The sequence below is a fragment of the Aplidium turbinatum genome, chromosome 5 (genome assembly GCF_918807975.1).
Source record: "Aplidium turbinatum chromosome 5, kaAplTurb1.1, whole genome shotgun sequence".
Lineage (NCBI taxonomy): Eukaryota > Metazoa > Chordata > Ascidiacea > Aplousobranchia > Polyclinidae > Aplidium > Aplidium turbinatum.
In genome coordinates this window covers 14,276,652-14,420,830 of record NC_137476.1, presented here as the reverse complement: position 1 = coordinate 14,420,830, position 144,179 = coordinate 14,276,652, and the positions used below count along the sequence as shown (strand labels likewise).

The 144,179-nt window shown below is 39.7% G+C and overlaps 1 protein-coding gene and 1 pseudogene across 1 annotated transcript; both read right to left on the bottom strand.

Annotated features, from left to right (window-relative positions):
- Positions 1-32,881: 32,881 nt before the first annotated feature.
- On the bottom strand, positions 32,882-126,059 carry LOC145770974 (uncharacterized). The gene is made up of 9 exons (XM_082582715.1): positions 125,963-126,059; positions 108,867-108,978; positions 108,554-108,648; positions 87,334-87,482; positions 86,323-86,374; positions 84,585-84,619; positions 60,341-60,489; positions 44,177-44,271; positions 32,882-33,138 (listed from the first exon to the last, which is right to left on the bottom strand). The coding sequence occupies exons 1-9, from the start codon at positions 126,019-126,021 to the stop codon at positions 33,048-33,050; spliced, it is 837 nt and encodes a 278-aa protein (XP_082438841.1). The 5' UTR covers positions 126,022-126,059; the 3' UTR covers positions 32,882-33,047.
- LOC145769915 (uncharacterized) lies at positions 65,332-66,623 on the bottom strand (annotated as a pseudogene).
- Positions 126,060-144,179: the final 18,120 nt, after the last annotated feature.

Below are 144,179 nucleotides of genomic sequence, written 5' to 3'. Positions count from 1 at the left end.
AAATACTAATGGAAGAAAATGAAATACAAAAAAGGTGGCAGGAGTATTTATCTGGTTTATATGACGATCCAGATCGAACAGTAAAACCTTTCAAATTCAGTAAACCATTGTCAGAACCAAAAATTCTAAAAGAATGAAATTGAACATGCCATAAAACAAACTAAATTGAATAAGGATGTCGGACCAAATGAGATCAGTACTGAGATGCTAAAAACACTGGAACATGTAGGTGTGGATGCATTGCATGAACTCTTCAATAAACTATATGATTCAGGAGAGATGCTTACCGATATGAACAAATCAATTTTTATAGCATTACCTAGAAAACCGGGAGCAAAGGAATATGAAAACCACCGCACAATCAGCTTGACATCACATATTACAAAAATTCTACTGCGTATTATCATGAACCGAATCGAGAACAAAATCAACGATGAAATTGCTGAAGAACAGTGCGGATTCATGCCAGACCGCGGCACAAGAAATGTTGTATTTGTATTAAAAATATCACTCAAAGATCAATTGAAATGAAGAAATATCTGTAGCCTACATCGCTTTCATTGAAAATGAGAAAGCTTTCGACCGACTAATCACTAAAACATACCAAATTACTGGAGATGCTAGATAACATTTGAATTGACGATAAGGATCTACGTGTTATTCAAAACCTTTACTTTCATCAAATTGCGCAATAACGATCAATCACAACATCAGCGATTGGATATCAATCAAGAGAGGCATTAGACAAGGATGCGTATTCTCTCCAAGCCTTTTTTCATTATACAGTGAGATCGTCCTCCGATGTCTTGATGATGAAGCTGCCGTAAATGTTGGGAGAACTAATTTTAATAACCTGAGGTATGCTGATGACACTGTCTTGGTGGCTGATTCGGAAGCAAAACTACAAAATTTGTTGAACAAAGTAAATGGAAGAAGTATAGAATTTGAAATGGAAATAAATGAAAAGAAAAGGGAAAAGATGGTAATCACAAACAAAAAAGAAAGTTAAATTCCTATTTGCCAAATTAAAATGAATGGAACAACTATAAAACAAGTAAAAAGTTTTCGGTATCTTTGGACTACAATAAACTGGGACGCCAAAGATGATAAAGAGTTCAATATACATATTGCTCAAACAAAAGCCTCTTTCCAGCAAATGAAATCAATATTATGCAACAAGTAGCCTACATATCTTTCGCAACCAGATACAGAGTATTGAAGTGTTACATTTATCCAATTTTTAAGTATAATTCAGAAACCTGGACAATTACCAAACCAATTAATAAAAGAATAAATGGGTTTGAAATGTGGGCATTCCGAAAAATGCAGAGAATTTCCTGGACTGACAGAAAAAGCAACCAAACTGTTTTAAATCAAGTCAAACAAACAAAGAATCCACTAAAAAATATCAAAGAAAATCAACTTAAATTTTTAGGACACGTGCTGCGAAAAGGAAAGTTAGAACACCTCTCTCTCACAGGCAAAATTAAAGGGAAGCGAGCCCAAGGCAGACAAAGATTAACCTACTTAATCCAACAAACCGACAAAACTAACACAAACATACACTTAATTCACAAAGCAAACAACAGAGAATCTTGGAAACTTTTCATGCAAGAGGCAGTCAATGCACGGAATTAAGTGTGACAATATAGAAGATACTATAACGACCTCCTTTGGCCTGATGCTACGATTTCGCTGTGGTAATAGCGGTTTGCACTAGCTTTCGAAACACAGTTTCCTGGTCATGTGATATAACGAAATGATGTGTGTTGTAGCGCCAGAGAGCTATGTCTCTAACGTCACGTTCCACGTCATTAGAATTGTTCAAGAAGATTCTGGCCTTTGAGCACATACCGCGAACTGCCTTACACGTCTCGAGAATTCAATTCAGTAATCAACCTTTTGTAAGGCGCTATGCCGAATTCCAACCATGGTTCATCGATATGTAGATTTGCAGTCGTGTTGCGTTGTATGATCGTACGTAAAACTCGCTATTCCAAACTAAAACTTTTCTTAAAGAAGATTAAATCATGATTTAAAAACAGTATGAAAAATCAAGATATCAGAATCAGAATATCAGTATGTCAGTATACCAGATGTCAGATATCAATGTATCAGCTTTATTGTCGCTACTGATTCTACTTCCGCTGCCGCTAATACAACGTTTGCATCAGTTTAGTATTATGTTCAGAGTCTGTATGTTATGATTTTGGTGTAGCAGCTATGATTTCTGACTCAAGACCGTTAATAATGTAGAAGCGACAATACTTTATGTCCAATTTTCGGTGGTGGAACGTTAACCATTCGGGTGTTTTCTTTTTTCGCTTTTGTGTTATTGGATCGAAGATTAGTCGAAGATTAAAATCATAAACAAATATACTTGTGAGCAAGCACTACTCGTTTGGATTTAAGTCAGTGGATACACAGCAGCCAAGTCGACCTCGTGGCCTATCATTCTTGCCGACTTCGCCCAGGAATGTCGCCATCCCACTGATGGCTACGTATGAGCGTGTATGCTGAAAAGCAGCATCCGCTACATATGTCCATGTAGTAAGCAACAATCAAGCTCTCCCGTAATTTTTCATAACCTAATATCCGCCATTTTCAAGTTTTCGAGATAAACGACTTTTTGTGTTTATAGCTGTAAAATTAACAAGGTAAAACACTCGAAGTTGATTTTTGGAAGGCTGGAGCAGACAACCAAACAAAAATTTTAAGAATGAAATTTGAGCCAGGTTTTTGTTTGTTTATTAAAATATGGCTTATATTTGGTTTTGCCAGATAACTAGTTATAAAAAAAAGCATTAGGTTTGTATGATAAAACCTAATATATACTCTCGATGTTGACTTTAACCGCCTTATTGGCTTATTTAATGCTATGTTTTTGTATGATAAAGCCTCATATGAGCTAAATGTTGACTTTGACCACACTATGTTGGCTTTGTAAGCCTAAATCAAACCTAAAGTACCGGTAAGCCTCTGGATTTCTCCCAGAACTATGTATCATTTCATCACTGTAATCTCTAGATGACTTTGCTGATATCACAAAAGCCTGCTAGGTTAAAGCTATCGCTGACTCAAAATTAGTTGCTGGTAGCCTACTTAATAACCATGCCTTCATTTAAGGCAGAGGTGACGAACCTGCGGGCTGCATGCGGCCCGTCAAAGAGTTTTGTGAGGCCCGCAAAACGATTTGACAATCGCTCATGCATTAAAGACAAAAGACATCTCAAAGCTGTTTTATGCATTCACTGGTACACCTTTCCTTTGCTATTTTCTTGCCCTAAACACTTACTTTCAAGATTTAAAGTTAGAAAAAGGAAAGCTATAAGGCAAAGTTGTTAACACTATTTACCAACTTCACCTTGTATTTTTGGTCGATTCCAATCTATGACGTCATAGAATTTTGACAAGCGCTAAGTTGTGTGGCCCGATAGGCGATAACTCATGTGTAATTGACAAAGCGGCCCGCGACCGCAAAAAGGTTCGTCACCCCTGATTTAAGGCTACAGTACTACATTGGCTCATTGGCTGCACAGCATCTGGGACGGTTGATTAAAAATGACCAAACACACTGAGTAGCGTACTCCCGGGCCTCTGCTTTAAAAGTTTAATAATCATATGCAAGCTAAGTTATTTAGCGTACTGTAAAGTCAACTAAGCCATCAGTACACCAGTACCCTACAAAAAATCAAACTGATCGGCAAGACGTAAATGATACGGCATTTAATGAAAAGAAAAGCTAGTGTGTTCGGATGGACATTTTTAGGCTAGCCTACATAATTAAGCTTACTTAGTGCTTGGCAACATTTTCGCCCAATCTACTTTATCAAACGCTTTTAAATCAGCTTCATGCAACTCAAGATATGTAAAATGTTGTGAAATAGCCTGCTGCATATGCTTCTGAAATTATGGCTGTCACGTGACGATATCCTGTTACGTGATTGGTGTAGATGAATATGTTAGGTTTCAGAAAATTATTCTTGCACAGATTAGAATATGTTAGGTTTTACCCACCAATTATCTCGAAAACCATACTACATTAGGGCACAAGTTTTTGTCAGGAGATGCATGAAATGCCTTACGAATTTTTAAACGCTGAAAACCATACGATAAAACTATTCTAAAAAGCTGAAATTTCATGACTTTGTCACAAAGTTCATACGCATATTGGAGATGCTACTCAAAAATTTGTATCTCAGATACTATTTGAAATACAACGTGGTTTATGACACCTTGTCACAAACAATTTTGCAGTTTGCTCTTTTTAGGAGCAGAAATTTTCTCCTGTTGTTTCTTTATTCACTGGTGATACGCGCCGGCGCATGGCACGTGCCCAACTTGCAAAATTGAATCTTTTATAGAAACATCACCCTATTTGCATTGATTCAACGCCAGTAGACGTCAAATTATTATGAGCATCTACTTTCGTGCCTCGCCTTGTGTTAGCTTGTGCAGCTGTAACCGAAATGATCGCGCTGCTTTTACAAGACATACACAACATCAACAGACGTCGAACGAATGTAAGTAATCTACTCTACCATATAATTTGTTTGCTCAAATATCAAGCAGCGAAAGGTCAACTCTGGTTTGCCGTTCTTGCCCTGACCTAATTCTCATTGTAGAGAAATAAGCACAGCTTGATATGTCCTATCGTGTCATTGCGAGTGCTAACAGCTAAAAGATACTTTGCTTATGTCGATACAACGTTCAGCGGTGTTGCGTTACAACCTAAGAAAATCATGAGTTTGTTTCACATTGTATTCCTCTTGAATGAATGCTTTTTTGTTACGCAAAACTTTCGCAGGAAATATCGGCCGCTTTACAGCGGTTCACCATCGTCAGATGTTGAAACAGTACAAACATTTGATCTGTGAAAGTAATGCCTATCAGCGAAAATGGAAACACATAAGGTCATCCAGGCACTGTTTATTGAAAATGAAGACATGCAGCTCGTCATTGCATTGAGAAAAACTGACTTATCAAAATTTTTCGAAGACAAGAAATTCCAGTCACAAAAAAAATATGACTTGTGCGAAATATTGTAGGCTACAAAACAGACCGTATTGCAAGTGTAGTAAATTAGCATCGTCAAGTATAATGGTAATGAAATTGAACCGCACAGCTTTATAAGTAATATTTCGATCAATTAATAGATAGAAAAATACCCCGCTTTTGAATAAAACGGTGATGACCAAATCATCATCATCATCGGCCATGCCTGAATAAGGCGTCGGCTACCGTGAGTCTCCACAACGATCGATTGTCCATACTTCTAATTAGATTTTCAAAATTTTGGTTTGTCCACGTTAAAAGATTTTTGAAGATTTCCAAACGTGGCCGCCCCTGGTGTCTCTGACCAGGAAATCGCCCCATCATTGCCGAGTGTTCAATTCCGCGTTTGCGGTAGACATGCCCGATAAATGTCATTTGCCTTTTTTTGATAGTTGTGATGAGGACGCCAGGGGTGCACCCCGAGCGTCTCCACACTTCTTCGTTAGTGATTTTATCCATCCAGTTAATTCCTATCATTCTACGAATGAACCAAATTTCAGCACTGTTGATCTTCTTTACTATCTTCGGGCATACAGTCCAGGATTCACAGCCATATAGCAGAAATGACCAAATACTGTGATTAAAATATCTAATCTCATAATCAACGATAACATGATAAGAACAAATCTTATGATAGCCCGCTATTTCATTATGAAAACCACTGGTAATAGCAAATTTGAGTTTGCTGTTAATCCATGGTTTCATCCCAAAAATGTTGACATTGCATGGCGGAGTGACCCACGTAGAATAGGTACATCATCCGATCGTCTAGACATGTGTGGTTTGACTAATGACATGGCTAGCTGCCACCCCTCCACAAAACTTTTGTCTCCCTTGGCTTGTGAAAAGGACAACTCGCGGTTCAAGTAACTAATGGTCATCGCATTGACTCGCGCAACGTCTAAAATGTAAGAAAATGCAGACACAGTCCATTTTACTGATTTCGGCTTGACGCTATAATATGCCATCTTCTGGTCGACGACATCAGTCCCACCCTTGGTAAAATCGTAGAGCTTGAATATTGCAGGTTTTTCCTTTCCGTCATCTTTGGTTACTCCAAGGATTGGCTGCATAGTTGATAAGACCAGAACATTGCGTTTACCGGTAGATTTTGGTTTGACTGCGTACGACGTAACGGTACTGTGGTTTCTCGACTCCTCCCAGTAAATTTTGGTACTGAAGGCTTCCCAATCAGTGAGAGATTTTAACTCGCTAACCCCTTTTCTATTGCTTTGCCATTTTCCAACTAAAGTTATGTTTTTGTTCCAAAGCCATTCTGCCTAATCAAGTGAAGTGTAAAAGCGATCAAGGGATATGTTTCGTCCTTGAAGCGAAGAAACTCTGTCCAAATTGTGTACCAACGTTTCCACATATTCCATAGTGGAAGTCAGATAGTGTGGTCCTGGTACACCTACTGGCTTACCCGCATAAGCTATGGCAGTATAGGTGAATGACATACGCGCACTATTTATGCTTCTTAGCAAAAAATCATATTTAGCAGGCTTATTTTTTGCCTGAAGCTTATTGCCTGAAGGACACACCAACGCGGGATGGAAACAAAGTCTCATCCAGTGAAAGGAAGTCTTCTGGTATTAAAATCTTTTCACAATTTCCAGTAAAATATTGGAAAAGTTCTCTGATTGCTGTAAATCGGTCACTTTGCCAGCGATTGGCCCTAGTGCTTTTATCATCAAAACGAATATTTGCAGACAGAAATTTGAATCGGTTCAACGACATTGTCGCACTAAATATAGAATGTCCATATAAATGGGAAAAGCAATCTTAATTCGGTGAAATGTTCGCTTGAGTAGTCCTCTAATACACCACAACCCAATGAATGCTTCTAGTTCCATGGCATCAGTTTGCTGAAAATGTGAAGCATGCCAAGGTGTTCGTTGAGCCTCCGATATTTGCGATAGCCTCTCTCGTATACATGTGCTGGTGCTTGAAACAATGATGTAGATCATCTCTGCTGTAAATAAGAAACGCCATGCATCATACGACGTCGTTGCATATTGATAATCGCGCTTTACTCCTGGTAAACTGTGCACCACATTAGCAGAGTTTTGTCTTCCTCTTATTGATGGTTGCTTGGTACTCCAAACAACTTTCACTCTACTTCTTAGTCAACAACCACCGACATTCGCTCCTCTTCCTGGTCAGGCAATGTATGGTAATTTTCCTCATCCAAGGCGCTATCTAATGATTTGACGTCATGGCTCCTACGACGTTGGGACTGCCTATGTCTGACGGTCACGACCTCATCTTCGTTACTCTTGTCAGATGTTAGCGGACCACCTTCACCATCAGATAAAGGCAAATCAACATCATTATCCGAAAAATTTGCATCTCTTTCATCTTCGGTTGCTAATAAATTTGCCGTTTGCTTTGCATCATAATACACATTCGAAACCATAATTTTGAACTGTGGTATAAGGTACACACGGGCCACTTGCTGAAACAAAATGACTTCATTTTGCAAGAAAAATAAATCCAATATAGGGTGTGAGAAGATTTTTTTCTTCAACTGTTCGTGTTTTGAGCAATTAAGAAGTTAAATTTAATAATACAGTACAATAATTGGAGGAAAGAGCAGACATTCGTTACAATTATTATTCAGACGCTATACTATCCCTTGCTGGCAGAGTCAGCCATTTGCATTGATTCAACGTTGGCAGATGTTGAATCGTTGTTGAGTGACTGATTTTGATAGCCGAGGTGACTCAACTACTGTATCGCATTTTTCGCTCGATTTTGCCATTGTAAAAACATAGCTTCATTCTTACTTTTGACTGACGATGAAAACAGCAGTTATCGAAACGTTTGAATAATATGTTCGCTAATGTGTTAGCTTTGATATTCATAGTCCGAATTTCCTCTAAATCCTACGGTTATGCTCCGAAGTTTATTACTTTACTTCTGGCCTTTTCAATATCAAATTAATTGGGCCATAAAACATATTTTTTCATATAGCCTAATGATGTAACCTGACTTGTAATATCGCCATGGTATTATGTGCATTTCTACATTACTCCTGTACGCAACGTTGGTCTTTAGCATACTAACATATCGTAGATGTCGTTTTATTTGGACAGTTGCTCATAGTACTCCCAGAGCTAAATATACTGCAAACCTGTTGCAGATAATCTATATCGCACCTTTAGAGGAATTCATCAGTACGATTTTACATAATTCAAGAGTTTGCTGCAATAATCAGGAATGCTTTGTGTCTTATTCAAAGTATTCTTCCTCTCATAAATAACAAAGTGCCATGAGACATCAAAATGACGTAGAATAGCTGTAAAGTTTATAAGTTTTGCGCAAAGAAATTAAAATGAGCCAGGATACTTTGTTTTCTGTCCGATATAAACTCATCTATATTTGTCTAAATAGGTTGAATGACAGTAAATTAGCATACTTTGACTGTCACAACCGATTACACAAATATGTGAAACGTATAATGATTTTTAGCAATGATGGGACCGCTTGAAGTACCTCTCATTTTTCATTGTAGGGACGCTATGAACTCATCACGAAAATCAATGACCTAGAATTCATTACACCGTGGTGCTGACAAAACACGTTATGTATGACAGGTGTTATATTATATTGTATCGACGCTCTACGAGATAAATACAAGTGAATATAGTGTACTTGCAGGAATCTAGGGTACGATAAGGCGTTGTGAAATCAATAATCGAGCAATTTTGTTATTATTATGGGAATACAACATGCATCAAAAAGAAGCAAATCAAAAATAATTAAGTTTGGGCTTCAGCATCTTCTAAGAAACAAGCGTATTTATGACTTCGGCAATGTCGTCGAACAAGGGTAGAGCACATAAAAAGAAAAAATCGTAATGTTTGATTTGTAGTTTGTGCGATAGGCTACAATCAAAGTAAGCAACATATTGTTACAATAATGATCAAGCATTTTACGTTGATTCAACGTAGAAATGCATCGACGAAACATCAGGGACAGACTTTCTGTAACGGAATAAAACTTGTTTATTCTATCTGGAAAGCAGCGAAATGTGGAAAGCAGTCGCAATTCTAAGGGCATTGTTCGAACACACACAAGAACGTCGTAATCATCGAATTGTCATAGTTTGTTTGTTGGCCGGCCAAGCGTAACTAATCAGGCGACAATACTTCTTCACAGTTCAGTTGAGTTTTGTTTTTATTTCTGACCATCACAGCGAAAAAGAGGTCTAGAAAAAGGCAAATGACACGAGAGTGAGAAAAACGAAAGGTTTGTTTCTTTATTATAAAAATCAGGCAGCTTTCAAATTTGACCCGCGTTCATAAACACGTTTATTAACAAACTTTAATAATATGTATTACAAACATGTTAATATCATTCAAGGCTCAAAGGTCTTGCGATTGTTTTTCCAGCGGTAAAAGATTCTAGTTCATAACTGAAAGAAGTTATAAGCGGTTAAACTTTAAGGCACTTTGTGCCCCTGCCCAGAAAAACATCGTCTCAAAAAGCCCAGATATGAAAGAGTTAAACGTAGAAAAATGCAAAAATGTCATTTTCGACAAAATGGCGCATATTAGGTCTACCAAAATCACGGGAGAGCTGCTAAAAGTGAAACCCAATCTATTGTATTACATTATCTCGTTTGGCTCACATACTAGTGTGAGATAGTGGAAAATTTTAATTAAGCGTTAACAAACGATAAAGTTGGGAAGAAAAGTTGGCTTTATGGCCCTTCAACTTTATTTTCAAGTGTTGTCTAATTGTAGTATCAATAGTGCAAAAAATGAAGAAAAGCTTTCATGTCTGACCAGTTGATGACTGGCACTGGCTAATGATATTATTAGGAAAAGGATTTAGGCGGGAAGTTTTAATCCTTTCGGCGAGGTTTGGTGGTCTTGTAGTCATTAATGTAAGTGTGGTCTTTTACTCTAACATCCTTAAACCAACTCGTTTAGCGTTGAAATTTCATTAGTATGATTTTTTTCTCAGTCGTTCAGTACTATCCTTTTTCCCAGTCGTTGAGTGGTGACATCGTTCAATCAGTCCACCATGTTCCATTCGTAGTCAAGCCAAGATTTCAGTTGAGTTGCGGTGATGGTTTTAATTTATGAGACTTGAACTGATGTGAGTTCTTTTTGAGACTGATACATTTTGCGGTTGCAACCTATTAAGTTAGTGTGATTGTTAGAAGATTTATTTCTACAGTAAATACATGCATGTAATCAAAAAGGCTTGATATTGTTCTCTAGTCATTCCCACCGCACTAGCACACTCGGAATGTTGCTGTAGGCTAAATACCCACAGCGAGGTATGAGTGGATAATCTGGACTATACGACGTCCGCAACATAAACAACAACAACGGCAGCAGTGGCCGAGTGGTTAGCGCGTTGGGCTCGCAGTCGAGAGTCTGCATGTTCGACTCCAGCACTTGCTGTTGTTTCTCTGGGCAAGAAACTTTACGATAATTGCCTCTACCCAGTGATCTATTTCGAGTAATGGGTAGTACCAAATTTAAGTCATAAGTAAAGTAGACAACCGGAAACAGACATTGCCGTCGGCTGCAGCGTGGGTCAGGTGTACGTCGGAAGGCGTACACCGATGCATAGCGCTCAAGTCCGCTTTCCCGCAATGCAGGATAAAGATAATATAACAAAAAAAACAAAAAAAAACAAAATTGGTGACCCCGACGTGATCGTACTGGATCACTGTGAATTAATGTAAATTTACTTGGATTTGGATTATATCACGTGGATTATAGTCGGCTACTCTTCACCGGACGTTTCCTCGACGACGACGACGACTGTCATCTATTAACACCACACTGCTCAAGTTAAGTGCTATTAATTCATAATGTCTGAACATTAATTTTATTTTGTTTAGCGGCCATAAGCTTCTTCACGTCTCTTGTTGTCGCCGTCTTTAGTTGTCGCCTCATGCGTGGCTCGCGACCGGGATATCATGACAGCGGCGATGATAGCGTGTTTCATCTCTGTTCGGATGATTCCTTCCAGACACCGGACTATAATGCCTGTAGATACCCTAGGCTTTGCCGCACATTCTCTGTTGAGCTCTCCGTCCTGGGCAAGACATAAAACTGCATCCATTTATCCTATCCTTTATCATAGCCAGTCTCCGTCCTGGGCAAGACGTGAAACTGCATCCATCCATTCAGTTCATCATAGTCCTGGCTCCACAGTCGGTCCTCATAGTCAGTCCTGGCTCCACTTCTTTTCAACATCTACACCCACGACCTGCCAACCACGGTCTCCGCAAAATACGCTTATGCGGACGATCTGGCAATTCTCCACTCCACAAAGTCGTGGGAAAGCCTAGAAGACATCTTGAGCCAGGACATGCAAACCATCTCAGCTTATCTCCAGAACTGGCCACTGAAACTCAGCGAAACCAAAACTGTGGCGGCAGCTTTCCACCTACACAATCAGGAAGCTGATCGTGAGCTACATGTCCACAACAACGGAAAGCCTCTGTCCTTCTGCCCCGAGCCAAGGTATCTTGGGGTGACACTAGACAGATCGCTCACATACCGCCACCATTTGGTGTCACTGCGCAAGAAACTGACATCCCGCGCTGCACTACTGAACCGCCTGGCAGGCTCTAGCTGGGGGCGAGGGCTGGCACTTTGTGAATAGCAGCCTTAGCCCTTGTCTACTCCTCTGCAGAGTACTGTGCACCTGTCTGGTGCCGCAGTGCTCACTGCCACAACATCGACACTGCCATAAACCGCGCCCTGCGCACGGTGACCGGATGCCTGCGTCCCACACCATTGGACAATCTCCACATTCTCGCTGGCATCCAACCTGCTGAGCTTCGTCGCGAAAAAGCCACTGTGTCCCTCGGTCGACGGGCACTGGAGCCTAACCATCTTTTCCACCACAAGATCTCTGCCTTCCCAAACGGGCTCCCCCGCCGACTGAAATCAAAACACCCATTCGTGCCAGCCGCTTGGCTTCTGATCAACGAAGCTGATGAACAAGACATCTCTGCGGCTACTTGGGCGAACCATAAATGGAGTTCTGAATGGAGGTCAAGCACCACCAGACTCCATTCATTCATCCCCGACGCCGACACACGCCCCATGGGCCTGACACTACAGAGACAGGCATGGGTGCGCCTCAACCGTCTCCGTACGTGCGTCGGGCTTTTCCGCTCAACCATGCACCAATAGGGAATGGCTTCTTCTTCCTCCTGTGAATGTGGTGCCGAGAAACAGACTGCAGACCACATCATCACCCCACCTAACGGAGTGGAAGGTCTGCGCGTCATGGATGATGAAACTAAAGACTGGCTGCTCTCTAGTAGCCTTCCAGTGTATTCCGGGAACATCGTGAATCTGGGGTGGTAAAAGGATAGACCCTCGGCCCCAGAAGCTCAGACGACGACGAGTTCATCATAGTAATTTTTCGTCAGTGACTTCTTTGTAGCCCTTTTGGGCCTGTCGGGATTGCTTTCTCCTCACGTAGTATCTTGTTGTATCTTAGTCGGACCACTATGGTCATCCCTAGGCGTCGTATCGCTATGGCATGTTCTGTTGTTGCTTAAATTTAAAGCCACTGTTATTGGAGGCTTGCTCGTTAAGGTAGGGCTTACACGCTGAATCATCCTTGCTGGCGTCTCGTCTTATCAGCGTGTTACATTTAATGTTACTTTTCTATGTACTTAGTCTCTGTTTCATTAACGTTATCGAGAAGTCATGATCTTCACGGACATGTCATAGATATAAGTCGACATGTTGCTTGCAATTCGCTTGCCCTTCGCTTTCTGCCTTTTTGGTCTTGTCTTGTTATTGCTAATCGCATTCGCTTATCCACCGCTTCCCTGTTGGACCGGTTCCCGGTGTAGTCACTTCATCTAGCTTCCATGCTGCTTCAGTCCCTGCATTTGCAGGTTGTCTTGAGGCTGGGCACTTCCAGCGTCGTCGCTCCCTCCTGGTGTGTTTCCTGGCACTATAGTCCTGGTTTGGTTCAATTAAAACGTTTGCCGTTTTTTTGCCTTTCCCCGATTAGTTAGAATTCCCATCAAGCTGTCATGACGCTTTGCTCTCTCGTCGCTGTGGGCGGCGTTTCGTACAGTTGCTTCGTCCGACCGCTGTACGATTTGTTCCTCCGTTTCGTATAGAGAGGAAACTTTGTGTCCCCTGACAGGCTTCGTTATTTTTCATAGCTATTGGGCTTCGTACATTGCATATAGACAATATTCTGCTTTCGCAGTTTTCACCAGTAATAACCGTACCGTTTAGGTTGTCCTCGCTCCCTTCAATGGTAACTTTCCATATTTTTGTTATACAGAATAGTTGCTGGCCGGGTGTCCTCTGCTCGAGACCTCTGCTTCGCCCGATCGTCAGAGCCGACCAGCCGCTCGTTGGGAACAGAGGAATTGTGAGCTCTCGCGCCGTGGGGAGGGGATCTGCCCCCGTCTTTTTGTTTACCGTTTCATTTTCATTCTAGCGATTACTGTATCAGCTACGTTCGTACCTTTTACACACCGTTTACACTTTACACACCGTTTACGTGTACACACCGTTTACACAACGCTTTGTATGCCTCCTTTGAATTATGTTTTCGCTTAGACATCTTCATCAGAAGCCAAACGGCTAACCCCATTTGCCTTCTTGCGGGGGTGTATGTAGTGTCCTGGGGTTTTTCTTATGTGTATTTTACATCTTATTACTGTAGTGAAATCTAGAGGCCTTTCATCACCTGCAGTTTTTCTTTAGGACATTGTGTCGTTTATTAGAAATTTGAAACGTTAGCTAGGATTTCAAGTATTTGTGTGCTTTTTAGGAATTTGGAATGCCACCAATAAGTTGAGCGCATTCTTGCTACTGGCAGTTTAACATTTACGACACGTAGTTTTAAGTCTTCTTAGAGTTGTAACCTATATTATGTTGCATACCACAGTGCTTTTGCGTATCGTGATTGTACGCGTCGCTCAGGGCATTCCTATCAACTTTAAAAACTCCTTAAACCAGCGCGTTTAGCGTTGAGATTTCATTAGTATGATGTTTTTTCTCAGACGTTCAGTAGCCTACTATCCTGTTTCCAAGTCGTTGAGTGGTGACATCGTTCAATCAGTCCACCATGTTCTATTTGTCGTCAAGCCATGATTCCAGTTGAGTTGCGGTGATGGTTTTAATTTATGAGACTTGAACTGATTTGAGATCTTTTTGAGATTGATACATTTTGCGGTTGCAACCTTTTAAGTTAGTGTGATTGTTTGAAGATTTATTTCTAGAATAAATACATGTTGACATATTTCATTTACTTAATAAAGTTGCCATAACAAAGGCTTTATAAAACGTAGCTAAACATAAACATAAAGTAAGCACTTAAACTCTTTGTAACAACCCTCACAATACAACTGAAAAGTGGACAAAGATAAATGTGAACAAGAGCTTCGCGAATCACGCCAGAATCCAACACGTCGACTTTGAGCAGAGCACGCAGAATCAATTAAACACAACGAATCAGAAGCAAGGGCGGATCCAGAGGGGGGCGATCGCCCCCCCTAAAACCTAAGAAAGTATCTTTATTCTTCATTTATATGTAGCCTACGCCCTACAGTATATGAAAACAACATATTTGGAAAACAACATATCGAAAGCAAAGCTGAATAAGTCTTTTGCCATGTTCAAAGAATAGGGTAGGCTATAATAATAACATAGTAGGCCTATAAGGCTATTATTTCGTCACAGAGTCTATTTACCGAACGAAATTACTAAAAATTTAAAAAGTTTCTAAACTTTTTGCCGGCTCTGTATATAGAGCATAGCGATAAATCCCTTAGCCTAGATAAGTTGGTTGACAGAGCAGTTATTGGCAACTTTGGTGGTCAGACGTGGAACTACAACCTTTGAATTCTACCTTGAAATTGCATCTAGAAACAGCAAAGTTCAATTTTTTTCAATGAGACTTTATCATCTTGTCACTTAACCTCATTGCTACCACGAAATTGCCCAAGTAGGCCTATCGACCCAATAGCATTGACAAAAGTCATGTGATGATTGATTGTTACGCCATATATAGGCCTACAGTGTGGAATCAGCTCTATGTTCAGAGATCCAACTAGGGAAGGATAAGTGGGCAAATATAACTGTTCCAGCGACTGCTGCAGGCTTACCGATGACTGCGGAAGAAGCTTTACAACAGTGTGATGAAGATGTGTACACAATCGTACACTCTCTTTTAAAACTACTCTTAACCTTGCCTGGCTGAGGGACAACATCAGCGAGGAGAGACTGAATGGATTGGCCTTACCATACCAGCATCGGGACATTTTAATTGACATGCAGACTTCGTGATAAATCGATTTGCCAACAGCAGAAACCGCAAATTTGACTTTGTGTTGTAGTCAAAGGTACGACACCTATTAATAGCCTATTACCCGTAGGTCTACCGGCAAAGTAGCTTTTTTATTTTCGTTTTATTTGTGAAGTCCACAGAAATAGTTGTTTCTGTTATTGTTAGTTTCTTTCTTTGTCTGTTGCAGCGACCGTGCATGACACGTTTTAAGGAGGACTATCCTTTGGTCGTCATTTAACTATGTTTAACCATAGATTAAGTAAAGTAATCTATGGTTATTCAGTAAGTAGCCTAATCTATGGTTTAACTGCCATTCTATAGTTTTAATGTACAAATTGTAGTGTTTCGCTGGTCCAAAATAAAATTTACAATAGAAAGCTAGCCTATTCTACGGGGGGTGGAAGATGACCCAGTATTTTGACCTGGTCCCCACTTTTGTTACTCATTAGGCTATGTTGAATGCATGCATAACCTTGCCTCATTGCTCTTTATTACAATTCAAAACTTGTCAGAGGAATAAAACCTCGAAGTTATACAGTAAGTCTATAACAACCTCAATGTCTGTATCAATATTATGCTGTGACATTGGGAAGACAGAATTACCTGTTATTATCTTTTCGTGGTCAATTTTTAAATTGCTGTGAAACAATCAGAGATGTATGTATACGCCGCAAATTCTACGCCATAGACTTGCGGCGTAGACTTTTTGTTTACGCTAACGCTTACGACCACATTTTTTTGGATAGTTGTCGCTTGAGGCTACGCCGTAAAGTTTTCGCGATTTTTTAGCGTATAGCGTCAACGCATACTTTTTAATGTCTTTTTTTCGCTACAACACGCCAATACCTTCCAGCGCTGCAGTTGAAAGAATGTTTTCAATGGGCAAAGACATATTGAAACCAAAACGCAGCAAAATGTCAGATGAACACTTTCAGATGCTTGTGTTTCATCATCATCATCATCATAATCCATCGTCGGTTTGTTCCCCACTAGTGGGGGTGGCCGATTGTTTCCGCGCAGCAATTGTCTTAATCCCTTTTCTCCATTTCACCCTGTCCCTTGCATCTTCCTACTTCAGTCCGACTTTTTTAAACTCATCCTTCACTTGTTGTTTCCACGTTCTTCTTGGACGACCGCGTTTCCTCTTCCCATCTACCTTTAGATCTAGTGCCTTTCTAAGAAAACTTCCTTCCTCCCTCCTTATCACATGTCCATACCATCTTACTCCATTTGCCCTTGCCAGTTGGTCTATGGTCTCTCTGATCTCTAGCATATCCAACAATTCTTCAGTCCTTTTTTCCCTTCTCGTTTTCACCCCACACATTGCTCTCACCATTGACCTTTCCGTTCTTCTCAGGATTGCCAGTTCACTCTCTCTCAATACCCATGTCTCGCTACCATATAGCATTGCAGGCCGCACACAGCTCCGATATACTTTTCCTTTCATCCTTAGTGAAAATTTTCTGCCATTCAACATTTCCCCACATTCCCTGAACTTTGCCCAGCCCAATCTTGCCCTTGTTGTCACCGCTGCTTCACATCCACCACTTCCATTTATCCGATCACCCAGATAACAGAAGTCTGTCACTGTTTCGATGCCATGGCAGAACTCATCATCATGGCCTTCCACTTCCTTCCTTCCTTTACTGCATTTCCCACAAACAAAACACTTCGCCAATCTTGTTGCGGCTCTCTTGACATTAGCACATCTTGCATGTACCCACTTTCCACATTCCTTGCATTGCATTGAATTTCTCATCACTCTCTTGCCACATATTCCACAGGGATCTACTTTGCTCTCAACAACTGTTCCTTCTGCTCCACTCACCATCACTTTTGTTTTTTCAAGATTCACCTTCATACCCTTGGTTTCAAATGCTTCTTTCCATTTCTCAAACTTTCTCTCCAGTCCCTCCATACTATTACTTGTCAAGACCAGGTCGTTTGCATACAAAATTTCACTCAATAAGCCCTCCCTCACTCCTTCAGTTACAACGTCAACCACAATAGCAAATATCAGAGGTGACAAAACTGATCCCTGGTGTACACCAACCTTCACAGAAAACTCGTTTGAATAATTTGATCCAACTCTCACTTTTGTTCTTGCATCCTCATACATAGACATCACAGCTCTCACTAATACCTCCGGTATACCTCTTTTCCTCATTGCCCATTCCATCACTTTCCTTGGTACTCTGTCAAATGCCTTTTCTAAGTCGACGAAACACATATATAGTTTTCTCTGCTTCTCTAAAAAAAAAAAAAAAGCTAATGTGCCAGTGGGTCTCCTGGAGGATAATGATAAGGGCCTTTTGTTGAGGTATTCTTGGTACGACGTTGAGTTTACCTGTCGTAAGGCCTTCAACGTTGAGGTGTAGAATGTTGGGACTTCTGGGTTCTTTCTTCATTCTCTAGGGCCGAAGTTTTCTTCTTTTATCACTCCGGAGATACCCTGTCTTCTTCTCTCCTGTTTCTTCGTGGAAATTCAAAATAAAACTTGTTTGTTTCGAGTGGTTTATATCGTGTGAATGTTTGGCACCTAGCAAACAAAATGAGTTTACGCTAGTGTATGCGCTGACGTTGACGCCGCCAACTTTTTTTACAAGTTACGTTGACGCATATGGCGTATGGTTTTTTGAACGTTTGCATTTACGCTGACGGCATCAATATTTTTTTGTATACGCGTACATCACTGGAAACAATCAAGGTGAAACCTTCAGTCTCAACTATAAATGCGGCTAAATTGTTCAGGTTTCAACTTGACATGGCAAGGGCACATCAGCTTTTCATCTCTCCCTTTTGTTAAACAACAGCATTGTTGAGGGTTTTTAAATTATAGAATTTCTCATAATTTGTGTTCGAAATGCTCTCAGAACGCACCAAATTCAATCTAAATTTTCTAGGAGAGACCCCCGTCGTTGTTTGTGCCTGGCTGAGCACTTGCCTGAATGTCAATGACATCGCCCCTCCTAGCGTTAATACCTGGATCCGCCCCTGATCAGAAGAGAGAATCAAGAGTTTTACAATATTCTCTCAAACTTTAAAATGAAAGCAATACATGCTAACAAAAACTTGACAATAACTAATATTACATTAAACGATCAACGGGGCGTCGTTCACGAGTAGATCGACGTAATGTTTCTGGTGCGACAACACTTTCCCCTTTGTTAGATCGTCCTTAACAGTTTCAGGCCGTGATCAGTAATTGGAGCGACAGCTTCTTCAGACAAGATCGGTGTACTATGAAATTCCGATGCTCCTGGAGGATTTTTGGTGAAGTCAGTTTGTTCGGAGAATTTACTACCACTGGTAGTATTTTCTTCATAGTCATCTTCATCATCTGGAGCACACACTTTGTTACAATTGGGTATGATCTCCAGTTTTTCGGAAGATCCACATACGGGGCAAATGCTTTGTAGTTACTGTTGAGGCTCGTCCATCTGGATATTCTACACCAGCGTAATGTGAATTAGCTTCAATGAGTTGTACTTCGTCAACTAACAGATCGTGTTTAGACTTTCGTACATAACGTGAAGCACCGAGCCCGGCGTCGACAAACATGTAGGCATTGAATATCCACTTGTATGTCTGCGAACAAAGTTAAAAAGTCTCTCATGTGGAGTGACGTTAGTAGCTGTGCATAAGAGGGATCTCATCGAATGTAGGACATCAGGCAATACATCCTGCCAGCACTCAGCAGGTCAGCGTTTCAACTTTAAGGCTACTTGAATACCTTTTCAAATAACGTCATTGCATCTCTCGACTTGTCCGTTTCCAGCAGGATTGTACGGCGTGTTTCTGCTTGTGGCTACTCCTCTTTCCAACAAAAGCTGTTTTAGTTCTTGACTCACAAAAGAAGACCATCGATCAGAATGTATGTAACCAGGCATTCCAAAAACGGTGTTCCAGACAATTTTTCACCAAATCAAACGTCATATAAAAACCGTTCAGCTCTACTGAATATTACGTCATGGAAGTTGCTAGAAAATGTGCCAAAATTGCACATCGTTCATAAGACTTGTGTCAAACCTGTTTGGACCTGTTTGGGCCTGTTTCAGTTTGAAACCTGTTTAAACAGGAAATATTACATCAGCTTTAAACACCTGTTTGAATGACTTCATAATTGTCTTCCATTATTGCGTCACAGAACTGCATATGTGAGTTTGAGATATTGCTATCTATTCTGGTCATTCGTAAAATGATTGTTTGAAAGTTGGCCGCACATTTAACTGTTGGCTTAGTGCTTGCTAGCTGGACAAAAGTTCCGTCTTTTATCCAATTAATCTGTTCTGTAGTGACAGTTTTTAGAGGTGTACGGCGTTGCACCCCCTCGTTTTCGGTAGCCGCGGGCTAATTTTACAGAAATACAATTTGAATAGACGTTTCAAAGGCGTGTTTCTTGTTCGGTCATTGCATGCAGACGAACGGATTTGGGAATCTTATGTTACAATTTTCCCACGAAGAGATTATGGTTTACCGCTGTGACCATAAAAAATAAAAGACGAAGTTTGTTAGTTGGTAGGCCAAGAAGCACTTAGAAGCAAAAAATAAAAGACGATTCTCTGTCTAGTGTTTGGCACAGAAGCACTTAGAAGCATAAAAAAAATAAAAGACGTGTTTGTTGTCAGCTAGTGCAGAAGAACTACTTAGAAGTACAAGAAATAATAAAAGAAGATTTGTTGGTTGGTAGTCTACACTCTTACAGAAGCAAAGAAAAGTAAAGACATTTCTTCTCAGTTTGGTACTGAAGAAAAATAACTTTGACAATCATTGGCAAGAAAGAAGATTAAAGGCAATCCATCTGTGCTTGAAGATTCAAGTGAAAGAATCCAAGCAAGTTTGTGGACTTTTGGACTTCATACTCGTACAGCTACGGTATCGTGCATTAAATTATTTTTTGTATTTTTTTTTTTACGGTCTTTGCAGTTAAGTTTTTTATAACTACTGTTATAATATTGTGTGTTTGTATAAATTAATTTTTTAATTGTTAAATTTAGCCCCAACATTTAATATGTCTACACTCGGTGGCGACAGGGACTCGACCGCCGTCGACTCGACTGAGTGTAAGCCTGATGATGTTCTTTGCGGTCGGGCAGGCCATTCTGGGGAGGGGCCCAGTAACGATGAGGCTAAGTCAGTTCGAGAGGCCCGGCATCTTAGACGGGATATTTTGACTCAAATTGGGAAACTTTCTGTAGCCCTAGGTTCTTTGAGTGATAAGCAGGAACTGTTAACTTTTAGATCTAAGTTATCTACTTTAGAAGGGGAATTACGGCATTTCCATGCTCTCTTGAGTAAAATTTTTAACTCTGCAATCTTGGCAGAACTTCGTGATAGGGTAGATCCCGAATTTAACTCGTTAAAAAATAACTTCGAACAAAAAGAAAGTGAGTTCTCAGATAGGTTGGATGCTGACATACATCCTGAGGATAGCGCCTCAAATGTAAGCACTAGGATGTCTGTGAGCTCGTCAAGGATAGTTGCACAAATTAACCTTCAGCTAAGACGAGAGGAGCTTCAGATACAAGCTGACGCCGAAGCGAGAGCTGAGACCATACGAGTTGAGGCCGAAGCGAGAGCTGTTGAGGCCGCCGCGAGAGCTGAGACCATACGAGTTGAGGCCGCCGTGAGAGCTGCTGAAGCCGCCGCGAGAGCTGAGGCCGTACGAACTGAGGCTGCCGCGAAAGCCGAAGTAAGAGCTGCTGAGTTTGCACTCAAAGACGCACAGTTGAGGGCTGAACAACGTAAAGAGGTAGCTTTGGCTGAATATCGATCAGATGTGGGCTCCCGGCGTAGCTCTAAGAAGGGATCTTCTAGGCATTCCAGAAGTGAACATCAATCGCGGTTAAATTTAGATAACCTTTTCCAGACACCTGTCCAATCCGTAAGTGGTCCAGTACAATCCACATGTTTTCCAGCTGTTTCAGGAGGTCTCAGGGCCGCGGCTAAGGGTCTTCCGAAGGCTGTATAGCCAAGGTCTGCAAATTACAACCGAACTCCTCCCCCAGAGCGTACAGGTCACGGGGCCGCCATTAGCAGTAATGCTTTGCCCCCTTCACAGTTTTCTGCGCCGCTAGTTTTTAATCGCCCAGCTACACGTAATTTGGGTAGTTGTGAGAGGCGTATCGCGTCTCCTGATTTTAACGTGTGTGAGGATCGTGATCGGGCTGTGCATGTGACTGAGCCCACTCAGCCCCTTAAGGGATATAGCTTGTCTTCTCCCGCTAAATCGAGTTCTCAACAGCAGGATTGCTTTTTTGAATACCAAAATAGTAGGACGTTCTTCGATAAGGCGGCCTTGATTGGTTACGATGGTAATAATATGCCATTTATCTTCTTTAAAAATCGTGTTACGGCCTTAATGGCAGCTTCGCCCTTCAAAGGAACTCGTTTGACTTTGTTACAAGCAGCTTGTGTTAGAACAGCTGCGCAAACGATTGCTAATTTGGTTTCCGACACACCTGGCTTGTCAGAAGAAGACAGGATAGAAATGTCGTTAGCTCGCTTGTCCCAGCGTTTTGGGGTTCGTGGAGGTCTTTTTGCAGAACCAGAAATTAGAAAGTATCGCTATGGTAGCAAATTGACTTCTATCTCTTCCAGTGATTTGAAAGAGTTTAAAGATGAATTGTCGCAGTGTTTGCTTTACGCGCAAGCTTATGGTCAGCGTGATAAATTAGAAGGACGTTTTGTTTTGGATTTGGCTAAGCGACTCCCGTTTGACGCTAAGCAGCGTTATCTTGACTTTTTAGGTGATCAGTATGGTGGCACTGATGAGCCTACTTTTCAGAGTTTGTTTGAATTTGTAGTACGGGAGGAAACGCGCAAGTCGACTGATTTTAGCATTATGCTAATGGGCGATTCTGGTGAGTCGCAGCATTTTAAAAAGTTTGGCAAAGGAAAATTGCCTTCATGTCCGGTTAGGCAGACGTCCGTAAAACCCCATGATGATGTGATGTCAGGGAGTTCGCAGTACTCGACTGTTGTTGGCCCACCGCACGGTGGTGAGGCTAGACGTAAGAACCTACCGGCATGCATTTATTGTTCGTCACGTGGTCAAGTTGAATATCATTTTTTGTCTAATTGTAAAGAATTTTTGCGCTTGACACCTAAAGATCGGAGAGATGTTATTGTGAAAGCTGGCAAATGCTTGAATTGTTTGCGCCAGCATATGGTTAGGGACTGTAATCATGCAAACAACTGTCGTCAGTGTGGACCTAACAACGATAGGAAACACTATTTTCTTCTGCATGATTTTTATGTGACGTCACGTGATTCTCTGGATTCGATCAGCAAAGATGATGCTGGTGCTAGAGTTCCTGTGCGTAATTTTAAGATTGGAAATGTTAAAGCAGCCTTTAACCGCGTTACTGCTGCTCGTGTTTTGAATCCAATGACTGGCAAATCGAAGTTGGTGTATTGTCAGCATGATCCTGGTTCGCAGTTGACCTTCGTTTCGAGTGATTTGGTCTGCGAACTTGGCGTTAAACCGTATGACAAAGCGTCGTTTAAAATGGATACCCTGGCTGGTCAGAAAGCTACTTGTGCTGACCTTGTCAAACTCAACATCCAGTCGTTAGAGACAGATGAACTGTTTTGTGATATAACTTCGGTGGTTAACCCAGCTTGAACTGACGATGTTAAAACTTTACCACATAAGCAGGATTTAAGTGGTTTTCGTCATTTTTATGACGTGAATATGTTTCATTTGAATGATTGTAATACTGTAGATGTACTGATTGGCAACGACAACGCTTATTTGATGTGGGCCAAAGAGGAGGGTGTTGGTGAAAATCGTAGTGAACCGCATGCTTTGCTCACTCCTCTCGGTTGGTTGGCTTGTGGTGGTAAGTCACCCTTAGATGAAAACGTTGCTAATGTGTGCAGAGTGCAGACGTCTTCAGAGTCGGATGTCATCTCTGGCTTTCAGCGTAAAATTGAGTCTCGTGATATGGAAATAGCAGACCTGAATAAAGTCATTCAGGATTTAACTTTGCAAAATGAAACCTGTGAATTGTCTCGCAATGTTAATTTGGCTAGAGAACTTGTTGAACCGAATATTGAGTTGAAAGATGGTCGATTTGAGATACCTGTACCGTTGAAGGAAGATATTGATTTACCTAACAATTTTGTGTTGGCATCAGATAGAGCTGCTGCTTTAAAGAAGAAGCTTTAAAACAACCTGAATTTCGAGGAACTTGTGTTAATGATGTAATGTCTTCTTGTCCTGACTTGTTAAACCCTCTGGCAGATGTCTTGGCTAGATTTCGGCTTGAAAGATTTGGTTTCATGGCTGATGTGACCAAATACTTTTTTCACATTTTGGACGCTTCAGTACGCAAGCCCAATTTTATTGAATTGCTTACGTACACCAGCAGTGCCGTTCGGATCATGAACGAACGCCCTTTGGTACCTTTGAGTGACGACCCTAGGGATTTACTGTCATCACCCCTGCCTCACTTTTGACCCCATACTTAGACCCATACTGTGCTGTTGGGCAACCACATGATCGTGACCAACTAAGAAGGGATTATCGGTTCAATTTGTCACTTTCTCAGCAGTTTTGGAGTAAATGGATGTGGTGGTCGACCTTTGTCTGAGCCCAGAACAGTCGGTTATTATCGCAACCATTGTATAGAGCGTCATTTAGCGTGTACCTATGGTACCAATTTCATGTATCGTCGTATTATTCTTATTGCTGTTCATTCGTTGCATGCCCTTTGTATTTGCGTATTAACTTAATCGTGAGTGATTCAAACAATTTGTGTATCATGTGTTTTTATTCATTGGCTCACAATTGTCGTCAATTCTTTTTTAGTTATGCCATGTCAGACTGTCATAACTAGGGGCCGCTATGTTCCAGACAATTTTTCACCAAATCAAACGTCATATAAAAACCGTTCAGCTCTACTGAATATTACGTCATGGAAGTTGCTAGAAAATGTGCCAAAATTGCACATCGTTCATAAGACTTGTGTCAAACCTGTTTGGACCTGTTTGGGCCTGTTTCAGTTTGAAACCTGTTTAAACAGGAAATATTACATCAGCTTTAAACACCTGTTTGAATGACTTCATAATTGTCTTCCATTATTGCGTCACAGAACTGCATATGTGAGTTTGAGATATTGCTATCTATTCTGGTCATTCGTAAAATGATTGTTTGAAAGTTGGCCGCACATTTAACTGTTGGCTTAGTGCTTGCTAGCTGGACAAAAGTTCCGTCTTTTATCCAATTAATCTGTTCTGTAGTGACAGTTTTTAGAGGTGTACGGCGTTGCACCCCCTCGTTTTCGGTAGCCGGTCATAGCCGGTCATTGTTTTCGGTCATTGCATGCAGACGAACGGATTTGGGAATCTTATGTTACAATTTTCCCACGAAGAGATTATGGTTTACCGCTGTGACCAAACGGTAAGCAATGAAGTTAACGCTTACTTAATCATACTAAATCATACTTTCAGTGGTCACACTGGTAGTGGGTATAGCAAATGGGAACCTAGAAAATTCGTTGATGACACACAAGTATTATTTGTTACGATTACGAGATGGGAGAGTTCCTTTTAAATTTATGCTCAAACGTTCGAATGGTTGCGTTGCCTTCGCTAGGTGTCGTTCGTCTGGGCAGTGAAAACGAGGTTTCAGTTCACTGCATATTCTGCAATCAGCTATAGTTTGTTTTACATTGTCAATTGAATAAGGCAGATTACGCACTTTCACGCAGTGAGCCAGTCTTGTAACTCCACGATGATTCAAGCTATCATGTATTTTGTACAAGGTTTCACTTGAAGGAAAAGCACACGACATCCTTGACAAGGCATCTAGAGCTACATTGTCTTTTCCTGGTTTATGTTTGATGTCGAAATGGTATTTAGCCAGTACAAGTCTCCATCTCATAATTTTGTCATTTTTGATTTTACGTTTGTGTCGTTGATTAAACATGAAAGTAACACTTTTTTGATCAGTTTTTATAACAAAATGACGACAAACCAGGTAATGGCGCCAATGGCGAACAGCTTCTACAATTGCCTGTGCTTCCTTTTCCACATCTGGATGCTTTAGTTCTGAGCCTCTAAGTGTCCGTTAAAAGAAAGCAACAGATCTTTCTTCTTGATTCAAGGTGGCAGCCAGGGCGTTCTCCAAAGCATCTGTCTCAATTTCAAAAGTTGCTTTTTCGTTTACAGCTATTACCACAGCTTCGGCAATAGTTTTTTTAAGATCTTCAAATGTTCGTTTGGCTGTTGTTTCATCTAAAGGAAGCGATTTGCATTTGTTGAGTGTTTGTATACGATGAGAAAAACGGGGTATCCACCTGGAATAATAAGATAAAAAATCCCAAATAACGACTTAACTCTTTTGCATTAGTTGGCGCAAGCATTTGACGTAAGGGTTCCAGTCTGCCCAGGTGTGGTTTGAGCTCACCTTCAGAAATTTTGTAGCCAAGTATTGGTAACTTCCTTGTGGTCCAAATACTCTTGGCTTCATTGAGTACGATTCCTTTTCTCTTTAAACTTCCATGAACTTCCTGAGGTTCTTGTCATGATCGTTTTGATTATGTCCACTGATAGTTATGTTGTCTAAATATGGGTAGACAGTAGACTCCTTCTAAGTGTTCTTCTTTGATGATATCAGTGATTACACGTTGAAAACAAGCTACTCCATTAGTGACTCGAAACGGCAGCCTTGTAAATTGGTATAGGCTAACCGGCCATCTGCTTTAAACGCCCTAAATTTTCGATTTTCTATTCGAAGAGGGTCTTGATGGTACGAACTAGTTAAATCGACCGTACTGAAAACTCGGTATTGAGCAATTTCATTTACTAATTCTCCCCTTTTAGGTACGGAAAAGCATCTAATAGTGTGAATTTATTTATAGTTTGTAAGTAGTCGATTGCTAACCTTTTTTTGGTATTTTGTCCTTTGACAACCACGACTTGAGCTCTCCAAGGTGACTAACTTTCTTCAATGATTGATTCTTATAACAAGCGAGTGGTTTCTCTGCGAATGAATGCCCGATCATCTAGAGCAGTGTTTCTTAAACAGGTGAATGGTTCACCCCAGGGTGAATAAAAATTGTACAGGGGTGAACCAACCAAAAGGGGTGAATAAGGGTGAACCGTCAGAAATGGATCATAGCTTGCGAGCAGGGCGGATATTCCACCTGTTCAGTGAACAGGTGAGAATTTCCGAAAACAAAATCAATTCTAACTTTTTCATTTTTTAATCAAAACTAATTGTTTTTTATAAATTTCAATATTTTTGATTGTTTGATTTTTTTTATAAATTTCAAAAAACCAACTAAAAAAAGAAATGCACTGAAATGTGTGAACTCATCCATGAGAGTGGCATTAGAAGAACTGATTCATCCGCGATTTGAAAAACTAGTTGCGAACGTTCAGGAGCATCCTATAGTCACTAGTAAACAATTTTCTACAGTAAATCGACTACCGGTACTGAACTGTTGTTTTTTTGCTTATTGTAATAGTGAAGTTGTTTTGCACTGAGCGTATAAGTACAAAAATTTGGTGACTGTGTTTTGTAGCTTTATATCTCTGGACTCGAGAAATTGTAGATTGCAATGGTAAAACTTAGCTTGAGTTGATCTTAACAAAAATCGAAACAACTTAAGTCATTTTGTGCTGTTATATATAGACGAAATAGTTTTATCATAATTTATTATGAAACAAGGGTGAATGAAATCTGGAGATAGATGCTAGGGGTGAACAAAACTAAAAAAGTTTAAGAAGCACTGATCTAGAGAGTATTTTCGTGATTTCGTAGCGTTGGGGTGACAGTCTGGGGTTAGATGTTTAAAAGGCTCTAGGGGATTAATCTTCAAAAATGTAAAACTGCACACAGGCACAGAAGCACTCGGCTTCTCCCCTCCGTAATGAAATGTCACACTTTCATGTTGAGATTTGAAAATGTAATCGGAGTGCTTCATTCTTGGGTATACGCGGTTTTTGTAGGAAACGTCTACTGTCGCATAAGGGTAAAAACAAATGAAATCAACACAGCACCGAAACCCGAATCTCTCAGATTTTAATGAAAATTACATGATTTGAAGCCCTGTAACAAAAAATCATTTTCCCAAAATTTTGTCTTTCTACGTCGAGTACTTTTCGAGATAGAGTGGTTTGAAATTTTAGTTATTTTCACCACTTGATGGCGCCATTTTTCACATTTTAACCCATATCTCGGCCAGTTTTCATTGTAGACACACGGTTGATAGCTCATTTGAAAGGTAATTTTAAGCTCTACCAATCTATCTAAAAATAATGAAACTTTATTTAATAATGAAAGAAGAATGTTGTGTTCTTAGTTGTAAACTTTCGACGAGCATAGCAAAAATATATATTTTCAAAATCAAATTTTTTTTAATTTTTTTAAAAATTTGATTCTTCTTCTACAGCCATGCAAAATATTGTGTTGTGTTTTGACCATTCTGTGTGTTTTTCAATCAATTTATTTTCCTTGCTCTAACAATTCACCATAGTTTGCTCTGCATGACATTGTAGCCTATTAGGATGCATTGTATAGCCTATCTTGTCTGTACTGTAGCTATCTTGAAAGGACACTAGGCAAGGGGCATGCATGGTATGTGGATTTCAGGTTGTCATATACAATGCAGTGTGCCTTCTAGATTCTAGAATCTTGATCTACTGAAACAATGTTTGCTTTCTACTACAAAACTATCAGTCAGATGTAAAAATACATTACCTATTGGCTATTGCATAGTTTGCGCTGGTTAAGCCAGCATAAAATCGATAGCCATGATGTTTGGCAACACATTAAATACGGTTGTGTTCTTTCCATCGTGCAAACAATGCTTCAAAAGTTAATTTGAATCATTTCTTTACAATAGTTAGCTACAAACACCTACTTGCCCGCCTAGCTTGCAACCCTGCTCAGTGCTCAACCAAAATGTTTTCTTGGACTAGCCTATGCGATAAAAGTAGTCATATCAATGACCTTAAACGTATGATCACGGAAATATTTGAAGAAAACCTGCTCGTTGATTCAATCACATACAAAGCATGGGTGTCTGTTGAAATAAATAAATAAAAACAACGGAACTGTTGACCGCACACATTTGGAAACCTTAATAGACCCCTAGACAAATTTGTAGAGAGCCTGTTGGAAAAACTATGGATCCTTCAAAGACATGATTTTATAGCTAAGCAACAATCTGCAAGTTTGAATCGAATGAAACAACAAATTGATGGCTCTGTTATAATTTTGGGTGTTTTTGCTGAAAATTACTCTTTTTTTGTGCAAGATGCTGCTCAAAGTTATCATTCGACATGGACAAACATGCAGGCTACCGTTCACCCATTGTAATTTACCACAATTTCCCTACTGCTGAAGATCCATCTACGGTACTTCTCTGAAACACATTTGTTTGGCCCTAATTTCTGATACTCTTCAACACAATGCTGTAACTGTTCACACCTTTCAACGTCATCTATTCAAATATTTGCAATCTTTTAAGTTTCTTGTAAAACAGGCAATCTATTTTACCATCACATGGAAAAGGCCGCTGTGATGGAGTAGGAGGTACCATAAAACACTTGGCTGCCAAAGCCAGCCTACAAAGAGTGTCTGATGACAACATTCAAACACCAACGCAACTCTTTGTTTGGGCAGAAAAGAGCTTAACAATAAGTGAAATGAAGAAATTAAACGACATGCATCGGACCTTGAAGAAAAGTTTTCCTATGCAAACCCGATTCCAGGTACACAAAAATTACATTTCTTTGAACCACTGACAAAATCTACTGAGAAGCTGATAGTCAAAGAATATTCATCGTCATCCAATTTTTTCACCTTAACAATCAACAACAAACACAGTTCAAAAATTTTACAATGGGAAGAAATTACCTCATATATATGTTACATGTGTATTGTGTGTATGAGAAGAATTGGTGGCTAGCATATGTTTAGAAGAAGTTCATGAGTAATGACGAGCTTGAACTAAAATTTCTGCATCTACATTCCACATGGTCCTGTATCATCATATTCATTGCCAAGAAAAGATGGTGTTCTGATAGTGCCACGCAATTCTCTATTTTCATCAGTGGATCCTCAAACTACTGCAAGCTCTGGAAGGACATATTCCCTCACCAACAACGAGTTGTTGCATGCCGAACAGATGCTAGCTTTAAAAATTCAATTGCAACTTGAACAGTGAACTAACGTGTAATGCAGTGTTCCCACCAAAGTCAGTTATTTATGTAAAATATGTATTTTAAGCAATATTCTAGGACTACATCTAAAAGTTTTAAAGGTTTTGTGCAACTTAGAACTTTCATTTGAAATCAATCAGCAAATCAATTCTGTTGATTAGGAGGTGTGTCTACGTCATTTGGTGGGCATAGCCCTATACAGTACCGGTACTTTCTACTTTGCATGCAAATTAACAGTACGATCACATAACAAAGATTCAGTGTTCGTACTTTTGGCATACTGGTACTCGATTTTCGTGGTTTAAAATGAAAGTTAATGCATTGCTATGAAATAGCTGCTGCTTGGAATTTGTGCCAGAACTTTTGTTTTTGCGATAATGTTACAATTTTGCATGCAAAGTATAGAGCCATGCCCACCCAATGACGTAAGCATAGGCGCCTAACTATTTTTTTGGCCGTGGGGGCGAAAGCGTGTTTCATCAGCAGCAACGTAAATTCAGCGAAATGTCATGCAGATGGATGACGTAATTATGTCGTCACACTAGAATTGCTTTTATTGCCACACTCGGAGTTATCGCTACGTTCGACCTACCGTTAATTATTATAAACAAAACTCGACCAAAACACATGCTATGCGTCTGCGTTGGCTAGCGGTTGATGGACTGCGATTCTTAAGCTAAGCACAACATAAAGTTTAGCAACGAACTTGATTTATTAGCATGAAACAAGAGACGAAAAGGTTTACTAAAAGGTATTGTCTGTAAATGGAATGAAAATACTAACTTGATCATACGCTTGAAAATATACCTGTTGCAAGCAAAATCATTCATGTTTACATAATTCAACAGCACGTCACCTTGAATAAATTTAAAAGTTGCTGACATCCGTAAACAGCTCTTGAAAAATAGTTACGGAGAGACGTTTGATTAAGTTTTCGACTTGACATTGCTCCCTTTTCACTACAATATCGCAACTTATGGCTGACCAGCTTTCAAGTTTCAATTCGCTGTAATACGCCCGTTTTCGTGTTGCAGATGAAACAAAAGATGCGCATATTCCCCGCCTTTGATCGGGTTTCCATGGCAACGGACGTGTGTGCGCCATGCAGTTTGCGCCATGCAGTTTGCGCGAGTCCGTTGTTATGTTGATTATGCCGCTTGTGCGACTGTGGGCAATGCGGTTTGTACCAGCCCTTGTTACGTTGGTTAGTGGTAACCTCGGGCCAAGACTTCAAGTTTATTTTCACAGCCAGCGATTCACTGCCGCGACAATTCTCTGCAGAGGTTTCGACTTTCGAAAGCGACATCGAGTCTGTTTGCATGTGCATAAAGCTAAACGCACGCTGCGTCAACGTAGCAAATTATGTTGTTTTTGGGTGCATTCAACATCTGATGACATTGAATCGACGCAATATGGTAGATTTTTGCTATATCTCAGGCAGCAAAATCAGTCATTAAATTAAAAATCAGTCATAAAAATGACAGATTTTTTTTGTCTGGTGTGGGATTGTAGCATCGCTACTCGTTCTAGTGATTATTTAGCGCGAAGCTGTTGCGGTTTGCATTTAAAAATGTTTTCCTGCTGTCGATCGCTAGTTCATCTATTGTTTTATGTATCAATGCAGCATAAAAAGTTGCTTCCACGCATAAATATGCGTGGGGGCCTGGCCCCCACGGCCCCACGGGTTAGGCGCCTATGGACGTAAGCACACCTTCTAATCGCCAAAATTGATTTGATGATTGCTTCCAATCAAATAAAGTTGCATAACTTTCATTGGCATGTTTGTAAAGTGTGGATTTTTTAGTATTTTATAAACTACAGTTAGCTTTGAGTGGATTTCCCCTGTAACAGAAATTAATATTATTAAAACCTTGGAGGGAACATTGATGTAATGTATGTATATTGCATATTTTTGACTTGTTCAAATAAAGTGACCAGCTTTTACTGTTTGGATATTTTATTAGTAGTCTAGTAGCGAGTTATGTCCACTAAAATTATTTATATTTGCTTATAGTTAACCTCTGAAGGTAACGGTCGACAATGTCATTGCTTAATCATGAATTTTTATCATTATATCTTGGCTATTGGATTTCATCTTTAGAACCTACAAAAAGCTATGTTGTATAATATTATTTAAAGATTTCCTGACACACGCAATACAAACTGCTACAGTAGCCAACTTCATTCCTCAAGCTGAATTTGTATTTTTCAAAATGTTGCAGCATTGCAAAAATATAGAAATAATTTAAATCATCTGCCTCTGTATAACTCCCAGTCTCTTCTTGCTTAATTATATTAAAGACACACTGTATGAAGAGTTGAAGACCTCCTCTTCATCGAAGCTGTACTTATTTATAATTAAGATATCTCAGCATTTAGCTTGTTACTAATTCCCATGTAAGGTATCCTGCAGATACGTATAAAAAATTTAGTAAGGATAAACAAAACAAAAAAAAATTGACTAAGGAAAGTAAAATTATTAAAAAACACACAGAATGGTCAAAACACAACGCAATATTTTGCATGGCTGTAGAAGAAGAATCAAATTTAAAAAAAAATAAAAAAAATTTTGATTTTGAAAATATATATTTTTGCTGTGCTCGTCGGAAGTTTACAACCAAGAACACAACATTCCTCTTTCATTATTAAATAAAGTTTCATTATTTTTAAATAGATTGATAGAGCTTAAAATTACCTTTCAAATGAGCTATCAACCATGTCTCTACAATGAAAATTGGCCGAGATATGGGTTAAAATGTGAAAAATGGCGCCATCAAGTGGTGAAAATGACTAAAATTTCAAACCACTCTATCTCGAAAAGTACTCGACGTAGAAAGACAAAATTTTGGGAAAATGATTGTTTCATACATTTTTACTAATGATGTGATTTTCATCACAATCGGTGTCGTCAAGGTTTTAAAATGCAAAATTTTGTGTTGATTTCATTTGTTTTCACCCATAACCCAAAAGTTCAGGGAAACATTTCTAAGATGCCAAAGCTATTGTGTTCCTTTGTGGGACCAAATTAAAATTAAAGGACTTTACGATGCGAGGGTGAATGAAACTCTCAGAACTTCTGTTGTCAAACAACGCAGAAACAGTTTTGTCACCCAGTACAACAGGGACCGCCGACTTTGAAAGACAACTAGGAACAAAACCTTTTACAGATCCAAGCGTACGTCTTGGTGGAGTATACTGTTTGAAACTTGCTCCGATTGTAGAATAAGAAATGGAAACAGATATTTTAATTGGTTTAGTTTTTATAACATTAGCACTTTTCGTTGCACGACAAACATTAGCAAAATGTCCTTTCTGGCAATTAAAACAATGTGGTTCTTTAGCTGGACATACAGATCTACAATGCCTTGCTCTCCCACAAAACATACACTGTTCTTTATTGATAGAAGCCGACAGAGTCTTTTCCGAAACATCTTCCACGACTGGTTGTTCGTGATAGATGGCATTAATAGCGTTCTGAGTTGCATAAGATTGGGAATCCTTTACAGCTGCTTCTAAGGATTTGCTTGATCTTCCATCTCTGTTTTATTTTTAAGGAGCCTCTCTGACGGATCCACGAAGAATTTATTCCTCTTATGAATGCATCTGTAATATATTCGTTTTCGCATTCTTTTTCTGAGATCTGACAAAAATTGCAGTCTTTACATAACTCTTTTAATGCACGCAAGTATGCTGCAATGGTTTCGGAACAGTGTTGATTTCGAGTTACAAGTACATGGCGAGCATATATTTCGTTTTTGGCTGAACGAAAATTTTCTCAAGTTGAAGCTCAACTTTCTCGTACGAAGTGGCATTGCTAATAAAGCGATACACTCGTGGAGACACATAATTGAATAGAACACTGAACTTGTTTAAATTTTCTTGGGGCAAAACCACTAAGAAAGTCTCAAAAGTCCTTATCCAATGCTGCCATGCCCATTTTGGTTCCTTCTCGCTTGGATCAATATCCAATTTCTCTGGTCTCAACACTTTATCCATTTATCTTTTCAAAAGCTATGTTTTATAAATTGACGTACTTCATTTACTTAATAAGGTTGCCATAACAAAGGCTTTATAAAACATAGATTAACATAAACATAAAGTAAGCACCTAAACTCTTTGCAACAACCCTCACAATATAACTGAAAAGTGAACAAAGAGAAATGTGAACAAGAGCTTCGTGAATCACGCCAGAAGCCAACACGTTGACTTTGCGCAGAGCACGCAAGATCAATCAAACACAACCAATCAGAAGAGAGAATCAAGAGTTTTACAACACATGCGTGTAATCAAGAAGGCTAGATATTGTTCTCTGGTCATTCCCACCGCACTACCACGCTGAGAATGTTGCTGTAGGCTAAATACTCAAAGCTAGGTATGAGTGGATAATCTGGACTTACGACGTCCGCTACAGACGCATTAAAGAGCGATCAGGCTTTAGCAACAGTAACAATTAACTAAATAGTTGCAGGATTTCCTGCACTACCGATCAAAAAAACGCTATCAAGACTGTTCAGCGCGCATTGCAACCATTGTAGAAAACTATGAAAATCGCAATGCACATGACTTTTTAAGAGGAATCGCTCATAATTTACATTTCTAGTGGCGACGTTTATATATCTTTCTGTCCCAAATAAGAATCAAACTGTTAGCGCTAATTAAGAAAAAACTTTACTGCACTCTTCGATAGAAGAAAGTGTCCGGGAGGGAGGGCAATTGTCCGGGGGGCACTTGTCTGGTAAGAAATTGTCCTAGATCTCTCAAGAACTGACTGATGTTCTTCATAAATTAATTGAAATTACAGATCTGATCTACATACATAAAAATCAAAAACAGAAACCTATAAGAATGAAACGGTAAGGCAGAGAGGAGAGGCAAAATCATATGACGCTTAATTGCGAAAAACACAAATCAATGACGCAAAAATACGTGAAGACATTTAGGAGATAGGAGGCGCCTGCGGCAAACAGCTGCCTATTGAGGCGAGGATTGCAAGATTTTATGAGCACAGCCTCATGGATGTTAGTATCAAATTCGGTGAAGCATTTACGTACAAATTTAAAAGACTCCAGGGATGGTTATTATTGTTTGAACAAGTCAGACAATGGAGTATATGATCTTTAATAGCGCTTTTTTTCTGTTGAGAGCAGTTAAATCCAAATGCTCCCTCACTATTGTAGCAAATGTCGCGTGGACATACCGATGTACTGTATGTACAGTCCGCGTTTTGGATTCAAGTTCTACGTACTATCAGACGGAGGAACGTGAACGCGAATTAAAAATCTTTCTCACTCTCCCTTTTATTGGTAAAGAATCCAAACGTTTTGTCAAGAATATGTCTAATTTTATTAAACTGAAGTTCAACAGTGATATTATTCCCGTGTATAAAACATTTAAAGTTGGTTATGCTTTTTATCTTAAGTCTAAAACTCCCTTCTTTCTGTGTTCAAAGGTCGTGTACAAGTTCATTTATTCGCGCTTCAAGTTCAAAATCCCACTAACTTTCGACCAATGTCAGTACTGATCCCATTTAGTAAAATACTTGAACATTATTTAAAGGTAAAAAATAAGTGAAGCACGTTAGCAATGAAGCACGACACAACAAGGTGTAGTGAGGAAATAGTGTGGTAAGAAGTTTAAATGCTGAAGACATTAGCTTAGTTGCCGACTGGTTATCGCCTTTGGCTCTGGTGTTGGTAGATCTGAGTTCGATTCCAAGTCGGGTCAAACCGAAGACTTAATAACCAAAAACGGCACCGATTATATTCTTTCTTGCGTCACGCAGTGAGAATAATACTGTATAATGTAAATAATGTAATGACATCGTAAACCTGATATAAAATGAAAACTGAGCCCGGTCGCTAAAAGACCATAAAAGTTGTAGAGCGACAATAAAAACCATAACATTATTATTATTATAGATTGAATGAGGATTTGTGAGCAGCGGTCACGTTTGGTAGAACGTACATAAAAGTGATGAAACGACCTCGACCATTTTTAGTTAGTACAAGGGTACGCTTCTGAAAAACAGCTAAAACACAGGAGAATAAATTGACGATTATGTAGTTGCGTAGATTGGTATTGGCTTGTCAGTATTTAGATAATACCATAAAATAAATGTTGCGTGACCAAATTGTAGAAAAAAATAATATTGTTTACCGACGTTACAACAAAAATTGTTAATAAAACACAAACTTACACAAGAAAAAAACATTAAAACAGTGCTATTGACAGAACAGTCGGTTAGAGAAACGGAATCAAGAAATTCAATGCTGATACAATATGTGCAATGTTTTTCAAAGCAATATCAGCTGTGCGTGTTTTTTCCACAAAAGCATAGCAGCTTAGATGGCCGATATCACGTTTTCTTCAGAATCTTTTAATCTCTCGTTTTTATAAAGTATTTCACTAACATCCATAAATATTTATGTAAGTGTACATGGCGAAGTTTATTGGCCAATCAAGAACTCGCTAGTTGCTGCTTGCCGACAAGAAATCAACAAAAAACTTAGCATATCAGTTTGTTTGTTTTATTAGATATACTGAGTTTGTCAAGAAGTTTTCTATTGTACATTATTATAAGTTTGAAACAAAATGTATTGGTCATAGAAAAAAATGTAAAATCACATCTTCTTTTTCAGCATGGTTTATTGTATGCTCTCTCATAATTTCAAAGAAACTTAGATGTAATTAAAAGATTCAATAAAGCAACTCAAAACTCGAGTTTGCAAAGAAAAGGCGTAATCATTGCGATTGAAAGCTTTACAGCAAAACCAACTCATGATGTATTTGCGTCGCAGTTACACGCATTGCGACCCTCAGAAACCTTATTATTCCATATACTGTAATTTGAGAAAAATACAAAAAAACAAGGTAGTAGCAAGCTAAAATATCAAAGTAGGCCTATGCTGTGAAAATCATGGCATATCTCAAAAACTGTATAGAGTAGCAACGTCATGTCACGCAGAAAAAAACACTTTAATATTTTTTAGGAAAATTAGTAAAATTTCAATGTCATTGATTACGTAATTCTTTAGTAACATTGCTTTGTAAAGTACTGAGCCTGAACCGACCCCATCCCCACCACAGGACAAACCGTTAAGATCTCACTTTTTGTAGAAAGGTTTGCGATTTGTAGAACTTTAGAGGATAATGTAACTGCTGCTTTTAAGGTCAAGTGAGAAAATGTCTGACAAAACTCAGTTTATCTCATAAAACAAGCAGAGTGGTGTATTGTGTTTTGTAGTTGATTTTTATGTCGGAAAGCAACAACGAGGGAGTTCTGGATTCGCCAATAAACTTCTGCATGTACATTTATATTTACATAAATATCTGTGAATGTTGCTGAAATGTTTTATAAAAACGAGATATTGGAAGATTTTGAAGAAAACTTGTTGCAGACCAGAGATGTTTGGATTACGTTTTCAAGGCCTTGATCCTGTCTTGCTGCAACAAATGTAAGTCCTGATCTGATTGCTTCGGAAATTTAAAATGTCTTTTCCTGATCCTGCTAATTTTCAATGATCCTGTGAACTATTGATGTCGCAGACAGAAAAAATTTGTCCGCTGCACAAACTAAACTGAGAAAGATCTGTAAGCACCACAATGTACTTGCACAAATGCACGAACAACTGAGAGAATTCATTTTAGCTATTTTACTAGCTAACTGAAGTCACCCTCCAACTCTAACTCATCGTAAATCATCTTTTCTCAGTAGCCTATGCTTAAGTGGGACCAAAAGAAACTCTTTTGAACCAACTGCTCTCACTGAGTCCACAAGAATTGTAATGTAATTAACAATCTACTCAGACCAGATTCAGGACAGTAATCAAAAATGAAGGTGACGGACTTGACGTGGTAGCTAAATTTTGCTACCTTAGAGATACCATGTCTTCTGGAGCGGGGTGTGAGCTTACAGTCATAAAGTGGTGCAAGTCAACCAGGAAAAAATCCGGAGAACTCCTCCCTTTTCTCACAAGCAAGCGACTTCCTGCTGTAATCTGAAGTTTACTCTAGCTGTGTGAGGAATGTCGTGCTCTATAGATCCGAAGGCGAGGCAACATTAGCAATCACCATCAAGCGCCTATAACGGGGGGGAAGAACAAGCACCTTCTCGTGGTCCCTCCCGTCAGTACCATATCTTTAAGAAAAAAGATATGCGAAGCGAAGCTTGTCACACTCGAGCAAACCAGGCCCAGGTTCAGCCCAGGGTGGATAGGGAAACGTCCTTCTCAGGGCGCGGCAGCTCCTCTGTAGAAAAGTACCGACGACCCACCGTACTGCAGCTGAACACCGAGGGCATTACGGCCAGCAAGCTCAGCATCATCGAGTATCTGGCCACAAAACATCAGGCCCTCGTTATTCTCCTCCAGGAGACCCACTGCACATCTGTGGATAAGTTGGTATTACCCAACTTCACACTCGCAGGCGCAACCATCAGCAGGAAACACGGCCTCGCCATGTTTGTCCATGAGCAACTGAGCTGGACGCCAATAGACCAGTCCAGTGCCCAATCGGAGATAGAGTGGTTATGCATAGACATATCAGGCTATCACATCATCAATGTCTATAAGCCACCACCCTCACGCTTAACACCAACAGCCATCCCAGTGTTCCCCCAACCCAGCCTCTATGCTGTCGATTTTAATTGCCACCACGTTGACTGGGGCTACAACACCACCAACACCGACGGAGAAAGCCTGGCCTCATGGTCCGCCAATAATAACCTCACCCTACTGCACGATCTCAAGGGTGCAGCGAGCTTCTTCTCCGGACGCTGGAACACTGGTACAAACCCCAATCTGGCTTTCGCAAGTGATGACCCCGATAATTGCTAATCGGACAGACGTGTGCTAAAGAAGTTCCCCAGGTCCCAACATCGACCCTCGATTATCACGGCTCCAACGCTCATAATGCCTGTCCCGAGCAAGCCTGTGAATCGATGGAACTTCAGAATGGCTAACTGGGAGTACTATAGCCTCCTCACCAATGAAGCCACACAGTATCTCCCATCTCCTCAAACCAACAACGTGGAAGAAGTCTACCAGGACTTTTGTGATGCAATAACATCAGCGGCAAAACAATCCATATCCCGCGGCCGACGAAAGACCTACATACCGTGCTGGGATAAGGAGTGCGAAAGCCTCTACTCCGACTTCCTCCACGCCCCTCAGGGCAATGACACCAACAGCTCAGCCACAGCACTGCTGGCAAGGCTGGACTTAAAGAGGAAGGAGCGCTGGACAGAAGCCGTTGAGTCAATCGACTTCACGCACTCCAGCCGCATAGCATGGAGTACACTGAACAACCTAACTGGTAGATCACGTGCCTCTCGTCAACAATGTCCCGTTTCAGCAAATTCCATCGCCTCACAACTTGTGGAGAACGGGAAATACAAATCGAGAGACCGTAAATCAGATAGATCCGTCTTGCAAGAAATGACGGACCTCTGGAGGGTAACAACCCCAGACGGGGACAACATCTCGGGTGAGTTCACCCCGGAAGAATTTTTCGCCGCCCTCCAGCACATAAAGCCAGGTAAAGCCCCGGGCCCTGACCACCTATGCCCGGAGTTGATACTCCATGCTGCTGCCTCCTTAAAGTCCTGGTTAAAAGACTTCCTTTCCTGCTGTTTGCGCCACCTGAGAATTCCCAGAATCTGGAGAAGAGCCCTTGTGGTTGCAGTCCCTAAGCCGAAGAAGCCCCCAGGGGACCCGAAGAGTTACCGTCCAATCTCACTGCTCTGCATCCCCTTCAAGATCCTCGAGAGACTCATCTACGCCCGTGTCGAACCAATAACACTGGTCTACACAAAATTTCAGGTTTGGGTTTTGACAACTCATTTTGGCTAATTTTGGGGTGCTGAATCCGAAAATGAACTCAGATTTTCTCTATCACATCACGTTTTTGAGATATGAAATATCCCTAATTTTTGAAAAAAATCAATTTTTGCCCCCCCCCTCTGTTGTCAAAACAAGGAATTCTGATGCAATAAACACTGTTTTACCTGCAATAATCTAGCTTTAATTAGCAAACAAGCATTCTATATTATATTCACACAAATTTGCGTTGTCTTTATTAAAATTTCATGCCTTGGAATAAAAAATAGGCATGCAAAAGAGCAACCATAATAACATCAAACGCTACATTATGCTGACGAACATGTCGATAGGACAGTGACAAGGTATTATCTGAATTATAGCCTAGCCTACAGTTCACACAATATGCACATAGACATTCCAATGGAGTGCAGAAATTCTGAAGACACACATAGAAATAGCAAAGTGCCAAAATAAAGATTGACTCAAAGGGACTTGGGCAGGGCGAGTTCAGAAACAGTCAAAAAAGAGCTTTCATAAACTATGAATTCTTCACTTATAAGCTTAAAAATGCTCTTTTGAGGGACTTTCTTTTATGAGCAGCATCTGGAATTTCTCTTTTAAAACTCCAGCAATAGTCGGCCATCATATGACAATCCTACCGACCTTGATAACGTTCCTCCATAATTTTAATATCCTGGTGGAAACGTTTACCCTGTTCTTCACTAACTTTCCCAAGGTTTTCTGGAAACTCATCCGCACGGCTCTTGAAATAGTGAACTTTGATGCTCACCCTGCATCCCAAATCTTCAAAACTAATCAGTAGCTCCCTTAAGAGATCTTTATAATTTTCTGCTTTTCTGTTCGCAAAAAAATTTCTCACAACAGCACCGAAAGCATTCCAAGCTCTAGCCTCGAATGGCAACATTGATTTTACAAAATTTTCATCCTTTAACAATTGCCTGATTTGTGGTCCATTGAAAATCCCAGCTCTTTTTTTCTCTTCACTGAGACCAGGAAAAGCATAACATATATACTTAAAACACTCTCCTTCATGATCCAAAGCTTTTACATATTGTTTCATGAGACCAAGTTTGATGTGAAGAGGAGGCAAGAGGATCTTTTTGATATCAACTAACTGATCACGTATGATATTTTTGTCTCCAGATGTCAAGGTGAGCCTTGGAGGCCACTCTTCTTTGTTCCAGTGCTGATCCTTGGTCCTGCTGTCCCAGTAGCATAGGAAACATGGGTATTTGGTGTAGCCACTTTGTTGTCCCAGCAAAAAGTTCACCATTTTTAAATCTACACAGATGAGCCAACCATGCTCATGGTACTTTAACTTTTCAAGAACGATTTTGATGTTCTGATACTCTTCTTTCATTGTCACCGAATGTCCTATCGGAATAGAACCGTACACGTTACCATTGTGAAGTAAAACACACTTCAAACTTCGTTTGGAGCTATCAATGAAAAGTCTCCATTCGTCTGCATCATACTGTGGTAATCCCATTTCTAGAAGAAGCCCTTCTATATTGTTGCAATAAACGAAATCATTGTGGGAAGCAAAATATGGAAGCAGTTCTTCTTCTCGTTTGCGATAAAATGTCACGCTTGTAGCAGCTTTGAGAAGTTTCCTTTCCTGTAGCCTTGATGCCAATAACTCCGCAGATTGCTTAGGCAAATACAAATCTCTAACTAAATCATTTACCTCCATCTGATTAAACTGGGAAGGCTTGTCTGACAGATCCTCTGGTGCTGGTTGAAAAATTTCACTTTCTCTCTCACTAAACGATGCTTCTAAAGAAGACATAGCCTCTTCGTGTAGTTCTGGAAGTGATGTAAATACTGGCAGTGGCTTTTCATCACTGTGAGGAACTGGCCGCAATGCCGAATCCAGATTTGGATATTTCAAACGATGTTTACTCTTTTTGTTATACCCTTTCACACTAACAAGACAAAAATAACAATCGTCAACATGATTTCGTTGCTCTCGCCAAATCATGGGTATTCCCAATTTCATTTGTGAACCTTTTCCTTGCGACCAACTTCTCAGACATTCAACGCAGGTCTTGCACACTTTATGAGGAGCCCAGCTTTTGTCCTGGTCCCCCAACTTGACGTTAAAGTAAGCAAAATATGCCCTTTTCACAAACGTGGTAATATTGCATTGTTGAGACTTCAACATGAAGCATCCACAAATGTAACAAAATATATCCGGATCATTACAACATTTTCTTCTTTTGCTGGAAGCAGACATAGCTTGAGATCAAATATAACCTTTCTTTGTTAGTAGTTTTCTAAGAGCAAGTTTTTCCACAGAAACACCATTATACCAAAAACTCAACCGCCTTGAACTCAAACTTATAAAGTATGAAAATACCTTTTCCTTCTACAAACCACTTTTCAGCTTGAACTCTGATGTTGGTCTGTACAATGTACATGTGCTTTATGAAACTTCTAAATAAATCTTCCTTACTAAGCAAGAATTTATTACTAAGTCAAATCTGCTCCCACCAGCTGTCTTCCTACGATATTCCATCTGCACACTGTGCACGTGAGTGCACAGAGATAGCAGCTGACCCACAGATAACGCCTGAGAAGCCAAGACAGGGAGTTCAAGCCAGCGTGGAAAAACTCAACGCTACCAATCTCCACTATGTCCTATTACGATTACCATAACAGGAATTTTTTTGTTTTAGAGGAAATCTGAACCAATTTATGAATTTAGTGTAAAAATATCTCTATGTTTGAAAGTTTATAGCTGTCAGAAAATAATTATATTTGACATTTTACTGCACTAAAAAGGGTAAAAATTGGTCAATTTCATAAAATAATAGCAACAATAGAAAGAAAACTTGATGTGATAGAGAAAATCTGAGTTCATTTTCGGATTCAGCGCCCCAAAATTAGTCAAAATCAGTTGTCAAAACCCAAACCTGAAAAAAAAAGTTGAAATTTGTAGACTAGTGTAATAGATCCACAGCTCCCCCGTGAACAAGCTGGTTTCCGACACGGACGATCAACCGTAGATCAGGTCACACTTATGACCCGAGACATTGAGGACAGCTTCTCGGCTAAGAAGAAGCTGGCGCCGTGTTTGTTGATCTCACAGCTGCCTATGACACCGTATGGCATAGCGGCCTTACCTGCAAGTTACTCCGTCTGCTCCCCGACAGACACAAAGCTCATACGCCATCATCAACGTAATGACACTGCCATGGACCTGCCTAGTCAAACCTGAAGACAACATCTGGTTCAGACTCTTTTACTTCGGTTTAAAATAAAAGGCATTAGTGAAGTCCTCTAATTGGGAAGAATGAGATGGCTTAAGCACATTGAGCGCAGCACTAGCTCAATTTCGCTGGTAAGATGCGTCAGCGTTGCAGCACAATGGGGTCAAGATAGACCAAGACTCTCTTGCGAAGACCTTGTTTAGCGTAATCTTGTAGCCCTGAACATGGACTCTGTCAACCCAACGGATTGTGAGGTGTGGAGAGGAAGACTTCGCTCTCGACAAACAGACATACCACACACTCTACATGAAGATTAGTTCAAGACTTGGCAAAATAGTTGATGATAATGAAGTGGTAGGTTTGACTGACAGAAATATAAAAATAGTGATAAAACGATTGTACTTTGTCCGTTACACGTTACATGGGACATTTGTTGAGACTTTAAAATATCTGCCAGCAATTTTTAAGTTGCACTGCGCGTCTAGCAGGCATGTAATATAGTGTACCATAGTTAATTCGCATTGTCATCACAAACGTTGATCATTTAGGCATCACTTTGTTTTACTTTTTTATTCTTTATAAACGTTAAACAGCAACCAATAACTATTATGTAGCCTAGAACGTTTACGTTAACTTTAGTTAGTTATACTATACACTACACTTCTGCTGAATATTTTGAAATAAAAAGTAAAAGTTTTACTTTATATGTTGTCGAGATAATTCTAGTAAACACGTTTACGATTTAATTTTATAAACTTTTAACTTTATAACTACATCCCAGTAACTACATGGCATTTAACACAATAATACAAAAAAGTGAAGATAAACTATAAATTACGAACATTTTCGGCCATACACATGTTAGCACTTATCAAGTAACAAAAAGGTCCGCGTAATCATGGAACTAGTTTACAACAGAAGCTTTACCCTCACTACCGGGTTGTAAACTGAAGAGGTTATGACGTCTCAAAAAATAGTGTGCCTCAAGGATCTGTCCTGGTTCCCCTTCTGTTTAACATCTACACTCACCACCTGCCAAACACAGTATCTGTAAAATACGCCTATGCCGATGACTTAGCCACTCTACACCTGCCAAATCATTGAAAAACATTAGAAGGGATTCTAAACCTGGACATATCGACACTTTCGTCATACCTCCAGAGATAGAGATTGAAGCTCAGCGAAACCAAAACAGTGACGACAGTTTTCCACTTGAACAACCGGGACTTGAGCTCAAGATCAACACTGATGGAAAAACGCCGTCCTTCTTATCAAACCCTAAACATCTATGGGTAGTCCTGGACAGGTCGCTCACTTATCGTCATTTGGAGTCACTACGCAAAAAAGATCTCAACACGCACAGCTTTGCTAAGGCGTCTGGTCGGCTCAGGCTGGGGAGCCGGAATTGACATCTTGCGCATTGCCACCATTGCGCTAGTTCATGTTTGAGTAGAACATTGTGCACAGCCTGTTACTTGACAGTCAACAGTATTTATAACAGCGACATATAGGCATATCAAAAACACTAGTGCGTCTTAAGTTATACTTGAGATTTTAGAATCACATATTTAACCTACAGTAACAGTTTACCTTTTATGTGTCTGAGACTTTTGCAGGACTTCAGAAATTGCATTGGTTTGTATAACGTTTGACGTGGTTGTTTGGTCTTGCGTAAATTCAAACAACTAAAGAAAAAACGCAGTTCTTTGAATTCTTCAAAATAAAGATTAAATGTTATTTGTGACATAACACAACGCTATGACATGTCGTAACCCGAAACAAAACTTGGTGTCTCTTCTCTTTAAGTCAGTGATTCTCAACCGCTCATTGGGCCGCATGCGATACTCAACCATTCTTCCTGCGGCCTTCATCGTTGCATCAAAAATATTATTCGTGCTAGAACTGCCCAAAATGGCGAGAATACATGGTTGTCACATAACTTACGTGCTAGCAAAGATAATGTGTTATAACGTACGTTTCTCCACACTACGGATTCAGAGAAATTAGCTGGGTTTATCAAGGGGGTTATGCCAAATTTTAACATTTGCGAGCAAATTCTTCAGTTCTCTTTGAGAACTGAAGATGCACTGAATAAGTGCAAAATATATTTTCTGTAACATCTACTGACAACTGATCCCTGTTACCTTAGCAATTGAAGTTTTAGCTTTCTAGATATGGAACAGGGATCGTTTCAGAATAAGACTAGGTCAGAAAGCGAGGTAGACTCCGACGCAGCTCAGCATCAGCCTAGAGCAGTTAGCTAAGGAGGAATAGCCTATATATTTTACTTAAATCTCTCTAGTCTAGAGGAGAATAAACTCTTTTCTCGCTTTTAAAAAATGATGAAGACATAGACTAAATAAACATAGACATTAAGACATAGACTAAAAAATGATTAAGACATAGACTAATAGAGTAGTTGAGATCGATCTCCTTGGCGAGAAATTGGCGATACACTCGACTGCCAAGAAACACTAATAGAGTAGTTTAAAGTTTGTTTACAACAAATTGTTTTACTTCTGCGCTTAAGCATCAATTAAGTTTCATTTATTGCACTTCGTACCTTGTGTTGTTCATAGCACTGCGCGTCCTTAAGGAAGAGTCGGACACAATTATTTTCGCAATCTTATAGTATTTCCATATTTATACTGTAGTTAACATTTGCTTATGTTGTAAGTTAGTGTAACTGCAAGTACTGTTTGATTTATGAACAAATATGGAGTACACATTTGGGAATATGATGTTACATAATAAGAGCGAGAAAAAGTGGTGAGTCGAGTTGCGACTTTACCGATGGACCGCGAAACGTATTCCTACAAAGCAAAAAGTTAGGCAATAATTGCCATAATAAATGTGAAACTCAGGCAATGATTGCCAAAATAAATGAGTTTGTCGCCTAAAAATTTGTCAATGCGACTGAGACAAATTTGTCAGGGAATGTGCAATTGTGCATCAAATATGGTAAGTCTGGTAGATTGTACTGTATGTTTAACCGGATTTGGGTAAACGATTGAGTGGAACACGTCCATGTCTAAAACTTTGATCGGTTACATAAAAATTAGTAGCATAGCTAAAATTAACTGAAATTTTATGACGTTTTACTAAAAATTAATTGTTTGGTAATAAAATGACATTTTTGTGTTGTATACATTTTAGATATAAACAATCGGATGCTAGATGAAAATTTGCTGATTTGGGCAGTAGCTGAAATGTAGCCTACTTGCTGAGTTGAAGCACTTGCCAAGTTGTCGGTTGCCGAGTGGTCCGACTACTGTTATACTGTACTGTATAGTAGCCTAATATCGTGTTATGTAATATCATTTTTATACAACAAAGCAATAGATAGGTTAAGGATTTTGTTATATATGTAATAAGTTGCATAATTATATCACGTGATAAGTTAGGCTATAAGTTGCTATCAGCTTTTCCATTATGAATGGGAACATTTTTGCATATAGTACAGCTGTGTTGATGTGAAAATAAAAGTGAGGTCTTGATTTCAATACCGTCGGCTACATAGCCGAGTGGTGAGAACCCTGGAACTGCAATCGAAAGGGCGCCGGTTCGACACCGCTCAAGAGCATGCGGCTGGGTCTGTGGTAGGACACTTAAAGGCATGCCTGAAGGTGGACACGAAGATTGGCTTCCATGGCTTCCCGTCCACTTAATCTAAATCTTCAACCACCGGGTGTAAGCCTGGATACGACAAAAACATTTCAATACCCAGGTCAAATTTGGTTCAAGGTTGGTGGTAGACAAGCATAAAACATCATGTATGCGAGAATCGCTTAGTTTTGATCTCAAGCGTTTTTTGTTTAAGTTCTTCTTCGTCGTATGAGCTTTCTTCTGGACTATATGTTTGGGCATGAGGTCATCAGCCACTCGACAGTCTCGTCATCCAGGGCCTTCAGTCCAAGCGTTCCATGTGGTAGTTGATGGATTGGGCAGTCATGGACGACGTGGTCTACTGTTTGGTCTGTGGCACCACACTCGCATCCCGGTGAGGGAGCCAGGTCCCATCTGCACATGTCTGAACGAAAGCGACCGACACCGTTTCGTAGGCGGTTAAGCGGACCCACGCAAGTCTTGCGAGGGACATTACCAGAGGGTGGGGACCGACGTCGGGTAGGAAATCACGGAGTCGGGAGGTGTTGTTTTGCCACTCCGTGTTCCATGTGTAGTTCGTCCAGTGTGCCGCACTTATTCCAAGATCTTCAACGTTGTTCAGAAGCTGTCGTGTGGCGGGCGCAAATGGGCTTCTTGATTTCAGTCGCTGCTGTTCTTCAGGTAGGCGCTGGAACGCACTGTGGAGGAGGTGGTCGGGGTCCTGTGCGCGACGAGCAAGGGAAATCATGGCTCCTTTACGGCGAAGCTCAGCAGGTTGGATGCCTGCAAGGATGGGAAGGCATTCCGTTGGAGTGGGACGCAGGCATCCAGTCACAGTGCGTAGTGCGTCGTTGATGGCGGTGTCAATGTGGCGGGTGTGAGAGCTGCGGCACCACACTGGTGCGCAGTACTCGGCGGTAGAATGGACGAGGGCCAAGGTAGCTGTGCGAAGGGTTTTCGCGTCAGTTCCCCAACCGAACCCGCCAGCCGCCTCAAAAGTGCAACGCGCGCAGATATTTTTTTGCGCAGTGACTCCAGGTGTCGTCGGTACGTGAGTGACCTGTCCAGGGTTACGCCGAGGTAGGTGGGTTCGGCGCAGTATGGCAGAGTTCGTCATCGGTGGTAATGTTGATCTCACGTTTTGTTTCCTTGTTGTTTACATGGAAGGCCGCCGACACTGCCTTTGCCTTGCTGAGCTGTAGCTTCCATTTCTGGAGATATGTTAATATAGTTGACATGTCCTGGCTTAGGTTCCTCTCCATTGACTGCCAATCTCCGGCTGGATGTAGGAGAGCCAGGTCGTCTGCGCAAGCATACTTCCTGGAGATGGTGTCAGGCAGGTCATAGATGTAAGTGTTAAAGAGGAGGGGGCCAGGACAGAGCCCTGTGGGACGCCGTTCCTGAGTCGACGTAGTCTACTTCGTCGGCCGCTACCGGTGGAAAGGGTAAAGCTGCGGTTTTGCACATGGTCCATAATCATATGGACCATGTGCCTGTCAGGAAGGAGACGGAGTAGTTTGCAGGTAAGGCCGCTGTGTCATACAGTGTCGTAGGCAGCCGTGAGATCGACAAACACGGCGCCAGCCTTCTTTTTTGCCGAGAAGCTATCCTCGATGTCTTGGGTCATCAGGGTGACCTGGTCTACGGTTGATCTTCCGTGGCTCAAGCCGGCTTGTTCCCGAGGGAGCTGATGGTCTATTATCGGTTCGACACGGGCGTAGATAAGTCTCTTGAGTATCTTGAAGGGGATACAGAGCAGTGAGATGGGACGGTAGCTCTTCGGATCCCCTTGTGGCTTCTTGGCTTTGGGACTGCAACCACTAGGGCTCTTCTCCAGACTCTTGGGATGCGCAGGTGACGCAAGCAGCAGTTTAAGTTCATAAATGAGAACGTCTGCTCCCATAAATATGTTGAGCGAACAAGTCCAAGGTTTTCTTTGCAAAACGTTGGAGAGCAATCCCTCCCCTAAAATTTTATTTATCCCCTCCCACTAAAAAAGTATATTTTCAATATCATTACAACATTCTAATGATATTGTATTGCATATTGATTGATGTTTCATAAATGTTTGGCTGCATTTTTCTATATTTTGAAACAAACTCTTTATGTCAAGCATTATGATATACAATATACATTGTTTGAACACGATTGATAGATTAAAAATCATATCAGAAACTGTCAATCGTGTTCAAACAATAAACCCTCATTGGAGTCCTTGATCATCACATCTTTCAACCCAGGGCTCAACAGGCAATTATTTGTTGGCGGAGCCTCCTATCTTTTAAGGGCGGAAAACAGGCGTCGAGATTTCAAGCGCTGGGGCTTTTGAGAGTGCGAGTTTAGGACAATCTGGTTGAGGAGATGGTCATCCTTTGACATAGCTTTTAGGACCAGAGTGCGTACGTGGTTTTCCTTACGAAGTCTACCTGGGAGATGCCTGATAGTTCCGGCAGAAAGTCAGTGAGAGTTGGAAGCAAGCAACCAGTGATTATTCTCATGGTGGTGTTGAGGGCAGTGTCAATTTTGAAAGTGTGTACGCTGCGGCACCAAGCGTGAGAAGCATATCTGGAGGTGTTGTAAACAAGTGCAAGAGCACTTGTACGGAGGGTGGATGTACTAGCACCCCAGGATGTTCCAGCTAGGCATCTCAGCAAGTTGTTGCGTGCTGATAGCTTAGCAAGGAGGGCTTCAGCATGGTGTTTGTAGGTTAATTGTCGGTCGAGCTTCACTCCTAGGTATGTGGGACACGGGTTGTGTGGGAGTGGGTTTCCATTGAGAGAGACTGACAATTGGGGCATAGATTTCATGTTGCAAAGGTGAAAAGTTGTGACACTGGTCTTTGCCAGGCTCAGTTTCAGCATCCACAGCTTTAGGTAGTCTGCGATTTGGGCCATGTCATCTGTGAGTGCTTCCTCTACCACATGCAAGTACTTCAGAATGGAGTAGTACCAGATCATCAGCATAGCCGTACTGGTGTGACGTATTCTCCAGCATGTCACTGATGCAGATGTTAAATGACGGGCAGGCATCCTGTAAGGCGGGCCTCAATGAACAGAGCACCCGGCAGCCCGTTGCAACCGGTTCCCCTGAATCTGCACGTTCCGATCTTATTGGACCGCAGTGAACATGGAGCTGGCCAAGAATGTGTGCGTAGTCCTCGCGTAGTCACGACCACCTTAAACAACCACACAAGCGAATGGCCTTTGTCTCAAATTTGGACCAGGACCAAACAAATCCCAATGGCGATGATATTACGGGTAACTGGGGCAGGCTTGGTAGAGCTGGAAGCCTCCAGCCCGGTCTCACACATTGGCGGCGGATCTCTAGATGTTAAATAGTAGAGGTGATAAGCATGATCCTTGCGAATCACGGTTTTTTTAGCGGAGGGGCCGGCTGCACTGCCAATCACTCGTCTTCAGCAAAAAGGTCCAATTTGCCAGAATGTTTGCTAGAAATCGCTTTACCTATTGGGATCATGCAGAGGAGGTCTAGGGTCAGCCCTTGGTGCCACACAGTGTCATGGACAGCAGTGAGGTCCACCAAGATTACTCCTGCTTTGTTGCCCTTCTCGAAACTTTCCTCAATATCCTCGGTCAGCTTGACTGCTTGATGAGTCGTATAGCGTCTGTGCCGAAATCCAGCTTGTTCTTTTGGTAGCTGGGAATCAACAACCGGCTCGTCTAGTTAGCAGGAGCCGTTCCAGAATCTTGTATGGGACGCAGAGTAGTGATAATGGGCGATACCTCTTGGGATCATCAGGTGGCTTATTTGGTTTAAGTAGTGCCACTATAGTTGCTTTTCGCCAGATTTTATGTATGGCCTGGAGGGTCAGGCAAGCAGAATAGAAGCTTTTCAACCATTCCAGACATTTGGAGCCACAATGCCTAAAGAATTCTGGAGGAATGTTATCGGGCCCTTGTGCTTTCCCACTTTTAACTTGTTTGATGACAGATGCAAGTTCTCTGGTGCTGAAGGGGGCTGACAAATGGCCATCTGAGGTTGGGGCGTTCCAGAGCCTGCTGCATTCCTGCTTCACTACAAGGGCGTACTTCTTATTTGCCACTATACACTTACCATTGGCTAGGAGCTATTGTGTTTTGGTATTAGCGGTTACACGGCATCGTTTAGGATTGGAGTCTCTGCTTTAACGGTTGAACGGTTTTATGTGACGTTTGATTTGGGGATCGATTGTTCGTAACAATATGTTAATGACTTGTCAATTGAATTGAATAAAGTCAGTGCTGGATGTAGCCTACAGTTGGTCATAAATTTCTAAATCACATCCTTTTTGCAGATAACATTTGCTGTTTTTCCCCTAGCCTAGATGGTGTGAAAGACCTTATAAATGTGTGTGAAAATTTTTCTGTCAGGCATAAAATGGTGTTAAATGCCACAAAATCTGCTGGAATACTTTTCTCTCCTCACAATCTTAAGTTACCATCTCCACCTAAACTCATAATTTCAAATCTACTGGTTGCTTTCAAAGATCATATGAATGCCTGTTCAAAAGTAAGGTTAGACCTGTTCAAAATTAAATTCTTTCAAATTATTTAGCCTCTCGCATTGAAAATGACAACCATTTTGCTCTCAGAAGATGAGATGTTCCTCAAGAACCCTAAACATTTCTTGTCTATTTTGTTGCCAAAATCTCACATTTTCGACCCGTTAACACTATTGCTCCACAAAGGGAGGCCAGATTTGGCCCCCTCATATTTCCTTTGATTACCTGAAGCGCAGTAACGCCATGCACTTGGTTTTTGATGACTTTTCCTAAAATTGCCAGGCGGATCTGATGATATTAAATTTGATGCTAAAAGTTGTGTAGTTTTCTTGTAAATTCAAGATTTTGGTAAATTTTGCTACTTCTAGCTAACTTCCAGCAAAGCGTGAAATGGATTACATTGCGATAACAAGCCATAAGCTCATAATTGCTTCGTGCATCGATATGCGCGAGCAGAGAGAAACATCCTCTTGTTTTCCTTTGTTTGGTTTGACCTCAATAATACAAAGCAAAGACGGACTATATAGCGGTTGGGTTCATCTATATTCTATAATAGTCCGTTTTGTACAAAGCGCGTTATTTCTTATGCTACAAAGAACAGCCAGTGATTACAAAGCTTTTAATCAGAAACAATAATAGCAAACGTTTTTTGCGTTATCAGCTCTACGAAGAATAGCAATCCACGATCAAAATAGTAGGCTATGTAGGCCACAAACTATTCAAAAATAGTTGTATCAAGCAGATAATATTCATTGACGAATAAAAAACGTTACAATAAGAAATCTTCTCTTGGGTAAATACACGAAAAACCTGGTTTCGAAATAAACGTTCTACGGAAATGCTCTCATTGACAAAACTTGCAATTGAGGAAATGTATCACACTCATGGCGATCTATACTACTGGCCTTCCCAACGTGGCAACAGCCAAATAATGTGGGGGCCTATTAATTTTTGGCAACTAACAGGTATTAGGCGTAAAAAAGGCGTCTTTGCATGAATATTACTAACAAACAAATACTTCTGGATTAAAAAACAAATTTTTTAACATACTGAGTGTTTTAAAAGTTGGGTCACTCTTGATTTCGTGTACGGTACCATGTTTCTGTTGATATCTTGATTCTCATGGTATTCTTAACATGTAGCTATTGTCCTGCTTTCTTGCCACTTATTTAATAATATTACATCTTAGGCTAATTACGTTTTGGCACTGTATGTTTACAATTTTTCGGCTAAAAAACCTTAACCAATGAAAATTGCTGATTATATGTTGTAACACTTATCTCAGTTGGTAAATTGAATTTTCGTATAGGCCCCCACATTATTTGGCTGTTGCCACGTTGGGAAGGCCAGTAGTATAGATCGTCATGATCACACTGCAAATGGTTTTGGGAGAAGCGGGAGAAATAGCGTTTTTGCAAACAGTAAGTGTGAGATATACTCAAAATTATGAGATAGGCTCCATTTACACGTAGCAGCTAACTCGATGGCTACATGTCCCTTCCCTGCTTTATGTTGCCTATACTTGTTATGTCCTGCATTTTTGTTTCACAGTGCACTGTGTGTTGTTCCAAAGAGCGCAAAATAAAGATGATAATGTCTCGTCTACACTACAAAATATTTTGTAATGTAGACGACGCATAAAGCTAGGCGTCACATAAGACAAACAACAAATTAGCTTTCTTGATCATTGATTCAACATCTGAATACGTTGCGCCAATGTATAAGAGGCTGGCTATTGTGAAGACCGCCATTTATATACGATTCGATTATACCAAAAGTGGGACAAACTAGTGGATCAAAGAATGAATAAACAATGCTGAGAAAACTAAATCTAAGTGACGAACAATACCGATGTCTTCATTTATCTTAGAAAAATGCTGCTTAAACTTATCAAAAAAAATACCGTAAATAACGGCAAGGATCCCGAAAGCAGAATTTGCTCGACTTTGGCATGAATTTACTCAGACATCTAATAATTCCACACATACAATAACGGGCTCTCAACGGCTGTAAGATACATAATCAACCTGGTTCTGGGCGGTTTTTTGTGTAACAGTTTAGGGGAAGACACTACTTGAAATGATGCACCACACAAAAGATTTCCAATGAAGACTGAGTCTAAAAACCAATGTGGATTGTGCTGCTCAGTGACATCAAGTTTAGGACAGAAAAAGGCACAAAAATATCACGATAAAAATAAAGACCTTGTGGGAAATTTGCGAGAATCATAACACGATGCAAATACCATAAACGCGTAGTTTGCATACTGCTCTAAGCTGGCCGGCAACCACAAAGGTAGACAATACAGGCTGTTAATAATTTGATAACAGCGCAATAAACATTATAAATACGAAAATCGACAATTTCTTTTACAAACGTTTTACGTCTAATAGTAAATTTTCCCCAACAATTTTTGTGAAGCGCTTGCAAACCACGGTTTTGTAAAATAATTCATCATTATTATTTTTTACTTCTTGGATGTTGTAAAACGTCATCAGCAAAATCAAACAAAACATTTCATTACTTCAATGTAGTAGGCCTAAGAATTTTTTATAGAATTGTAGCCATGTTGTTTCAATAAAGAAGCCATTTTTTGGCAATATAAAATTGCAGAAAATAATTTGCAATCATGCAAATTTTTGGAAAGAATCTAGGAAGTCTTCTCACAATCTGGCACAAAATGATTATGTTTATTGTATCTCTGCAATATTTTTTATGACAAACTTTGAAGCTTCGTTATAATCATTTTTATCTTTGAAGTCAAAAGTTAATTTTTTTTTGGCCAGAAACAGAATCGCTGCCTTGCTGATGTTGTCGCCTTTACGCGTATTTTTTGTGCTTCAAACAATAAGGACCCAGTCAGCAATTCAGTCCTTTTACATTGATTCAACATTTGTAAACGTTAAATTTGTGTAGATTTGCTGACTGTAAATTATTTCACATTTCCTTTGTTTACGCATGTTCCTCAATTTGCTGTTGCATTGTTTCGACGCTGGCGGACCAAAAATGTATTTTCAAATTGATTGACACAATCTTCAATAAAAAGTGAGCTTCGAACTTAGCTTTGTTGATGTAAATGCTGCATTTTTTGTGGATGTAATTTATGAGTCATGTTTATAAACACCCGTAAGCGAAATGACTTATGATGTAGCCTGCATGATATTTGTGATGCGACTTCACACAAATCCACAGTTTCAAAAGTACCTAATTTGAACTTAGAAATTTCAGATAATTTCAGCAGCTTGTTCAATTGTCTTCTCTCTACTAAAAATATTCACAATACAAACTCAATTGTAGACCTAAAATACACAAACCAAGATGTAAACAGCTACTCAAGCAGGCTAAGGTGTTACTTATGAGAAGTTTGGTTCCATAAAACTAGAAGTTATCCATGAGTTTCGGAAAGCATTAGTTTAGGATAAAAATGTAAAACAACAAACGCAGTTTTGTTTTTTTCAAATTCGTGTAACAATATTACTCTGATTGTAACTATTTTAAAATTAATGAGTAGCCTACAATGACATTTGCTCGCAAGTCATAAATCTTTATCAATGCAATGATTCGGCACACCGCACACACACTTCGAGCAGTTGATCTAGCCATGGACTTCTAAATACTAGAATCTGGACAGGACAAGAAGCTGTAATTGCGAGCAACGCTGTACAAGATGAGGCCTGCATTGCTTAATGGCGTTTTCGTCGCCTTCTATAAACAAAAGAGAGAAAAGTGAGTGGGCGAAAAACCTCGTGCAGATGTGTGTGCTCTGTGCAATCAAATACGGCAATAACGCGTTGCAAAAATAAACAATTACTTGCGCGTGTTCGCAACGCGTGCGAAAGTCAACTCGAGGCAGAGTTTTGTACAGTTAGAATTAAAACAACTAGATTAGTTACAATGACAGAAAGACTAACTGTAAGACTCAGTTGTTCGGTTTGAAGACAGTAACCATGAAAAATCCTGCTTTTCAGCGCTTGATATTATGGGAATTTAATGCAACAAGCATAGACCGGAATGCAGCTGTAAGTAGGTTAACTTTGAAGTAACAACAGTCAACACTGAGCAGTTGAAGCAATGGAAATATTGCCAGCAGTGAAGTAGCCCAGCTTGTTTAATCAACTTTTTGCATAGTTGCATTGATAAGTTTGGTCTAGTAGTGCGGAGACGACCGTAAGAAATAATTTCTATTCCCTAATCCCTTTCTTTCCCAACTCAACAGTCTAAAATGCAAGGGGAAAGTGAACTGCCTCTTAGAGAAAACTTTCCCCTACATTTTAGGCTATTGGATTGGGCAGGAAAAGGATCAGGGAATAGAAATTATTGCTTACGGACGTCTCTGCACTCGACCCGATAAGTTCAGTGGCGGCTCGTGGTGTCAAAACATTGGGGGCTGCATCAACCAGCAGTAAGGCTAACGTAATATAATTACAAACCTGTACCGGACTGAGTTATAAATGCATTGAGTTAGGGTTAGGGGTTAGGGTTAGTAACACAGTAACATGTTCTTTTAATTGGCTGCCGTTTAATGTTTTTATCATTTAAAGTAAACTTTTGATAGTGGCTTGAATTTGGTCAAGTTTAGGTGGCCACCAGATAGAGCTAGTACTATTATGGGACTTGGTATTAACTTAGTTGGTTAGATCTATGCTTGTGCTTTCCAACGATGGCCAACGAATTTTTCAGTGCATTTCCACCCCGTACTTCCTCCTTTATAATAGTCCATTCCAACGTGTGTGACGTACAATGACGTCATCAATCAGTTGTTGACCAACAGGGCGAATTGTGAAAGAGCACCAATAATTACAGTAATTGGCTTTACTTCACATCAAAACTAGTCTGTTTCAGTAACTTCTCAAAACACAGATCAAGTAAAGTAACCTACGATCCCTTCACCTAATCACCGATAGCTTCCACACGCTTACCCTAAAGATTTACGAGAACCAAAGTTGGAATCCCTGACCAGGGTCAATTCTATTTGCAGTCCCTACAGCGCTTGTTCAGTGATGCTAGAAAACTTTTTTCTGAAAAACCAACGTCATAAAAAAAAGAACAAGCAACACCGGACCTGCAAAATTTGCAGACCCAGAGTTGCCAATTAATTTTTGTAATACAAATTTTTTTTTTTATTACAAAAAAAAATTAATATTAAGAGTTTTTTAATTCTTCAAGCGAAATAAATTAAAAAATCATGGCAAAACTATCTATATGTAATATAATTCACATATGCACAAAAATGTTGGGGCGGCTGCAGTCCCACAGTCCCTTATGACGAGCCGCCACTGGATAAGTTTATCTATTAGAATAGCCTGTTGATTCACTCGTAATCACAAGCTATGTTTGTGGTAGAAGAAACTTGGCTATTTGCATCAATGGTCACCTTTATTATTTTTGCAGTCTTCTAATTTTGATTTTTAAGATATATAAAAACATTGCCATTTTTGTTCTATTTTGTTTTGTCGTTTGATGCTTATAAACCCCAATGGTTAACAAGTGCAGTGCAATTAACTGCAGGTCAGGTTACAAAGGAGAAAACAAGGATCCGAATGTTACTTTCCACTCGTTTCCTCTTGATAACAAACAGCTTCTTCAAGTTTGGTTAAAACGCATTGTTAGAAAAAATTGTAGAGATTACAGAAAATGATCAACAAGCCTGTATCTTGAGATTTATATTAGAACAAGTTGATTTGATGTATAAAATCAATTCTAAGCAGAGGAGGTATTCAATGGAGCTGTTAATGATGGCTTATATTATATATTCAACGAGTCCTCGAGCATATCAATTGATTGAAGAAGGAGTTCTGATACTGCCTTCAATAAAAACTTTGAAGAGGATAACAATGAAACTGGACCGTACAACAGGACTAGATGACGTGAAGTATTTGAAAATGTAAAATACAATCCGACACCATTGAAGGAAGATTTGGCCATTTCCGGCAACTCAGTGGAGCGAACTACTTCATATCTATGAAACAGTTGTACGAAAGTGACAGAAAACTGCGTGCACTGTCACTTGTTAAATACTCGAAAGTATCACTTTAAGACATTGACAATGCTGCTAAGGCAGTAACATCAGATCGAGCTGCACAAGAAGTGATTGCAAAAGCAGATTCGATTGCAGCTGATAGCCTAACTAGTTGCCCCGATGTAAGCGATGCTTCCGTTATATTTTATGTATCGGGCTATTACTGCCGTTCACTTAAGAAAGTAAACAAGTGTGAATCTTGTAAAGAGACAACAGTTGCTGATGTTGAAAGTGAAAATCATCCACCCTCAGCTATTCCTGCAAACGCTCTCGATCTCTTTCAGGACATAAATCGTGGTGGGCTTTGGAAGCCAAACTTAGAAACCTTTAAGATCGGAACACTTTGCTGGCGTGTAGCCTATTTGCTGAGGTTTCACAGCATGACGAGCTGCGAAAGCAGTTTTTAACTTGTTCTAATCAGCGCAATGTTTTCAAAGAAATTATAAACATTGTATTTTACGAAAGCTGGGCTAATGAAGCTTGGTCAATTAGCCTACTACCATGTGTGCCAAGGGCCATAACATTTTGGAAGGCATGGTTAGCCGGTTTTTCAATTGTATGGTCAAAAATTTTATGCGTGATTTACGTGAAGACGATGCCCACAAATCTTCTAGAAAAATTCGCAAGCTTACTAATTGTTAAATTTTGAATAATTCTGTTTTAATTTGGCTTTGTTACTAGCGAAAATGCAGTAACGATTTACGTGTTTTGGTATAATTTCTATTCTCTATACAGATCTGTTACCAATCAGTCATTTCTCTTCTTGTTGTTTTTTCACTTGGAATTTTTGTTTATTGCGTTACTCGCCATTTGCTTGCGTGTGCTTTTTAATTATTATTATTATTTTTTGCTGATGTAGGTGTGTATCTTCATGGCCATGGTAGAATAAATAATTGACAAGTGTTGTTTACAATAGCATGATGATATTTTAACTAAAAAGGAGAATATTTCAACTTAGTATGGTACAGTAGCTTAGTTTGGCACGGCTCAAGTTACAGTACGTAACTAGGATGGGATTCGAACCCTAGATTTCTGCATTGAATACAAAACTAGTCCGAAAATCATTTTAATTTAATCGTGTCAAGATCTTAGCGCGTTTTTGTCATTTTGCGGTTTCGACATTATAGGCCTCATTGTGTACACAACTCATTAGTCGTGTCCAGTCCAGATTGTAGTATGTAGAAGTCCGTGATCGAGCTCTTTGTTTTTCAGAACTTTGCATGAAATCGGATTAGCACGGTAATTAAACGGCGGCAAGATAAATCAAAATTGCCGTTTTTGGGTACCTTTGCAAAAATTGAAATATCAAGTTTAACATATAGAATTTTAAAATAATGACTTATCAAACTTATAGACAAATCATCTTTTTTCACAACAGTGCAAACTTCTGTTGAAATAGCACCAGCGGATAACACGTAACAGCTGATTGAATTTGATCCAAAAACGCCCCCCCCCCCCCCCTTGAGCAGTTAACTTCCAAAAAAAGGTTGAAAAGCAAAGGGTTAAGCCATGATTATGGTTGTGGAAGTTATTTTCAACAGAAAACCTTTCCATCTAATGGCCTTCTGATAAGTCACCAGTGCAAAATCAATTTATGGATGTTTAGCATGATTTTGGGAAGTGTGAAGGGAATTAAGGGGCAGCACTTATCGCCAGCAGTGATGAAGAGGCATTTTGCTTATTTCAGGCAACCTATAAACATATTTTAAAAGTTCTCAATGGGTCTAGTCTAGTCTAACAGAAAAAGTCATGGTCATGTTATTGTCTGATTATTTATCTATTTTTCTAACATGCCAAATTGGATTTCTTTATCACTTTTGTTATGGTTTAACGTGTAAAACATATACACGGTAACCCAAATTTATCATATTACTGTGACATGCCACTACTACATCCCAGCTGGCGATGCCTGTCGTTCTTGCATTAATTCAACGTTTGCTAACGTTGGATCAGTGTGGAAGTGACGAGTTTAGCTGACTGGGGTTTAAAATTATCGCTTTATCAACGCAACTTTTATCAAAGCACGCTTGATATCTTCAAGACATAACTTTCCCTGGGTAAAATTGAATTTCCGAAAGATGATGATGTTGTTTTTGCTAGTTTGTTTTATTTGTTTTCGTCATTGTTTTCAGTGTCGTCAAGTTATAGCCTATCTATTTTGTGAGTCGTGCAAGGCCTATGGTGCGTTGCGCTTGAAATGGCTTTGCCCGTGGTAGGATTTCTTTGTGGGGTTTTCTTTGCCTGCCTTGCTCTTCTTCCTATGAGCTAAACGCATCAAGACGTGTTCCCCTTAAGACCATCAGCACTCTTGATAACGCACCATGGCCGATCTTCATAGCAACTGTCCATACAAATCTTAAATATATCAGCTAAAGCTATGCAGGCTAATAAAGCTATAGCCTAAATTTATTTGTTTTTGTTTTTTAACATTTTCTTTTTTTTCTTTTCTTTTTATATCTTAAATTTTTCTGAAGGTGTTGCGACCGTGCCAAATTTTTTTCAACTCAATAACTTACTTCGGTCACAAGCACGTTTTAACGTTCGCGTTTTGTCGCTTCTACCTTTTTCTCGACCTTTGCTATGTTGACGTGTATTGTTTTGATATGATGATCAGAAATAAAAAACAACTGAACTGAACTGAAGTCTATCGAACTGAAATAAACCTCAGTCTTTTTCTGCGAGAGTAGACCCATTAATAGAAAATTTTTCAAAGTAGGCCTATGTCAAGAAATGAAATAGACATGAAATGCTTAGGGTTCTTGACGCAGGGTATCTCATCATCTAAGAGCAAAATGGTTGTCCGAGTGGGTGATGTTAAAGTGCCTACCGTTTCGGATGGTAGGCACTTTAACATTACCCACTCGTCGAAAAGCGTACTCGCGATTCAGCTGATTTCAGTCATGTGACTCGACACGTGATATTCTGATCGAAAAATTTTGATACAAAGAAATTTAACTGAATGCTTCGCTACAACCAGCGTTGCCTAATGGTTAGGGCAGAGGAGTAGTAATTTCGATTTTGTGGGTTCGATTCCCACCCTCTGCTAATCCTATTTTTTCTTCTGCAACTGAACTGAGTGCAAAAAGGATCTTAATGACTGCAATCAATGGAGTTTATAAGGAAAATTGTGACTAAACCACAAAGCAATTTCACATTGAAAAGCAGGCACTCTTCGACGAGTGGGTGATGTTAAAGTGCCTACCGTTTCGGATTTGTTAAACCATGAGAATCAATCGTGGCGGAATCAATGCAAGAGGCTAAAAAATTTGAAAAAAATTCCAAAAGTAGAGGCCTATATTGTTTCACATTTCCCACTACCATAATAGTTTGCTTTATTCTTGTTGTACAGTATTAGCACATCTTGCATGTAAGCTACCCACCCATTTTTTACACTGCTTGCACTGCATTGCATGGTTCTTCGTCGCTATTTTACCACATGTTGCACATAGTGGTCTTTTTCGTTTTGCTCACACAAACCGGGTTGTCCAAAAAATGTTTTTGATAAACTTGCAATCAGGAAAACGTTGTAAATCATAAAGAACAAGGAGGTTGAAAGAGAAAAGAGCATTTAAATGTTTGTAAAAAACACAGACATTTGTAGCTGCTACATAATTTAAGATTTACTAACCTCCGTTGTCCCATGCAAGGCTTCGTCCTCTATTTGAATGTTATTGTTTTTTATTGTGTCATCAGAATACGAAGGCTTCAGTGGAATAGTTTCTTCTTGATATTGGTTAAAACCTTCTGTGGTTAAAACCTTCTTTATGGTTTTGGCACCTAAATGATTTTATTGAATTAGCATCTGTTTGAGTGTAATTTCTTTTTTTATTGCAATAATCAAAAACTCCGTTAAACAACATTCGTCCTCCACATCGGATTTAATAACCGTAAGGGCTAACATGAGATTGAAGACATTGCTTTGTCTAGGATTGAGATTTCAAATAAATAAACTATCATTATTCAGCACGTACAGTATTTTGGCGCAGAAACTGTTTAATAATTTGAGGGTGTTTTAGGATAGCTGAATCCGAAATGCCTTTGGTATTTCGAATCGGTTTTAGTTTTTGACATATTTCATATTTTTGCTGCAAAAATTACTAAAAACACATGCAAATTGTGACATTGGCATTTTTCGTCACATATTCTTCATTTTTTGATACTTTCCTATGAGACGGAAAACATAATGTAGAGAAACCTTTATGAGCATGTCACGTTTCATATAAATGGTATCCACAAAATACGATATTATTTGAATTAAATTATTGCTTACATGAAACTGTCTAAATCAATTGCACAAAAACTAATAAAATATTAATATTTTTGCTTTTATTTATACAAACAACTGTGTCATGTTAATTTGGACAGCTACAAAAGATGGAAGTATTTGAATTCTATTATTCCTTTAATGAAACTGGCCAAATCAATACGATGCACTTTCCCAAAATTAATTTTATTTATTCATGCCACTGCACCATAACAGGTTAATTTTGGAAGCGACAAGATATAGAAGAATTGGAATCAAATTGGTCATTTTATGACTGTCGAAATTAAAATCGTTGCCCAAAGACTAACATAATCTTATTAATTTAATATATTCATGCAACTGTGACATGTTGATGTGGGCAGCTACAAAATATGAAAACCTTTAAAGCGAATTAATTTTTCCATGAAACTTCCCAAATCAACATGATAAAATTGCTCCAAAATTAACAAATTCTTCTAAATTAAAAAAAAATAAACAAAATATTCAAAACTTTGTTAGTTTTGTTTAGTCTATTAGCATTAGCCTATACCACTGTACAATATTGATTTGGAAAGCCACGAAGTACGAAATTGTATCAAAAATCCACTCTCTATTGATTACAGTTGGTGCGATCTTTAGTTTCTCGAACTGGTGGATTGCTTTTCGTATTTTAGTTTTGGAGCTGGTTTGTTACATAGATTAGTGTAAGGGGCTGAAGTTAAGCATTGCTTTCGGATAAATTGTAGCATGAGCACATTTAAACTATTTTTAGATTTTTTCATTCCAAGTTTGATTACATTTGATTGCTTCAAACCCAATTGGTAGTTTTTAAAATAGATTAGTAATTTGTACCACTGCATTATTTTTTTGGTAAAGGTGGTCAATGGTCATATACTTGATGCCAAGCATCCGGGATAAAAAGTTACGGTTTTCTTGCAATTTAAAAAATTTATTCCGTAAGCTTTTTTACGCCGATGACGTCATCAAGTAATACTTGCGCTTAACCTTCCAGTAAAAAAGTTTAGTTTCAATCTGTCGTTGCATGTTTTTTTTGTAACTGATCAGACAATAATACTTAAACGTGTTAAAAATATATTGATAGGTGGCATAATTCCATTTTAGGTCCTATCCAGTTACAGCTGGCAGCTGTTATTTCTTACATCCTTAATAAAGAGCAGCTGAGAACTCGATGATCAAATGAGAGTACAGAACACTTTACAGTATCTGTGCTGTTCATCATATGTTAGCGCGAGAGCTGTCATAACGATCCTATTTGGTCATTTACAGATTTTTATTCCCGTACAAAGCAACTGTTGGACTATCCAAATCTCCTGCTATATAGACCTTGCTATGACAACCTGTAGTCATTGCAGTGCAATTTCTCAGCCAGCATTGCTCAAACTCCCTGATCTTGGAAAAAATGATTTTATAAAATTGAAATCATCAGACGTGAAACACATGTCGATTTCTAGCGATGAGTTTACCCATCGTAATGTGTCATTGAAGCCTTCATCCTTTAATCAGTGGACAGTTAGGCCTACGCGTTACCGTTCGCGTATTTGTAAAACCTACTGTTGGACGGCACCATAAGGCGAAATTGACCAATCAAAAAGCAGCAAGCGATTCCCACTTCTCCCAGGAGAAGAAATTTTTTTCTTAGGAGAATGAAGTTTCTCTGACCAATCAGAAGTCAGTAGTAAAAGGTCGCGAAAAGCAGTGGTTGAATGTAAGTCATTGACATTGTCATTTCAGTTTGAAAATTGAAAGTATTGTCGTACGAAAGTGAGAGAAAGAGAGTGAGTGTCGTCCACAGCTTGTGAGGTTTGTATGAAATATGTCGTTTGGCTATGACAATTGTGTAGTTTTGAGCGACAATAAGGATTTGAGGGAGATACGAGTAGAGGCAGAAACGGAAGAGGAGTGGAAATGTTGGTTGCAGGAGTAGAGTAAAAGCTCAAATACAGAAATACTGCATGGAATATTAAGACAACGTATCCTAATGTTAAAAGATTTGCCTTTAGAAAAGACTACATATGTCAGCACAACCAGGCATTCAACAAAGGAATGCAAAAATCAACATCAAGTAAGTTGTTGCAGTTAGCCTATATAGTTATGTAGGCTATAATCACTTGTGTATCCTTGGCTATTTTTTTAGTGTTGAGTTTTGTTACAATAGTTTTTAGAGTTTTCACAATCAAAGGTCAAAAATCCTTCACTAAATTAGAATAGCTAGCAATATTAGCCTAGAATAAAAAGTATGTAAAAATGCAATTGATGAAGATAATTGCAAGGGAATTTAGCCTACCCTGCTTCCATTTCATTTTTTCATGTGTATTTGCTCCATTTTTGTTATGGGAGCCCTGCAAAAATGAGTGTTAAAATCAAACGCATCACAACTGATACCAAAAAAAAAATCCAATGGTGTCCTCTTTTCCTTGTTTTGTTACTTTTAAGGAAAAACACAACCACACTTTTGGAGTCATGTGCTGCATTAGAGCAACTTAAAATTCTGCCTGATACGAAAACAACTGATTGGTGATATCGAGTTAAGTTTGGTGCATTGTTGTCTGTTGCTTAAATACAGTGATGTACGCGCATACTAAAAATATTGACGCCGTCAGCGTAAACGCAAACGTTCGAAAAACCATACGCCGTATGCGTCAACGTAACTTGTAAAAAAAGTTGTCAGCGTCAGCGCATACACTAGCGTAAACTAATTTTGTTTGCTAGCTGCCAAACATTCACACGGTATAAACCACTCGAATCCCCGCTCGAAACAAACAAGTTTTATTTTGAATTTCCACGAAGATACACAAGCATCTAAAAGTGTTCATCTGACATTTTGCTGTGTTTTGGTTCCAATATGTCTTTGCCCATTGAAAACATTCTTTCAACTGCAGCGCTGGAAGGTATTGGCGTGTTGTAGCGAAAAAAATACATTAAAAAGTATGCGTTGACGCTACGCGCTAAAAAAACCGCGAAAACTTTACGGCGTAGCCTCAAGCGCAAACTATCCAAAAAATGTGGCTGCAAGCGTTAGCGTAAACAAAAAGTCTACGCCGCAGGTCTGCCGCGTATACGTACATCTCTGGTTAATAGGACTTCATCAAGTTCCATATTTTTCCACTTAAACCATAACAATATAGTTTTGTCTAATTAATAGGCCTAATTTTAAGTGTTTCACACTTCATCCACGGTTGCCAGGTATTCTTCAAATTCTCAGATATATTGCGATAAGATTTAGCTTAATACTTGCAAGTTCAAATTAGGCCAAGAATTCCAAAATTATGATCCATCAATAACAAAACAGTAGCATTGTTCCAAACAAAACCATGCCATTCGAAGCAAAATTTGTTGTTTTGGATTTGTTTGAAAGTATATTCTTCAGAAAGAGTTCTGTTTCGTTTCATTTCGGCCTAAAGAACTGCATTCGAAAAACTCGTAAACGATAATTATAATTGACTTATGTTGCTTGTTGCTTCCACATCATATCATACACCTGCATAGCATTATCTGCAACTCCACAATAATACCTTGCGTAAATTGTGCACCTGGCAACTCTACTTCAAGCTCAAACATCACTCTTTCTCGGAGAAATTTTCTCCTCCTGGGAGAAGTGTAAACCGCTTGCTGCTTTCTGATTGGTCAATTTGGCTTATGGCGCCGTCTAACAGTAGGTTTTACAAAATAATACGCTTACCGTTCGCTCAGTGGTCAGCACAAACCCGGTTGAAATCAAGAAAAAGCTTCCTAACACACGTCCAGCCACTACCCTCAACAAAAGAAGAAACAAGACTTAAGCAATGGAGACAACTATTCGAAAATGACCCATCGGCCATCATACACTGAAATGAAGATCCCACCATCAGAGTCCCTCCCCCCAGGAGCAAACGCTCCTTGGGCAAAGTGGAAAACATTAAATCGACTCCGAACCGGTGTTGGACGCACTAAGTGTGCAATGGTGGAGTGGGGCTACGACACGGGCTCTGTTGCAAGTGTTGCATGTATCTGTGGCACCGAGTCCCAAACAGCGGACCACCTTCTTGTTTGCCCTCGGCTTGCCACCCGGTGCAGTAGGTGGGACCTGTCAGAGTATAACTCCGTTGCGGAAGAATGTGTCAATCTGTGGTGTATCAACAAACTTTAGAAGACTCGATAGAAGAAGTGGTTACGCGTAATTGATTGGTGTAGGTCTATTACCGTTACATTGAAGTGTTCTTACTTGCAAGGGGCGTGTTAAATCACCATGCAACAAAATTTGCAAAATTTTTAGCTGCATAACAAATCTTATGTATTGTGTTTTGCGATTCTAAGTTAATCACAAAAATACAAAAATCTTTTACAAACGCCAATTACAAATTACTTTTTAAGAAATGTATGTTTTCTCATTTTTGGTTTTAGTCAAATATTTCTCCACCAATCACCATAATTCTGTATTAGACGTACAAACACGCTAACACAAACAAGTCGAGTTTGCAGCCCAGTAAAAATTCCAGCCTTCTTTAAGCTTCTGACAAAAAAAGAAACATAGCAAAAATATGTTGAAAATCATCTCCACGTTTATTGATTGCCTTCAAAATTGTTTGACAAGGTCAAGCTTTAAGTGCAAAGCCGGTATCAATTTTTTTCTGAATCTATATCAGGACCATGCTTTACATTCTGAGTGCCAGGAAAAAAAACGTTCTCCCTGGCCAACTTTTTGAGAGTAGTGTTCAGTGCCAGCTTGGGAGCCATAAACAAAGAAAACAGAATGCTTCTTGCAATCCTTTCAAGAATCCAATCATTTTAAAATCTCCACAAAGCTGCCGGTTGCATCTGGCATAGTTAATACTGTCAAGAAGAAACTTCACATTTTTCGTAATCTTCTTTCATTTGGACTGAATGGCCAATGGGTATAGAATCTATATATGGATACTGGTTTCCACTATGAAGGAGGACACATTTAAACTTCGGGACGAACTGTCTACAAATTGTCGCTACTTGCTTGGGTCATGAGCAATTTCTCATTTTTCAGAAAGGTTATCAACATCACTGCAGAAGCAAAGAGAGTGTGCCACAGAAAAATAGCTTGAAAAGCTTTCATGTTTTTTTCTAGTTGAAGAACATCGACATGATGGATCTAGCAAGTTCTATTCTTTCAACCTTGCAGTAAGAAGTTCCACAATCATTCGACTTAGTGAGACCCATGTTTCTAACTAAATCACCCAGTTCTTGTTGGCTTGGCAAGTGTGATTCTGAAGTTATGTCTTTGTGAGACATGTTGAATTCGTCATCGGAGTCTTTTTCCATGTCTTCAGATCCTGATGAATGATCTTGAGTTTTTTTACTTGGTAGTTGGGCAGCGGCAACTCACTGTTATACGGAACAGGTGCTATAGAATATTTTGGGTTCTCTCCTCATCCTTGGGATAGAAAATGACATTGAATGGCGATCTCCCCTAAGCCAGCCATCCAAGTTTGATCGGCATGTTCCACAGATCACATGAGGTGGCCAGTTTTTATCTTAGTCTCTAATTTTCAAGCCAAAATGAAGTTCATAAGCATAAATAAACCTTGCTTCACGTTTATTATAAATATATTTCACTTGTTTTAAACTGATGTGTAGAGTGTAGACTACAGACATAGTAAAAACAATAAGCAGAAAGCTTACATTTGCGTAATGATGACATTCCTCAATTTATCTACAAGCAATCAGGCTACATCCGTTTAAAAAACACAGCAAAAAAGAATTCGATGCTTCTTGTAACTGACTCAGTGAAACTGGGACAGAAAAGGTCATTGCTACCTTACAACCGTCCATTATGAAGTTAAAATGAAGGCAACTGTGACGTCACAGTTGATCATTGTTACAAGAAATTTAGAACAAAGAGTTTGAAAAGCTGGATGCTGAAAGTTGAAGAAACTTATTTTTTAAACGACATTTGTGGAAAAAAATGCGAGAAGCATGTTTTACTCAGTAATTTTTCTCAAAAAATACTATAAAGTTGGCACAACTAATTTTTTGTCACATGATGTTAAGAACCTGAAAAGTGAAGACTCTTCATTGATAGCTCCGAAAGAAGCCAAAAATGTTTATTATTATATAATTGGAATCAACACGGGTCTATACCAATTGGACACTCTGTAAAACCAAAAAAAACTACAAAAACTTCAAGGTTGTTTTAGATCTGATAAAGTAGGCTTTTTTTTTTGGTTTGTTTTTTAAATCTTTATCTTTGCACGGACAAAGTCTTTGATAGGTTATTTTATTTCTGATAGTTGCGCATACTTGTAGAGGTTTTTGACCTAGGGCCGGATACAGATGATTGGCAAAGTAAAGTTTCCCGATTGTTGAAATTTTGTTGTCAGGGATTAATTCCATCCACTAGGTGCCGCCGCTGCCACTAGGCTGTAGTGAAAACAATTGAATCATTTGTGCACATATCAAGATGATCAACTTTCAAGTTACCATAAGCTGGGTTGCAATATGAGCATCAAACTGCACTACCTGCAACGTTAATGCGATGTAAAAAAATGCGTTCAGAGAAACAAAATAATGGGGTAAAGGGCCTGGAGGGCTTGCTTCCAGAAAATTGTAGCAAACTTAATCTTGTTTTGGTAACTTTTCGTGCAATTTTAGGTCCAATAATGTCTGAGTTAAGTTTTAAATATTTTTTCATTCTATAGCACAGAAGAATTTCTATATTCTATTTGTTGAAGGTTTGTAGTCTATGGTATTCTGTTGTCTGGGAACATCTGTCTAGGAAGCCCTATACCTTCCTTCATAGTGTATAATAATACACATCTTACTTCATTCTTCATACACCGAAGTAGGTCACTTTAATTGTTAACTAATTTAGTAAGCAATGTGTTTATGTTAGGTATTGCATAATTTTATTAGTTTTTGAAGGTCGTAAAGAATTGCTAGTTCTTAAATCAATGTCTGAAACTCTGCGTGCCCAATGCCGCCGACGGTTAATAACTTGTGAATGAGCGAGCAAAAAAACTTTGCAAAAAGAGAGAAAAATTGCATGTTTTATTTTGATCTTTCTACGAGGCGCACAACCAAGTACCCCCCTGAATCGGCTCCTGATTACTTGGGCCAAGTTAACTGCACCACCTGCTTTACTTCATCGCAAAAACTTATTGTGTTGACAGTTATCTGGAAGTATAGCTATGTTTTAATTTGAGCTGTCTGTGATCTGTGATGTGTTTATTTCGTGTTAAAACACAAATATTTTGTCCATTTAGTTTCATTTTACACGTGTGCATCTCGGAATATTTTAATAAATTACGAGAAAGACTCAGATGTATTGGCACACGGTTTGATGCATACTGTATTTGACAGAAACTGTATTTAAAGCAATCTTCATGCCATCAGTTTCAAAATGATACCTTGTTGAAGGTTAGTCAAGTAAACTTACCCAATGCACAAAGAAAACGCTTTCATACGTCGCAAAAATGCGACCCATCGCTTCATTTGTTTCGTGGATTACTTGTCTTTCATCAATATTTTATGAATCAAGAGCAACAGTGATCTGTTCGATGACGTCAAAAATCGATGAAGACGAGCAATTTTACTTACATGATTACACCTTTTTACAATGACGTAACGCTTGCAAACGTTCACTTGATACGAAAGGAAGTTATTTTGCTACATAGCAATGTAATGAAAGTAACTACTTCAAGAATTTTTTTAACAAGTGTGTTTTCCATTTTTCGACATGCTGTGTTCTTCTTACGCTGGTCGCTAAGCTAGTTAAAATGTCCAATATTTTTATTTTATAAAAGAGCTTTTTCAAAAACAAATCTCATCATTTTTAAACAAAGCAACACAGAATGTTTTATCCAATGAAATATGGCAGGAAATCAAACAAAGCAAAACTCGTCATTAACAAACCTGAATCGAATTGAAACAGGAAAAAGATCAACTTAACTTAAATTGAACTTGTTCAAAAATGATCAGGAAGAGTACCCAAACCTACAGAAAAAATGATCAAGCAATTTACGCAGTTAATCGTCGGCAGTTTATCGTAGCCCAATGTAACACTAAAGCAAATATGGTCCCTTCTAAGCTAAATTGACGCTTGGCAGCTTTGCGCTTACGGTTGCAACATTCAAATTACAAGGCTTTCGAGGCACACAGTTTGGAAACCTCTGATTTAAATCATAGTGCTTGATTGTTTGGTTGCAAAAAGGAGGACGTGATTGTAGTCGACGGATGTTTTTTTAATTATGTTTTGTAATGGTGATTTTCTCCACGTATTGCCAATTGCTTGAAATCTTTGATTTAGTTTGCTGTGGTTTTAAGGTAAACCAATTGCAATTAACTGAAAACTAAATTGCGTTTTTCTTTCGTATTCGTCTTGTGGTAAGATTTGATGATCTGTCCATATATTTCTTGACTTTTGTAGTAGTCTGGTCAGTTATGCACATTTCGGTGCAAACTTGGGTAGACATTTTTCACCTATATTTTCGAGTTCCTTAGGTGCAGTAGATGTAAAAACCGTCTGGAGCCCAAAAAATTCGGGGGTGGAAAATGCCAAAACGGCTGCTCCCACTTTTGGGGCTACAAGACAATGAAGCGCATACAAGAAAATGTCAAAATGTTTTAAATTATAGCATGTGGGTAATCAATTTGAGTTAATTTGGCCCAAAAAATCGTTTGAAAGCACCTATTTTCATCTAAAATCATCACAAAGCCAGTAATTTACATTAAAATAGCGAAAAATTGCAAAAAAAGCAGTCAAAAAGCACAATAGTTTGCAAATGGTTACTTGGTTACCGTAGCCTACCGTATACAGTTATTGTTTGTTTTACTGAATGAAATTATCTTCTTCAATGTCATGCTACACATTGTCTCTTACAGGTACAAAAACTAAGGCATTGCAACCCTAATTTTGCTCATCGACACGTGTCACATTTAGCCATCTTGCACTTGCATGTCTTCGTCAGTTTTTCCAAATGTTGTGCTCTTGCATTTGTTGTCCACCGAATGCTCAGCTCATTCTGCAATTTAACCCAACCCCAATGTTCAACAGATGGACAAACAGACTGATTTATAGTGTTTCCCCATATCAAAATTACCAAAATTGGCCCAAACACTACTACCGCTAGTGATACAAAAGTCTTTTTTCCATGACCAATGATGCTCCTTGCTGATGTCAGCAATAAGTTCGTTCAATCTCGTTTTGTTTGCCGAGTTTATGAGGTATGAGCCAGAAAAGTTTGGCGGTAGGAGATCCTTTTTTTCAAACTTAAGTTCTGGGCTAGTGTCCGACCCACGTTGTTTCCTTGTAATGCTCTTTATGCTTAAGGCGTGGTATTGATCTGCAACCAAGTCAATTCTGTTTGCCACAAGCTTTTCTCCCATGCTGGCTGTCTCATTTAAGACCATTAATGCAAATTCCTCAAATGTAGAATTCTTTTGCACGGAAGCAGCTTTGGCTCGAATGATGACAGAAAGATCAACCACAAGCCCATCTGCCTTTTCTGCATAAGTGACTGACTTGCTTGTCAAGCAATCAATGATCCTTGATTTTGGGTTGTGATATAGTAAGCCATCTTTGGTTGCCAGGCACTCAGGTAACCCTAAAAATACAGACATTAAGAATTGTGCGCATATTACGAAATACGTTCTTCAACTAATTTGCTGGCTAACAATAAAACTAAACTACAGAAAGAGTAGACATAAAAAAAAAATAATAGAAGGCCTTCTTTCAAACCTGTAAATTCGAAGCAAAAAACATCCATTGCAAGTTCTTTCCTGTTCCAACAGGCATCACGAAGCTTGTTCATCATTGCAGGATTAAACATTATTTTGGGGCATTCTATTTGAATTTTCCCAGCAGTGCTTGGCAACTTCAAAGCGTTTTTTCTGATTGGTGTTTTTATTACATCATCTGTCCCTTCAATAAAACGGGTCTTCTTGAAGTTGTTGTACTGTGCCTTTCCCAAGTCGAAGATTTTCTTACAATCAACAGTAACCTCTGCTGAAAAAATGGCCGACGAGTTCAGCTTTGTAAACTGTTGTTGACTGCTGAATGGGTTAATGTGGAGCTTTCTGTATAGCTTTTTACAGTCCTGCACAAACTGCTCGATAAATGCCGCTGAACATTCTTTGTGTTGCTTGGCCATATTCTTACCATCAACTTTCTCCAGGTAGTGAAGCATCTCTGGAAGAGATATCTCGATCTTGCGTAGAAAGTCTAGATCTTCCTTGTTGACCAGATTGATATATCCTCCTTGGGATGCTTTCACTTGTTTGTTGTTTTGCTCGTGGCGCTGGTCAAACGCTACTTTGGAGAATTGCTGTCCCACAGAATTTACAACGAAGTGACCAGCCATAAAGTGTTCAAACAATGGACTGTGTGACACTTGGATTTCCTTTAAGTCTTGTATGAAAACTGACGACCACCGAGCATAATTGATGTGATCCAATGCAAAAAATAGAGGTATTAATTCTTCCATTGTGCCTATGAAAAGTGGAAGGTTGGCCTCGCGTAAGGATCTCACGTATAGTAGAACTGTTTTTATGATTTGTAGAATGTTGAACCAATACTTGAACATCGTACTTTCATTACTTTTAGACAGCCAATCTTGGAATGATTGTTGTCCGTCTTCATGTTCTGATAGTTCGTAAGCATCCTTTAAAAGTTTTTTCAAGCATACTGCTGTCACTTGCAAAGTGTATCTTGCTTTTTTAATGTGGTTCACATCACATACGGCATTGGCCAATCCCACAGTATGCAAAGCAGTCGAGTTGATAATCGTATCAAGACCAGTGCCTTTCAGCAGCTGTCCAACACAGAGTAGAGCAGTATGTTCAATATGCAATCCACCCAGGAAACAGAAGTAATCGTCTTTGAACTGGTTTGGACATAACCACTGTATCTGTTTCTTCATTGCGTACAGCGGTTCATCTGAACAACCAACAGTGACCTGGCCTGGATTCAGAAATGCCGTATAATCTTTGGCAATGCTCATAATGTGCAGTTGCAAATCCCAGCTATGACTCACATGGTCAATTATTGGAAGAATGCTATTGATTGTTGTGATGTTTGCAGTTTGATCTCTTGCTTTAGTTGTATGGTATGCAACCCATGAAGGAGGAGTATCGGTACTGTCATCTCCTTCTTCCCTTTGCATTGCATTAATTGCTGACAGCATCCAGTCATCTTCTTCACTGTTTTGTTGTTGGAGTACCAGTTGAATATTCTCTTTAAATGATTCTTCAAAGTCATGGATAGTGCATTGGGGGCGTTGTGCATGTTTAGGCAGATTTGCAAGTGATACATTGAGAAGTGTATCAAGCGAACATGTGTTATTTGACTTCAGTTGGTGTAACTCGTCTGTGGCCATGTCTGCATACTTTCTTCTGACCCGCTGTTCACCTTGATCATTATGCCATTGAAACTGCATGATTGAAACGGATGTTCCATGCAGGTGATGAGTTGCAGCAGAACTGGAGCTGTTTTGGTCGATGTTGTCATCAACTACCACAGTAAATACACCATGTCGAAGGGCAGTTGGCAATACTCTTCCACCTGATCTGCAGTAAAGATCTTTTACTGTAACTGAGAGTTCTTCAATGAAGCGAAGAGTGCTATAGTAAGATAGGGTTATCCCATGATGGAACAAGGCTTGCATCAAGTTTTTAGACCTAATGATAGAGTACAGCTTGATCGTAAGGTGGCAGTTGATAAAACCAGCCTTGTCCTTTGTGCGTCCATGAGACAGCTGTGACTGAGTTGCAGGGGTGCGGCAGGGACGAGTGAAAGTTTGGTGTTCTTTACAATCAACCCACAAATAGTTTGATAAGGCAAACAAATTTTGTCATATTCTGGCTGCTTCTGACAAATTAGTGTAATCAGGATTTTAAGTTTTGTCAAACTTTTTAAATCATCAGGGGTTGTGACTAATTCAGAGGCAGCAGGATATCCGGAGTCAATCGTTTCAACGATCTCCTGACGAATGGGCTCAACAACTCGTTTCAACAGGGCAACCCAATCACTATCACCCAGCAGTGATTTAAGCTCTTCCCTCTTAATAGCAACATACCCACAAGCTTGGTCTTTTTGAACTACCTTCACTCCAATGTTGGCATCATTTAACTTTTTGGAAAACCGCGTACTGTGGCGTTGGTACACATACCCAAGTTCCTTCATCTTTAACAGAAAAATTTTCTCCAAAGCAGATAAAGGAAAGCTACGTTCCTCGGTGGAATTTACAAACTGTTTCACTGCAGCAAAGGAGACAAATTCTGCTAGAACCTTGCTACTTTCTCTGTCATCTTTGCAGGACTTGGTGAAAATGTCTTTGTTGTACCTAAAGAAATATTATTATAATGTCAAATTTGCCTGACCCATAATATGCAATCAAGTTTTTAAATTTGCTACGTACCTTTTAACAAACAAATTGTAGCAAGGAAGATGGTAGTACAGCTCGGCAGACCTAACATCAGTGCCCAGAAGTGTAAGAATTCGGCTGTCTTCCAGCTTTGCTGCCATTACCCTCATTTTGTTAGTAAAGTCATCAACATAGTTGCTGGACGCTTCTTTTGAGGCTGCAGCATGCAAAGGATTGTTCAGTTGAGGTTTCTTTGGATTATTGTGCCCAGATTTTTCACAAAAAAGACATACTTCATCGCCAAATGACAAGGATTTGGATGTTTGTGCTCTGGTTGACAGTGGAGCTGCAGCTGAACGAATTGTTTTTGTGCGCTTTGTCTTCAAAGCACGTTCCAGTTTGCTTTTATTGTACCGATCATAACAGGTTTTATGTGCTTTGTAGGCCTACTCTTGTTGAAGTTCAAGGACAAGATTTTCTTTACCAATAGCAAGGAGTCGTTGTTCAATCTCATACCTCTTGTCTGTATCATTTTGTAGCAGTTCATGATTATAAAATTTGTACAATTGTTCAACAAATGTCAAACTGTTTGCTTTTGAAAAGGCTATTTCTCTGGAATTCCCAAGAAAACGCTCCTAAACAATTACAAGATGAACAGCTGTTACTCTGTGAGAGTTTGTAAATAAACTTATGAAGTTATGACCAGGTAATTCACAAGAAGTAGAGAGAAATACAGTACCGTAGCCTACAATGTTATATGTTACCTGACAGATAACACATGTTAGTTGTTTCTCTTCCACGAGTGGTGTACTCATACTGCCTTTCATAAACTGTCAGAAGTGTACTGCATTCCATGCAGTGCAGAAGTAATTTATTAGGTAGAGTGGAATCTGTAATGTATTTGATGCAGAACTTCAGTCATTTTTTATAGTTTCCAACCAGCAACTTGGCAGTGGATGGTCTCACATGAGCAAAATGATTTAAACCTTGGTTTTTGTGGAGTTCATGGGTGATAGATGAAATTGGGGTTTGGAGGGGTATTAGGGCAATGATATAATATAAACTTTAGGTTGGGGTTTTGGGTTATTTATGACTAAGGTTAGAGCAAAAGAGCAGGACTAATGAAAACCCGAGATCTGCCTTTTTATGTATCAGAACTGTGACGTGACTACAAAAAAGTAGTAAACGGGTATGATAAATCCACTACCTATTTAGAAACATGCAAAATATCTACCACTTTTTACTTACCAATGACAGCTTGAAATGGTGAAACAACGTTGACAACTGTCGTACAATTTACCTAGGCTACACTTGAAGCAAGTCAGAACCACAAAACTGATAGCTTGTTTATTCAAACACTAATCGGTTTTGATAACCTATTGCACAATTCTAACACTGCCTGGTTTGTACCAATATTCGGTCATAGGAGACAAACAAAGATGTACCGTACTGTACTGAAACTCAAAAAGATTATAATTGTTGCAATGGTGTGTCTATTGACTGAATAAAGAGAAGTCAAACTTTTCTATTCCCTGCTGGGAATAGGCTGAACAAAAGAGGAATCAAATTTTTATATTCCCTGTAGGGAATAGTATAGTTGGATTTCTCTTTGTGACTGACCAATCTTAATGTTTCCCCAAGACTGACTGACTGCTTAACAATTCTACTCTTAAAACTCAAAAGTTAATCTGTTTGGTGCAATTGCAATTCAAAACTAAATTCGCATCCCTTTCACTGCCCAGATTACTGTAAACTTGACTCCCGCTTTCACGTATTGGCACGTAACCTACACAAAAACGATCATTTTATCCATACTGTTTTAGTGTTTTGGACAACTGTTGGCCATTATCTAGTTCAATGATTGTTTTGGGTTAAAACTGACGCTTCCAAACGATTTTTCAGGCCAAATTACCCCCAAACAAGTACTCATATGCCATGTTAAAAAAATAAAACAATTTTTCTACATGCGCTCTAGCCATCACTACCCCCAAAACGGGAGCGGCATTTTGGGGACTTTCCACCCCCGAAATTTTCGGGCTCCAGACGGATTTTGAGTCTAAAGTGTCTAAGAAACTTAAAATTGCATATGAAAAATGTCTACCCAAATTTGCACAAAACAGCCCTAAAACTGTTAAAAATCGTGATACATTTTGGGATGGCAAACAAAATTTGCCCAAATTTTTCAAACTTTGCCCAAATTTTGTCTTTGCAAAAATGTTGTTTTCAGAAACACAACATTACTCACAATTTTTGAGATAGTGCTAGGCATCAACCTGACCGTGTGCGAAAACACAGGCAACAAAACGTACAACTGCAAAACAAGGCTGAATTAATTTAATCTACATTCATAGACATGTCTGTGTTCCTATTAAATAAACTATCAAATTGAAACTTTTATATGGGACAAAAAATATATTGTATTTGCCGATGAGAAGCAATTTCAAACCATCTAAGTTGTTGTGTGACAAATTGTTGTGTGACAAGTTTTCAGGTTTTAAAAATAATTTGTTTTGACTTGTTAAGATATATAATGTATATATTAGGTTAGGCCTACCTGGATTAACAATTTGAACTGAGACTTCAGCAATAACTAGACAACAATGACTGAATAGCAATGTCGCCAGATTATTTGAAAATCTCCAGCCCAATTGCAATAAAAAGCCAGACCGAAAGTAGCTCAATCTTTTCATTATAACGATAGTTCAAAGAATCAATATTTGAAGAGCCCAGTTCCAAAACCGCTTAGGCGCCACTTTTACCAAAATTGAGTTTAGAGTGTCATTAGGTAGAGTATTACCATAGGTACCTACTATCCATTCCTTTTTTTTCCAAAACCTTCTCTTTCTGCTTCAAATTCGACACTAAAAATTGCGTTTTCTTCCAAAACCGCTTACGCGCCATCACACTTTGTTTCCAAAACCACTTGTATCCACAATTAACCAATCATATTAAGCCATTGTATGACGTGACATATCGCTGATTGTTAAACCGTTTTCGTCATCGTTTCGTAATAAGCAGCAGTGTTACCATTTGGTAAATTTTACTACCAAATTCGAGATTTGGCAGAATTTTACGTTGTTTGGCAGTAAATTTTGAGTTGGCAGAACTTTGGCAAACATTTTTGGTGAGTTGACAGTCAGTCTCTGGTCAGTTTGGCAAAATTTGAAATGTGTTTGGTAGTTTGAAGCATTTACTATCTGGCAACACTGATAAGCACTGTTATAGGCTTGCAGCCTATTGTTGCAGCTACCAACGGTGCTCAGACTGCTTAGTAGCCTACTTGAGCTTTATAACTGTGTTTTTTTGCTTTGTTTAAAGTGAATTTGGATTGTGGTGATGAATTAGTGGTGGTCAGCTTGGAAAAATGGTTTCAAAAATTGGTTTCTGTCATTCTGGCAATTTTTATTCTTCAGTTTATTTCCAAAACCGCTTATATCCACATTTCTAATTTTATAAAAAGGCGATTCTAAGCCTTCTAATATTCCTTAGATCTGGACAAACGTCATGGCTCAATTCAGTAGGTAGTTATACATCGTTAGAAATCAAAAGCGCATTACATTTACCAAGCGAAACTGTCATAAACGTTTTTCGTGGTTTTCTCGAAATCACCGAAAGTGGATGTAAGCGGTTTTGGAAACAAGCTCTTCATTTGTAAATTTGCATTGAAAAGACTAAAATGACAGCCTAGTTGCTTACCAAACCAGTAACATAACTTAATTCATGCTACTTCAAAACCTACGACTTGAAAAGAATTTGACAGTCTATCATGCTATGCGCGTCAAACATGCACCTTTAAACAAATCATCTTTTATTTATCACAAATATTGATACCACAGTTAATGTTCTTTCAGAATATCATCACAGAGATATTCTAACTTCAAAATGAAGCAGCTACAGTAGCCTACATAATTGCAGAAAAATTACCCATAGGTAACAACTTCAAACTCAATGCTGGCCAAAAAATACACATTACCACCAGCATTGTCTAAATTGCCTGATGCATCAACTGCATGTATTGGATGACAAAATAACATCATACTTGTCCTTATATTTGATCCTTGTTGCTATAATACTGTGTCATAGACAGGGCCAGATTTAGCTGATGGAAGGCCCGGGGCACTTTTAGATCGGGGGCCCCGTGCAAACAAAATTTTCGCGCCTACGACGCGAAAAATCACCTCTATGTCTACAGTATCATTAATCCAGCACTGTACAGCATTTTGCAGAAACTTTAAAGACTGAAAGGAAAAATAACAACACAAAAACACATTTTTTCCACATAGGGTGGCCCTTCAAAAGCCGGGGAGCCCGTGGCACCTGCCCCCTCTGCCCCCCATAAATCCGGGCCTGGTCATAGATAGTAAATAGCTGAGCATATCAACCCTCGTCGTCGTCGTTCGATGAAGCAGAAAGTATGTGGTCAGCCGAAAGTAAGGACTTGGAGCAAACTTTTCATCAGATCGTCAAGTGTGCGGAGGCCTGTTATTCCATTGGGAGGAGAATAGATGGAACACCCAAAGAAGATGTGATTGGCTGTTTGCTCTGTCGCACTGCACTGACACGCAGCAGAGTCTCTCATGCCTCAACCTGACAAGCAAGCATTGCAGCGGCCAACTCCCGTTCTTAATCGGTTCAGCGTAACCCACTCCCGTCTCTGAAGCTCAGAACCAAGTGTGAATGAAGAGGCAAGAGAGATATCATATAGAACGAGGCGGGATTTTGTTTTTGGTGCAGTGCTCAATTCCTCAAACCAGGCAGCTGATGTGCTGAAATCAGTGAGCTGGAGTTTTGCAGCATGCTTTACAAAAGGGCGCCGTGATGGTAAGCGTTGTATGATTGGGACATTGAGAGTGGATACGCGATCGTGTAACCCTAGAACCTAGCTATCAACCTTAGGACAGGCAAAGACAAACAGCAGTTTATACAAAAACGTCTTTATAGAAAATAGTAAAACCGTAGCCCACAAAAATATGAAATCAAATGCTAGAAAATTCACCAATGATTTTCATATAGCCTACTTTTTCACTTTGTGCAGATTAATAGTTAGTTGCTGGTATCAAATGCTCACAAAAGTGGTGCATATACGGCCTCACAACTGTTGATTTTATTAATATTTATGACAAATTTTTAAGTTGTTTAGCCATATCTAAAAATGGTTATCTTGTGTTACGGCGCGGTGGGATGGCACATCGGAAAAGGCGCTCGCTTTCCAGTCATGCAATCTTGGTTCGACTCTCGGCTTAAGGTGGTTGTTAAAAATCACCGTTCACCTCTACCCAGGGTGTAATAAACTGGGTGGGCGTAGTTGCTGAAGGAAAGACGGCGAGAGAAAGGAACTGGCCACCCTACTTTCGTTAGTACCAAAGGCTTAGTATAATGAGAGCTTTATCTTCTCATCCCCCGATGCTTGGATCAAGTATGAGACCTTTTTATCTTGTATAGTATTTAAGGTGAGTTTGTTGAGCATACCATTAATTGATAGAGCTTCAGTAGAGAGTTTGTCTTGTTGAACCATAGGCATAAGAAGCCGAGCAACGTGATCAAGTTTAACATCTTCAAGTTTATTACATTTACATAAACATAAAACTACGCAACAAATTAAGTATCGAACGTTTTCGACATCACAAGATGTCCTCTTCAGGAATAATATACATACAACTTAACTACATCTGAAAAAAATACAATGGTTAACTAAATCTTTGTATAAGTTTCTTCCTTTCGTCGAGGGTTGGAGGCAATGAGGCGTCAAGTTTCTCGGTAGTGAGATTTTTCTACTGCAGTTTTGTAATTAAGTCCTGACCAGTCTTCAACATCATTAGTCCAAATTCTTGGTGGTCTGCCCCTATTTCGTTTGCCGTTCATTTTTCCTCCTAGGAGTTGTCTTTGAATACAATTGCGAATCATGTGGCCAAAATATTTCAATTTTCTTGATTTAATTGTTTGTAGAATTTCCATGTTTCAATTTTGTAGAAATATGTTTGTAGAATTTCCATGTTTTAGAATAGAATTTCCACACATAGTGAATTAGTGATAGACAAATATGCACGCAAGTGTTGAAATTAATCATTTGAAGATAAACAAAGTACCGGTATACAATTTAAATGTAAACGTTTTGTGACATATTACTGGAAACTGTAACAAGTAACATTCTTGTTTATGGTGAGCCTAAAAACTTCGGCTTGTTCAGCTTTGTGGATAATCCGGCACAGTGTACAATAGCTGAAGATGCTATTATAACGAATTCGATTCTTCAATGCTAAGAGGTAAGATAGTTGTGTCAATGTCAACATTTAATGAAAGCAAATTAGCAGTAGGCCTACTAACAGATAGGAGATACAATAAGTTAATGGAATAGAAAGGCGAGCAAAAATATATCGGCAAAAATATTTTGGTTTGAAGGAAAGTTCAAAATACATGACGTAAGATCATGTATTTTGATTCATATTTTCCCTTTCCGACGTTTTTGTGCCTATGACTTTTGGTTAGGGCTTAGGCTACAACAACACTGCTAGGATTTCTACACAAAACAAGGCAAAAAATTATGCTATGAAAAGCAGTTTGAAATCAAACAGAATTATGTGGTTCAAATGCACGCATATGCTTAATTTTCGCTGATAGCTCAATGTCTACAATAAATTATTAGATCACACTCTTTACATTGTTGTGCATTCTAGGGTGCGGTAAATATCCTCTTTTTTTCCATTAGAAGTGTTTTCCAAGCCGAAATTGTGTGTAGAATTCGAATCTGTTGAGAAATTTTATGTATTGTGTCGTTTTCGGTCAGTACAGTGATCTTTTTTTACAACTAGCAACCAAATTATGTGATTTTTACATCATAGTGATACGTTGTTACAAGCATTGTCTTTAACGTCATTTTGCTTGTTACGTCACAAATACCTTCTACATACAGTCAGGTGAAACCACTGCTGGCTGCATAGCCTTGATTTTTGATGAGGGCAAAGGTTATTTTTAACTAATACATGTGCAGATAAGATAGAAAAACACACAACTACTTCTCGTTAGACTGAAGGTTGGAGAATAGGAAAGCACACTATAAGAACAAGCACTAGCGTACGCAGGGCGGGGGGGGGGGCATTGGGCCATGCCCTCCCCGCCCCTTAAAAATGCTGTGTGACGTCACGATATTGAGAATGATGCTTTCAGTCTAAAAAAAACTTGCCTAATTTTAAACAAAACTGCATTGAAAGAGCGAGTTTTGCCAATACCAAACATCAAACATCTCAGCCAGAAATTAGCAACAAGAAAACGTAGAGACTTAGCTAAATTTTTGAAAAATGCCGAAGAAAACATGATCTTATCCTTTTGCTATGCCACCTGACAGCACCATTTCACAAGAATATTCATACTCACATTTTTGTTGAAAATGCTCTCAGAATGCACCAAATGCAAAGTAATTTTTGAAAATTTTCTGGGGGAGGCCCCCCAGACCCCCCGCCGCTGGGTGTCGTCTTAGGCAAAAACGCCGTCGGGCTTCGCCCACCGGTCGTCAAAAAAAAACCTTTCAAAATTCCTGGCTACGCTACCGTCAATGCTCCCCCCCCACCCCTTGAGAAAATCCTGCGTACGCCACTGAGAACAAGACACTGCGAAGGTTTTCCACAGGTTCCAGTTAGAGTTAGATTTTTCTCTATTTTCTGAACAATTTCTTTTTCCATGGAGGTTCTGGCCCATTTCCACTCTCGCCTTTTTTCGTCATCATCTTTATTTATAAAATATGAATCCAATAGATATGCATTAGTGGTTATACCATTTATTTTTGTGACAATTTTTAAGCAGATGTTGTCGCATCCCACCAAAACCTTTAAAACGATTGTCCGACTTTGCAAATTCACTTTCACAACCCAGGTTGGTTAAGGGAGTAATGATCATCTTCGCTTCAATTGCTTTATTTAGTTTTTCTGTTTCAAAGCACATAACTTCCTTCAACTGTCTGTTAAACGTAGCCTACCTGAGACCTCGATAATTACATCAGCCACTATACGTCATTTGGTCCTTCTCAGATGCCATCTCATAGCATCTTTTTACATATAAACTAGGTGGGCACTTGCCCACCTAGTCCCTTTGCTTGCCCCCCTAGCCCTTTCTTTGCCCCCCTAGTTTGAAACTAGGTGGGCAATTTTTAATACTTAATTTTTGTTTAATTTAGATCCAAGTTAAAGAATGAACAGCTAAATTCAGTGGTTCTCAACCTTTTTTTGGCTGTTACCCTAATCTCCACCCTTAAGTGAGCCAATTACCCCCAAGATCAATTTTCAAAAACAAAGTGTTTATTACTATGTAGCCTATTTCAAAGGGCTAACTATGACAATCAAAATGCAATGCAATGCTGAATACAAGATGACAATGCGTGGTAAACATTCAATGGGAAAGTTGGGCCTGGACTTCAGCTGCCAGCTTTGTGATCCTGGGCTTTGTGGTACTGAGGGCGATTCTTGTGCTGCTTTCGACATCCAGGTGATTGCGCTTCTTTGCCTTCATTCCCAAGACAGTTGAAAACCTTTGTTCACAGCGATACGTTGTTGAAAAAGATGTCAGGATATTTAATGCAGTGTCGCTTATGTTGGTGCGTCTTGGAGTTTGCCAAACCAGAAGGGTTCCAATCCAAGCCTTTCCCCTTGAAATCACGTTTCAACGCTTCGTGCATTCGGAGAGTGATAAATTCTTCTTTGGCCGGAAAGTCGTCATCATCCACCTGGCTGTCATCACATGTGAAGGGCTCAGCGCAACATTGGAGACTATAGCCGTGCCCAAATTCGGAAAGTAGTTGGCCAATGTCCATCTTCTTGGCTTGCTGGCCTAAGTGGTCAGCTATATCCTCCTTCAACGCCGCTGTCAACTCAAATCCATTGCCTTCGAAGTAGCCTACATGTCAAGCGTCTGAAACTGCACTACTGTGCCTCTTCCAATTCGGTTGTTCCACATTTTAACCTTCGCGATAAATGCAGCTACGGCTACTTTGGTGTCGATCACAGTTACATTCTTGCCTTGAATTAAAAGATTGTCTTGCTCAATTCACCAAAGATATCAGCCAGGTAGCACAGCTGGGAAATCCACTGTTGGTTAGGGAAATATTCAGCCATGTCTGACTTCTTTTCTATCAGAAAAACATGGATAGCCTCAGAAAGTTCGACCAGGCGGGTTATCACCTTGCCACGAGACAGCTATCGTAGGTCTACTTGTGTGTGGTACAGTAATGCTTCGTATCTTTCTCCCATCTTCTTGCACAGTTCCTTGAAAAGATAGTTGTTCAATTCCTTCGCTTTTATAAAGTTTACAACCTTTACTTGCTTCATTGTTTCCGAATCGGGTCTCTTTACCCCCCCGGGGGTAATTTATCCCCAGGTTGGGAACCACTGAGCTAAATGGAAACCTTTAGCATGCATTTAGAACTTATGAGCCTACCTTTGACCAAACTTATAATATCGTATCCTTAATGTTCCATTCAAGCAGATTAATTATCAATTTGTGTCGTGAGCACATCAAATTTTGTGTGAGATTCTAAATGTCTGAATTACCGAAGTTTATATCCTGACTTTCATCAAAATAAAATACCAGCTCTTTAGAATCATCTAATTCTTCATAGATTCAACTCATTATAATATCTTAGCAGTTGTGTTTCATATAGGCTATTACCATAGTTGTTTCTTTTTACTTTAGTAGCTTACAAGAGACCTCTGCAACAAACTGTTGCTAGATTAAATTTTATTACATTATTATTTACAAAATATTGTGGGCGGGGATGAATATAGGAATCAATTATGGGTCTCAAAAGTTTAGTCTAGTTATAATATGCCTTTTCACCCACAATTTGCCTGAGAAATCTACATTTTTAAGCTTAGGCCTACTAGTTTTACGCTCGGAAAAAATGCCCCTTTTCCCGTCATTTACGCGCAAAAGTGCCCTTTTCAACATAACTCTTGCGCTAAAAGTGCCCTTTTTTGAAAATTTGCCCACCTAGTCCCAATTTGTGAAAAGATGCTATGTGCCATCTTGTGTCCTCTGCTTTACAGTAGGCCTAAATCAATCTTCTCCTTGAAAAAGTTCCTTATTCCAAGCTATCCTTTTGAGAATTCGGTCGCTTTAACACCAATTCTCAACAGTTTCATTGTAGGAAAGATTATGAGCTTTCCAATGTTTGTGTAACTATATTCTAAAGTCTAAACCATAGGCATACGAAGCCGAGCAACGTGATCAAGTTTAGCATGGCTTCGTATGCCTATGGTTCAACAAGACAAACTCTCTACCGAAGCTCTATATTCTAAACAAAGCACAAACCAATGAGTTTTTATGTAAGTACTGACAGCCAACACAAGCTAATTAGAATTGATGTCGACTATTTGATCGCAGAAGCTTAAGATCGATTGTCGCTGTCAATGAACTCCCAAGCAATTTGTGCAATAGGCTACGTCCGAACCGGTTTGCTGTGAAACCTTTGAATTCCACGACGATTAATATTGTTCATCTATCCACGTTTGCATTCATTAAAAAGTAATACCGAATGACTGGCATGACTAGGAGCCAATAACTTTGTTAATGCAATCTATGACAGTGAGGAGATGATTTGGTTTGGTTTTGAATCTTTATCCTCGGACTGACAAAGCCTTGATAGGTTATTCCTGGTAGTTTCGCATACTTGTAGAGGCTCTTGACGCAGGGCCGGTAATAGAGATGGATGGTGAGATGAGTGCTTTCTCTCCAACAGATGCATCCAGAAGTTTTTGCACACCTATCTTCATTTCCTCAAAAATATAGTTACTATTCTCTAAACTTCTAAAGCCTCTACATCCTGTTTCACCTATCAGAAGGTCCTAAAACATATGCAAAAGCAATAAATCGGTTATACCAGAAAACATATTAAATATTATTCTAACCTTAATTTAATCTGCAAAAAAATATCAGAATTACAAAGGGCTACCTCCATCAGTTACCCTACCACAAAAGCCTTAATTAAAACGTCGAAATGAAAACCAAGCAGATCGATGCCAACACATGTGACGTCACAAAGAAGCAAAATGCAATAAAGTTAAGATACTAATTAAAAAGGGGTTTGACACATTTAACCTTAAATAAACGTAAAGTTTGTAAGGGATCCACGTAAAGCAGATACTTATGCGTCGAAAATTTAAGAAAAAAATAGGTAGAATACCTTAACACATTAACGTCCACTTTGTAGAGTACAAGTCAATTCAAAGAGAAACAAGAATTTATTTGTTAAACTTCCATGTTAGATCAACTACAGCATAAATAGTTTTCAAAGTTTTTCTGGTCCAGTTTGAAATTACCTTGTTGCAGATCGCGATTTCGGGTATAAAACCCTCTTCAATACAACTTCATAAACAGTATAGTACGATACAGTAAAATTTGCAGCAGTTCACTTTAGAAAGTAACAAAATTGTTATATGGTTGCCAAGAAACGAATTAGTCTGCGAAATTAGTCTACGAGCAGTAATAATGACAATTTTTATGTAAATTATGAAGGTAATTGGATCATACAATGTTCAAAGAAAATACATTAAAAGTATTCCGGGAAGTATTTAAATTCTAACAATAAAAATGGGGGTCAGTCAAGCTGACATACACCCAAATCTGGGACCAGTCAAGCCGGCCTCCTGTAGAATGATCCGAGCGAGCCGGATGCAAGATACTTCAATTCACTAATTAAAAATGGGTTTGACACATTTAACCTTAAATAAACGTAAAGTTTGTAAGAGATTCACGTAAAGCAGATACTTATGTTTATGAAGTTGTATTGAAGAGGGTTTAATACCCGAAATCGCGATCTGCAACAAGATAATTTCAAGCTGGACCAGAAAAACTTTGAAAACTATTTATGCTGTAGTTGATCTAACATGGAAGTTTAACAAATAAATTCTTGTTTCTCTTTGAATTGACTTGTACTCTACAAAGTGGACGTTAATATGTTAAGGTATTCTACCTATTTTTTCTTAAAGATAAGATAACATGTAGTAACCTGTAGAAATAAAATAAAATTTATTTTTAAATTTATTTTATTTTGAAGTATTTGAGTTTAAATTTTTTGCTATGACGACATTTACCCACCAGTTCAGAGCGTTTTTGTTCAAAAGGTGGTTACAATCTGCCTTTAGAATGGCCAGTTTTTCCGCAGACTTGGTTTCGATTTGGACGTTTTAATTAAGGCTTTTGTGGTACCGTAACTGATGGAGGTAGCCCTTTGTAATTCTGATGTTTTTTTGCAGATTGAATTAAGGTTATAATATTTAATATCTTTTCTGGTGTAACCGATTTATTGCTCTAAAGTTTAAAGAATAGTAAGTATATTTGATGTAATTCGCTCTGCTTGGCTTTTTGCTTGGCATTGAGCACTTTTTGTAGTATTAATAGTATTTATTGCCAATCTTTATTTCTGTATCTCGAAAAACTTTGTCTATGACCTGACCACTTCCTAATATTATATGAGTGCAACATTTCAACGTTTTCTTCTTTTTTCATTCTAAGCCTTTTAAGGAGCTTTTCACAGTTTCCTGCTCTATCTGTCATCGAGAAATCAACTGAAGTTTTGATATCTTCCTCATCTGCCAAAATGGCAAGGCATTTTAGCTTACCGTATATATTCATTTGCAGCTGCACCCAGGGGCTTCGAGAGGGGGGGAGGAGTCGGGCAACTTTTCCCCCTAGCATAACATTGTAAAGGAAAAACGAGTAGTTTTTCGTTTTTTCATTTTTGAGGGGGGCCATTTTTGCTACTAAAATAAATTGTATCAAATTAAAAATGAACAAATTTTTGAATGCAATGTATAGTCTCAAGCATTTTTCCATCATTGTACTTTAGATGCTACTTCATTTGTTTCTCATCAGGAACAAATCGTTGTCGTATTAAAAGCAGGCTATGTCCAACTGCTTCAATACGTAAAATCTGCTGCTAATAAGCCTACTGATTTCTGTATCACTGAACGGTTTCCGTTGTTTTAAATCGAAAACTGGTGCTATACGTTGGCTAAGCGTGTAGCTTACTATTCTTGCTTGACCAACTGAACAAACCTTAACTTCAAACATTGCGTTGGCCAGGCCCAGACATATTGATCCAACGTGTCTGGAAAGGTGAAAGATTTTCAAGCAAGATTATAGGAAGTAAACCCTTCCTGCCTAATTTCTACTTATGGATGGCATTGCTTTAATCTAGTTAGGTTCATAGCGTAGGCTACAGTGTTGTCCAGATATCAATTGCCAGATGTTCACTATTTTAGTGAACAAATCACTATTTTAAGAAAATATTCACTGTAAACTATTTTGCTAATAGTGATAGTGAAAGTGTTCACTATTCTGCTATTCTTAACAATTCTGTCAATATATTTTAGCCAATAGCCATGGATTAACCAATAACCATACACTTCTGCTGCGAAAATTTTCAACAATTTCATAAAAAGGTCCTTATTTACCCCTAACCTATTTTCTACATATAGATATTCTTCATTCTTGTAGATATCTTTGAAGTTCTCTAGTAGTAAACTGATGGAGGAGATCTGCCTGACTATCTGAGCGGCTACTATGCTGCGACGATCCTTTGTCCATTACTAACTTAGTTGGTCTGTCTGCACTGTCTAAGTACCAAAGGATCGGTCAACAGTCTCAATACTTGAGTATTGTAAACTTGTCGAGTATTGAGACTGTTGACCGATCCTTTGGTACTTAGACAGTGCAGACAGACCAACTTCTTGTAGTTATTATTTAAAAAGAATGTAAAACCAAGACCAAAGAATTTTGCATCAAAACTAAATATTTCGAAATTTTGAAGTGTTTTGTTAATACAGGTATATATTTCATTCAAATATTTTGTTTTGTACAACCCTATTGTCACCCGAAGTAAATTCAAAGGGCTATATTCAAAAGTATTTCAAAGTTATTTCGATACATTTTGCTTTGTTACCAATGAAGTTTCTTAGAATAAGTTTTTATTTCGTGTTTTTGTACAGCTTCTTTTCACATATTTCTACTGTAATCTTATTAGCTTTAATTAAACTTTATACCGGTACCACAAGTTATTCTGTTTACCTGTTGATCGTTGATTGGACGTAGAACGGTGACTACATTTACTTGTTGTAAGTGCTGTTGGGGGGAAAGGCCCCGGTCTAGAAAGTTCAGAAAAGAAACAAAGACTACTAGGCCTCGGTCTGCGGCGTGGTGTGATGGTCACCGTATTTCTGAAAGAATAAACAAATAAATACAAAATAGTGATAAATTCTTGATTTTTTCGTGGTGCAAAGAGATGCACCTACTGGCTATGCGAATTGTTGCAAGCGGTTTTATAATAGGATTCTGGTTCAACACCGGAACTGTTTATGCTTGCGACTAAAAGGACCGGGCACGTTAAGTGACGTACTTTCTACTATTACGTGCACATAACTTTTGAATCGTAAGTAGGATTGCTAGGACATTTCATGAGTTTTTCTAAATTGTTTATTTATACATATTCTGTAAATTTCAACTGTGTAATTGATTGCAAAAGAAAAATAAAGTGGTCACTACCTCGAAGGACGACATGCGTCTGTTACGGACAACACACTGCCACTTCATCATAGAAACGCCAGTCTATGTGAGATAAAACTTGCTGTTCTTTCTGTAGAGCAGGAGTTACATGGCTTTAATTACATTTTCATTAGGAATTTCAAGAATGACTTTTTTAGATGTATTTTTGGACGTAGAATCCAAAAATCGAGTGCTTACAAGCCGAAAACTGGACATTTTTGAGATATTTGCATTTTTTGTGTCAGCAAGAGAATGGCGTCATTGCGTGGGAGCTCAGGAGAAATTCGTGGTCGTTGGATAGCGGCTGCATTTGAATACATGGATCAAACCCAAAGTTGCTAGTTCCCCTGTTCTCCCTCGGAATTCGGGTAGTTTTGTTTCCTGGTCGCGAAATTTTTTTAGCTGTGATGGGTTGTGGTCTGGTTGTGTCGTTTCAATTCGAACCAATATTGCGGTTATATTTTTTTCAATTTGAACCAATATTGCTTATTGCCGTTATCGCCCATCAGTATCATAGGAGAAGAGCCAATGCATTTTCTAAGCTTGTAAATTACATTAAGATAGAAGTTCTAAAGAAGGGCAAGAGTGAGACGCTCACAAACATATCAAAAATGTATCTTGAATTTCTCTCTGAAGAAAGAATCGCAAATGCAAGTTTCAAAGAACAATTTCTGTGTGAAAAACTGAAAAGGTATTTTGGGTCCAATATTAAAACAGATAAACAAAGCAGAAAGAACGGAATAATTATTACTGCCCACAAATACTACTCAAAAAAGCTGCTGCCATGATTCTCAGAAACAAGATTAAAGTGTCTCAGGTAAAGCAGTTAAAGCCACCTATAACAGCGATCTGTTGAATGATGGGGAAATACAACCACCTGAAGACCTTGTGCAGTTCTACAAATATATGTATGGTGGCCAAGATACCATGACCGAGCGCTGTGAAAGATATGTATTGTTATCCGCTGAAGACGATGTTTACCAAGCTACTTCCCAGCAAACATCACAGTATTGGGCCAATACTGTATTTGTGTCGGCGTGTATCGGGTGTATCGGTAACGTTTGAAGTGTATCGGGCCAATACCGGCAACGTACAGTATTGTATCGGCAAAATGGTACAGTTTGTCTGATACAAAGCCTGTATCGGGCCGATACAATGTTGTAAGGGCAAAACTGTACCGTTTGTGTAAGGGCAATGCGGTATTGGCACAGTACAGTTTGGTAACGGCAAAACTGTACAGTTTGTGTAAGGGCAATCCAGTACTGGCACAGTACAGTTTGGTAATGGCAAAACTGTACAGTTTGTGTAAGGGCAATCTGGTATTGGCACAGTACAGTTTGGTAATGGAAAAACTGTACAGTTTGTGTAAGGGCAATCCGGTATTGGCTCAGTACAGTTTGGTAATGGCAAAACTGTAGGCCAGTACTGGCACAGTACAGTTTGAGTTTGGTAATGGCAAAACTGTACAGTTTGTGTAAGGGCAATCCAGTACTGGCACAGTACAGTTTGGTAATGGCAAAACTGTAGGGGAAGACAGGGCAGAGCGGGACACTTTTCGTAAAAACGTAATTTCAGCAACAGTGATGGTTGGATTTAGATAATTTCTTTTTTAATCGAAAGCCTTAGGTGGTCAGCATATTTGGTTCGAAGATCAAGCGGAATCTTTCTACTGTTATAGTACAAATCAAAAAATAATTTTTTTTTAAATGTCCCGCTTTGCCCCAGCCGTGGGGCAAAGCGGGACACTTCATTTTTGCATGATTTGGTACTGTTTAACCGCTCCTCTCAAAGACAACTTCTTGCTTTTCACATCTTCTACTGCATTCTTAATATTGATAGCCTATCCGTCCATTTACCTATTTCAGTTTTTCTATTATAGCGACGAACCATTGTCAGAATTAAATGGCGTAGGCCTACCGGTACAATATAAATGAATGCTGATAAATATTTTACAATACTGAAGGCTAAAAGAGTTATAAACAAAAATTCAATCAACAGAAGAACCACAGATACAATCTAGACTTCTAGAGTCTCATATTGCCCTAATGCACTGTCCCACTTTGCCCTAATAAAGCTGTCCCGTTTTTCCCCAAAGTATATAGCCTTTAGAAAATAACATCTCTGCTGAAAACTGTAAAGTTTTAGGCAAAAATTGCTTTTGTTACCAACAAATACTGTCTCAATGTCTAAGATAAAAACAAAGCTACCAACAAATTCGCTTATGCTAACGAATGTGGTAGCTACTTTTCCATCTTTTTCTTATAACAAACCATGCCAAAACACATTTTGCTTCCTCACGACACGCGTTGTGCTCTGCCAGTCGCCATTTTTTCACAGCAAATACAGTTTATAGTTGCCTAACTAGTGCTTCCGGTTAGAGGGAGCCAAAGAATACAAAACGTGAGAAATCGCGATGTCCCGCTTTGCCTCGTCTTCCCCTACAGTTTGTGTAAGGGCAATCCGGTATTGGCACAGTACAGTTTGGTAATGGCAAAACTGTACAGTTTATGTAAGGGCAATCCGGTATTGGCACAGTACAGTTTGGTAATGGCAAAACTGTACACTGTAGCTACAGTTTGGTTGCAAATTATTGGGCTTGTTTTTGTGTTGATTTGGCTGTTTTGGGCTTGTTTTTTAGATTCACTTGCTTGTTTTCAAAAACCAACCTGGCATCACTGGTTTTCAGTTTACTACTTACAAGAACACACTTCGCGTGCGAGTTAAACCAGGTGGCTACTTTCGTGCGTGGTAGAGAGAGAGAGAGAGAGAGAGAGAGAGAGAGAGATAACTTTTGAGAAAGCTTGCAGTCGAGTTTAGCTGTTTGTCGTGTAATTTGCGTTGTATGCTACAGTAGAAACTCCTGCCGCGTTCCACGCATAATGCCTTTGGCCAATGCAACTGTTCAGTTGGCGCTCCCACTCTGTTTACTTGCTTGTTATGTTGAGGTGCGGTTCAGGTTGATAATCTTATTGTCTGAAGTACTAAGCTTAATTCATTTGTTTATATTTATTTAGATGTTCCATTTAGTTTGTTAAAGCTAATATAAGCTTGCGTAATAAAGTATGCATTAGTTCACGACAACTTAACAAACTAATTGAAGATGGATAGCAAGTTTATAAAGCCCAGTTTGTTCAGCGCTGATCCCAACTCTAGTCAAGCTAGTAAAGAGTGGAAACATTGGCATCGAACATTCGCGAATTTTCTTGCATCATTTCCAGCTGAACCAGAGATCAGTGATGACGATAAACTGCGATGTTTGATCGCCCACGTTGATAAGGATGTTTACGATTACATCAGTGAATGTAGCCTAATACTTATGACCTTGCAATAAGAACTTTAGAAAGATTATACGTGACACCAAATAATCTCATATTTGCCAGACATTTGCTAATGACATGCAAACAACAGGCAGAACAGTCATTTGATGATTACGTATTAAACTTGAAGCGGCTATCTCGAGATTGCAATTAATGCGCCTTTCTGCGACAAGTTCCATGTCGCACTTCTCACGCCATCACGGCTGGACTGAATAATAATGGTTTTGATGCATGATTCTGTAAACATTACTTATTCTGAGACAATAAAATATCTGCTTTTACAGGTGCTGTTATGCGAACACCGACCTTGGATGGTGCCACTGAAAGTGCCATAGAAAAATGTATCAGTACTTGGATGCGAAATTTTAATGACCGCGAAGGGGGACAGAAAAGACGAACCATCGGTTGCTCATATGTTCAATAAATTTTCACATAAGAATTTTCTTGTTTCTGTTTTATGGTTACTGTAGTACGGGTTAGGTTACTAAACTAAAGTTTGTTACTAAACTAACCCGTACTTTAGTAACCCTAACACGTTACTAAAGTACGGGTAGGGTTACCGATGGAGGCTTGGTGATGGCATTGTATATGCCTGTACATTCGTAGGTATTGGCATGGTGTAGGCGTAGGCATGGCATCTTTTACAGGTACAGGCAGATAAATGGCATTGCCCTGGCCCAGTATTGGCATCGTAGCCTATAGTGATATTCGCTGAGTAATGGCATTGTACAGGCCAGAACGAGGGTGTAAGGTACAAATACCGGTTGGGTAATGGCATCGTGCCGGCAACTGTAGTAATACTGTATCGGCCCAGTATAGAATTTGTTTGCACTTTCTTACCGGGCCTGTATAGATTACTGTATCGTGCCAGTAAAGGGACCCGATATAACACCGCATTGGCCCTATACGGCCCGATTAGGGTATGTTAAAGGTACAAATACCGGTTGGGTAATGGCATCGTGCCGGCAACTGTAGTAATACTGTATCGGCCCAGTATAGAACTTGTTTGCACTTTCTTACCGGGCCTGTATAGATTACTGTATCGTGCCAATAAAGGGACCCGATATAACACCGCATTGGCCCTATACCGGCCCGATTAGGGTATGTTAGCTGGGTTGTGGGAGAATCAAACCTGCAAAGCATCTGCTGTTAGGGATGACTCTGAAGTCGTTGACGGGCTCCAAAAAGGTCATTGAACTTCTTAACCATTTAGGACACTGCGTAGGCTACATTTTGTGTGAGGAGTATGAAACAGAAATTTCCCTACAGGCTTTGGAGAAGGAAAAAGCTTCTCCAGAAGGAATAATTGGAGAAAAAGGTTTATCAACTGCGATTGCTTGGGACAGTATGATGAGAATAAAGATACGCTTTCAGGCAGTGACACCCTCCATGATACACAAGGAATATGCTTCCAAAATATGACAACAGAGTTAGATGGATCAAAGGAACAAGGCCTATCACAGAGTGATAGTAGCAATTCTGGTTTGTCTTAGATTAGAAAATGGAGTCTTGAAATCCCTCACATTGAGCTGGAGCCTATAACAAAAAAGCCAAAGATAGTTTCTACCAATTTCAAAACTTTCGATATGCCTTCTCCTGAAAATCTACAAAATGTGACAAAAAGGGATGTGATTTGGTCAATCGCCTTTGCTGGCTGTAAAGACAAGCCTATGTGGTCAGGATAGAATGCTCAACTTACAAAAGATCCCCTGCCAGGCCAGACAGTTGCATACATGCCAAATATAAGGAAACCACCCACAAGACATGATGCAGTTCTTGATACTATGAAAACAAGCTTGAAAGTAGCGGATAAATGCAAGCAACATTACATGAATGTTACATATGATCTTGGTATTGCAAAGCCTGCTGCCCAAATCCAGAATATTCTGGCTCCCAGATTTGATAGATTATTCATCCACCATGGACCGTTCCACATCATGTTAACGTACTTTGGTTGCTTGGGCTACCTGATAGAGGATTCTAGAGGTCCATACATCCTCACTCAAGCGGAAGTACTAGCTCCTGGGTCAATTAGCGGCTTCTTATCAGGAAAGCATTACAACAGGTGTAAGCGATTGCATGTTTTACTTGCCACTGCGTTCAGGAAAAAAGATGTAGAGTCGTTCTTAGAGCAGATGAAGGACAACGTGAATAGACATGCTATCATCACAGCAATGCTTCGAAACAGTATACATATTGAAGATGTAGAGAAATCAGATGCCTTTAAAGGTCTTATGAATGATTATGAGAAGTTCTGTGACGACACACGGAACGGGAACCATGGCGGTACAGCCCAGTTCTGGTTTCTTTACATCAATCTTGTACAGCGATTTTTACTTATGAACAGATCTGTAAAGACGAATGATATTGAGCTCTTCACTTATGCTCTGAAAACAATAATACCTGTGTTTTTTGCATGAAACAAGCCCAACTATTCCAGACACATGCTACTGTGCTTCCTGAAACTGTTGAACATGGACTACACACACCCTGGCATACGTGATCAGCTGGAGAAAGGAGCCTTCTCTGTGAGGTTGTCTGGACATTCCTTCTCCAGATTACCTGTTGATCAAGCAGTGGAGATGACTGTGAATGTGGATGCCGCATCCAGGATGACTGGCTTGAGTGCGTTCACCCAGAGTTTTCCTGCCCAACGAAGATGAAATGTCACGAGGTATGCAAGGAGTCAAGTGATAAATTATGCGATGGAGAAGGCTGGTATGAAACATTATGAAACTGTTTACCAGGAATCAAAACCCTACGGAATAAAAAGAGACCATGCTGATTTCATGAAGATTGGTGAAACCATCGATTCGACCATTAATCCATTTCAACATGTTGAACAAAGCAATCACTTGATCAAGCTATCGTCTGGAAAACCAGCTCCAGATGAGATCCGAAATGATCTCTTGAACACAATTAGCAAAGGTTCTAAATGACAACAGGAGTTCCTTGATGAAATAAAAGAAGATCCAGCTCGAATTGAGAAGCCCATCAAGAGAAGGAAAGTTAGAAATTTCGCTAGCAATGCAGCAAAGGTTTTCGTCACCACAAAAGATAAAAAAGTGGTAGAGCTGAAATGTTCCAGAGACATGTTTGGCAGACTTCTTTACTTGTCCGGCCAAAAAAAGCTTGACTTAAGAAAAGTCCTGTCTCACCCACTGTCAGTAGTTCCCTTTAGTCTATGCAATGTAGATGGAAGAATGACCACAACCAACAAGTCCAAATTGGCTAATCATCTTGAGTCACTTGCGACGGCAGCTAATGAACCATTGAATACGGCAAGCGATGTGAGTATTTTTGATGGCATGTTCTTAATCAGAATGATTACGAACCTTCCTTCTACTTAGGGTGGAATTGCCAAAACTCTCTTAACTATGATTTGTAAAGCTACTAGCGAAGAAGTGCACTTTGTATGTGACGAATATACTCAGAACACAATCAAAGATTCGGCTCATGAAATTCGGGGGGACACCGACACTGTCATCAGCATTACTGGTCCTAGCCAAAAAAGACCTAAAGACTTTTTAAATTCTCTATCCTCATCACAGTTCAAAGATTCTTCCTTGCTTCCCTGTTTTATGGATGGCAGTCAAATGCCCATGCTGAAGTAATCGGGAACAAAAAAGTAATTGTGGCAAAGGGAAAAAAGTGCTATGAACTTAGTGTGCAAAGTAACAATCTTGTAATAAGACAGGACTACTGTTTATATGACTGCGAACACAACGAAGCGGACACAAGGATGGTGTATCACATCTTTTAGCTCTACAAAAGTAGTAACAATCCTCTGCGAGTGAATGTGCGTTGTAATGACACAGATGTAATGATCATTCTCTTGCATTATTGCAGCGATATGGACCTGCAAACAGAAGTTTTATTAGAAATGGGTCATGCTTACAACAATACTCAGCGTATTGTTAACATCAGAAGCATGATGGTGGAGCTCAGTGAAATTAATGGCTTATTTTGTACAGCTTTGCCAGGATACCATGCCATCACAGGGTGTGATTACAATTCCTGTTTCTTTGGCAAAGCGAAAACTAGACCACTCTTAATTGCATTAAAATAACCTCAATTCCTTCAAACACTGGCAGATTTAGGCAGTTCCATCAGTGTTAGCTCGGCCACGGAAGGTGCTCTCGAAGAGTCTGTATGTGCAACATACGGGAAAGGCAACTTCGTGACGTCAATAAAGCCCGCAGAGTTATATTTGAAACGAAGTTTACGCCAATACATAGTGAGCGGCCTCTGCAAAAAGTAAAAGGTTTGGAACCTACAGCAATGCCTCCTTGCAGGGCAGCCTTTGTCCAGCACATTAAGCAAGCAAATTTTATTGCAAGGATGTGGAAACTTGCAAATGAATTCAAGCCTGTGACAGAGTCACCCTTAGACCATGGGTGGAAAGAGGATAATAGCGGAAAGATAGTGCCAAATTGGTTAAGGCTCTCAGCTGCCAGATTCTCTGGAAAAGATTCAACAAGCTTCGCAAAAAACCTAGCTAAACTTATAAAAAGAAATTTTCATGTGACATTCATCCTGTATATAAAATACTTAAAGTGCACCAATATTTTCAACTGAAGTCGCCTACCCCCTTTGCTTTTTCTTCGAATGTTGTGTATAAATTTAGTTGTTTGCGTGACGCAAACCAGATATACATTGGTATGTCAACCAGACATTTGTTGACAAGGGCGGGGAGCACTTAAACCCAAACTTAACAACCAAAAGTGCAATTAAAGAGCACATCGCCTCTTGTGAAACGTGCACTGACAACGTCTCGATCGACCAATTTAAAATCATCTCTCGAAGCAGATCTGAATTTCAGACTAAGATCATGGAAGCCTTAAGAATCAAACGTAATAACCCGTTTCTGCACCGGCAGTTGTTCGCCTGTGGCTCATCTTTCCTCTTGTGTGTTTTCTAACTGTTTGTCAAATACCTGTAGTTTACATCTCATGTGATCTGTTTTCCACCGTATAATTTACTTGTAATCATTTCTGTGTCACTCGTTCAGTTTGTGCTTTTATTCTGGAGTATCGTTAGTATACAGTTACAGTTATAGTGCAAAGTCAAATTTACCTTACAATTTTCATTTTATGTATATTGCAGATATGTAATTCCTGATGAGGACACATGTACGTGTCGAAAACGTTAGAGTTTATTTTTTAATTATGTTATATTTGTCTATGTAATACATCATGTTAAACCCGCTGAAGTTACTTTGCTTTATTTCTCTATGGTTCAATAAAGCAAACTCTCTACCAAAGCTTTATCATTCTCTGGAAGTAGACCAATATAACAATGATAGTGACTACGAGGATTCGAATTTATCTGACGATTCAGATGACAGTGAAAGTCAGAATGATGATTTTAACATTATCTAACTAAATCTTGTATTTCAGATTGTATCTTCTTACAGTTTCACATATGAAAAACACAAAAACTGTTACAGTTACTCAAAAACCATGACAGATAACCTTTTGTCTTGGCAGAACTTGACCAATTTCACTTTTTGAACTAAGAAGCTGTCTTAATTCTATGACAAATTGATAAAGAAAAAAATTAGAAAATAAAAAACGGAAGTAGTACACAAACATTAAAAATTGCTAATATCTCAAAAATGTCCAGTTTTCGGCGTGTAAGCACTGGATTTTTGGATTCTACGCCCAAAAATACATCTAAAAAGTTCTTCCTTAAATTTCCTAATGAAAATGTAACTAAACTCGTATAACTCCTGGACTACTGCTATCAATTACGGATTTTCAAATTACATCAGATTATAGGGCATTAGTATCATAAAAGGGATAGCTGTAAAGGTGTTATATGTGAAAGAATTGGTGTAGGAGCTGAGAATGCTGATTGCTGGGGCACCCCAAAACTTTTGATTTGTCATTGATTTGTGCAAAATTGCAAAAATTCAAGCAGTAATTTTTTTGGATATTTTGTCGATTCATTAAAATCGCACTTCTTTTCAACTTCTTGCTTTAAAAAAAAATTTAAAACTGCTATTTAAATTTTTTAAAAATACACTAATTAGCAAGAAATTCAACAATTGAGATAAAATATTTGCATAACTCATAATTATAAGTGACGACATGACTTAAGTATGATTTTTGGGCAAAAACAATCAGCCAAATTGCTGGAAGAAAAGTTTGGGTACAGTTATTCAGAACAGTGTGCAATACGTTTTTCTGCAACCTAGTTTTGTGTATGGTAACCTCAAAACTCATATACGTGGGATGAACTTAGTGCAAAAAAGTTAGTCAAAATCGTTATAAAGAAAATTTGGGCACGGTTTGTCAGAACAGTATGGAATACATATTTTTTTGAAACCTAAGTTGGTGCAACCCTCAAAACTCATATATGACACGTAATTAATTAAAATCATTGTAAATTTAATCAGAAAAATGTTTCAATAAAAAAAGAAATCATTTTTAACCACCTTTATTACGTTTGAATACTGAAAAGTTTGGGTGTTCATCAGGACAATTATCGTTTCTAGCACTAGTTGCTACGTTCATCTGATGAAATTAAAAGTAAAATTAACAACAAACAAGATGGTTTATTGCTTCACTGACGTTTCGCGCACCATGACAATGCGCATCCTCAGAGCGAATAACATACAAAATAAAATTTCACCAGGTTATATACTGCAGTGCGATTGAAGGCAAGAAAAAATAAAACACGCAATATTTTAAAAATCGGCCAATGATGTGTGAGCGGTTACTTACCACGTTAAGTTACGTAAAAACTTCCAACAATAAACATAAAAATTCGAAGCGGTGACGACCAACAGAAAAAGTGCGATTGAAGGCAAGAGAAATAGAACACAATGTTTTAAAGATTGGCTAATGATGTGCGGTTACTTTCGACGTTAAATTACGTAAAAACTTCCAACAATAAACATAAATTCGAAGCACTGAAGACCACTAGAAATTCGAGACAAAATTAGATTGCAATAACGTTTCCAACTGTGTTTAAGTAGGCTTGAAGCCTGCACCTCGAGACAATAATGATTTATATGGTTTTGTAAAAGGTTTCCGTCGTTCCGGTTGAGTACATTGCAATGTTTGGATGTGATGTTGATGAAGCAACTTTCTGCGGTGGTGCGTTGATAATAATTACTTTCATTTTTCAAAATTTTTGTTTCTGACCAGTTAATTTTGTGATCCTCTTCTAACATATGTGAACAAAGGGCTGACTTTCATGTTCCATATTTTTGACCGCTCTGCGATGTTCTTTGACCCGGGAATTTATACTACGTTCAGTTTGGCCAATATAAACTGCGTCACAATCATTACAAGGAATTTCATAAACAACACCACATTTATTGTCAAAAGGGGTGGGGTCTTTTGGTAGTGATAAAATATTGCCGATGGTTCGAAATAGTTTCATAGCGACTTTAACTCCGGCGCGATTCAATGCTCGTCTTATCGACTCAGAAACTCCCTGTATGTATGGAATGGTGGTGAAACTGTTATAAGTTTTGCTGTTGCTTTGTTTGTCGAAGAAAAGTCTAACGAAGAAGAAAAGTCTTTAACAAGTCTCCGAAACAACAAGGACATTACAATTTTGAAAGCTGACAAAGGTAACTGTACGGTTATACTGGACACCAGTGACTATGAACAAAAATTTAACGCTTTATTGTCCGATTCCAAAACTTACTCAATTTGTAAAAAGAACCCTCTTCCGTTAATTGAACTTAATCTCAATAAATTCATTTGGAAATTAAAAACTGAAAATAAAATTGATTTTTTGACTTATAAACAGTTAAGAAGTTCAGACGGCATTGCTCCAAAATTTTACGGTTTACCTAAAATACACAAGCCGGAAGTTCCTCTTCGACCTATTGTTTCGTTTGTCGGTTCGCCTACTTATTATTTGGCAAAACACTTGGCCAATATTTTCAATCCTTTGGTTGGGTGCACCGATTTCTCGGTTAAAAACTCAAAACAGTTCTGTGATATTATTGCCGATTATAAAATAAATCCCAATGAAGTTCAAATTTCCTTTGATGTAATCAGTTTGTTTACCTCCGTACCTGTCGACATGGCCCGTAGTATCGCTTTAGATAAACTCTCCCAAGATTGCACTCTTTCAGACAGAACTGATTGGACAATTCCGGATATTGAACGTGCTCTACAGATTTGCCTTAATGCATCGTTTTTTACCTACAAAACGACAATTTACAGGCAAGTTTTTGGAACACCAATGGGGTCGCCACTTTCGCCGGTTTTGGCCAATTTAGTCATGGAACACATCGAAGAATTAGCTCTCAACACTTTTTCATCACCACCCAAAGTTTGGCTTCGCTATGTAGATGACACTTATGTTATACTACAAAACCACGCAGTAGATCAATTTCATCAACACTTAAACGCCATATCAGACTCCATCCAATTCACTAAAGAAGTTGAAAACAATCAAAGCATAGCATTTCTTGATGTGAAAGTCACCAGACAAACCAACGGTACATTAGCCACAGAGATTTACAAAAAACCAACACATACCAACAGGTACATGCAATACACATCACATCACCCTCTTCAACACAAATTATCTATTCCCAAAACACTTTACAACCGCGCCAACAACTTGGTCACCTCTGAAAAGAACAAGAAAAACGAAAACAAACAAATTTATAACACTTTAAAACTTAATGGATTTCCCAAGAAAATGGCAGAACGGCACACTCATTTCTCGACCAAACGTCAGGTCAAACAAAGCAACAGCAAAACTTATAACAGTTTCACCACCATTCCATACATACAGGGAGTTTCTGAGTCGATAAGACGAGCATTGAATCGCGCCGGAGTTAAAGTCGCTATGAAACCATTTCGAACCATCGGCAATATTTTATCACTACCAAAAGACCCCACCCCTTTTGACAATAAATGTGGTGTTGTTTATGAAATTCCTTGTAATGATTGTGACGCAGTTTATATTGGCCAAACTGAACGTAGTATAAATTCCCGGGTCAAAGAACATCGCAGAGCGGTCAAAAATATGGAACATGAAAAGTCAGCCCTTTGTTCACATATGTTAGAAGAGGATCACAAAATTAACTGGTCAGAAACAAAAATTTTGAAAAATGAAAGTAATTATTATCAACGCACCACCGCAGAAAGTTACTTCATCAACATCACATCCAAACATTGCAATGTACTCAACCGGAACGACGGAAACCTTTTACAAAACCTTATAAATCATTATTGTCTCGAGGTGCAGGCTTCAAGCCTACTTAAACACAGTTGGAAACGTTATTGCAATCGTAATTTTTACGTAATTTAACGTCGAAAGTAACCGCACATCATTAGCCAATCTTTAAAACATTGTGTTCTATTTCTCTTGCCTTCAATCGCACTTTTTCTGTTGGTTGTCACCGCTTCGAATTTTTATGTTTATTGTTGGAAGTTTTTACGTAATTTAACGTGGTAAGTAACCGCTCACACATCATTGGCCAATTTTTAAAATATTGCGTGTTTTATTTTTTCTTGCCTTCAATCATCATCATCATTTTGTTCCTTCCTCGTCTGGAGGGTTGGATACAATGCGCCATTGTTCTCGATCATGAGCTGTGCGTACTGCACATTCATAAGTTAATTTTGTCCATTTTGTGATGTTTGTTGTCCAAATCATTCTTGGTCTGCCTTTACTTCTTTTACCGTTTATCTTCCCTTCTATTAATGATCTTTGTAATGATTTGCTATAGGCCTTCAATCGCACTGCAGTATATAACCCGGTGAAATTTTATTTTGTAATTCAGCGATGCCACTCTTGATGTAATAACATCAAATTGGGTTCGACACTCAGTGGTGATAACAAACAAATTTGATGTTTTTGGGTAACTTTTTGATGTTTGATGTTTTTGCCCAAAAATCTGATGTTAAGCGATTTGGTGTTAACTAGCTCAGACTAAATAAAATATAATCAATTTGGTGAATTCAATAACTTTAAAAGGACAGCTTCTAGCTCGCCAACTTGTATCCCAAAGTAGTTGAAGCTGCACCAGCTGGCAACCATCAAATAGGCTAGTGGAAGTTATGAGCAATTGTGGTCCACGTAAAAGATACATGAGCATGATGAGCCGTTGTGAAGAAAACTGATAGGCTGGTTGTAGTATCTAAAATGAAGACATTAAGGGCCATATTTTAAAACCTTACTTGAGCTCAAGTCGGCCTTGACTAAAAATTCGACCCCATGAAGTAGGCTAAAGTGTAATACCAAAATGATACTTTAACTTGATGTTTCATAACTAGCCAATTGCTGGACTTCATTCATCATAAAAGATGCATTTTGTAAAATCAGTTTTGCATTACATCCGAAGTGAGTCAAACTTGAAGTGGAGTAGGGTTTTAAAATACATGCCTAAGTTGTATATACTGTAGGTAAGTTTATTTGCAAATATCAGCCGCCAAAATTAAAAAGGTACTGCATTGAAAGCGTACTCACTGGTCTACACGATTTTTGCTATAGGCCTATGAACTTTGAAAACTGATTTAGAGCAATTTTGGGGTGCTGAATCCGACTCTTACCTCAGATTTATCTTATCACGTCAAGTTTGTGAGATAACAGCAAATTGTTACTTTTGTCAAAAGTGGAAGATTTGGTGTTGCATTCATTGCACATACACATTGTGCTATATCCAGAAATACAGGCCATGTGGTGCATAAGTAGCTGAAATACACCCACCGACTATAATTTTGATACCAATTTGTTGTCTAAGCAACATTATTAACAAGGCAGTACGGTAATAACAAACTAAAAGGGAAGTTAAAACTATAACTGAACCCCTCCTCCGTCAATGTTTTGCATGAAACCACAAAGAATTAAGCAGGCTTATGTCAATGCTTGTCCAGTAGCCTTATTTAAGCTGTTTTGGCCTGTCTAACCCTAACCTTTCGTTATAGCACTGCATATGTTGGTAGTAAACGCAACGCCAAATCTTCCACTTTTGATAAAAGTAACAATTTGTTGTTATTATATCTCACAAACCTGACGTGATGGATAAATCTGAGGTCAGATTCGGATGCAGCACCCCAAAATCACTCTAAATCAGTCTTCAAAGTTTTGAAGCAAAAAAAAAATTCTTTTTTCGTAGACCAGTGTTATTTTAGTTGCATATAAAATTCTGCTAGCCAAGTAGTTTTTCTTGAAAACATGTTTTTTAAATAAACCTTTAAGTAAATTTTACGAAGAAAGTCTAGATTTAATGTAATTGTTATCTTTTTTTATCATTTTATTGACAAAACGCACCCGAGCTTTCAATTTGATGTTTTAATCTTGAATTTGATGTTTTTTATGAAAAAATTCGATGTTTTAAAAATTGATGTGAGTGGCAACACTGTTTTGTATGTTATTCGCTCTGAGGATGCGCATTGTCATGGTGCGCGAAACGTCAGTGAAGCAATAAACCATCTTGTTTGTTGTTAATTTTACTTTCAATTTCATCAGATGAACGTAGCAACTAGTGCTAGAAACGGTTTATTACGTTTGGTATATTTATTGCCTGAAAATTTGTGTTGAAAAAATATAGCCATCCTGGTTTGGTTTATAATTCAAAATCCTGTCTGTTTGAACTTCAAATGCAATCCCTGTTCAAATGTAAATATAAAGTAGACTACCATAATTTGTTTCCTTTATATTACATTATATACCACTAGCTACCGCAATTTTTTTCTCATAAATTTAGACATTTTTATTGTACCCACTACCTCTTTCGTGGTCTTCCTCTTTTTATTTCTACTGGTTACGATAATACTTACAAGATATCTTATTTACTCCCTTCTTGTTTTCTCTTGCTCTTATAAGTCATATGGAAAATAATGACTGTTTAATTTTTGTGACTTATAACGTGTATTGTTGTTTTGTTACCGGGCTTTGTTTGCGTTGTAATTGATAGACTAATGATTTATGCGGAATAGTAAACATACTGCTAGAATAATTCTACATTATTGTTTGTCTGCAGTGATTTTCTCATTTTAGCTGAGATCTAAAAATGTAGTGTAGTTAACATATTGGCCTTATATAAACCAAGGATAAAAATAGAAAATACAGAAAAAAATTTAAATGTTGAAAGCTGTTGTTCTGGGATTATGTAAAAGAACATTTGAAAAGAAAGCATGCCGGTGATTAGAGTATAAAGTTTTCACGTGCAGATGATCCAAAAAATGTAATTTCTAGAACATTCTAGTAAACAAGATGCGTGGCTGTGAGTTCAAGTAAAGAAGGAAATTTTAATGCAGCTACCAATGCATTAGTGCAGCTACCAATACATTAGACTGCGGTGGGATGGCGCAATGGATAAGGCGTTGACTTTCCAATTATGCAAACCTTGTTCTACTCCTGGCTTCAGTTGGTTGTTGAAAAACACCGCTCACCTCTACCCAAGGTGTAATAACTTGGGTGGGCGTAGTTGCTGAAGTAAAGACGGCCGAGAGAAAGGAACTGGCCACCCTACTCTCCTTAGTGCCGAAGGCCGTATAATGAGAACCTTATCTTCTCATTTCCCAATGCTCAGTATCTGAGGATGGGACCTTTACTACCAATGCATTGCAGAATCAACCTCTGAATGTCATTGAGTGTGAAGAATATATACTCGGAACTGTGGTAGAAGATTTAGGGTTGATGCTAGTCATTGTTGGCAATGATTTTGTTTCTGTGATTGAAATGAACTTGCCAGTGATGGTGTGTCTGAATTTCGATAGAAACATCAGACAAAAACTTGCAGTAGGCCTAAACGACGACGTCATCTCAGAGTAGAGTGCTTATTATTCGTTTTAGCTGATGGTAACCCGAACTATGGGACATCATCGCATCACTACAGTTCCTGGCAAGCATAGAAAAAGATGACGCAAAAGCGTTCGTACAAAGAAAATGATTTCAGATAATAACGTTGCAACAGCATTGTGGCCTATGCTGTAAAGCTAGTGAGAAATAATTACACTGTAAAAATAATTACAGGGTAACACACTACAGACTAGTTAGACCCTATTAATAACTGTTTCAGGCTGTGTTCTATACTCTATATCAGTGGTTCCCAACCTTTTGTGGTGTCGGGGCCGAATTTCAAACTTCAGAGTGCGTATGGAGCCGCACGAAAACACTCAAGTAATTATAACGAAAATTTTAAAGCATGTACCAACGAATAGCAACACTAACAAGAAAAATAACACAAATCAATTTAATGTCCAACTTGGCATTGGCTTTGAGCTTTAACAAGTTTGTCAAAGCGAGGCGCAATTGCAGAGGATGCAGTAGCTGCTTGAGGTGGTCATCGGTCAACCGATTGCGATATTTATTTTTGATTCTGATCGTTTTTCTGAAAAGTGCTTCACATACGTAAGTTGATCCAAATACAGTATAGGCGTTTTTCTGGGCATTGGTTTTCAAGTTGGGATACTTTCCCTCTGAAACTCGACTCCAAAATTCAAGTAGCAACTCCAATTGTAAATTATCAGGAGCAGTGGCCACATTAACTGCAATAGGATTTGATTTATAATTTCACATTGCATGTCGTACCCCCAAAGGGTACACGTAGCTTACCTCTGGTTAAGAACCCCTGGTGTAAGATGTAAAATGAAAAGTTCACTGACAGTGCAACCTCTACGACACAAAGACAATGCAGTTTGTAAACAATTTTGACTTCGTAAACAATTTTGACAAGTCAAAAAATAATCGCCTTAATTATTATAAATAGATTTTTTATATTTTTTGTGGGATTTTCAGGGGTCAATGAGAGCCGCAAGAAGGCTAGCTTGGAGCCGCATGCGGCTCTAAGAGCCGCGGTTGGGAATCACTGCTCTATATCATCTAACATAACAGCAATTATTTTGAAACTTTGAGGTATTGATTTAAGTTTTGCTTCATATGTAGACTATGTTTGTGCAGATTCAGTCTTTCACAATTTCACGTGCATATAGTATGAGTTTGTTCCTGCGTTTCAATCGACGGCTGCATAGCCAAGTGGTGAGAACTTTGGAACGGCAATCGAAAGGGCGCCGGTTCGACACCGCTCAAGAGCATGCGGCTGTGTCTGTGGCAGGACACTTAAAGGTATGCCTGAAGGTGGACACGAAGATTGGCTTCCTTGCCTTCCCGTCCACTTAATCTAAATCTTCAACAGTGACGATCGGTGAGGAAAAGCAAGGAAAGCAGTGCTCACCTGAGCGAAAACTATGCAAAATATAATGACTGAATTCTAGGTTTAACTTCTTATTATTTTTATCACGTCTATTTTAACTTGAAAATTACTGTATTCGTGACTAGAATTACTCGTAACGCTTTTGAGTAGTCTAAGTCCTCACCAAAATGTCAAAAAACGCCTTCGTTTTATCCAATCATCACTCGTTTTGCAAAACGTCACCAGCTGCTTAGCCAATCAGATGTGTTATGGTTATGGTTAGGTTAGTTGTGCTTTCCCAGTGACGTCAATGCGAACATTCGCTAGAGCGGATAGACTAACTCGTCAGAATGGTCTCTCGTCACGGTGCAGAGCACAGCATCATAATGCCGAAATAATTGTTGCTGTTTTTTGATGTCTCCTCGCCATGTACTTTAGCCTACTAGCTTTCATAGTCATGCCTTTGCCCTTTTTACAGCGTTGATATAACGTTACTTCGCCAATGAACGTTCAGGTGCGGATACAATATTTAGTTCGTTAAGCTTCTATACGCAGGAGGCAAACTTATCCAGCTTTTTGTACAAATTGCTTGCGGTTGTAATGTTTAGGCCTAAGTGTTAGTTTTTGCAGTGTAGGCCTAACTGAATATCTGAGAATGAACATTCATGACGAATTAAATATTTAGACAACTATTATTCCATGTCTAACACTGGATTTTGGTCCTGCAACGTTAAAATTAAGATTGTTCATGACTTCTAAACATTAAATGGATGTATGATCACGACATAGGCGAAGCACAATTTGACAGATTTTTATTTTTGATTTGTTTTAGAAATGCTCTCAGAGCGCACCGAATTGGAAGTATTTTTCAAAAATTTCTGGAGGAGGCCCCCCAGACCCCCCGCTGGAAGTGTTGCCTTCGGCAACACGCCTTCGGGCTTTGCCCGACGGTTACGCCCTTCGTGCCTACTACCTTTCTGCAGAATATTTCCAAGTTGCTTTCCCAACGGTTTAAGCCACCGAACGTCACTGATAAAGAGCATTACAAGGAAACAACGTGGGTCGGACACTAGCCCAGAACTTAAGTTTGAAAAAGAGGATCTCCTACCGCCAAACTTTTTTGGCTTGGTACCTTTTGCTGTATATTTAATATATTCTATCGCAGTGGTTCCCAACCTTTTTCATCCGGTGGACCCTTTTAGTCAATATTCAAATCCAAATTCCCCCCCTATAAATTTAGTTTGTTAAAAACTCGTTTACATTAATATTTTAATCTAAGCCTTATAAAATAAAATTTCACTAGCAATAAACTTTTTAGCCTGTAATATTCCTTTTCATAATAAAATAATTCAATTAATGAAGAACGTTGCTGAAAAGTATTTTATCCAAAGAAAAAGACCAAAAATGACATAAAAAGACCAGCTGAAAGTCTCCCTCAGCCATGCAAACATTGATCTAGATTCATGGGAACAACTTGCTAGTGACAGATCACTCTGGAGAAAAAGAAATAGGGAATGCACGGAAATTTTCGAAAAAAACAAGATACAAAAAGCCCATGAAAAACAAAGCATTAGAAAAGCTAAAACTACCACGTCCGACACTCTCCATACAATGTGATTTTTAACCACGTCTTTTGCCTCATGGACTGGGCTTCCAAAGCCACATACGACAGCACCATCCAAAGCCAAAATCGATTTGAAGACGAAACCAATGCTCGGACACGAGCTGGAGTCAACGACATTCAAAATATAAGAGCCAGTGCATTTAACAGTCTGTGTGATGCTTGTGACTTTTTTGTTTCGACAACTCATGAATATGGTGAAAGAGTAGGCTACTGGAAAGAGCATAACGAATATTATATTCTCCATGTCTAATCTGCTTTTCTGTTTTGTTTTCATCTGTAAGATTCATCTGTAAGTTTTGTTTTCATCTGCAAGAGTTGAAAAACCTGATTTGCATAGATAAGTGGACGCAAACGGAAGGATACAGTACTTTGAATAGGTTTCTCTGCCACTTTGGGATAGGAATTACACATTAGCCTAATGGCCAAAATCCAGTAATTGATTTTTTTTTCTCTGAATAAGTTTCTTGCGCAAAAATCCATCTTGAGTTTTAAAAATTCATTCTGCAGTTTATCGGGAAGCTTTTCCATCAACAATGTGAATGAATTTGGTAATAAATCAAGCTCATCGTCATAAATTTCAGAAAAATATCGAATTAATTCCAGCTCTAATGCTGTGAGATATTGCAAAATCATTTCTTTTTCCAACTCTGGAAGAACTTGTTCCTTGCCGTCAACAACCGGCACCGATGATAATTCTTTAAATATGGTGACATGTTCAATTGTTCATTCTAATTTCTAACTTTTCTCTTTCAATTATCGAGCTTGCTGGTGAAAGCTTCTAAAGCATCTTTAAATGCTGAGCGGTACTGGCATCTGCTTCTGGAAGGACCATCCAAGCCAGCCTGGTTGAAAGGTAGAGGCCAGACAAAATGTAGTTCCCCCGTGATCAGGACAGCAGAGCCTTCTAGTAGGCTACCTTAAGACAATCTCCTAATGACAGTGACATAAATCAATTACTCTCCTCCATCTTGCCTTAAGCCAGCATGGAAGCAGTGCAGTTTGTAAATTCACATGGTATCAATATGTCAATAGCTCATGGATACAACCCATGTTGATGCGAAATCTGCTTCAAACAGAGATGGCAATCGAATAGCCTATATACCGTGTATTGGTGTTTTTCCCTTTCATTTTCAGATTTTGTTTATTTAATGGACCAAACATATCAACCAAATAAGCAAGGAATCAAATCCATTTGTCATCATTCAACAATGAAATAAATTTCAATTTTATTTAAAGGTCAAAAAAATAATTTAAGCTCGTCTCTGAGCTCAAACACTAGTTTGGTTATGTTTCCTCTTGAAAGCCATCGAGTATTTGCATGAAAACGAAGTAGGCCTACGTGATGGTTTGCATCCATGTCAGTGCACAGTTGCTTAATAATCGGTAGTCAAGGGCTTTTCCTTAATGCTCTAAAGCTCTGGTCTTGGCCAACTTACTAGGCTTAAAAAGGTTTACAATCCTAAAACCAAATTCCCCCCTAAAAATTGCAAAATTCCCCCCTAGTGGGGAATTCCCCCTCCGGTTGGGAACCACTGTTCTATCGCAATCAATCAATCTTTGGAAATACAGTGGAAAGTGAACGACCGGACTATACAATAAGCTGCACAGTGCAAGGCTTCCTTTCATACAAAGATGTGGTTGTATATAACAAGAAATAAAGTCAACTAATTAAATGACCACATTTACTTAGTCACGCAGCCGCTGTGTGATCGTTGGAAAAACTTTTTATTTTGGCTGGTATGTGCTTTTAAACGATCACGATGACTTGATAGTTTGGAAACCTGAAAAGAAAACAACTTTTTGTTAATTAAGAACAGCTTAAAAAGCGCACACCGTCATGATTTAGTCCAATTAGGCCTACGGCTTGTTAAAGCAGTTAATCTATTGGATCATTTGACGGAGTAAGCGATTTTTCTTAAAATAAAGTTGTTTTAGTGAATGTCTCTGAGCTTGGAATTGCTGGTGTTCTTTTGCTCAGCAATGTGAGCATGGGACTCACCTTCACCTTAAACGAGTCGTTAGTGTAACAATGAAGCTGAAAATCTTTTTCATGCAAAATGTCGCTCAAGTCTTCATCTTCAAAATCATCTAACGTCAACTCTATTACAGATCTGCAAAGCAAAATTGAGATTCTTTGTAGTTCAACCTACTATAAGCTAGCTTTCAGGCATAAGCTGGTTGGTGGTCTTTACTAAGCTTTGAGATAATTCGTGCCATCATAGTAAGTTACAGCAGCGCCGACAATTATCATTAATTTACCACCACCACACCTTCTTTACACATACAATAATAACACTGCTGGGTTTGAATTTTCTTTTAAAAAGTATAAAGATGTTTTGATTGTTTGGTTTTTGCGTTGAGTTCAAAAATGCAATCAGGTTTTTATAATCAGGTCAAGTTTTTTCTGCATCACATTTTTAATTTTGCTACCTTTGACCATTATTATGCACAAGTAACTACTGTAGTTTCTGTGGTGGCTTAATTGGTCAAGTAGGCTATGTTGCTATTTTTTGCAAGATGATATTTTTATTTGAATGCAATGACAGGCATTTCAAATCCTATAAAAAATATACAGTAACTTACTTCACAGTAAACCAGCCGGTAAAAACCAATTCATATGTTTAGCTTTTAGAGTATCAATTGCATTCGTTATGTTCTCACTGTGATGTCACTGAAGCTTCATTGTGAGATCATAAAACTTAATTTAACTGTTAAATAGTTATTCTGACGTCTTTATTCTCAATTGCAAGGATCTGAACATTCTATTTGAATAAGACTATCCTGAAAATGACACACTTGTGTGGCGAAGGCTGTATAAATAAATTGATTTTTCTGATTTAGTGTGATACTGTCTACTTTGTTTTAATTATTTTATCACACTACGCATTCTATTGGATCATCAGTGAAATCATAAAAAGATTTGATGATAGGTTTAATAACGAAGTAATGTTTTGGAATCTTGAAGCTGTCAAAAATTTCAAATGCAATTGTCCCAAACTGTAGACCTGATTGAAGAAAATGGCACTTCTGGATTCAGCATCAAAAAGTAGCTGGGAACAGTCAACAAGCTTACGCAGCACAGTCTAATCCAGTGGTTCCCAACTCATGGGTCGCGACCCAAAGTTGGGTCGCCTGATAATTTTTTTGGGTTGCTTGTTTTTCAGGCATATTGTATCTTGGACGAAAAAAATAACAATAAAAAAAATTTAAAACGTGATGAGATCGATCATAAAACTGGAAAATATAAACACAAGTCATGAAGCGTTTCATGTCGAGACATCGGAAAGCTTTGTGGCATGATCGTACTGCAAGAAGTTTTAACAATTTTCGCTTTTATTATTGTTATTATTATTATTAAATGTAAACCCAACAAAAATGTCAGTCTCAAACATAAATTAACTTGACAAAGTTATTATTGTTGTAACGTGCATATATTGTATTGTAACGTGCACTATATGTCACGAACGCTATATCGGACGAGTGGTTAGCGCGTTGGGCTCGCAGTCGAGAGCCTGCATGTTCGACTCCAGCCACCGACACTTGCTGTTGTTTCTCTGGGCAAGAAACTTCACGATAATTGCCTCTACTCAGTGATCGATTTCGAGTAATGGGTAGTCCCAAATTTCAGTCATAAGTAGAGTAGACAACTGGAAACGGACATTGCCGTCGGCTGCAGCGTGGGTCAGGTGTACGTCGGAAGGCGTACACCGATGCATAGCGTTCAAGTCCGCTTTCCCGCAATGCAGGATAAAGATAATAAAACAAAAACAAAACCAAAACTATGACAAAGTTTTCCACACGTTGGACCACGCATAGTCTAGTGTGGTAAAACGCATCAAAGACAAAGCCCCAAGTGCTGTATGGACTTATTGCTTTCTCTACAGAGAGGTCTTTGCTGCAAAAAAGCTGTCTCAAAAGCTGCACGAAGTGCACGAAGATGTGAAGTGTGTAAACTTCATCAAAACAAGTCCACTAAATCGGCATTTGTTTTCGTCTTTGTGGATTGTCACAATTGGTAGAGGATTAGAGTTGTAGTAGGGTCAAAATAGGAGATAAATGGGCTAACCCGAAAAAAATTGCAAGAAAACGTTTTATTGGTTTTTCCTTTGGCTTAACCTCAATAGAACAACATATAAAAAGTTTACCAAGATTTGAGCATCACAAAGTCTGAAATCTGACCTCACAAAAAGTGGTCTATTTCCGGTAAAAAATCTTTCTAGACTGCCAAATTTGTGAACTAACATAGCTGTTTTAGCCATAATTTGTCGAATTCATAAAATAAGTGTCTAGTGTTGTTATTTTTTCATTATATATATAGACTTTGCTTGTGCTGCAATTGATATTATGACGTCATTATTATGTCATGATGCCTGTAAGATATAGCCGCCTCTGAGCAAGCAGCTTCACTTGCCGATTGTTACGACATAGAGCGTTGCACAATATTTTCTCCGCTGTGACTGGTTGCCGTATCTGAAGTCCAAATTGCTTTTGCATTATGGAGATTCTGTATTTGTGGCTGAGAGTGAATGGCTACAAAACATTGTAACTTTTCGGGAAAAAAACTAGCAAAATTCTACGTGCCAATTTCAAAATGCCAAACAAGGATGACGAAGGTTCCCAAAAAACAGCAATAATCACGACGGCTGCCCAATTAATCAAAAGTGATAATAAGACTCTAGTCACACCCATCCTGTACGAGTATCCGAAGATTACAGACTTACAAATCAAGTCAACTCTCGAATATGTTTCCCAAGGCTTGCAATATATACTCCAGAAACTTCTATTGGGAAAAAAACATGCGCAAGAAGCAGACAATTATTGGCCACTCAATAATTCAAAAAGTTCGCCCAAGAACAGTCGTAGCTCCTTTACAGCTGGGACTTTCTGTACAGATGCACCAGCATTATCACTCCAGGTTCCTCATTGACAGCCTATCTGCCATAGGTTATTGCTCTTATCCTATTCTGAAGTCCAACGCTTTGAGAAAAATGCAGCATTCGCAGTTGCTCCGGCTGTCCTTGGTGGACAGGCGACCATAGGAGATACAATGCTTCACTTTGGTGCTGACAATGTTGACCACAACATAGTGACTTTAGATGGGAAGGGAAAGTTCCATGGTAGGGAAATGATTGCTGCTGTTACCCCTGGCAGGCAGGTCTGCTACACGATTGGTAGACAAAAATTGTGTGATCTCAAAGTCATATATGAGATAAAAGTCCCAATTAAAGACTACCATTTCGCCAAGTAGCCTACCCAAGTACGCACGCAGTAACATCAAGTTCAGAACGTTACCAAATCTGCATGATGCTGACCGCAGAAGTGATTTGCTTTGGGAGTTGTCACTCAAATTTAATGTAAGGGTTCCGAACTGGCAAGGAATGATGAACATCCAGATCAAACGTATGTTCTCTTCCTACCAATGATCGATATGTAGCCTAACCGTCGACAAATGTATTCTATCCACACGTGACTTCATCTGCTAGCTCGCAACCAGTGTTGGGCGCGATAACTCATTTTTCAGTTAAGAGATAACGATAATCGATAAACGAAAAATGCCTAAAGCGATAACGATAAACAATAAATCAAAAAAAAGTTAAGCGATAACGATAAACGATAACTTATCGCCGATAATGTCCGATAGCGATAATTTTTTTTTCTTGATTAGCGCGCCCCATCCCATGCAGCACGAACTGTTTTCATCAACATGCCGAAAAATCGAACATAATATACTGAAAGGGACAAAACTTTTTGTAAGTTATGCATAAATAGAATCGCAATAGCGGCAGTGGGTATCGAATCTTCAACCTCTTGATCCAGAATCAAACCACTGAAATAACCGCCGTGCTTATAATTATACCGTCAGATACCAGTTGGGTGCTTTTATCAATTGAGTTACACTGCCGCTTACGTGCAGTTAGGCAAAATAATTAAATCAAATAAAAATACCATAAAAATTCCAAACTTTGTATTTTGCTTTCTGCTTAAACGGCTGTTTACAGCAAAGTCAGCAATAATTGAAAAAATTCCCAAAAACGCAAAATGCTTGAAAATTTATCAGTAATCTTAAGCGTTATTGATAGTAAAAATGTGCATACTGTGAAATCCACTAAGCTTGTCAAATTAGTCGTGTTTGTTTAAGAACAATAACATAATTATCGTAATTTACTGATAATTTCAGATATTTTTTTTTTGTTTTCTTTGTGAACACCATCATTAAAGCAATGGCAGAACGCTGAGTTGTTGAGATAAGAATTACAATGTAGGCACTGTATTAGTGGGAATAAAAATATTTGATTGAGGTAGGCTATGTCGCATAGGTACAGTAAATGAGAAAGGTTATACTATATTTAGCATAATTTTACCACGCAACTCGATCCGCCTATTGTCATGCAAAAACTACTACAAGGTGCAAAAAATGTGATGTCGGTCTGCATGTTAAATGCTTCAAGCAATATCATATTCCGCAATGACTTGTTTCATTGATGTTGTGTTACTTTGCTAACTTTCATCTTCAATTTTTTGAACTTTCATTTCAATAAAATGCTCGATGACAATAATGACATGACAAGACATGAACAAGACATTTCCCATTTATCACTTTGAGCGATAATGTAAAATGTAATAACGCTTAAGCATTATGCACAAGAAACTTGTGAAATTTGATAACGGATTTACCTAGCGTCTTATATATAGGACGGCCTTTTTCTCAAAAAGTACAAACACAGTTAGGAAAAAAATAATTGTGATATGTTTTTTAGGTCATAATTATGCAATATTTAAATTTTCCGACAATTTTTTTAAGTACTTCACTTTCGGCACAAATGGGTTAACTTTTTAAGTTAAATGGCACTTATGCATTCGGTTATTATTTTTAGATTAAAGTTATATCGCCAAGCTAGAAAAAAATCGATCTTACAGTCTATAACCGATCTTGTGTTGTTATTGTGTGTGAATTTTGTCTTTTAATCTGAGTTTGTGACGTAACCGCACGTCTTAAGGCAAGTTCTTGCAATTTTAGTTAATCTACTCATCTAAAGATTTAATGCGCTTAAAACAGTAAGTTTCATGTTTTGACGAGAGAGATTTTATTTTTTACGACAATTACTAAAAACTAACACTTCCAATGAAAAAAGAAAACACAAGAATAAAATAGTTGATCGTGAGGTGGCGCGAAAGACCATGTTTCCGATGTAAAAGCGGCCTCGTATTGCGACACTTTCACAAACCACTTGCCAATTTCTTTCGCTTCGCTTCAAAGGAAGTTGTGCCACCTGTGCGCTTACATTTTAATTGTAAAATTCACTCGCGATTGCCCATTGCAGCAAAACAACAAGAGACTTGTTGCATGCATTTCATTGCATTGCAATTGGCAACTTTAAAAATTATTGTGTTGTCAGGGCCGTCGCTGCAGGGGGGCGTGTCCCCTCCCCTGATAACGACCTGTGCACACACACACACACTTCAGGCACTGAAGAAGAACTGGTTTTAATTTTAGTTTCATTAACTAGGTGGCTAGTAAAAAGATTACTTTTCATGATCTTTCCACTTATGCGTTGATGCAACATATAATTTATCGGCGATTAATTATCGGCGATAATCAAATACTGCCTTTGGCGATAACGACAAACGATAACTGAAAAAATAATTGAGCGATAACGATAAGCGATAAAAATTTATCGCCGATAATTATCGCCGATGACTTATCGCCGATAATGCCCATCACTGCTCGCAACAAGGCATAACGTTCCACCTGTTATAACTTTTGATAAGCCATTGTTTTGGAAAGCTTCTGAAATTTTTAATGAAGTTAAAGACTCTAGTCTACTAAAAGATATTGTCTTGTTACTTTGTACTTATGACAACAGAATGGTAGTATTCTAGAGCAGGGTTTCCCAAACTGTGGTCCGCGGACCACTGGTGGTCCGCGACGACTGCACCGGTGGTCCGTGGCGATATGACAAGAAATTAAAAAGTTACACATATACGTTGTAGGCTACACTACGTACCCTGTAAAAGACAATTGCCGCAGTTCTTTACAACTTAAATGATTTCGAAAGCCTTTGCTATCCACTATCGTAAATCTTACTTGTTGCACCTTCGTTGCAGTTAAAAAGTTGTTTACGAAAAATTCTCGTATTCCTCAAAACAAAATAACAGCATTCATAAAGAATTAAACTCAACATATGAAAAACAAGGATAAATGATAATGTTGTGAATATGTGGTTTCCTGTTCTGTGTGACTACAATTACCTACAAACCCTTAATTAATACAGAATTGATTTTCTCTGACGTTACACAACGTTTGGAATTGCTTTCAGCACATTTTTTTTATCGTGTTTTTATTTGCGCCCATTGCGATAACATACAAAACACTGCGATCACTAATGCGATACAACAGACGACAGGAAGTATAGCGAAGTGACATATAGTCTTCGAGTCAGCTGCTCCCCTTATTTTGGCTTGCCATTAAGTGTCTTTGCCGAGACACAGCCGCATGTTCTGGAGCGGTGTCGAACCCACGTCCTTTCGAACGTCGCGCAGACGTTCTCAACACTCGGCTACGCAGCCGACAATTATTCAAGAAGTACTTTTCAAAAGAGACTTATGAGAATTTTAACTCGATTTTAAACCCTTTTGCTGTTACAAGGGCTGATCTGTCAGGACGCGAAGAAGAATTAGCCGAATTATCATCTGATCGAACTTTAATGCTTAGTTTCAATCAAACAGCTATTGCATCTTTCTGGTTGAGTGTTGTGGAGAAATACCCATTGCTATCGCAAAAGGCAACTAAAATTTTATTGCCTTTTGCCACGACCTACATGTGTGAGACCCTCTACGAAATCGGAGTGTCTAGGGAGCTGACTTTGTTCAGCCCCCAATCTTATGGAGATGCCTCAACGTGGTGTAGCCTAGAGGTGAACCCAGGCTGAAAACTAGGCTCATTCCTAGCAACTCCTGGGGCTAATCTAATAGACACACGTAAAGTCCCCAACAGCAATCTCTTTTGGGCGGAAGAAGGCAATGTCTGACGGGCAGGCATCCTGTAAGGCGGCCTCAATGAACAGAGCACCCGGCAGCCCGTTGCAACCGTTTCCCCTGAATCTGCACGTTCCGATCTTATTGGACCGCAGTGGACATGGAGCTGGCCAGGAGTGTGTGCGTAGCCCTCGCGTAGTCACGACCACCTCAAACAACCACACAAGCGAATGGCCTTTGTCTCAAATTTGGACCAGGACCGAACAAAGCCCAATGGCGATGATATTACGGGTAACAGGGGCAGGCTTGGTAGAGCTGGAAGCCTCCAGCCCGGTCTCACACATTGGCGGCGGATCTATGATGATCGTCTCCCAATCACCCTCCATACAATGTGACCTTTGCCCACGTCTTTTCCATCATAGACTGGGCCTCCAAAGCCACATACGACATCACCATCCAAAACCAAATTCAATTTGGAGACGAAAACGAAACCAATGCTCGGACACGAGCAGGAGCCGACGACGACGACATGTGTGAGACAGCATTTTCAGCTCTTATCAACATGAAGACAAAGTATAAGTCCAGACTTTCCGTGGACACTGACTTACGAGTTTGCCTTTCACAAATAACTCCGAGAATTGATGACTTATGCAATCCCATCCGTCCCATTGATGTTGTCAGTTTTTTAAATAAACAAAATTCGGTTTTATTCATTTTTACCTTTGTATAGGGGGTCCGCGAATAAACAAATTCACAAATAGTGGTCCGTGGCCCAAAAAAGTTTGGGAAACACTGTTCTAGAGTACTAGCAGCTCAAAGTTGCAAGTTTAGCCTACTGCTTAAGTAGTATTCAGAAGGAAGGTAGTGTAAAATGGCTGCTGAAGGCTGTGAAGGAGGAATGAGAAATGTTTTGCCCTTGAATAAGAAAGTTATTTGGCATTTTGAATATCTGAGAGCCAAATTGACTGTAATTAATATGAAATTTGAAAAGAAACTCCCAGGATTTAAAGACGTAAAAGAGCAGTTACTAGAAGACATCGTAGGCGTGTGGATTAAGCCTGATCTGCCAATTCTGAGTAAGAACCGAATACAAACCAAATTAAAAGATCTACTAGGAAAATGGAAATTATCTTTAAAGAGGGGAAAATAGAAAACCAGCAGTCATGAGGAAGAATGGCTAAGCAAGTTATTCGATATTTGCAAATGTAAATGCAGTCATGAGCAGGAGTTGAAATTTTTAAAAAGGCAAAGTTCTGTGCGCATATGCATTTGAAGATCGTATTCCAGCGACAGAGGTTGATTTTTTGTTAGATCAGAGAAGTGATAGAAAGAAGATGATAGGATGAAGTCTGGATAATAAATTTTCAAAACGAGCGACTGAAAAAGCTAAAAGAATGAGGAAAAAAGTGGATACTGATTCACCCTCTACCTCTGCTTCCGCCAGTAGAGCTGTCGCTGCAAATTTACCATGCATTACTGCTGCAAAGCTAAGAGAGCGAAAAATAATGGAAGTTGAGAGTGAAACCCATTTGGCTAACTTGGAAAGTTCCGACGAAGACGAAACTGATTCAACTTTTTTGCTAAAACCGATCACAGGTGGGAGCCAGTCCGCAAAACTCAAGACTCTGAAAGTGAGTAGTGAAAGGTTGCATACTGGCAGACCGCCGAATGATAAGCATCCGTCAGCAATCCGATGGACGAACTACACATGGAACATGGAGTGGCAAAACAACACCTCCCGACTCCGTGATTTCCTACCCGACGTCGGTCCCCACCCTCCGGTAATGTCCCTCGCAAGACTTGCGTGGGTCCGGCTTAACCGCCTACGAACCGGCGTCGGTCGCTTTCGTTCAGACATATGCAGATGGGGCCTGGCTCCCTCACCGGGATGCGAGTGTGGCGCCACAGACCAAACAGTAGATCATGTCGTCCATGACTGACCAATCCATCAACCACCACATGGAACGCTTGGACTGAAGGCCCTGGATGACGAGACTGTCGAGTGGCTGATGACATCATGCCCAAACATATAGTCCGGAAGAACAGCTCATACGACGAAGAAGCAATCCGATCAACTCTTGTGCTGTGGAGGTGCTGAAATCGCTGCTTCACCATCGACGATATTCGGTCAACGTGAAAAGGTTCGCATAATGGCATTGCAGAAAGTTGAAGTGCAGCTATATGTGTATGCAAATTTTTGCTACTTGTTACGATGGTCGTGTGGTTAACCGCTCGGATCGATATGTTTTCCTTGGCCAGCTTGTCGATGAGAAGCGTAGCAAGGCGGAAGCATTGATCACAGTTAAATCTTTTTCCTCCGGTACATCTGTCACAAGTGAAATTTTGTACAATACCATCACACAAGATGCTTGCGAAAGTATTTTGCCTAATATTTATTCAGCGATGGCAGACACTACGGCGGTCAATACTGGTAAAAACTCGGACGTTAACAAACGTTTAAAAGATTTCTTTGATGAAAACAAGGAACACTCCATCCACACTTTAGAATGCTTGTTTCATGTAAATGAAATTTATCTCACCCATGGGGCTCAAGTTGTCAACCTCCACGTGGTGAGCCCTGGATTCGACTGATGCCAACAAACCGACAAGTAGCAAAGAGAAAGCAAAGCTTGTCTGAAGCAAACAACATGCAAATGGAGTTGCAGTCTTCGATTAATTTCGACCCCGATCAAGCGCCCTTATTAGGGCGGACATCAACGAATGTCGTAAGGGAAGGAATAACCTTGCTGCAGCTCAATGTGGAAGGCTTTTCAAGAGCCAAGTCTACAGTTATTGAACACCTGATTGAACCCTTGCAACCGACTGCCATCCTGCTTCAAGAAACCCACTGTGTAGATGTTTCACGCCTGAAGATAACGGGCTTCCAACTTGCCTCCTACACTCTTAGTAAAATCCATGGAGTTGCGACGTTTGTGCACAATGCTGCAACTTGGTCACATGCATCCTCTTCTGATGATAGTGACTCAGACATAGAGTGGGTCGCTACTACTATCGAGAGCGTATGCGTTGTTAACGTCTACAAGTCACCACAGACAAGATTTCTAAACGATTCGATCCCGAACTTCAGTTCCCCATGCATGTACGCTGGCGACTTCAACTGCCACAGCATCCAATGGGGTTATAGCATCACTAACTCTGATGGGACAGCTTTGGAAGATTGGGCATCCCTCGTAGAGGCTCAGCTTCTGCACGACCCAAAACAACATGATAGTTTCCGCTCTGCCAGATGGGGTACCACATCTAACCCCGATCTGGCCTTTATGAAGCTTGGCGGAATCCTTCCGCATCGCGCTGTACTGGAGAAATTCCCTCGGTCCCAACATCGACCCTCACTGATTGTCCCTTCTAACCCAATTCGGCCAGTACCAACCAAAAACATCCCAAGATGGAACTTCCGGAAAGCGGACTGGAAAAAGTACAACGACCTTGTAGAGCAGCAATGTAACCAGATTCCTGAAGCAAACACCGTACGAGTGGACGCAGCATACAAAAAATTCTGCCAACACCTTATCAAGGCAGCCAAATTATCCATTCCAAGGAGCTGCAGGAGAAATTTTATACCAACCTGGGATAACGAATGTCAGCAAAAATATGATATTTTTATGTCATCCGAACCTGGCTTGACAGCTGCGGCAGCCGCTACAGACTTAACAGACTGCATCAACAGGAAAAAAAGAGATAGATGGGAGGAATCCGTCGCTGGAATAGACTTCACCCACGTTTGAGCGTTGACCAGGCAAGTCGTAAAGCCTGGTCAACGCTCAACCGCCTCACAGGCAGGACCACGAAACCAAAGCCATGCCCTATAACGGCCAACTCCATAGCGAAACAACTTCTCGCAAATGGCCAATATCAAGGAGCTGATAAAGCGCATGCCAGAGCAGTGAAAAATGAAATCAACCAACTATGGAAGGTACCCAGTTCAAGCTGTTTCCTATCTACCTCTTTTAACATCTCTGACTTGGACGCAGCCATCAAACACCTAAAAACTGGCAAATCACAAGGCCCAGACAAGATCCCACCAGAGCTAATTAAACATATTGGACCACTCGCAAGAGAGTGGCTGCGACAGTTCATGTCATTCTGCCTAAAGAAGTTGCTCCTCCCAAAGATCTGGAGGAAAGCTAACATCATAGCCATTAGAAAGCCCAACAAGCCAGCTGATAAGCCTAAAAGTTACAGGCCCATTTCCTTGCTCTGTGTACCATACAAGTTACTTGAGCGTCTCTTATTGAGCAGACTCGAACCAATCGTTGATCCAAAACTGCCAAAAGAACAAGCTGGATTCCGACGCGGCCGATGTACAACTGACCAGGTTGTCAAGCTTACGGATGACATCGAAAGTGGTTTTGAAGCCCGTGAGAAGGTGGGTGTTGTCCTAGTGCAGGGCTTCCCGATTCGTTTATCACCCCGCACCCCATGGGATTGATGAAGCCAATCTCGCACCCCCCTGTTTTGAAAGCGGAGTGATTCTGAGTAAAAAATTCAAAATACGCACGAAAACAATGCAGAAAAGCTGCTCACCGGCCTTTATATGGCTATTGAATAGGAAAAAGGGCAGCCTTCAACAACGCAATCACACAAAATGCAAAAGCGAATAAAGAAATGACACAAACTGAGAACATAATGGCGTTAATCAACATCTTTGATATTTCTCCTGCCTCTTCTTTACAATTATCTGTTCGAAATGCGGAACTTTGTGGGACAATGCATTGCGCAGATCATTTTCGGGGTCCAGGGCGTTGCGGTATTTATTCTTCATGTAAAGCAGAGATGAAAATCCCGAGTCACACAGCCAAGTGGTAGCAAATGGAACCAAAACTCGCAATGCTTTCTTAGCCAGAGTTGGATACCCAGTTTGAACGCTGTACCAGAAAGTTTCGAGTGAACTGGACTCATAAAGCAGCTTTGTCGATTGGCATACTTGCATATCTATCAGATGTTCCTTATCTTCATCCTCATCTCCCATCTTCTCTAATTTGAAGGCAAAGGGGTTAATGATTCAAGTTTCCGGTTCTTCCAGATCTCCTGGGGAGAAATATCCATCAAATGACTCTCTCAGGCTTTCCAAGTGCTGACTGATTTCTACCTTGACATATTATCGCATTATCCCGCCACCAATCACGTGACGTTCGGACCACAGCTTTTTTGTTATCAGCAACTTGTCGGGTGGTATTTTCTTGTTGTTGTGCATTGTGCTGTAGCCTATAGGCCAATATACAGTATAATGGTCTGAGAGATAATCACCACCTCCCTCGTTAAAAAGAATCCATCTCTATATACGGTATAGCTCTTCTTCCTCGGTGGATTCTCGCACCCCTAGCAACAGCTACTCGCACCCCCAGGGGGTGCGGGCACCCCCAATCGGGAAGCCCTGTCCTAGTGGATCTTGCAGCAGCCTATGACACTGTGTGGCACCGCGGTCTTACTATGAAACTATTACAACTCATTCCTGACCGACACATGGTTAAGTTTTTGGTAGAGACCATCTCGAACCGTATCTTCATACTGCATACCAACGAGGGAGAACCCAGCAGACCACGCCGCCTGAAAAATGGCGTCCCCCAAGGGTCAACACTATCGCCACTCCTATTTAATATCTATATAAGTGACCTCCCATGCACTACATCGCAACAGTATGGCTATGCGGATGATCTAGCTCTTCTATACGCTCACAGGAACTGGCACGAGGTGGAAAGAAAACTTGAAATTGACCTGAAACTGGTGGCTGACTATCTGGACAAGTGGAGGCTCAAACTGAATGCGTCGAAAACAGCAATCTCCGCTTTCCATCTAAATAATCGGGAATCCCAGCGTCAACTGTCTGTCTTGCTAAAAGGAAATCCTTTACCATATACTCCAAATCCAACTTACCTTGGAGTAAAACTTGACCGACAGTTGACCTACAGACCCCACATCGAGTCACTCCGTGCCAAAGTTACCTCGAGAAATAACCTCTTGAGAAGCCTTGCAGGAACAGGATGGGGATCCCGAGCATCAACCTTGCGTACAAGTGCACTAGCCTTGGTCTACAGCTCAGCCGAATAAGCCACAGCTGTGTGGAACCGTAGCAGACACACAAAAAAGATGGATGTATGCATTAACGACACCTTGCGCATCATCACTGGCTGTCTCCGCCCCACACCTACTGCTTATCTTCCAACTTTGGCTGGCATTGCTCCTGCTCATGTCCGTAGGGAAGAAGCCTCTCACAAACTGCCTCAACACCTTCTCCACAGTCACTCCCAAAGATATGGACCAGTCAGACCCCAACGTCTGTCATCAAGGCGCCCATTCCATCGATATGCTACACAGCTTGTGGATAAGAACCTCAGCTGCATGGAGACATGGGCCCAGGAATGGAACGAGCTGCCACATATCCATCCCCAGTTTTCAGTAATACCAGCACTCTCCATCCCTCCTGGAGCAGACCTCTCAAGAAAGGCATGGGTCACATTGAACAGGATCAGATGTGACGTTGCTGCACTGGAGCTAATCTATTTAGGTGGGGGTTGCATAATACGCCGATATGTGTCTGCGGAGCGGTAGAACAAACAACGCAACACATACTCCACGAATGCCCCATCTTACGGCCCCCAAGTGGAATCATTGGTATTCGAAAAGTGGACCCAACTACCGTATCATGGCTGCACGATGAGGCATTGCCAATCTAAGCTACTACAAGTCAAGCGAGAGAAGAAGAAGACCTAACCCATGTGATATCATTGATTGAAGGAAGGACGAAAGGTCCGGCAATGATGCAGGACGGTGCCTTGCTCAACAAAATCAGAAGTAAAAACAGAGAGAGACTGTTTACCAGGCATTTTATAATAAAAGTAATTTGCGTTCTTCTGGTGACTATTTACTAGGTTACCTCCTGATGTTAAAGATGATAACTAGCTTTTGTATTTCCGACGTTTCGTCAGTCAGCACGACTGACTTTATCAAGGTGGCTAAAACAGGTTAACACAACCTGTTCAGCAACGATGGCACAACACAAAAACGTACTGATAAAATGAATAAAGTAAGCAGCAAGAATCAGAATTAAAACACGCAACAAGATACCTAGAGGTTAAACTGAATGCAGTGAATGCCTAAAACCAGTAGGCTGCTTTCCAACAGCGTAAATTTATCTATCTATTGGGCCACCGTCAAGAAACATTGAAAAGTCATCAGACAAGACAGAAACCAAGGGAATTGGCAATAACAATGATAGAGAAGACGCACTGAGAATGGAAAAGGTGAAGTTAAAGTTAAAGTAATTTTTTGTACACAGAGGGAAAATTCTGACCATCTTTCTGGTTGAGAGCATGTTGTGCTTTCTGGTTTATGTACCACTTTTCTGTAAATAATCTTTTTGTGTAATCCTTTTCAGTTTTAAGAATGGTAGCGTTGGTCCAAGTAATTTTATGGTCTGAATTTATAGAATGTTTGCAAAGAGCGGAATGTTCCGGACGTTGAAATTTAATAGCTCTTTGGTGCTCGTTGATTCTAGATTTAAGGTCACGTTTTGTCTGTCCAATGTAGATTAATTCACTGCATTCAGTTTAACCTCTAGGTATCTTGTTGCGTGTTTTAATTCTGATTCTTGCTGCTTACTTTATTCATTTTATCAGTACGTTTTTGTGTTGTGCCATCGTTGCTGAACAGGTTGTGTTAACCTGTTTTAGCCACCTTGATAAAGTCAGTCGTGCTGACTGACGAAACGTCGGAAATACAAAAGCTAGTTATCATCTTTAACATCAGGAGGTAACCTAGTAAATAGTCACCAGAAGAACGCAAATTACTTTTATTATAAAATCAGAAGTATTAAAAAACCAACACTCAGCGATATTCTTTCACATCATATGCTGCGAACGGTTCCTATCACGAATATCGCTGCAGTGCATCTCAAAGGTGAAATCGAATGGTTTGCTGAACAAAAGGAAGTTACCACAGAACAAAACGACGATTTTAGGAGCAATCAAATGTGCATGCTGGTGTTGGCTTGTTCCACATTTATGACATTTATGGATGTACCACACAATTTGAAGCATCTTTTGATTTATAGACAAGAAACCATATGCAACTCCAGATGGATAACGACTGCCAATGGTTATTTTCGCTTGTTTCTTTTTCAATTTGACAAGCTTTCTACAAAAGACAAGTCAAAACTGATCAAGTTAGTGTCATACATCGTGTCTGTTTACGTTCCTTCATTTATAATGATTCATTTAAAACCAAAGGCAAGTGATGGACCATTCATTACTTTGTTTTAGCGAGATTTGCGTCTAGCACACCGGGATATTGAAGAAGAAGTGGTTGATGTAGTTTACAGATATTTCGTGGAACATGGTTCTCAGTAGCTGTTTCCAGAAACGTAACTTTGAGTCTTTTTTCGGAATCTCCACCGCTTCCCCTGGAAATTGTGAAAATCCCTACTTCGCTTACAGCAACTGTTGATATTCGAAATCTGTTGAAAAGCCGAGCAGCGAGATTGAAGAATTTTTTCAGGGTTCAAAGTCAATTTGCAACATGCGTCATGTGCGCCCATGTACTCCCATCTTTCTGGAGGTCGATTGATAACAATAATCGTTCCACTGAGCGACGAATCGGAAAGCTCAAAAATGTTATAAGAGAGCAAATTAGTGATGAAAGCAACCGCCTTGCCGATTTGCGACTTTGTGCATTTTTGTGCAACATGGAATGATAGTGCATATTATAGTAGCGTTGTTTGCTGTTAAAGAGTTATTTTGTTATTAGAACGATCAGTTAATATAAGCAATGAGCATGAGAAAAATGGGAACGTCGAGAAATGTAAGCCGGTTTTGCAAAACCACGTTCAGATATACTGCAAGATTAACTGTAGACATCATTAGCAAGTTTAACAGTAGGCTATTGATTTCGTAACAATATTAATTTATTTTTGCAATTTCTCAGCTTTACATTACGTATACAATTGCTAAGTTTGCAACTGAACAGTTACCTTGAGACCATTGAAGAAGGTTTGGCGACCGTGCCACATTTTAAACTTGTTGTTCTGCTTTGGTATCATGCACGTTATAACATCCGCGTTTTGTCGCTTCTACCTTTTTCTAGACCTCTGCTATGTTTGGCATTCATTTTTTTTTCGGTGTGATGGTCGGAAATTAATACAAAGTGAACTGAAAGAAATATTACGAAAAAGTACTTATTTAGGAGCAAAACAAGTAGGCTACAGTGCATCATTAGTTGTAAAAAACGTTTTTTCGATATAATTCGTTTTGCCGAGAAGATACAGCAATGAAGTCTCTTCGGAAGGTTTAGGAAAGCGACCCTTCTGCACATTTTGACACCAATTTCGTCTCTCTACTATGTTCCGTTGCCGAGTTACCGGAAACTCCCTATTTTTAGCCCCACACGAGCTTCGACCACGCTGTGCCACATCTAAATGACGTCATAATGGAATAAAAATTACATTTTTCAAATCAGTGTCCAAAATCCCATCATACGCAAACCCGAACGATTTTAATTTCGAAAGTGTGGAAAAAATGGAACACCCTCTCTCTCTGTAAGTATCATGGCTGATACAGCCCTCGATGTACAATGATGTTCCAGGAACACCCTAGTATACAGTATATACGAGTATTTCGGTAAAATGGCGGCCATCTTGAATTATGCAATAATTAGACCCTTTGTGACCCTCGAATTTTGGTAAACTTTTAATATGTTGTTCTCAGAACCGAAAAGTATTGGAAAACACCATAAAACGTTTTCTTGCAATTTTTTCCGGGTTGGTCAGCAGAATGACCCTACTATTGTGCAAAAAATAACAGTATGTTAAAAATTAGCAGATAATTTTCTTGATAAGTATTAACAGTTAAGTCATTTGCAAATTAACAGTTAAAATGTAATCTTTAACCTGTGTTATATTTCCTTTTCATAAAAAATAACCACACCACAAATTTAATTTGCATTACGACCTGTTGTCTCTTGATCAGTCTCATCATCTGAATTTGATCTTCATCTTAACCACATGCTGCATGATCGTTTTTAAAACTTTGATACAGATTAATACGATATTTAAATAGGCTATATAGCCTAGTAGGCCAATGTAGGCCAGGTGTAAACAGAACTTACTCGCAACCGGTGTTGAAGTTGATATCAGCTGTTGGTGAAGAAGCAGCAATAGAATTCATTGGAATCTGCGCACAACTGATTGCTGTTTACGGAATTATCTGTATGATATTTGTGTCTTAAAAGTTGTAGTGGCCTACCAAACCTGAACAAAAAAGCATGACAATTTCTAATACTGTACTGTAAGATACTGAGCCTAGGCACAATATTTAGTATTCGCTTGTTTGATTGTTACAGTTTTTTGTATTTAGCCTAACAACTGATAATTTATAATAACGGCAATGAAGAAAAAAAGAAACTAAACATCTTTAGCAACCTACTAACTTTTTATCTTTTTAAGCTTCACATACTGTATACTGTTTTATACGTGCTGGTATAGTTGTACACTGATGAGTCTCCTAATGGACAAAAACCAGTTTTACAACATTAAAACATTAAACTTTTGTTGAAATACAATGGTGTGTGATAGCCCAGTGTTTCCCAAACTTTTTTGGGCCACGGACCACTATTTGTGAATTTGTTTATTCGCGGACCCCCTCTACAAAGGTAAAAATGAATAAAACCGAATTTTGTTTATTTAAAAAACTGACAACATCAATGGGACGGATGGGATTGCATAAGTCATCAATTCTCGGAGTTATTTGTGAAAGGCAAACTCGTAAGTCAGTGTCCACGGAAAGTCTGGACTTATACTTTGTCTTCATGTTGATAAGAGCTGAAAATGCTGTCTCACACATGTCGTCGTCGTCGGCTCCTGCTCGTGTCCGAGCATTGGTTTCGTTTTCGTCTCCAAATTGAATTTGGTTTTGGATGGTGATGTCGTATGTGGCTTTGGAGGCCCAGTCTATGATGGAAAAGACGTGGGCAAAGGTCATATTGTATGGAGGGTGATTGGGAGACGATCATCATAGATCCGCCGCCAATGTGTGAGACCGGGCTGGAGGCTTCCAGCTCTACCAAGCCTGCCCCTGTTACCCGTAATATCATCGCCATTGGGCTTTGTTCGGTCCTGGTCCAAATTTGAGACAAAGGCCATTCGCTTGTGTGGTTGTTTGAGGTGGTCGTGACTACGCGAGGGCTACGCACACACTCCTGGCCAGCTCCATGTCCACTGCGGTCCAATAAGATCGGAACGTGCAGATTCAGGGGAAACGGTTGCAACGGGCTGCCGGGTGCTCTGTTCATTGAGGCCGCCTTACAGGATGCCTGCCCGTCAGACATTGCCTTCTTCCGCCCAAAAGAGATTGCTGTTGGGGACTTTACGTGTGTCTATTAGATTAGCCCCAGGAGTTGCTAGGAATGAGCCTAGTTTTCAGCCTGGGTTCACCTCTAGGCTACACCACGTTGAGGCATCTCCATAAGATTGGGGGCTGAACAAAGTCAGCTCCCTAGACACTCCGATTTCGTAGAGGGTCTCACACATGTAGGTCGTGGCAAAAGGCAATAAAATTTTAGTTGCCTTTTGCGATAGCAATGGGTATTTCTCCACAACACTCAACCAGAAAGATGCAATAGCTGTTTGATTGAAACTAAGCATTAAAGTTCGATCAGATGATAATTCGGCTAATTCTTCTTTGCGTCCTGACAGATCAGCCTTTGTAACAGCAAAAGGGTTTAAAATCGAGTTAAAATTCTCATAAGTCTCTTTTGAAAAGTACTTCTTGAATAATTGTCGGCTGCGTAGCCGAGTGGTGAGAACGTCTGCGCGACGTTCGAAAGGACGTGGGTTCGACACCGCTCCAGAACATGCGGCTGTGTCTCGGCAAAGACACTTAATGGCAAGCCAAAATAAGGGAAGCAGCTGACTTGAAGACTATATGTCACTTCGCTATACTTCCTGTCGTCTGTTGTATCGCATTAGTGATCGCAGTGTTTTGTATGTTATCGCAATGGGCGCAAATAAAAACACGATAAAAAAATGTGCTGAAAGCAATTCCAAACGTTGTGTAACGTCAGAGAAAATCAATTCTGTATTAATTAAGGGTTTGTAGGTAATTGTAGTCACACAGAACAGGAAACCACATATCCACAACATTATCATTTATCCTTGTTTTTCATATGTTGAGTTTAATTCTTTATGAATGCTGTTATTTTGTTTTGAGGAATACGAGAATTTTTCGTAAACAACTTTTTAACTGCAACGAAGGTGCAACAAGTAAGATTTACGATAGTGGATAGCAAAGGCTTTCGAAATCATTTAAGTTGTAAAGAACTGCGGCAATTGTCTTTTACAGGGTACGTAGTGTAGCCTACAACGTATATGTGTAACTTTTTAATTTCTTGTCATATCGCCACGGACCACCTGTGCAGTCGTCGCGGACCACAGTTTGGGAAACCCTGTAGCCTACCAGCCAAAATATTTTAATGTTTAAATTTTAGATAAAAAAAAAAAAAAAAAACTATTGACTTGTTTTCTTTATTAATCTGTTACTTTTACTCCTTTTTTGACAAGGCAAACCATTCAAAATCTTTAAAGATTTAATAGTTAAACAGACAGTAATTTTGTGCTGAACCTGCCCTGTCATACAATACGTTAGGCTCGTGGCGGTTAGGCTACATTCATGACATCTCAAATTTGTACAGAATTTGTGCCTTTCGTCACTGCTGATAGTAGTTGTGTCTGATGCCTTTTACTGTGACGTAGCGCAAAAGCGTAAGAAGATCGATACACACACTTCTGAAGAAGCATAGTTTGGAATATAAGGGTTGTATGGTGCAAAAGCAAATTTTCAACGCAAAAGCCTGAAAAAGCAAGTGAAAATATAGCCTCTGGCATACGCAAAGAAGCTACAGCATAAATATGTTTCTCAATACAATTTGAAACTTTGACATGTGTTCTATTTCTGATAGCTACCTATGATAGGCCTACCTTGTCTTTTCTGTCCATGTTCAATAATAGCCTGAAAAGGCAAGTGATAATACAGGCTGTGGATATTCAATATTCTTCTTTCTATGTTACACTGCGCTGCTGCCGGTTTTTTTGTTTACTGTTTGACAAGTGACCATGTTTCTGTTCCATATGTTCATGTTACTAATATTGTTATGCCGATGACTTTTCGTTTTAAACTGATTACAATGTTTTAATTCTTTTGAAAAATGCTAAGACTCAACAAAACCAAACCTGTGGTAATAGCTTTTCACTTGCACAATCGGGAAACTGATCATGAGCTGAATATTTTAGGATAACATTACACACATTGCTCACTTACCGCCACTACTTGGTGTCACTTCCCAAAAAACTGTAATTGTGTCTGATGCCTTTTACTGTGACGTAGCGCAAAAGCGTGAGAAGATCGATACACACACTTCTGAAGAAGCATAGTTTGGAATACAGTAATAAGGGTCGTTTTACGGTGCAAAAGCAAATTGTCTACGCAATAGCCTGAACAAGCAAGTGATAATACAGGCTGTGGCTATTCAATATTCTTCTTTCTATGTTACACTGCGCTGCTGCCGGTTTTTTTGTTTGCTGTTTGACAAGTGACCATGTTTCTGTTTCATATGTTCATTGTTTGTGTTACTAATATTGTTATACCGATGACTTTTCGTTTTAAACTGATTACAATGTTTTAATTCTTTTGAAAAATGCTAAGACTCAACAAAACCAAACCTGTGGTAATAGCTTTTCACTTGCACAATCGGGAAACTGATCATGAGCTGAATATTTTAGGATAACATTACACACATTGCTCACTTACCGCCACTACTTGGTGTCACTTCCCAAAAAACTAACACTTTGCACTGCACAATTGAAAAGTTTGACAGGCTCCAGCTGGGAAGCGAGGCCTGGCACATTGCACACAGCAGCCTTAGACTTTGTTATCCTCAGCAGAGTAGGCCTACTGTGCACCAATTCAGTACCGCAGTTCTCACAGCTGTAACATCGACACAACCCTGCGTAGTGCGTACACTCCTTACAGCGAACAGATGTAGCCTATGCGTCCAACACCATTGGTAGGCCAAATCTCTCTATCATTGCTGGTAGCCAACCAGTTGAGTTTCTTAACAAAGAGTTTCTATTCAAAATTTTCTGGTCCAATGAATAAGAATTCCTGTTTACTGAAATCAAGACACACATTCGTGCCAGTCGCTCTACCTTTGCTGAAAACTCGAAAACAAATATTTCTGCGGCTAGTTGGACAGACTGCAAATGAAAGTCTGAATGGAAATATCACCAGGCAACTCCGTTCTTTTATTCTCGACGACATATTCGTCCTATTTGCCTGTCCTTATCTAGAGGTTATTCAGTTTACGATTACACTATCTGCAATCCACCTAATGAAATGAAACGTCTGCTTATCTTAAATGATAAAACCATAGACTAACTACTCCCTTACAGCTTCTCATTGTAGTCCGCAAACATTGTTAATCCGGAGGGGTAAAGGGATAGACCTTAACCACCAGAATAGGCTGTGCCAAAAAATGGCGAGGTTGATGGATTTTTCTTTAACTTTCTGAAAAGTTGTAGTGGACTTTGACAAACACAAACGTGGAAAAAAAAATTGAAAATAATGACGTCACACGGTCGTGCTGGGCGTTTCTATGGTTACCAGTACCCATTTTCATAAAAATTGTCAAATTTCGAAAACCACTGGAGATAAAAAGATGATCGTTACATCAAAAGCTGCAGAAGTGACATGTTTATATCTGCTCTAAGAACACTTTTTATTCTAGGACTACTTAAAAAATATTTATAAGCAAAAATCTCAATTTTACTATTTTTTTGTACTACACCGTACGAGATGCAGGACCTATTAGACATTTTTTTCATTTTTTGCTCTCATTTCTTCAGCTTGTATCAAAATAAAACATAATTTTTAGAGAATACGGTCAAGGTCAATGTTTATTGACTGTGTAAATATCTTGGCAATAGAATTTATTTTTGGGAGGTTAAAGCTTATACAAACTTTTTTGAAGAGTGTATAATCGATCCTGCCCCTGAAGGACCTATTATACACAAGCAAACATTGAAAAACACAACATGTTTTTTCACTTTCATTGCAAAAACAAGCACATAAAAATGTGGAATAATAATACTTAGTGTTTATAAACATTTTAATTGCCAAAGTAAGATTAATTAGCATTATATCAATAGCTCTTAACTGTGTAAGAGGCGTCTTCATAAGGGGGGTGTTAAACTCTTTTTCGCCCCAGCCAAAATTCACCATTTGTGTTGAAATGACTTTTGCAGCGTACATGTAATATACTGTTGCTAGAAAAGTAAGCTTTATTTTTAAAACGTACAAAAGTTAATTCTTCAAGTGCCTTAACTCATTGTAAGCCTATGATAGATCTTGGACCTTAGGCCTATGATGATAGATCTTGGACGTTACTGTTTTAGATTCTTCAAGGATTCATTTCAAAAGTGTAAAGGTGTGAAAGAAAAGCTTGGAAGTTTGGCGATATCATCAGAGCAGGTTACTAAAAAAGCGTTTGTCGTTGTTGATTATAGGCTAACTGCAGTTGAGGTGGCAAATACCAAAGACACATTTTCGAAGTATTGCTTCATGTAGACTCTTTAGGGACAGACATAAAACGAAAAACATTGTTGTCAGTGCTAAATTCTTGCAATTTCAAGCAATTGCAATATGTCTGTTTGGCCTGAAAAAAATTTTGCCCCTTGTTGCAAAATCCCAACATTCTCGAGCAACAGCTACAATTACAATAATTTTGCCCATCTTTCCGGTTGCAGAGCTCCAACCTAGGCCCAATTAACTACAATGGTTTTGTTTAGTTAACAGCTAAGATGATTAAACAATTTCGCCTCCCCCCTACCCCTTCCTTTGGAAACCTCACATGTTCAATTCAACCAAGGCCAACACGTGTTAGGTTGGTAGAAAATTTTTCAGAAACTGTGCAAAATGAAAATGTTTTGAGAAAGAATGATCCCCTAACAAAGAGGGAATGGTTTTCCAGCAGGCCTACAAACCGGTACAAATTAGGTTATTTGATATCAGCTGTCGCTATTCTCGGTACCATACCTAGTTCTAAGGGTCAGTGATAACCAATTTGTGCAGTGATAAACCAAATTTGTGCAGTGATAAATCGCAAAATGTGCAGTGGTAAAGCAAGTGGAACGCATACAAAATATAAACCAGTAATCTTTTAAGCAGTGTTTATTTTTTCTCTTCAATCCAATCAGTGTAAATAAATTTTGTTTCTAGTTTTCTGATCTGTGAAGTGTTTAACCTTGCAGCAGATATTGCAACATTTGGATCTAGCATTGCCGTTTGTGAGTGTGGATTCTCAGTGTTAACAAGGGTTGACGCTCCCACTAGACCAGAGGTCACCAAACTACGGCCCGCGGGCCGGAACCGGCCCGCGAACTGATTTCATCCGGCCGCCACGTGCTGCAGAAATAACAGCTGCACTACAACTGTTAAGGAAAAAAGTGAAAAAGTTTTTTGTTAAAATTGTTCGTTCTTGTAGTTCATTATTGTATGTTGAATTTGTACATTTTGCCACCAGGCAGCCTACATGTTGGTGTTCTGTTTTTATCATTAGGCCATCACAAATGGGACAGCCTAGGCCAAATTTGGAAAGATGTATTTTCAAGAGGACGATGCCCTGTAGTTTATCACAGCAGAGGATAACTTTTCCAGCAACCTTTTGATTTTCATCACAACTTTGCTCTTCCACCGCTGACCTTTTTATTTATTGTGCTCAATTCAAGTCAATGGAGATTCTAAATAGTTGTATATTTTTTCGCAATTTGCATCCGGCCCGCAGCTGTTAATCTCGCAGCAATCCGGCCCTCAGAGAAAAAAGTTTGGTGACCCCTGCACTAGAGTCTAGTCGTCGTCGTCGCTCATATAAGGAAATTCGAAATGTATTGGGTTGTATGGTGTCTGAGGTGGGGGTTGTCTGCTTAGACGACAAAGACGGCACAGTCCACCAGGAGTTTTACCAGAAAAAAGCAAAGGCAAAACTACTCCCACACTTCAACTAGGCCCTACCCACAAGCAGTAAGAAGACCATACTCTTAGACGAAATACAGAGAAGAAAGGATAGATGTTCTTCACCCAATAAAGCAGCATCATACCTGACTGAATTCGAAAAGACAATCAGGGAAAACGGATACCCCAAAGACTTTCAGCAACCACCCAGACGACGACGACACCGACATACAACCCAATACATTTCGAATTTCCTTATATGAGCGACGACGCGGATCGTAAAATAAAGAAAGTCTTCAAAGACCTGGACTTGCCAGTCCGCCTCTTTCGACGTTCACGAACCCTCCGAAACGCAATAAAAAATCAACAAAAATCCGAACCTTGCCGGCTGCAAAACTGCAAACTACGGAACGACGACATGTGTACCACCAAGAACTGTGTCTACAAGATTACATGCAAAAAATGCAGGGAAAGCTATATAGGCAGCACAATCCGCCCACTCCACTCCCGCATCAAAGAACACCTTAGCTCAGATAAAAGTTCAGTCTTTGATCACCAACAACAGTGCCACGCCGACTTTGAATTTAAAATTATTGCCAGAGAAAATGATGCGGTACAATTACGTTTCAAAGAGGCTATCTTCATAAGCAGACAAAATCCAAAAATCAACAACCGTGCTGGAAAGTGAAGAACTACGTCACCTAATCTACTAACAATTGATTCAACAAAATTTCACAGCAATATCGCCTAACAGCACAGAAACTCAACAGCCGGCAGCCTCAAGCTAAACCAAAGAGCCACATGAAAGAACCACTCACTGAATTCAACACCATTCGTCATAGCACATGACTAGGGAGCTGTGTTTTGAAAGCTCGTGTAATTCGATATTGCCACAACTAACTGGCAGCATCAGGCTTAAACAGATCGTTAGAATCTACACTGTGAAGTTCACCATTTCTACTCGTTATGTTGTTTAGCTTTAGTTTACAATGAGTGGTGCCGAAGTTAGTTGAGGATTGGGGGAGATAAATCAATATTTTATCAAAATTTAGACGATTTTAAACATTGGGGGGATGCATATTTTTATACAAAATTTTAGTGGTACCGGTATCAAGTTTATCAAACAATCACCGGACCTCGGTAAATTAGCTGATAACAGCATGATATACAGATAAGAAATCTTGAGATAAGTGCTACCAGTGCTCTTGTGAATGACTGCTGCAAGATTAAGAAACAAGCAAAGAAAAATTGGTATCTCCAGCGGGATTCGAACCTATGACCTTCCAATGAATACTTAATTTTTCCAAAAAAACAGAAGTTATACTTTTCTTCATTTCCTCTCATTCGCTTGAATCACTATAGTGCAGGCCCTTAGGGGTAAAAATGAGCATCTTTAGGCTAAACGTGTTAAATGTTGGTTTTTTGCATTTTTTTGTAGTTGATGAATCTAACTTCAATTTTAGTGGGTGCCGCAACTTTTTGGGCCACGCGATCACCCCCAAATCGGGGATTTTCAATAAATCAATTTTGAGCTCTTTTCACTGCATTTTTATGCAATTGGATACGTTATATTTTTATATTTGGACTGACTGCCACTACAAAATACACGAGATAAAAATCATCCAAAATTATGTTATTAATGACGTCATTATGACGTCATAACATTATCATTTTTATTTTATTTTTTCTTATTGTAGTCGCTTGTTTGTTGTTGGTGTTACTTTTTTGGTTACAATAAGTTACCAATGCTAAAATAATTCCCTCTTCAAATATGATGTCAGCATTGCATCATGAATGACGTCATAATTTTGTTTTGTGATTTTTTTTCAGATGTTTTTTGTACAGGTTAGTATGGTGGGTAGGCAATAACCAGTATTTTATACAGGTTGATTAGTGATAGGCCTATCATGAATGTAACTACCAAAAAAACTACTCATCATCGGCGTATGAGCAGATCTTTCCAGGCTAGATTGGAGGGCAGGAAATCATCAGCCACTCAACAGTCTCGCCGTCCAGGACCCTCAGACCATGCGCACCGTGTGGAGGCCAGTGGGTTGGGCAGTGGTGAATGACATGGTCTGCGGTCTGTTCAGTGGCACCACACTCGCATTCTGGTGAAAGAGCCAGGCCCCACTTGTGCATGTCCAAACAAAACGGCCGACGCCAGTTCGCAGGCGGTTAAGCTTGACCCACGCAAGCCTTGCGAGGGACATCCCCGGTGGACGAGGATCGGCGTCGGGTATAAAATCACGGAGCGTGGAGGTGTGGTTTTGCCACGCCGTGTTCTACATGAACTGCCTCTACGAAATCGGAGTGTCTAGGGAGCTGACTTTGTTCAGCCCCCAATCTTATGGAGATGCCTCAACGTGGTGTAGCCTAGAGGTGAACCCAGGCTGAAAACTAGGCTCATTCCTAGCAACTCCTGGGGCTAATGGACACACGTAAAAGTCCCCAACAGCAATCTCTCTTTGGCAGAAGAGGGCAGTGCCTGACGAGCAGGCATCCTGAAAGGCGGGCCTCAATGAACAGAGCACCCGGCAGCCCGTTGCAACCGTTTCCTCTGAATCTGCACGTTCCGATCTTATTGGACCGCAGTGGACATGGAGCTGGCCAAGAGTGTGTGCGTAGCCCTCGCGTAGTCACGACCACCTTAAACAACCACACAAGCGAATGGCCTTTGTCTCAATTTGGACCAGGACCGAACAAAGTCCAATGGTGACGACGTTCCACATGTGGTTCGTCCAGTGTTCCGCACTTAAACCAAGTTCTTCTGTGTTCTTAAGTAGTTGTTGTGTGGCAGGCACAAAGGGGCGTCTTGATTTCAGCCGCTGCTTTGAAGGTGGTGGTTGCTTGAATGTTGCATGGAGGGAATGGTCGGGGTCCAGAGCGCGGCAAGCGAGAGAAATCGTGGCTCATTTTACGACGTAGCTCAGCAGATTCGATGCCTGCTAGGATAGGTAGGTAGTCCGTGGGAGTGGGACGCAGGCATCCAGTCACAGTATGCAATGCATCGTTGATGGCGGTATCAACGTGGTTGGTGTGAGAACTACGGCACTAGACTGGTGCGCAGTACTCAGAGGTAGAATGAACAAGGGCTAGGGTAGCTATACGAAGAGTTTTGGCATCAGCTCCCCAGCCGGAACCCGCCAATCGCCTCAAAAGTGCGACGCGTGTAGATAGTTTTTTGCGCAGTGACTCCAAGTGTCGGCGGTACCTGAATGACCTGTCCAGAATTATCCCGAAATAAGTAGGTTCGGCACAGTAGGGCAGGCGCTCCCCATCAATGTTGATGTTTATATCACGCTGTGCCTCCCGGTTGTTAAGGTGGAAGGCCGTCGACACTGTCTTTGCCTTGCTGAGCTGTAGCTTCCATTTCTGGAGGTATGCTGATAGTGTTTGCATGTCTTTGCTGAGGTTCCTCTCCAATGACTGCCAATTTCCCGCTGAGTTCAGGAGTGCCAGGTCGTCTGCGTAAGCATATTTCCTTGAGATGGTGGGGGACAAGTCATAGGTGTATATGTTGAACAGGAGAGAAGCCAAGACTGAGCCCTGTGGGACGCCGCTTTTAAGTCGGCGTAGTCTGCTTCGACGACCGCTACTGGTTGTGAGGGTAAAACTGCGGTTTTGCACAAGTTCCATCATCATATGGACCATGTGTCTGTCAGGGAGCAGACGGAGTAACTTGCAGGTAAGGCCGCTATGCCATACGGTATCATAGGCAGCTGTGAGATCAAAAAACACAGCGCCAGTCTTCTTCTTAGTCGAAAAACTGTCCTCAATGTCTTGGGTAAGAAGTGTGACCTGATCTACGGTTGATCGTCCGTGTCGGAAGCCAGCTTGCTCACGGGGGAGCTGCGGATCTATTATTGGTTCGACACTGGCGTAGATGAGTCTCTCGAGGATCTTGAAAGGAATGCAGAACAGTGAGTTTGGGGGGTAGCTCTTCGGATTCTCTAGGAGCTTCGGCTTAGGAACTGCAACCACAAGGGCTCTTCTCCAGATTCTGAAAATTCTCAGGTGGCGCAAACAGCAGGAAAGGAAGTCTTTTAACCAGGACTTTAAGGAGGCAGCAGCATGGAGTATCAACTCCGGGCATAGGTGGTCAGGGCCCGAGGCTTTACCTGGTTTTATGTGCTGGAGGGCGGCGGAAAATTCCTCAGGGGTGAACTCACCCGAGATGTTGTTCCCGTCTGGGGTTTACCCTCTAGAGGCCCTTCATTTCTTGCAAGACGGATCTGTCTGATTCACGGTCTCTCGATTTGTATTTGCCATTCTCCACGAGTTGTGAGGCGATGGAGTTTGCTGAAACTGGATATTGTTGACGAGAGGCACGTGATCTACCAGTTAGGTTGTTCAATGCACACCATGCTATGCGGCTGGAGTGCGTGAATTCGATTGATTCAACAGCTTCTGTCCAGCAATCCTTCCTCTTTGAGTCCAGCCTTGCCAACAGGGCTGTGGCTGAGCGGTTGGTATCGTTGCCCTGGGGGGCGTGGAGGAAGTCGGAGTAGAGGCTTTCGCACGGCATGTCCCAGCACGGCATGTCATTCTTTTGTCGGCCGCGGGGATGGAGTGTTTTTCCGCTGATGTTATTGCATTACAAAAGTCCTGGTAGGCTTCTTCCACGTTGTTGTTGTGTGGGGATGGGATATACTGTGTGGCTTCGTTGCTGAGGAGGCTGTAGTACTCCCAGTTAGCCATTCTGAAGTTCCATCGCTTAACAGGCTTGCTCGGGACAGGCATTGTGAGCGTTGGAGCCCTGATGAGCGAGGGTCAATGTTGGGACTGGGGGAACCTGTCTAGCACACGTCTGTCCGATTAGCAATTATCGGGGTCATCACTTGCAAAATTGGAAAATGTACTGCAAGTATCTGAAAAGCATTTGCCCTAGGTTTTTTGCATTAAATCATCACATTTATGCTCGTTGGACATCAGTTCACATTCGTGATATTGAAGCATTTGAGCAAACTGATTCCACTTTGAAGACACATTTTGCTGAAGGGAAGTTTGTGGTTACAAAATCTGGTAAGAGGTTTTCTGCAATGGCGCTTGACCAGAATCATGAGCAGTGCAATGCCGTTGTTAAAGGTAAAGGAGGTATGATAAATTTGTTTCAAAACGAAGAAGCTTTAAAACGATGAATGATTTCTCAACCAATGATTGTAGAAACGGTGACAAAATTTCAAGACGAAATTGGCTTTAGTGATAAAAAACTCCAATGGATACATCACGAAGAAATCAAAGGTTATCACGAGAGGTTTCGTGAAGAATTGATTTGTTTGGTACAAACGTTTGAAGAGCTTGGCAACCCTTTCACCGACTCGTCTGAAAAACTTTTGACAATGTGGTCAAGGCAAGCCTCCAATGATGAAGGTGTGCAACAGCTTCTAAACCTTCATAACTTTGGGAAAACAAAATTTGAATCGTTTGGATCTTCCAGTTTTTTTGAAGATAGCATATAGCATTATCTGCGAACGGTTCTTTGAGATTTACAACAAAATCCTCACAGTTTTAGAACGCTTTGGATGTCCACAATGTACTGTACCAAGTTGCAACGTCTATGTTATAGACGGTTCAGCACTCATGCAAATAATAAAACCCAGAGGTAATGTGAAAACATTTGAAGAATACATTTTTTAAATCGTTATCCCTTACGGTACGTTACTGGCAAGGCAGCAAAGTACAATAGTATTGACATTGTCTACGATGTATATCTGAAAAATAACATCAAATCTTCTGCAAGAAACAAGCAACGATCGGGATGTTACGTGGCTGTCACAAGTTATACTCGTCTAAGTTTTTGAAAAATGACAGCAACAAAACTGCGTTATATCAACTGTTTCAACAAGCTGTGATAAGTTTAGTCGAACCAAACTTGTCTACGATTGTTGTTACACCGTTAGATACAGCTCTTAGCAATCAAACATTGGACATGTCTGAGATTCCCTCGTGTGATCACGAAAGAGGAAGAAAACCGCTAATTTTTTCATCTTGAATTGACAGTGTTAAGGTTCAGACATTGCATAATCTGGTGTCGTGTAGGCCTATTCATTTGATTTGTAGATCATAATTACATATTATTTTAAATTTTGAAGTGGCATGGCTAAAACGGAAATTCACCCCTGGTAGTTGCTTTTCTGGTTATACCCTTGATGACGTCATTATTGCGTCATACTGTACTGATATTATTGTTATTGCTTGCAATTTCAAAATTTTAAGCATTTACAAAACTTATAATGATAGTAGTTGATCGCTTTTTTCGGAATAAACGTACATTTGGTTCTTGAATTTCAAGTTGTCTAGTCTTAATAATGTAATGATGACGTCATAAAGGATGCAATCATGACGAAACTACTTTTGGGAATTGTGAAATGGTTCTAGTAGCCGGTACTCCAACTAAAACCAACAGCAAACGCCCAAATCGAGTAAAAAATCAAATAAAAAATTGATGACGTCATAATGACGTCATCAGTCAAATTATTTTGTGTTTGTTTTGTCTCACTTATTTGTGTGTGCTTTTTAAGTAAAAATGTGCAAAAATCAAATATGTAATTGCACAAAAATGCCGTAAAAAGAGCTGAAACGTGATTTCTGGGGAAATCCCCGATTTGGGAGTGATCACGTTACCCAAAAAGTTGCGGCTTTGCTTTCAATAAGGTTTATTTATTTTATTGTATTATTCATTTTGGAGGGAAGAACAAGCACCTTCTCGTGGTCCTTCCCGCCCGTACCATATCTTCAAGACAGAAAAGAGATATGCGAAGCGAAGCTTGTCACACCCGAGCAAACCAGGCTGGGTTCAGCGCATGGTGGATAGGGAAACGCCCGTCTATGGGTGAGGCAGTTCTTCTGTTGAAAAGTACCCACGACCTACCGTCCTGAAGCTGAACCACGAGGACATCACGGCCACCAAGCTCAGCATCATCGAGTATCTGGCCACAAAACATCAGGTCCTCGTTATTCTCCTTCAGGAGACTCACTGGACATCTGTGAATGAGTTGGTATTACCCAACTTCACACTGGCAGGCGCAACCATCAGTAGGAGATACGGCCTCGCCACGTTTGTTCATAAGCAACTGAGCTGACGCCAATAAACCAGTCCAATGCCCAATCGGAGATAGAGTGGCTATGCATAGACATGTCAGGCTATCACATCATCAATGTCTATAAGCCACCACCCTCACGCTCAAAACCAACAGCCATCCCAGTGTTCCCTCAACAACACCGGCGGAGACAGCTTGGCCTAATGGTCAGCCAATAACAACCCCAGCCTACTGCACGATCCCAAGGGCGCAGCGAGCTTCCTCTCCGGGCGCGCGCTGGAACACTGGTACAAACCTCGATCTGACTTTCATGAGTGATGACCCCGATAATTGCCAACCGGACAGATGTGTGCTAGAGAAGTTCTCCAGGTCCCAACACCGACCTTCGCTCATCACGGCTCTAACGCTCACAATGCCTGTCCCGAGCAATCCGGTCAAGCTATGGAAGTTCAGAATGGCTAACTGGGAGTAGCCTACTATAGCCTCCTCACCAACGAAGCCACGCAATATCTCAAACCCTCACACATCAACAACGTGGAAAAAGCCTACCAGGACTTTTGTGATGCAATAACATCAGCGACAAAGCACTCCATTCCCACGGCCGACGAAAGAACTATATGCTGTGCTGGGATAAGGAGTGCAATAGCCTTTACTTCGACTTCCTCCACGTCTTTCAGGGCAATGACACCAACAGTTCATCCACAGCCCTGCTGGTAAGGCTGGACAAGCTGGCAAGAGCCCTGCTGGCAAGAGGAAGGAGCGCTGGACAGAAGCTGTTGAATCAATCGACTTCACGCACTTCAGCTGCATAGCATGGAGTACACTGAGCAACCTAACTGGCAAATCACGTGCCTCTAGTCAACAATGTCCCGTTTCAGCAAACTCTATCGCCTCACCAAACAGAGAGACCGTGCATCAGACAGAAATGACAGACCTCTGGGGGTAACAACCCCGGACGGGGAAAACATATCGGGTGAGTTCACCCCGAAGGAATTTTCCGCCGCCCTCCAGCACATAAAGCCAAGTAAAGCCCCGAGCCCTGACCAACGATGTCTGGAGTTGATACTCTATGCTGCTGCCTTCTTAAAGTCTTGGTTAAAATATTTCCTTTCCTGCTGCTTACGCCACCTGAGAATTCTCAGAATCTGAAGAAGAGCCCTTGTGGTTGCAGTTCCTAAGCCGAAGAAGCCCCCAGGGGACCCGAAGAGCTAACCCAATCTCACTGCTCTACAACCTTTTCAAGATCCTCGAGAGACTCATCTACGCCTGTGTTGAACCAATAATAGATACGCAGCTCCCCCTTGAGAAAGCTGACTTCCAATACGGACGAGCAACCGTAGACCAGGTCACACTTCTGATCCAAGACATTATGGATGGGTTCTCGGCTAAGAAGGCTGGCGCTCATAGCTGCCTATGACACCGTATGGCATAGCGCCTTTAATTGCAAATTACTTTGCCTGCTCTCTGACAGACACGTGGTTACTATGATGATGGAACTTATGCAAAACCGCAGCTTCACCCTCACAATCGGTAGCGGACGTCAAAGCAGACTACGCTGACTTAAAAACGGCGTCCCACAAGGATAAGTCCTGGCTCCTCTCCTGCTCAACATATACACCTACGACCTTCCCCCCACGATCTCCAGGAAACATGCTTACGCAGACGACCTGGCACTCCTGAACTCAGCGGAAAATTGGCAGTCTGTGGAGAGGAACCTCGGCCAATACATGCAAACACTATCAGCATACCTCCAGAAATGGAAGCTACAGCTCAGCATGGCAAAAACAGTGTCGGCGGCCTTCTACCTTAACAATCGGGAGTCACAGCGTGAAATAAACATCAACATTGATGCCGGACCTACTTATCTCGGCATAACTCTGGACAGGTCACTCACGTACCGCCGACACCTGGAGTCACTGCGCAAAAAACTATCGACACGCGTCACACTTTTAAGGCGATTGGGTGGTTCCGGCTAGGGAGCTGGTGCCAAAACTTTTCGTACAGTCTCACACCCACCATATTTATACCGCCATCAACAATGCGCTGCGCACTGTGACTGGATGCCTTCGTCCCACCTTGACGGACTGCCTGCCCATCCTAGCAGGCATCCAACATGCTGAGCTACGTCGTAAAGGAGCCACGATCACCGCTAAACCGCTTCATACCCGACGCCGATCCCCGTTCACCGGGGATGTCCCTCGCAAGGCTTGCGTGGGTCAGGCATAACCGCCTGCGAACTGGCGTCGCCACTTTCGCTCGGATATACACAAGTGGGACATGGCTCCTCCATCAAAATGCGAGTGTGGCGCCACAGAACCAGACCGCAGACCATGTCATTCATCACTGCCTAATCCACAGGCCTCCACACGGTGCGCATGGACTAAGGGTCCTGGACGACGAGAATGCTGAGTGGCTGATGATTTCCTTCCCTCCAATCTAGCCTCGAAAGACCTGCTCATACGCCGACGAATGTTTTATTTATGACCCAGTTGTATCGCTTTCTGTTTTTAATTGGGATCGTATGCTTTTAAACTCTATCAGAGCTAAGCTTCTTCTTAACTGCCAAAAAAAAAAACGTTATTACAGAAAAAGCATTTTCCCGCTCCCAATCGAATTTCCTTATCAGCGACCAGAATTTCCGACAAAGTTTTTCTAAAACTATACGACTCAGGGATTAAAGGAGCCATGATATTTTGGATTAAATGTTTTTTGTCAAATCGCACTTTCCAAGTCAAGATTGAGAATGCTTTATCTACCACAAGGCAACTAGAAAATGGAATTCCTCAAAGCAGTGTAATTAGTCCGCTACTGTTGAACGTAGCAATTAACGATCTACCAAACTTAATAAAATCTCCTACAGCATTTTTCGCAGATGACTTCTGTTTTTGGAAAACTGGAAAAGACATCTCAGCTCCATCCAATATAATTAAGTCTGACTTTTCAATAATCCAAGAGTAGTGTAGTAAATGGGGCTTCAAGATCTCCACAAATAAATCAGCTGCTGTTCTCTTTGCAAACAAACGTAAGTATGAGCCGTGTGCACTAGAAACAAAAAATTTTTAATCCCAGTTAAAAAAGACTATAACTATCTTGGAAAAGTGATTGAGTTTCGCTTTTGGCAGCATGATCGTTTGCTTTCTTCACAATGTAGATTTTTAACGACCTGTTTTACCTTGATGCTGCGAGTTAGCTGTGGTAATGTGCACAACCGTGCCGAAAGGGAAGAACTGCGTTACCTAATCTATTAATCAACTGATGCAAAGTTGGCTGCATAGCCGAGTGGTGAGAACACTGGAACGGCAATCGAAAGGGCGCCGGTTCGACACCGCTCAAGAGCATGCGGCTGTGTCTGTGGCAGGACACTTAAAGGCATGCCTGAAGGTGGACACGAAGATTGGCTTCCTTGCCTTCCCGTCCACTTAATCTAAATCGTCAACCACCGGGTGTAAGCCTGGATACGACAAACAAAAACTGATGCAACAAAATTTCATAACTATAACGCCTAACAACATAGAAACTCAACCGCCAGCAGTCTCAAGCCAAATAAAACAGCCGCAGAACGACTCACTGACTTCAATACCATTCATCATAGCACATGACTAGAGAACTGTGTTTTCGCAGCATCAGGCTAAAACAGGTGGTTAAAATCTACATTGTGAAGATCTTGGATAAGTATGGAAGTCAAATGGAAAGTATAGCATCCGTGCTAAACATGCAAAAAAATCCAAATCAAAATGTTCTTTGAGTAGCCTACTGAAGGGTACAAACTAGGGTGCAGGAAAATTAGCATTGCTTTGCATCTACAAAGCCCAAATACGGTCGGTTGTTGAATATGGTATGAAAGCTTACTTTTCCCCAAATAAAATGACACTTCAACTAATTTTGACATCACAAAATGCAGTCCTAAAATATGTTCCAGAGCAATGAAAAAGCACTCCAAACTCAAACCTAAAACACCACTGCAATGAGTTACCCTTGCTACTCAGATACGATCAACTCTGTATAAACCATAAAGCTCACTTTCTTACATTCTTACGCTTATGTACATTCTTACGCTTACGTACATGACATTCTTAAGGAAGACCTGCCACAAAATCTGGTCAACATAAGTAACTACCAACCGTTTCATTCCCTCACCAAGATGATAGACACGAATATCAGCGTAAACCACATCCATAAACCAACCATCCCACCTTGCAGACCTATTATACATCGTTTTTTCTTTTGCTCTCATGTTTTCAGCTCATATCAAATTTAGACAAAATTGTTTAGGGAATACGG

What these genes read in the sequence shown, in the direction of transcription:
- LOC145770974 (XM_082582715.1), bottom strand. Translation starts at nt 126,021, where the DNA reads ATGAATTCTATTGCTGCTTCTTCACCAACAGCTGATATCAACTTCAAC. An exon ending in CACAGCGGCTGCGTGACTAA is followed by an intron (nt 87,483 to 108,553) that starts GTAAATGTGGTC and finishes TTATTCTTTCAG; the next exon opens with AAATACGGTGACCATCACAC. An exon ending in CCTTGCATGGGACAACGGAG is followed by an intron (nt 44,272 to 60,340) that starts GTTAGTAAATCT and finishes TTTTTTCTTTAG; the next exon opens with TTGTTTGAATTTACGCAAGA.